Source organism: Cantharellus anzutake (genome assembly GCF_015039405.1).
Source record: "Cantharellus anzutake strain C23 chromosome Unknown EI90scaffold_95, whole genome shotgun sequence".
In the NCBI taxonomy this organism is placed as follows: Eukaryota; Fungi; Basidiomycota; class Agaricomycetes; order Cantharellales; family Hydnaceae; genus Cantharellus; species Cantharellus anzutake.
The window spans coordinates 2,221-122,098 of NW_024067045.1; the positions used below are offsets into that span (position 1 = coordinate 2,221).

Genomic DNA, 119,878 nt, shown 5'->3' on the forward strand with positions numbered 1-119,878 from the left:
ACACCGATTCCGTTGACCTCTCGGCCATTCCGAAGGAGTATCACGAGTTCGCGGATGTGTTCAGTAAGAGCAAAGCCCTGACGCTGGCACCGCACCGTGAGCACAACCTAAAGATCGACCTTGAGGAAGGCACTTCCCCACCCTTGGGTACTATGTACTCTCTCTCTACTTCGGAACTCAAGGCCCTCTGGGCGTTCTTAGATGAACACCTGGCCTCCGGGTTCATTTGCCCTGCTACTTCCACTCACGCAGCACCGGTCCTCTTCGTCCGCAAAAAGGACAGATCCCTCCATCTTTGCGTTGACTTCTGAGGGCTGAACAAGATCACCAAAAAGGATCGCTACCCACTCCCCTGCATCTCCGACCTCCTTGACGCACCTAGCCGTGCCACGGTCTACACCAGACTCGACCTCCAGCATGCTTACCACCTGGTTTGCATTGCAGCAGGCAACGAATGGAAGACCTCCTTCTGCATGCGCTATGGTTCCTATGAGTGGCTTGTCATGCCATTCAGTCTCACAAATGCACCTGCGGCCTTCCAGCGATTCGTCAACATGATCTTTGCCGACCTCTTGGACGTTTCTGTGGTAGTCTACCTAGACGACATCCTTACCTACTCGGAAGACATGGCTTCACATCAGGAGCATGTCCAAGAAGTTCTTAGGAGACTCTGCGAACATGGCCTATACGCCAATCCAAAGAAATGCGAGTTTCATACGGACACTACGGAATATCTCGGTTACTGCCTCTCTCCTTCCGGACTCACCATGTCCATCGAGAAGGTCAAAGCCGTCCAAGATTGGCCCGAGCCCCGTAAAGTCAAGGATGTCCAATCCTTCCTTGGTTTCGCTAACTTCTATCGGCGTTTCATCCACCAATACTCCGACATTGTGGTCCCCTTGATGCGCCTCACATGTAAAGGAGCCCCCTGGCTATTCTCTGACGATTGTCGCTCTGCTTTCAACACCTTGAAAGAAGCCTTCACTTCTGCTCCTATCCTCACACATTGGCTACCTGACGCCCCCCTCATTGTAGAAACCGACACCTCCGACTACGCAATCTCCGGAATCCTGTCCATCTGCTGTGATGATGGAGAGATTTGCCCCGTTGCTTTCCGCTCTAGAACACTCTTGGCGCTGGAGCTCAACTACAACACCCACGATAAGGAACTGCTCACCATCCATGATGTCATATCCATACAATCCCGACCTCCGCTCCGGGCTCCTGGAACTCCGAACTCCGACTTCCGGAGCCCTACTTCCCTTCCGTCACCTTCTCCTTGCCGACTCCCAAGAGGTTATCCCACCTCCGGCTTGGACACCACCTTTGGTCCGACTCTGGAACATTCCAGGTCCGACCCCAACCTCGACACCTTCCAGATGAGTACGCAAAACCTATGCTCCCGACTCCGGACCTCTGCTCCGGAATCCCGTTCGCGTCTCCGTCTCCGGAACCTCCGCTTATACCCATTGTATTGGTTAGCTCATTCCATTTAATTGCCTTTGCCAATATTCCGGAGTTTAACTTCCGAGTTCGGACTTTCCGGACTTACCTCGGACCTTGCAACTATTGTATTGTCCTATTCAATTCCGCTATACTCCCTCATTCCTATTTGGGCTGCTGCTTCCTTTCTATTCAATCAGCTAGCCATTCCCCACTCCCAACCTCCTTCCTTCCTCCTTGGGTCTTGGCCCTTCATTCCTCCTTTGAGAAACACCATTGAGTCAAAACCCTTGACCCTCGGTGTTGTTCCTCTTTCCATCTCCCTTTGTCTCCTTTTGCCCTACCCTCGCTCCTTTTGATTCCGGACCCCTCCTTATATACAATGTACTTAGTAACTTGTAACCTCAGTCCGAAATCGACTTGAATTCCCCCCAAGAGACTTTCCCTCTGCTAGATCCGAAATTAGGGACCCCTAGGACAACCAGCAATGGCACAGCGCTCCACCTGAGTCGCTGAGGCCGAGGTCCTTCCACGCTAAGTCTCCGATTCCATTCCGGAGTCGTCCGAATCCGCAAGTTCTAACACATGATGCATTCCGATCATGGCATCATTACCTTGAAGGTTCAGGAACCCCAATCGACGTCGTTACCGACCACAAGAACCTCGAGTATTTCTCCACCACCAAACTCTTGACCTGGCGACAAGCCCGCTGGTCGGAGTTCCTCTCCCAATTCCACATGACTGTCCGATTCTGTCCCGGAAGACTCGGAGTAAAACCAGATGCATTGACTAGATGCTGGGACGTCTATCCCAAAGAAGGGGATATGGACTACGCTCGTGTCAATCCGCAGAACTTCCGACCGGTCTTCACTTTGGAGCAGCTCACTGCATCCTTACGAGCTACGTTCCTAGCTGCCACAGTAATCCGAGCAGCCATACTTGTCGACACAGAGGCTCTTCATCGAGACATCCTAGCCTCCCTCTCCTCCGACAACACAATCTCTTCTCATCTCGCTTCCCCCAACCTCCCCAATTCCCACTGGTCCGTTGATGCCGAAGGCCTTTTAAGGCTGGACAACTGCATTTATGTTCCGGATTCTAACGATCTCTGTCTCCATGTTTTGCGAGACAAACACGACCACCAACATTCCGGACACTTTGGTCAAAACCGGACTCTGGATCTAGTACGTTGTGAGTATACCTGGCCAGGCATCCATAACTTCGTCAAGAGTTACGTATCCTCCTGCACTTCTTGCACCCATGCCAAAGTTCCCCATCATAAGCCTTACAGCTTGCTCAAACAACTCCCCATCCCCGAACGTCCTTGGAACTCCATCTCCATGGATTTCATCGAACAGCTACCCTCCTCTTCTGGATTCACTTCCATCTTGGTCGTCGTGGACCGCCTGTCCAAACAGTGCATCTTCATCCCTACCCACGACACCATCACCTCTCCGGAACTGGCCAAGCTCTTCCTCTTCCATGTGTTTTCCAAGCACGGAGTTCCTTCCCACATCACCTCCGACAGGGGTCCGGAGTTTGTCTCTCATTTTTCCATTCACTTGGTAAGGCCCTTGACATCCGCCTCCACTTCACCTCTGGTTATCATCTGGAAGGAGACGGTCAGACCGAACAGATGAACCAGATGCTCGAGCAGTACCTGCGCATCTACAGTAACTACCAGCAGGACAATTGGTCTGAACTCCTGCCTCTCGCAGAGTTCGCATACAACAACGCTCTGAATGCCACCACAGGCGTCTCCCCGTTCTTCGCCAACAAAGGCTACCATCCAAACATCACCATCCACCTGGAGCAAGACCTGACATCAGTATGTGCCCAGGAGTACACTGTAGATCTCGACTCCCTCTGTCAGAGTACACCCACTTCCGGCCACTTCCAGCCTACTTACCATCATGATCTGATTCCATGATCTATGATCACCCAGATTCCATGATCCATGATCCCTGTACAGCCTTATGATCTGATCCCACTCCAAGATCCATGTTCCATGATCCATGATCCAACACAACCAGACAAACCTGGATCATTGATTGTTGGTATGTACAGTGCCTCGTAGATTAGCTGTGTGTGTGGGCTACAGTATATTACACCCTGAGTAGCAAGCAGGAAGACCAGCTTTCTTCTCTCATTTCCCCTCGCTGCTCAGCTGGAGCCTGTGTCGCCTAGCACACCTCACGGTTCTCCTATTGAGACCGACCCAGACCTTCCTAGTCTTACCTCCACTTCCACTGGATCTCTTGACCTTAGCTCCGAGCAGCTCGGTATCCTGACACCCTCCATCACTTCCTTCGCGAGGAAATGCATCTCGCTCAGATCCGATATCAGGGCCCGGCAGACTCCTGTCGGAGTCCTGCCCCAGTGTCAGAGACCAGATTCGAGACGAGGGAGAGTCTCCATGGCGGAGGGCTTTGGCCTCAGCGACTTATGCCAAGAGCGCTGTGCCTAGTGACATGTCCGTGCCCTAACTTACTGACTGGCAATCAGAACTGAAGGGGGGGGGGGTAACTCTAGTCGATTTTATTACTGGAGTGTAACCTATGTACAAGTTGGATATATATATGGTTACAGCGAAGACGGGTCCGCAAATGGCGGAGCCGAATGGAGCGGAGCTAACAGGGTTAAACATTAGCCGACTGAATATTACCGATGAGTCGGGTCGCGGGGTTAGCGGAGAGGCAGGCGATAACCCAGAGATGGAAAGGAGGGATAGGCCCGAAGGTGGGCTCTGCAGGGCAGGCGAGTGTATTGCCCAGCGGAGGCGGGAGTGCGCTAGCGGACGTCGGAGCTGTCCGGAAGTCTTCGGGGCTCCGTACTTAGGGAGGCATAGGTAATAAATTGAAAGGAGGGGGAGGTGACCATCGAGGGGTACCGAGAGGATTGTGGAATACGGGAGCTCTGAGGTTAGTGAGGAAGGAGTGGAGGTAGACCGGAGGGATCGGAGGGAACGGAAGTCGATGGCTGGGGATGGATATGACACCCAGCTTTTGAAGAAGGAACCTCGGTCTATGTAAAGGCCAAGTATTTCCGCTCCACCCGACCTTCCAAAAAGCTCTCCGAGAAAAACCTCGGCCCATTCGAGATCATTGCCTGCGTTGGAACTCACTCCCTCACTCTCCGCCTGCCGGAAAACATGCGAGCCATTCACCTGGTATTCCATGTCTCGCAGATCAAACCCTCCGTCCCGAACATCATTCCGAACCGCCACCAGCCACCTCCACCTCCCGTAGAAATCGAAGGCGAGATGGAGTTCGAGATTGAGGAGATACTTGACTCCAAGATCGACCAATGTAGATGCAACAAGTTGCTCGACCTGGTCAAGTGGCTAGGCTATGAAGGGACCGATGAGGAGACACAATGGCTCCTTGCCGGCGAACTCAATCACACCTCCGACCTCGTCGAAGCATTCCACTCTCAGTACCCAGATAAGCCTGGACCCGAAGCTCCTTAGGAACCCTGACTCCTCTCCCATTTCTCCTTTTCCCTCCACTCCTCACTTCCATTTCCATTTTCTCATTTCTTCTCTTCTGTAAGTACAGCTCCCCTCACCTTACTAATTCTGGGCCTTCAAGGGTTCAGGCCTAAGAAGGGGATACTGCCATATCCATCCCCAGCCAACGACTTCCAATCCCTCCGATCCCTCCAGTCTACCTCCGCTCCTTCTTTACTAACCTCAGAGCTCCTGTATTCCGCAATCCCCTCGGTACCCCTCAATGGTCACCACCCCCTCCTTTCAATTTATTACCTACGCCTCCCTAAGTACAGAGCCCCAAAGACTTCCGGACAGCTCCGACGTCTGCTAGCGCACTCCCACCTCTGCTGGGCAATACACTCGCCTGCCCTGCAGAGCCCACCTTCGGGCCTATCCCTCCTTTCCATTTCTAGGTTATCACCTGCCTTTCCGTTAACCCTGCAACCCGACTCGTCGGTAACATTCAGTTGGCTAATGATTAACCCCGTTAGCTCGGCTCGGCTCGGCTCGGCTCCACCATTTGCGGACCCATCTTTGCTGTAACTATATATACCCAACTTGTACATAGGTTACACTTCAGTAATAAAATCGACTAGAGTTTACCCCCCTTCAGTTCTGGTTGCCAGTTAGTAAGTTAGGGCACGGATGTGTTACTTGGCACAGCGCTCCTGGCACAAGTCGCTGAGGCTGAAGCCCTCCACTACGGAGACACTCCTTCATCTCAACCTGGTCTCTGACACTACCTCTCCCACTTCCACTTCTTGTTGGTTCATAGACCGGGAAGGCTCATGGGGAAGCCGGATGCACTGTCCCGCCGCCCAGACCACCTGAAGGGAAAGGAGGACAATATGGACATGACCCTCCTGCACCCAGACTGGTTCGAGGTAAGAGCTACAGAAGGGGTTACAGTGGAGGGAGAGGAAGCAGACATCCTCGACAGAATATGCAGAGGGAGGGACCATGACAAGGGGGTGGTGAAGGCACTGAGGGAGCTAGAGAAGGGGACCCTACGCTCAGATGAGTGGGGAATGGAGGGAGAGTTGATCCTCTACCGAGGACGGGTGTACGTCCCAAGGGACCCGAAACTCTGCCATGACCTGGTCCGACTCCACCATGACTCAGCAACAATGGGACACCCAGGGCGCTGGAACTGGAAGACCCTAGAGCTCGTCTCCCACAACTAGGGCTCCTAGCGGATCGGATGATCTGCGGATATCCGCAACCGCATCCGGAAATTCACGGATCCGGTTTTGGATTTTCAGAGAAAAATATCCGCGGTTTTTAATCCGCAGATTTGCGGATTATCCGCAGTTTTATCACATGATTTATTGCTTGCAGATATGCAGGAGATCTGAGGCAAATAAGGGTGAAATTCCCCATATTTACTGTAACCGCTACTCTACTGTGGCTTTTGAGAGGATAATATCCGCGGTTTCTAGTCCGCAGATAGGCGGATTATCCGTGGATTAAATTTATCCCACTTTTCTAGATACTCCTCCTATGTTTCCATATTTTCTCCCAATTTTTTCAAGTCCAATATAACCACCCAGGCCCGTTATTTCCAAATTTGGCATCTGACACCCATCTTTTGTGCCATTTTCCCCATATCTCTGTCAGTTCTCCACCAATATGGACATATTTGGTATCGTTAGAGAGCTCTTATCAGGGCCGTTCTAACTAAATATAATTTTGGAACATATTTATAATCCGTGGTTGATCCGCATATCCGCGAATTTCTAACCGCCGGATACGGTTTTTGTTTCAAACCTCTAAAAATCCACGGATTCTGATCCGGATCCGGACCGATCCAGTCTACTAGGAGCCCTACCCACAACTACTGGTGGCCCAAGATGCCCCGATACATAGCCCAGTACATCTCAGGATGCAACACCTGTAACCAGGTGAAGACATTCCCCTCCCAAAAGGTCAGGAAGCTCATCCCAAACAAAGTCCCACCCCGCAGGTGGCAAGTGATCTCAGTAGACACGATTGGCGAGCTCCCAGACTCGGAGGGGTACAATGCAATCCTGGTGGTGGTGGACCGGCTCTCCAAGTGCATCCACGCAATCCCTACCGTTACCACAGCAGATTCAGCAGGCATAGCCCAGCTCTTCCTCAAGCACGTCTGGAGACACCATGGCCTTCCAGAAGAGGTGCTCAGTGACCGAGGCAGTGCATTTGTCTCCCACTTCTCCAGGGAGCTGGCAGCCCTCCTAGGAATCAAACTCGCCCCCTCAACAGCCTACCACCTGCAAACTGATGGCCAGACCGAGCGAGTCAACCAGGAGATAGAAGCCTACCTCCAGGTCTTCGTCAACCACAGACAGGATGACTGGGCTGACTGGCTGCCACTTGCTGAGTTCGCCTACAACAACTGCATCCATTCCTCCACCCATCGCACCCCTTTTGAGCTTGACTCCGGGAAGCATCCACGCATGGGAACCAAGCCAACCCACACATCCGAAGTTGAAGGGGCTAATGACTTTGCCTCTCGGATGATGAAAATGCAGGAGGAGGCAAAAGTGGCACTGGAGCATGCAGCGGATGAAATGGCACGGTATTACGATAAGAACCGGAGAGCAGCACCAGCGTACCAAGTCAGGGACAAGGTCTGGCTCAACACCCAGAACTACACAACAGACCGGCCAACCAAGAAACTTGACCACAAGTGGATTGGCCCCTTCCAGATTGTTAAGGTAGTATCCCTGGCAGCGGTAAAGTTACAGCTCACAGCCCAGCAGAGGGGAATCCACCCGGTGGTCTCGGTCACAAACATCCACCCCTATGCCCCCAACAGGATTGCTGAACGCCAGACGGACCCACCCCCGGGCCTGGACATCGTAAATGGGGAATGTCAAAAACCCGGGTTGTAGGGGTAAATGCATGAGTCTGAATGCAGACGGGGCTCAACTAGAGGGGGGTCCGAGAGCTCCGGTTCTGCTGGATGGTACAAGAGGCTCTAAGAAGGACGCAGCCTCAGCGACTTGGAGGGAGCGCTGTGCCTCCGTTATGTCTCAGTTAGTCCTTGTATTTCTTATGTCTGAGGTATCTTGTAGAACAGGAACGGGATTCACTCAGAGGGAATTTGGGTAGCATTTTAGTCGAGATTAGAACTGAGGGACTACAGGTTCTAATCTACAGGTATTTATAAAGGGGAATGGAAAGGACTTAGTCAAAGTCCAAATGACAATGGGACAACACCAAAAGGTGCCAAATGATACCGAGAGGTACCGAAAGGTCCCAAACGATATCTTTAACAGGGAACTGAGGTGTCGGAACAAGGGGGGCAGAGTAAGAGGCCAGAATATGAATGGGAACGAGAAATGGGTAAGGGGGGTTAGCCGACTGAATGATAAGGAGAAGTTGTGCTAAGAATGGAAGGTGACTAATAAGTGATGACATGAGTGAGATCACCGAAGGATGTGGGTAACTCCGAAAGCGGAGTTGCGTATCCGAAGGATGTTGGGTGACTCAAATAAATGAAATGGGTGGAGGAATGGTTTAAGGGTATGTCACAGGATGTCGGAGGTCCGTCAGGGTATTGGAGTGAATCCGGAGTCTCCGAATGTTCCGACTCGGGACCGAGCTTCCGGGATGGGAGTGGCCAAGGTTCAGTGTGCCGCAACCAGACCAGGGCTGAGGCAGTCAGGAGGGAAGGTGACTTGGGGAGTGGGGAGGCATGGTGTAGGGGATGGTGAAGTTGTTAGGAAGGTGTGGTGTGGTGGGAGTGCGCAGGGTCGGGATTCCGGGATATGACAGGGAAGAGGAGTATGAGGTGGAGAAAATCATGGACTCCAGGTACCGATATGGATGGCTCTGGTACTTTGTCAAATTCTTGGGCTGGCCAAACTCGGAAAATGAATGGCTCCCCAGGGAAAACCTGGAGAACTCCCCAGACCTCATAAAGGAATTCCACCAGACCCACCCGGAAGCCCCCAAACCGGCAAGGACAAAAGAACCCCACCAACCAAGAACCACAGCCGCTTCAAGGCAAAGCAGCATAGAGGGGGGGTGATGTCAGGGCACAGCCCCTGACCCCACACACCCTCAGGTACCCTTCCCCCATTTTCTCCTATTTTTCCCTTCACTGTTCCACAATCCCGCATGCATGCAGACCGTGGGAATGTTCTGGGTGAGTTACTTGCCCAGAAACCATCACAGCCACAACCGTGGAAACTTTCTGGGCAAGCTGCTCACCCAGAATCTTCCCATGGGTGGGTGCCAATTATGGAAAGTCGGCAAAGAGCCGAAAACTGTATAGTTCCCGGCTCCCATTTGTAGCGGCTTCACAGGAGGTTGAGAAGGTTACCCTTCTTCTCAACTCATTTCCTGTGAAGGCTGGGGCTAGCCCCCTCGTGAGTTTGAAGACCTTGGACTGGGACTAGATACCCCAGCGACTAGGAGGATCCCCTTGGGCCCATCACGGAACGAGGGCTGGGCCCTGACACTTATTGCACCCTAGGAAGGGATCCTAAAATTGCATAAAAATATGAAAATAATGCGCTAGTAGCTTATTAATAATTCCACCAATTCTCTAATAAATATGTCTATTTTTGGTAAAGTTATTTACTTTACAAAGGACCCATGTCATTGAAACAGTTTTTTGGTGTGCATTTTTTGAGAAAGGAAAATCACATTAACTAGTATTTACTTTTTCCCTAAGTACTGCCTCAATTCTCCTAGGCATACTCTCGATTAAATTCTGGCAGACACTTGGTTCTATCCTCTCCCACTCCCCCTGAAACCGATCCCACAGCTCATGAACACTACTTGGAGGTTCTTCATACTCCCCAAGCTTCCTCTTTACATGGTTCCATAAATGTTTGATTGGATTAAGGTCTGGGGACTGGGAGGGCCACTCTATGACCCTGATACCATGGTTATTGAACCAGTTCTGCTGGCATGTTTTGGGTTGTTGTCCTGTTGGGAAAGGATGTGGGCTGGGTTTTTGTCATAATATGAGAGGGTTTGCTGGAAGTCCTCTTCTGGGATTTGGAAGTAGAGCTTGGCATCCATCTCCCCATCAATAGTGCATGCCATTCCAACTCCATCCAATGTAATACATCCCCAAACCATGACAAAACCACCACAGAACTTTCTTGTTCCTTGCACCAGCCTGTCTGTAAGAGGTTCATCCACCCATTTCCACACCCATTTCCTCCCATCTGAGCCCAGGCAATTCACCTTAGTCTCATCAGACCACACCACTCTCTTCCAATCCTCCAGAGTCCATTCTTTGTGGCTGATTGTGAAGTCCATTTCTCCTTATGACATCTGCTGAGGAGCATGGGCTGCTTCTTCTTCACCACTGCTTTCCAACCAGCCTCCTTTAGTTGCAGATGAACAGCCTCAGTTGAGAGGCTGGTTCTGGTGACTTTTTGAAGAATTCAGGTGACTTGTGCAGCATTGTTGGCTTTACCAGAGTTGATAAGATGCATTGCATGACAGATATTGGGGTCTGAGAGCTTAGATGGGCAACCACCACTGGGCTTAGGAGTGTCAGGACAATGTTTAGACCAAATATGGGTAACAGTGGAATGGTGGACAGCAGTAATTGATAAGCACTGTGGCCAGAATCAATGAGAAAAAGCACTTGTTCAATTTTCAAAGCAGCCAATTGATGCATTTTAGAATTGGGGATTACAGCTTGAAATCCATGTGTATTTTATGCTCCAGAAACGAAGTACTGTCCCATTATGACCATTGGTTCAGTCACATGTCACACGCAAATTGTGAACTGAACTAAAGTAGGTTTTGTCACATGTCACAACGAGACTTTGAACAGATGAATGTATTGACAATTAATTCCCATGGTATCTGGGAGTTGCCGGAAACAGCAAATTAATTCAGTTTTATTCAGTTCAATATTTTCACATGATGTGTGGCACATGTCACACTGAGGGATGAACTACGCAAGAAGGAGCCAGCAATCCCCAAAACCCGTGGGAATGAACCTAATGGGACAGTAATCGGTGGTGAAAGGGGAGGGGGTGGGAGAGGTGAAAACTAGTGTGAGACTGCAGCAGCGGATATGCGCGAGTCGAGGGGGGAAAAGCAGCAAGGGAAACAGGGAGGCAGTAGCGGCAGCAGCGGCAAAATCATGAGAGTGAGTTCGAAAGAACAGCAGCAAGTTGGCCTTGTACACACCACAAGAGTCGCGAGAGATTCAGGCGATAAGGAAGGGAAAAGGGGGCACTGTGAAAGCCCTTTTTATAAGCACGGCCTGAATCGTTGTGAGCACTCTCGTGATGGTGAAGTTCAGTACATACCTCTGCTGGTGTGGTCCGCTTCACGCATAGCTGGTACTATGCTGAGAACAGTAGAAGACAGCTGTTGGCCACTCTCGGTTTCGTTTTCTTCTCTACCATGCCAGTGAGCTTCCAGGTTTTTCCCGAGATGTGGGCCATAGCCCATGTTGCCCGTCCCCATATTGGCTTTGCAGGCACCATATAGATCTGCCTTACCTGGGTACTAGGAGACTTATCCTCCAGTGCTCCTCTAAAGTCTGCATTGGTTGAAAACGATGCATGAAATTTACATCCAGGCCCTCCTTTGTAGTTATGACCCTGCACTCTGGCGACTAACTGCGATTCCCCGAGTCTTAACCAGCCCGATATTTAACTCCGTGCCCACCCTTCCCTTGTTCAATGGACCCGCTCTTTTCATTTCCCATTAATTACATGTAGATAGGTTTCGACCTGACTATTCAACAGCTTTCAACCTGGGAATGATGTATTTGGACCGAGGCATCGCAACAATTAACGCAACATCGCGATGGATCGTTCACTGACATGTCCCATTCGAATCGATATTCAGGGTATTTTCGCCTTAGCTCAACAAGTGAACAAAGGCTCCATCGATCCTGATGACGGCGGTGTTCAGAACTGTTGTAAACGGCGTTCCAGATAAGGCAACTCAGTTCCCAGCGGCTCACTCGTAGCACAGATGTAAGATAGAAGCGGGAATATAACTAGTGATTTGGGGATAATGTCCGTGCGTTATACAAAGGAATGAATAAAGAGGAAAATCTACGTAAGGCAACTCCTGTGCAGGCTGCACGCTTAGTAAAATCCTCCACATTATCCTCCACATGCCCCCGGATATCTCTGGTGACTCGCATTTCCAACAAGAACATCTCTTAAACGTCTCTTAGCCCAGACTCCTTCCCAGTCGCTCACATGATTTCTCCAAGGTTTAGCTGCAACTTACGTTGCCTCCGAAATCTGTCGAGTGACTGGTACAACTTGCAACACGTGATGTTCCCACGCTAAGTTGTAATGAGTTGTACATAGGTTATGGAATATAATTTTTAGTATTTACACATGTGGTCATTGTACCCAACCCAACCCGTGGAGACTAAGGGAGCACATCCAAGGCTGTGAAGTTAATATCCGGGTGTGTGCAAAGTTTAACAGTTTATATATTACTTAGTTGCCAGTCACTTGTTTGTGCCCGGTGGCATAAGTGGTATAGCGCTAGCTGAGGCTATGCAGTTTTTTAAGTGGCATATGTTCGATTCTCACTAAGGAAACTTTTTTTTTCATACCCTCCACTCCTTAGTGCACAGAAAACAACCATTTCACAGAATTATTCCATGGGAGGGCCCGAAAAAAGTTTTCCTAAGTGAGAATCGAACATGTGCCACTTAAAAAAACTGCATAGCCTCAGCTAGCGCTATACCACTTATGCCACCGGGCACAAACAAGTGACTGGCAACTAAGTAATATATAAACTGTTAAACTTCGCACACACCCGGATATTAACTTCACAGCCTTGGATGTGCTCCCTTAGTCTCCACGGGTTGGGTTGGGTACAATGACCGCATGCGTAAATACTAAAAATTATATTCCGTAACCTATGTACAACTCATTACAACTTAGCGTGGGAACATCACGTGTTGCAAGTTGTACCAGTCGCTCGACAGATTTCGGAGGCAACGTAAGTTGCGGCTAAACCTCGGAGAAATCATGTGAGCGACTGGGAAGGAGTCTGCTCTTAGCCGTGATGTGGTTTACGGAACTTTAGGTGTACGGAGTTGGCCGAATTTGTTGGTGTTTGTTGTTCCCGACAACATACCGAGCGAGATATCCTAGGGCAGCTCCACCCAATGAGTGTACCCCAAGAAGAACAGAATGAGGAGAGCACCACCAATACCGCCAAAGGGATTCAGAAAACTCCCATTCGTGGTGGATCAAGGCCCAGCTCGAGTTCGGCCAGTCAATCTCGTTTGCTGACTGGAACTTTGAAATCCTATCGGTGTGTCATCCCTCTTTCGTTTTGCCTCTCTGGTGATAACACGACGTCAGGGCGGAAGAAATGGAAGAGCCGATTCGTGTCGACTTGGAGAGTGCCCAGCAATGCAAGGCGGTTGACATGATCGACTTTTTGCTCGCGTTCTGTCTGTCGGGAAAGGGAAAAGTTGTTCCCGCTCGTGACAAGCGGGTGCTGTTATCTGCCTTTGAGAAAGTGACGGAAGTAGGAAACCAGGAAGGAACCACGCTGAGGATTGAGCTCTCCAAGTTGTAAGTACGGTCATGTCTCCCTAGGCGCGGACTAACTCACTGTAAGCCTCAAAGCCGGGACAGAGGCAGAAATGTACGATCCGTTCGTAATCGCCTCTAACTATGCCCTAGATCAACTTTCAAAAATCGATATCCAAGGGTTGCCTCAGTACTCTGCCAACAAGCAGATCGTTTTCGTTTGCAACCACAACCACATGGTGAAGTCCCTCGATCTTAACCGGGATTGCCGGACTAGACCAGATATTGTCCTACTTCAATGGGAATTCTTTAGAAGCCTAGCCTGCAACGCTTCCGATACCTACTCCTGCACTTACGGGACGCAGACGTGTACCGCAGGCTCTAAAAACCTGGAGCTGGCATGGAAAAAGGTCCGATCAACAGTAGAAGTGAAATTTGACAGATTACCGAAGCAAGTTAACTCGATGAGGACATTCAACAATAACTTTGAAGACCTCAAGGAATCAGAGTCGTGTACCTCGTTCGATAACGACTCAGCTACTGGGTTCACCCGACTGGTGCAACCTGAGCTCAAATGTGAGTGCGCGCCTCTCAGAAGGGATCTGTCACTTATATTTCTGGGCAGATGGCTCCAGGGGATCGGATAGGGTGGCCGCGAGGAGGGGCCCAGTCACGTCGGAACATATCTCAGAATGGGCGTACCCTCGCATGAAGCGCAAGACAGAAGCGCTCAATGACCACAATACCACCAAACGATCCAAGACTGGGGGGGATGCTGCAGGGAGCCCAAAACGTTCGGCGGTCCCGCTAAAGCATCCAGTCCACATTCAGAATGGGATCTACGCGGCGGAGAGGCTCTCCTGCTCCCTTGACATCACTCATGCTATCAACTTCATTCTCCAAGGCGAGATTCAACCCCGTAAATCTTGTCGAGTGTAACTCAGGCTACAATGTTTTAGGGAGCAAAATATACATTACATGGTCAGACAGGCAGAGTGTTATTCGAACGGGGGGCTTCGACATCATCGATGACCTGCCTCACTTCCTTCTGGTCCTACTCGTTATGCAACGGTTCGACCTGGCACGCTGGGGTTTTTTCACCGCGTTCGAGGGGTCGAGTATCTACCCTGAACGAGGGCCCAAGGATTCTGTCTTCTTCAAAGCCACCTTCATCCAGGACGCTACGATCCATATCTTTCCCGATGATGATCTTATCTATGGGGGGGTCAATCTGACGGGCCGTTCGACCGTCGTAGCTGGGGCTAGGAAGGCTGACAGTCCGAATCCGAATACTTCCGTGGATATTCGAAAAACCAACAACTTGGTCACCAAGGCTTCCTGGCCAGAGGAAGCGCGGGCTAGTGAGGTGAAGATCATCGAGCGGGCGATGCAAATCGGTGAAACCAATAGCCTAGTGAGGGACCACATTCCCACAATCCATGGTAACACAGACCCTCCGTATGTCACATGTTCGACAAGGTTCATCCGGGAGTTTCTGGGTCTGAACACGACCGGGGCGCGAGTGCTTCGTTTCATTATACTCGACCGTCTGGGGGAGCTCAAGCACCTAGATGAGGAAGACGTGCTAATCGCATATTTGGACTGTTTCTTCTGTATGTCGTGTTTCCATTTTTTGTGTGCTGTCCCTCAGCATTCATTTGCGGCAGGTCATTGGGGGTTGTGGGATGGGGAGGTTTTCCATGGGGATATCAGCACAGGGAATCTTATGTACAAGCCCGGTACGAAGCGCGGAGTTCTTGTCGACTTCGATCTCGCTCGATTGGGCAAACAGATGGGACCGAGTGGGAAGGACAACACTGGAACTATGCCGTTCATGGCCCTGGATCTCCTCAGTGTAGAAGCACTCAAGGGCTCGGTTCTACGTCTGTACCGACACGATTCGGAGTCTTTTGCCTGGTGTCTCATTTACATCTGCATTTGCATGGACAAAGGAGATGACGGTAAAATTCTCACCATCAGTCCCCATCCTTTGTCATCATGGTTCAAGAGCCCAGACAACTGTCGTAATTCCAAGCAAAATGAAGAAACAGCAAACCTTCTCAAAAAGGCTCCCCTTCACCAACGGTACAGGAATTTTGCTGCAGCGCTACACAAATACTGGATTGGGCGGTACTATCGTCAAACGGCAGCTGAAAGATCAGCCATGTTTAATAATCCGTTTGAGGATATACGCGAACACTTCCCGGAGCATCTGTTTCCCAAGTCTACCAAGAATCCGGACAAGGATTTATATGGAGAACTCTCGGATCAGGAATCATTTGGGCAAGTTTACCATGTACTCACTAACAATCTTGGTATGATTCCAAGTTCCAAGAGAAATGTTTTGGTTGAAAAGATGACAGTTGTGACTACAATTTACCCATTTGTAACATATTAGTTATAGGCTAAACCAGGGTACCCTATCCAGTACCCAAAGTGAAGGGTTGCTGAAGAACTAATTGCCCAAGCCAGAAGTTGAGTGATGATGAGAAGGAGGACTCTATCCTAAGGGAGATAAAAGCACTTTCATCTGGGGCTTATCAGCCTTTTGCCCTTCAGGTTATATACCTGGGAGGAGGGCTGCTTTCAAGGACAGCCAGGGGCTCTGCCCCTGGTGATACACAGCATTGGAATTGTTCCTGAGCTGAGTAAGCCATTCCTTGATTGCTAATCATCTCTGAAACAGGGTGATGCACAGCATAATTCATTGCTATGATCCCATCAGTGATTGCCCCCTGGAAACAAAGGCTGTTTCCTGGTGACAAGTAATTTCACTGATGCCCCTGATTTTCATTTGATTTATTGCAGATCAGGGGACTCTATTGGTAACCAGGAAGGGTTTCAAGTTGATTTCAGACTGAGGCTACAAGTAATTATGTGCATTGTATATAAAGGAGGAGAGTTGGAAGCACTGAGGAAGGGGGCTGAACAGAGACAACAGGGACTAAGAAGAGGAACAACACTGAGGGTCTCTGCCGGTTCTGGAGTGGAAATAGTGACTCAGCAAGGAGGGACCTTGGCCTTAGCAACTCAGGTGGAGCACTGTGCCACTGCTGTTTGTCCTGCTGGTCCTTAATTTCAGGCATATCAAGGGTAAAGTCTCTAGGGGGCATAAGCACTCGAGTTGAGTAGACTAGATTGCTTGGGTTGCTCAGGTTGCTGTGGTCACTCAGGTCATTTACTGACTGAGGAGCAAGCAAGTACATACAAGTGTCTATATATAATGGAGAGATGGAAGCATGTGTTAGACACAAGTCTGGGGTCAGCACCGAGGGTCACCATTGCAGGCTGTTGAAGGAGGAGAACAGAAATCCTATAAAAGGCTGTTCTTTCTTCTGATACTTATATGTTAGTATTGGTACTTTAACTCAACCACTGTAGCGTTTTGGTTGCTTTGTGTATTGATATTTGTATGTGTTACTGATTATTTGTGTGTGTATGAAATTCTCAGGGTTCAATTCACTTGTCTACCTGATTGTTCCACATGAAAATTGCGCTATAGACCTACTATTTTCAGTCGTTTCACCTCTGTCTTGTCACTTTTAACTCGGAGTGACTCCAACCGACTTGACTCAACGTCACTATTTCTTAACTTCTTCTTAACTTTTTACTGAGGGTTGATCACTTTTACTCAGATGTGATCTGAACTGCACACTTATACTAATAAAACTTAATTTTTATTAGGACGCCTTATGACCTATGAGCCAGAGCATGTAGGGGAGAGGAGTAAAGAAGGAAGAGGGGTCAGACCAGAAAATGCAGTCTTTTATACCTTTCCTAAGGGCTCTGTTTTCACATGTCACTTTACTATTTACATTGCTGAGTAATCTTATATTGAGCTTAGCAATCCTCTTATGTAAGCGATCAGCATCCCATTCTGCTTCTAGAACTTTCTGGAAGTTTTGGTGTGGGAATTAGCCAATTGCATTGCCTAACACCCATCATGACCTTGTTTACCCTTGTTTACTCACTTATTCTAGGTCACATATCATGGGGTTATTTGTTAGCTTAAGAGTGTAGCTTTCCGTCGGTATAAACAACAGTAAACTACGAGGATTATTTATGAAGATATGAATTTTTCAAGATTTAATTTTGAGATTCTCCAGATTGCTTTGGCATTAGCTCATCCATTTTCCTACGATTAATTCTGGATAAATTATGCCTTGTTCCTGGACTCAAACTCTTTAGTTTCGCATTTCTAGCTCATCCATTTTAACCACAAACTCAGGATGTTTGAGCCAGTCTTCTCTGCAAGTGTGTTTTAATCTTGTTAAATCCGTTTCTCCCTCAATTCTTCAGGTTTTAACATGAAATCTTTTCGAACACAGACCTATACTTCAACTCTTTAATACCGACAATTATTCATATTTTTCCCTATTTTCCTCGTATAAATATTTCCAATTCTTTCATCTTTTCCTCATACCCGACCATTTTTCATTATATGAATGCCTTGATTTTCTTCCGATTTCTCTTTGTCATTCGTTTTGTACGTTCGTAAAACTATTTTCCCACGTTACCACAAATTTCTAATATTTTATTTGATACAGGAAACCTTGTTTTTGTTTTCATGTGGGTTCATTTGCTGTTTTTCTTCATTTTCTGGACCATATTTTAATTCATAGACTTGAAAGTTCGCATAGATACTCAATTCATCGACTCTGTTCTTCAGTATTTTTCCGATATTTTATTTCAATTCATTTTGTTGAGTTATGATTTTATTCCTATTTTTATTTCTGGTCCATGGAGGTTGTATGATTTTTATCCAATTTTCTGTGATGGTTTCTGGTTGTTTTAGTGTTGTAACTTTTATATTCCTACACCGCTATAGGCCATGATGACCACAATGCCGTGAACAAGGCCCAAGGGTAGGGCATTTGGCCTCAGCAACTCTAAAGGAGCACTGTGCCCCCTAGCTGTCTCTTGGCCCTTATTTCAGACTCACTGGGGTTGCCTTGCTGGGGTCAGGACTTGGGGAGTCATGGTCAAATCGATATTAGAGCTAAAGTACTATAATGTATCATACAGGATATATATAGGAAGAAGAAATGAATAGAAGCGGACCTGGGCTGAAGGCTGAAGGGTCTGGAAGCAAAAGGGAACAAAGAGCGGGGTTGGCCGCACAGTGGCCAGCAATGACCAAGGGTCAAAACAAACAATAACAGATAAATATGCAAAGGAGTGTAGGGCCACAATAGTGGTGATGGTGTTGTAGCAGTGCCAGAGTCGGAGTTGGGCATGGGAGCGATAGTGGCCCGATGAGGGCCAAGTGGGCAGTGTCAAAAACCCGGATCATAGGGGATGATGCATGAGTCCGAATGCAGGCAGGGTTCAACTAGAGGGGGATCCGAGAGCTCCGGTAGTGGACTGAAGCTTCTCCAGGAAGCCTGGTTCTGCTGGATGTACAAGAGGCTCTAAGAAGGATGTGGCCTCAGCGACTCGGAGGGAGCCCTGTGCCTCCGTTATGTCTCAGTTAGTCCTTGTTTTTCTTATGTCTGAGGTATCTTGTAGAAAGGGGACAGGATTCACTCAGAGGGACTTGGGGTAGCATTTTAGTCAAGATTAGAACTGAGGAAAACTACAGGTTCTAATCTACAGGTATTTATAAGGGGGAATGGGAAGGACTTAGTCAAAGTCCGAATGATAATAGAAGAACACTGAAAGGTGCCGAATGATACCGAGAGGTACCGAAAGGTCCCAAACGATATCTTTAACGGGGAACCAAGGTGTCAGGTCGAGGAGGGCAGAGTAAGAGGCTGGAAAATGAATGGGAACGAGAAATGGGTAAGAGGGGGTTAGCCGACCGAATGGTAAGAAGAAGATAGTCGTGCTAAGAATGGAAGGTGACTAATAAGTGATGACATGAGTGGGGTCACCAAAGGATGTGGGTAGCTCCGAAAGCGGAGTTGCGTATCCGAAGGATGTTGGGTGACTCCAATAAATGAAATGGGTGGAGAAATGGTTTAGGGGTGTGTCGCGGGACGTCGAAGGTCCGTTGGGATATCAGAGCAAATCTGGAGTCTCTGAATGTTCCGACTCGGGACCGAGCTTCCAGGATGGGAGTGGCCAAGGTTCGGTGTGCTGCAACCAGACTGGGGCTGAGACAGTCAGGAAGGAAGGTGACTTGGGGAGTGGGGAGGCATGGTGTAGGGGATGGTGAAGTTGTTAGGAAGGTGTGGTGTGGTGGGAGTGCGTGGGGTCGGGATTCCGGGATATGACAGGCAGAGTAGGAGGAGTCATGCTGGGCAAGGTGCCAGAGGTGCACTTGGGGTGGGAAGGCTGGTGTGGCTGGGGGGGCGTCGACCAGGTGCAGGGGAGCCTAGGGCAAGCAGGGGGTCCTCAAGGAGAATAGGGATGAGGGTCAGGGCTCATGCTCATGCTTGCACAGTGGGATGGGCTCAGCATCAGGATGGGCAGCTAACAGGCTGGAATGCACAGCCGTGACAGCATGAGATACTGTTACAGATATTGTTAGAATGGGCAGATTCAGACAACTCCGGAGTGGAATTGGAGACTTAGTGTGGAAGGACCTTGGCCTCAGCGACTCAGGTGGAGCGCTGTGCCATTGCTGGTTGTCCTGGGGGTCCCTAATTTTGGATCTAGCAGAGGGGAAGTCTCTTGGGGGCATTTCAGGTCGATTTTGGACTGAGGTTACAAGTTACTATGTACATTGTATATAAGGAGGGGTCCGGAATCAAAAGGAGCAAGGGTACTCCGAAAGGAGACAAAGGGAGCTGGAAGGAGGAACAACACCGAGGGTCAAGGGTTTGACTCAATGGTGTTTCCCAAAGGAGGAGTGAAGGGCCAAGGCCCAAGGAGGAAGGAAGGAGGATGGGAGTGGGGAATGGCCAGCTGACTGAATACAAAGGAAGCAGCAGCCCAAATAGGAATGAGGGAGAATAGCGGAATTGAATGGAGCAATGTGTCACAGCCGTGCATTCTGGCCCGTTCCCCGCTTGTCCCGATGCCGCCCGAGCCCGTTACTGCTATGCGAGCATGAGCGCGAGCCCCAACCTCAGCCCTATCCTCCCTGAGGACTCCCTGCTCACTCCCCTGCTTGCCCCTAGGCTCCCCTACACTTGGCTGACTCCCCCGCTGCTGCACCAACCTCCCCACCCTGAGTCCGCCTCTGGCACCGTGCCCAGCATGACTCCCCTACCCCGCCCACTTGGCCCCTACAGGGCCACTATCATCCCTGCACCCGACTCCGGCCCAACTCCAAGTCCAGCGCCACTACGATACCATCACCGCTATCGTGGCCCTACGCTCTTTCCTTTATTTATCTGTTATTGTTTGTTTTGACCCTCGGTCATTGCTGGCCACTATGCGGCCAACCCTGCCCCTTATTCTTGTTTGCTTCCGGACCCTCGGCCTCCAGCCTGGGTCCGCTTCCATTCATTTCTTCCTCCTATATATATCCTGTATGATACTTTATTGTACCTTAGCTCTAATATCAATGTGACCATGACCCCTAAGTCCTGACCCCAACAAGGCAACCCCAGTGAGTCCGAAATGAGGGCCAAGAGACAGCTAGGGGGCACAGCACTCCCTTTAGAGTTGCTGAGGCCAAATGCCCTACCCTCGGGCCTTGTTCCCGGCATCATGGCCATTGTGGCCTATAGCGGCCCACATCGGCGACTGTCAGAACTGTGCGAATCTTCGCCGATGGTAGCCATAGGTGACCAAACGTTGCCCGCTAGTGGTAAAGGCGTCCTACACACGACCAAGCTTTAGCAAGGGATAAACCCCACCGATCTCAAGGCTGAGGGCTACTTAGGTGAGTGAGCTGGGATTTCGGCTTCAATGACTTGAGGAGGAGTGTTGTGCCTCGTTCTCGACACAGTCCCGATACTTCAGAAGGTCGGAGGTCTTACGGGGGACAGAGGTAAGCTTAGGGGTGAATTCTAGTTGATTTCGAACTACAGTACAAGCATTAGTTACAAGCTGTATATAAGCGCTAGGGAACTGAATAGGGAATAAGTCGCCAGATCTCGCGGAGATTGCAGGCAGAGAAAAGAAGGAGGAAAACAAACAAGAAGCATGTGTTCAAGACAGCGAAGGTCAAGCGTGACCTTCGCTGCGAGATAACAACGTGTGGTGAAACATGGAACAACAGGTCACAGCGCTCTGTGCCACTAGGTCATTCAACGACAATTAGGAGAGGGGTTGTGGAGAGGTGGCGGGAAGGGGTTAGGCGGCGATGGGCGGCGAGCGGAGTGTGCGGGAGTGTTCGGGTGTGGGAGAAGGTTGGGGAGGAGGTCGGGGAGGAGGTCGTCTGACCCCGGGGAACGCCGGGTCGTGACAGCGACCTTCAGTGCCGACCCCGGACCAGTGTCTAACAGGTAGAAGTAAAGGCTGGTCCACCCTTTACAGCTACCCTGAGGGTTTATATACAATATTTAATACATTCTTGGCACAAATAGAGAAGCATCTGCAATTGTCAAAAACCCCACAAAGGGATGTGAGACTGAATGCAGGCAGGGCTCAACTAGAGGGGTTCTGAGAGCTCTGGTAGTGAACCGAAGCTTCTCCAGGAAGCCTGAGTCTGCTGGGTTGTACAAGAGGCTCTAAGAAGGATGTGGCCTCAGTGACTTGGAGGGAGCGCTGTGCCTCCGTTACGTCTCAGTTAGTCCTTTCATTTAAGATGTCTGGGGTATCTTGTAGAAGGGGGTCAGGAATCACTCATAGAGGAACTTGGGGTATTCTTAGTCGAGATTAGAACTAGAGTACAACAGGTTCTAATCTACATGTATACATAGAGGGAGGAGGAGAAGGACTTTAGTCAAAGTCCATGTGATACTGACAGATACCAAAAGGTACTGAAAGGTTCTGAACAATATTCATTGATGGGGAACTGAGGTGTCAGGTCAAGGAGGGTGGAGTAGAAGGCTGGGGAATGAATGGGAACAAGAAATGGGTAAGGGGGAGTCAGCCGACTGAATGGAAGGAAGACAACAGTCGAACTACAAATGGAAGGTGACTAATTTAAGATGACGAGAGCAGGGTCACCGGAGGATAAGGGTAGCTCTGAAGCCAGAGTTACATATCCAAAGAATGTTGGGTGACTCCACTAAATGAAATGGGGGGGGAATGGTTTAGAAGTATGTAACAACATGTTGGAGACCTGTTGGGAGGCCCGAAGCAAATCCAGGGGTTCTGAATGTTCCAATTCGGGACCGAGCCTCCAGGATGGAGATGGCCAAGGGTGAGTGTGCCAAGGTCCAGGTCGGAGCTGAGACAGTTGGGGGGAAAGGTGTTGTTGGGAAGTAGGGAGGTATGGTATAGGGGATGATGAGGTTGTTAGGAAGGTGTAGTGAGGTGGGAGATTACGGGGTTGGGATTCCAGGATATGACAGCAATGCTATATTAGTGTCGCAACACAATTATTAGACAACACAACATCAATTGATGTTGTGAGTGGAATATAGACATGGGCTGGGGCCTCACATCCTCCTCCCTTGCGATATTGAATTGCAGACAGGGTACAAGCATATGGAAGGGAAAATGAGCATATTAAAGAAATATATACAAAGAATGTATGCAAACAGGGGCACACTCATTGCAGGAGGCTATAGTAGTAGTTGGTAGGCAAATGTCAGAGACCAGATGCAGGATGAAGGAGATGTCCCCATGGTGGAGGGCTTTGGCCTCAGCGACTTAGACCAGGAGCACTGTGCCTAGTTACACGTCTGTGCCCTAATTTACTAACTGGCAATGAGAAACTAGAAGGGGGATAACTGTAGTCGATTTTTATCACTAGGGTGTAAACAAGTTATGTATATATAGTTACATAGGGGGCAGGCCTGTGAATAGCAGGGCCAAGTGGAGTGGAGCTAACAGAGTTACATGTTAGCCGACTGAATATTACTGACGAGTTGGGTTGCAGGTTTAGTGGAGTGACGGGCTATAACCCACAAGCGGAAAGGAGGGATTGGCCCGAAGGTGGGCTTGCAGGGCAAGCAACTAAATTGCCCAGCAGAGGCGGGAGTGCACTAGCAGACGTCAGAGCTGTCCGGAGGCCTTCAGGGCTCCATACTTAGGGAGGTGTAGGTAATATATTGAATTGAGGGGGTGGTGACCATCAGGGGAGTCGGAGGTGATTGCGGAATCCGGAGGCTCCGAGGTTAGTGATGAAGGAGCAGAGGAAATCCGGAAGGAGCAGAGGTAGTGGAGGGTGATGGCCATGGATGGATATGACAGCAAAGCCCACTTAGAGTTTCTCCTGGAACATATGTACCCAGCTCTTGACAACAGTGTTGTCAATGATGAAGCGACTTTCTTGTTGCTGCGATTGTAAAAGGAAAACAGCTTCAATGCTGTTGAGAACAAGTCATGGAATACCATTGTTGGCAGCAGAATTGTCATCGACAAAGAATAAAGTGAATAATCAATGGCGGCATTGTTGTTGATGAAGATGGGTACATGTCATATCCATCCATGGCCATCACCCTTCACTACCTCCGGGTCCTTCCGGATTCCCTCCACTCCTTCGGCACTAACCTCAGAGCCTCCAGATTCCACAACCACCTCTGACTCCCCTGATGGTCACCACCTCTCCAATTACCTACACCTCCCTAAGTACAGAGCCCCGAAGGTCTCCAGACAGCTCCGACGTCTGCTAGTGCACTCCTGCCTCCACTGGGCAATTTCATTGCTTGCCCTGCAAGCCCACCTTTGGGCCAACCCCTCCTTTCCACTTGTGGGTTATAGCCTGTCATTCTGCTAAACCTGTAACCCAACTCGTCGGTAATATTCAGTCAGCTAACATCTAACTCCGTTAGCTCCACTCCACGCTATTCATGGGCCTGCCCTCTATGTAACTATATATACATAACTTGTAGATAGGTTACACCCTAGTGATAAAATCAACTAGAGTTATCCCCCTGCTCAAGTTTTTGTTGCCAGTTAGTAAGTTAGGGCATGGATGTGTAAACTGGGCACAGTGCTCCTGGTCTAATCGCTGAGGCTGAAGCCCTCTGCCATGGGGACGTCTCCTTTGTCCTGCACCTGGTCTCTGACAGTACAAAGTAAATAATCAACAACAGCATTGTCATTGACAAGGTGGGAAGTGAGTAATCAACGACAGCATTGTCGTTGATGAAGGTAGGGATATGAGGGGTTTAGTTTCTCATTTGTTTGCATGGCATGGATCCTGATGGGCCAGGGCCAGATGGGTGGTTTGATGTGGTCCTACAAGTTGTCATGGACCTTGCTGCATCAACAGTGACACTGTCGCTGAGATAGTTGTCATCGTAGTGACAAGTCTTGATGTCGGCATCTGGATGAGTCCTCATCTTGATGATGGTGAGAGTAATGAACATGGTGCACAGGATGGCTGCACCCATGGGAAGTGTAGGAAGGAGCATGGGCGGATTCATATACCGATGAGTGTGCATACATTGTAGGAGTGCATAACGGGTGTGCTCAATTTCATGGAACAGTAAATACATCAAAATTGGGCTCCCGCCCTTGTACATTATTATGAAAAAGGAATTATAGGGGGGGGTAATAAAAAAGAAGAAAGAGGGTTTTCGTACGAACCGAAAGAGCCTTTCCATGAAAGAATTGGTTGAGATTTGGTGCAGAAATTTAACCTGAGGTGTCCTCATGTGCAAAGTCCGTGCACTTGATGGTGACCATGGGAACAAGGTCAAAAGTTGACAGAAGAGGATGATTTTGGAGATATTCTGATTATCGGGCATGATGGGAGTCATGGGACGATATGAACTATGTGGATGCTCACATGCAAGCTAGTCTCAGTGAAATTCCAGGAGAATACGGGCTAGTTAAATGATAAAAATACTAAAGAAGTCATTGGAGGAGTCTTGGAATTATGGCATATTATTTGGTCCAAGTTTCCCTGTGTGTGGATAATCAAGATATGTATTCTGTGTCTGAGAATTCCCGTTCTCAGTCAAATCTCCACCAAATTTCACAAAATCGGTATCGTTAGAAAGATACGGATGAGGAGTGTCGAATGGAATAAAGGGACGGAGTTTTGATGCGATATTGGGAGTGGTATTATGAAGTTGGTGTTTAACATTTCATTCTTCTTTTGTCATTTGGGAATTTATTCAAAGCCAATGGTAACCGAGCCTTATCGCCATTATTGGTGAAGGCTTGGCTTAGCCAAACCATATATTTCGGAGTCTTTTCCACTATTGAATATTTGCAGTATGAGTATATGTACATAGTGATTGATACCGAAACAGAGATTTCCCCCCTCTTGCTACTTTTGAAGTCTGTGTACTTGGGTGTTGTGAGTGGCCATACGATTGGTAAAGGGCTATTGTGACCATTAGGGAAATCCACCATGGAAAGAAGATAAGCAAGAGTTACCAGAGTTATATTTTCCCCAAAATCCCCCCCCCCTCCCTGTTGAATATATGGACCTGTTCTACTGCAACACCCTCCAGCCCCCTTTCTCTTTCTTCCCTAGCTCTTGGGGAGTGAGCTGGAGTGCTACCCTCTGTTTTCTGGTCCTGTAGCTAATTCCCACTCACAACGTCTGAGGGGGGGTACTGTGGCAGAGGTGTCAGGGCAATAGCCCCAAACCCTGAGCCATATGTAATTACGAGGTACATATAGTCACATGGGTAAGCAGTAACTTCCATTAACTGCTTACACACACCATAAAATACACACCTTCGTATCACTTACGGCTCTGTGTGCTGACCCCACTGAGACCTCACAAGAGGGTTTGAGTAAGCATGACCATCATCATGCTCGGGCAAGGTGGTCAGCTTCTTAACATGCTCAGATGCTTCACCACAATTGGAATCGGATCTGTGCCTCGCAGCCTTTTCTGGATCTTTCTTGGGCAAAGTATTATGTCCTTCGTTATACACGGGGACAGAATGTGGCATCTTTGCACACTTGGGAAAATTTCCATTCAGGCCAGCATTGGACTCACCACTGGGGTCCCAAACTGAAACATCTGTTTCGTCAACTCGGGTGCTCAAACAGTCACTCAAATCTGCAGGTCTGTTGCAAGGAGCACGAGACTTGTCCTCGCTATGGACTGAAGTCGCATCTATAGCTTTGTAGCTGGGCACTTGAGTCAAGTCGGTTGACTCTATCTGATCTCGGGTCATATCAGAAGTTGCAAACAGATCGCTTGTGCACTGGGGCATCATCACTGAGCTTGCCTCTTGGCAGCTGGAATCACTACACTCAACAGACAACTCCGCACGGCTGCCTTCTTTGGTCTTGGTCGCAGCACTCAAGTCTTGGACTTGTACTTTGTCTGATTGGGACAAGTCAACACAATTGCGCACAATAAGCAGCTCTCTGGCGCTATGGAACTCAGCCGACTCGATTCTTGGAGTTCTGGCCATTACTGACTGGGGCATTACTCTGAGCCCAGGGGGCGGCTCAATAATGGGTCCTCTGACTGATTTGGCTTCTACGCTGGCTAGAATGCTCGGGGATTTGAGATCAACGGCAGCTACAGCTGTACCGACAACTTGGCACACTTGCTCACTGGGCACTTGTCGCTCACGGCTCTGCATGGACTCGACACAACATGAAGCATCGCACAAACTGTGGCGCTGGCTATCGCTCAGTGCTCTTGGGTCGGCTCTTGACACATCCGGCTCAAACCCAAGGGCAAACTGGTACAACTCTGACATCTCTGCGATGCCGGTGCTTATTTCTGGAAGCATGAAGCGCTGGTTGCAATCAGCTTCTGGTGTGCTCTCTGGCTCATACGATGGGCTGTGGCATTCGTCTGGCAACATGTCTTCGCCGGACTCAAGTTCTGATATGAACTCTGGCTCAAACTCTGGAGTTGTGTGGCACATGGTCGCATTCTGGAACACAAGCGACTGCTCTGACTCTAAAGTTGACTTGCGAATGTCTGAGTTATCACAGTAAGACTCGCTGAACCTCTCGGGATTATCAGCTTGCTCAATCGGGTGGCAATACACAGTGGAAAATATTTACCATTTTTCGTCTGGTAAAATACGAGTTCAAACACCACCGGAGCGGCGGTAATATACCAATTTGTATGCAGTAATTGACCAGAAATGGATACCAGACCAGAAATGGTGAATAACATCAGTTTTTCTGGTGATGTACGATGTTTTTTATGGTAAACGGCCATTTTTACCAGATTGGTATTTGGTCATTTACTGATTCGTGTCAGAGTCCGCGTGTCTATTCGCAGCGTAAGAGTATCCCCAGGAAACTAGTCGATATCAAAGCTGGGGGGCTAGCCCAGCTGGCATAGTAGCCTTATGTACATGAGTTCTGCTAACTCACGAGAGCGCAGTAACATTGGGAAGATGGTAACTAATAGAAACACGACATCAAATAGGAAGATAGAAGATGCGGGAAATGAGGGAATATCGGGTAAGGGGTGATGCGATAGCGAATATAGCGCAATGAGTTATATCTGCGTTCTAACTACGTGATTATCTCACGCAATCTTGGCTAACAATTACCTCATTGATATCGCTTAGAGTAAAGGGGGGCCGGATAACCGGGCGTCCCCTGACAATTCGTTGTTGGTACTTTACAATCTTTGGCATGGTGCAATATGGGTCAGAGAGTATTCATTTACGGTGTTTTATATGATAGTGAATACATGCACATACACAAACCATGGCCATCAGAAGTGACCCACAGGCGATGCACAAGCAGTACAGTACCAAGAGAGATTGAACGGTAGTGGAAAATTCGAAGGATTCTATGCAAAAAAGAGCAGAGGTGGGATTGGGCGGAGTTGAACGAGTCGGTGATAGCAGTGTGAGTAAGAGTGAAAGGAGTTAGTGTGAGTGACCAGAGAGAAGTACTGTAAAAAAAGTAACAGTAGTTAGTACATGGGCTATGACTTTTGGGAGTGACAAGCGATGGAAGACATAGCTAGGTCAAATCCCTGATGACTTGGGCATCAGCATTGCTCTGCTTTTTCCTTGCTGTTTGTTGTATGGGATGCTCCCTCCTTGATCGCATCGCATGATGAGTTGTCGATACGACTCTTCATTTACTTCAGGTTGGGGCATTCAGCGATTCATAGTCTCAAGCTCAGGGTGTTTTGAAACAAGCTTTGAGAGTCAGTTAGAATGGAGATGCGCAAGAGCAATAAAGGGACCGACCCTTTCAGTTGTTGGTATGTCACCCCAGTGTGTGTGAGACTACGTGTCGGACATCATGCTAAAGAAGACCATGAACTTGGCCTCGCAGATCAGGAGTCTTGATTTTCTGTGCAACAGAGAGATCCACAGATCGGGTGAGTCCCACAAGTATATGCTATACTGATTTTGACATCATGAAAAGGAGAGTGCATCGGCAACCTAATGAAGGACAAAAGACACGTGGAACGCGTGGAACGCGTGGAAAGACGTGTGGAAAGATGTGTGGAGAGATGTGTGGAAAGACACATGGAAAGATGTGTGATAGGATGCATGATAAGGCATGTCAGATAAGACTGATCATGTTGGAATTCCGATGTTTATTGCTCATTTGCCATGGAAAGCGTGTTGTCTCACTAGTGGAGCAATATAACAGGTTAAGAAGTCTCAATGAAGCGTGTTTGTGGGCAAAATACACGATAGCATTTACAGTCGGGAGGAGGGCAGATGATGAGAGGTGAAGGTAAGGGACTCAGGAGTTGCTGAATGCAACTTGACTGTCAACGCATCGCTGCAAACAGTCTGCTGTAGATTCAAATCCCCATGTCCATCAAAAGACTGCTTATCAAGCATATATCCTATGGCATACTTTGTGAGATATTTGAATGCACTCTCCCGACTTTGAATTTCCCAGGCATCAATGCGCCAACCTCGCTCTTCTTTCTGATTGCAGAGCTCATGACAATACTGCACTGACTCAAATGCCCTTCATTTCTCTCTCAGAGATAACACATATTATCGCAAAGTTAGCATCAGTATCATCGGTATGTGGTGGGTTTCGTTATGGAACAGCATCGCTGCGATGGGGAATTGCATGTAGACCGTAGTATTGAGCTTGTACAGTCCACCTTGATGTCAGCGATGATCGACTACATCATGCTTTACTGTAAAACTGGTGTACATAACATGAAATCTTACACTATGTATCGCATCGCCAAATACCATAGGATATCTGGTAAAATATGGTGCACAGAACTTAGTTACCAACCTCATCAGGGGAGTTGGTACATTACCATTCCTCAATTACCACCCGAAACTTAGTAAATGGTCCTTTACCTACGAAAACTTGGTAATTTACCAGAGTTTACTTCCCACAGTGAATATGCTGTTGCCTCCAATAATCGGGGGTCTATGACTTCGTCTGTGTGTGCAAACTCGATCTCAACTGGCTCTAGAACATGAGCAGCCATTTCATCATCAGAGACGTCGGGTTCTGAGCTGTAAGAGGGGCCGCTAGGCCTTAACTCTTTAAGATTGTGCTCTGGTACATTGGATGTACTCTCGGATGCATCGTAGGAGCTAGTACTCTCGGTTTCAAACTCTGATTCAGACACATATGCGACATTTGACTCAGCATCTGCAGCGCTGGACATCTCAGACGCTTCAGACTGGTGTAGGTCATTCAAATCTAACGCTGGGCTACCCGTCTCTGGGATTTCCAGGTCTTCTGACATGCTGGAGCTCATCCTTGGATCGTACTCGAGCACAAAGTCACTCTGAACTGAGGACTGCATTGGGAACTGAGCATACACACTGCTATGGGTCTCAGCTGGCGATGGGCAGGAACTAGCGCCGTCACTGCTATGGTCAGTTAGACTGTGATCACAAAACAAGTCATCATAAAACAAGTCATCCTGGAGCAGGATCTTTGCCGCTGCGACAACATCGTGCATTTCGGGTGGCCGGGTCAAATCGAGCCACGGACCTTGCACTTGCAGCTCAAACTCGAGCTCATATCTGAACTTGGATGGAAAGCCTCGGAAAAACAACTCATCGCAGTCAAGAGCGCTGAGGCAATTCTGTGCTGCTAGGGACTTGGAAATGGCAAGGAACTTGCGCATATAGCATCCAAGATGGGCTAGGGTTTCCATCTTGCAATCTTTCTCCACAAACTTGCGGAGATCTCTGAAGCGATACACAGGTGCTTCAATGTCGGCACCGTAACAGCTCAGCAATTCTGCTTTGAGCGATGACCAGTCACTGGTCTCTAGGTCAGGAAGGGTGCAAATGAACCTCGCTTCCTTATCGGAGCAATAAGCTGGCAAATAATTGCACTTTTCGGCATCTGTGAGGAGTGCGGCATCCGCCAGCAACTCATACTTGCACAGCAACTTAGCAACCCGTTTGCCCTTGAATCGGGGCGCTCTGGGGCTACAGGTGCTAGGCATTGGCGTGTAATAAACGTCAAACACAGGCGCTGCAGTGACAGGGACTGAGGCGATCTCTGGAGGCAAACTAGGTGCCATGTGGGTGACAACGGGGATTTCTGGAGTGTAAGGGCTACTCAGAACCCGCTTTCGTGGAACAAGGGCAATCCTCTGTGCCTCTTGACACTGGCAGGAAGGAGGAATCTCAGGGAAAATGGGGGAAACTTGGGTAAAATGTGTGGAACGTGTGGATCTGTGAACTTGTGGATTCCTAAACTTGTACTTGTACTTCTTGGTGTGCTTTTGTGTAACAAATGATGTAGATACTCGATATCCACGATCAAATAATCAATTTGTAAATGAGTGGAAGTGAAAACTTGCATAAACTTGGCATAAGTGACCCCAAACAGGAAACTGACAACCCCGGCCCCCTGTAAGGACCACCAATAATGTAACCGGGCAAAAGAGCTTCCCAGGAAAATAGTAGGGACCTGGGGGTAGTGTCTGAGTCGGGTCAGAAGATGGGAAAGGATGGGTGGCAACAGTGCCGATACTGTGCCATGGTCCGGGTGCTAGAAAATAATCAATAAAATCTCACTAATCATGTACTCACTCCTGGTCCTTCTTGGACAGTCGTCAGGAGGCTCTTTAACGTATGGAGGGATCGCTCAACACCACATTCTTTGTAGCACAGAAGAGGGGTCCAACAATGTAAGTACAAGATAAACTGGGCATATTTATAGAAAAAAAAGGGAAATCAGAACAAAAAAATAAGAAAAAATAGCCGATGGATGGTGTCAATGGAAACAGGAAGAATGTTAAGAACTTGGCTAAGAAACAATAAGGCAAAAAGGTGTCCACAAGGTAGCAATAAAATCAATAATTGAGGCCCATAAGGTCAATATCAACCATCAATCTCGCTTCTCCACCGCATATCCGTCATCCTAACTCCCGTCCCGTCCTTTCATCCTCTTCTGCTAATCCGTCGCTGTCCTTCAAGCTCAAAATCGTGTGAATTGGTGGAAGATTGGTGGAGATATGGGGGAAATGGTGGATATCCGTGAATTTTGGGGAAGTGGCAATATGGGTCTTGAGAAAAAAGCATGGAAAAAATTGGAAAAAAAATGTTAAAATGTGTCGTGGGCGTTGGGATTGTGTTGTATGCTTGGGGGTGCTCGTTGGAGCCTCGAAAAACGTGTTTCTGGCCTTGTTTGTGTGGTACTTGCTGTGCCCTCCTACAACGTCTGGTTAATGACCATAGTGCTGGGAATAAGTCCCTCAACTCCTTGATTCCTGCCAAAGGGGGCTTTGTCGTCCTTGATAACCTCAGCAACCTTGCCTCGAATATCTGAGCGATGATGTTGCAAAATGGAAATATTTGACCATGTTATGTGTGGAAGTCTGACACTTCTCAAGCTTACCGATGTATTCCAATGCACCCCAGATGGCAGGCGAGACAGGCAACTCTCGTTAACAGTTCCTATCATGTTGACTGGTGCGCCATTTTTGGGAACTGAGCTTCTGGGTGGCTTTGGTGCCTCTTCTTTGGACTCATCTGTTGGATCGCCATTCATCTGCAAAGGATCCAAGGACTTCTACACTATGTGGACGATGCTTTCAATGTCACCTTCACCAATGATCTCAAATTCTATGCGCCTTACAAGTGCATCATGCCGCATGATCAGGCAACTGTCCTGGAACTTTTGGATGAGATTGGAGTGCCACATGACAATGCAAAGCAGCTGTATGGCAAGCAGCTAGAAGTGATTGGGTTTCTCTTTGATGTTGAAGATTTGTCGATTTCAATCTCTGCTGAGGCCAAGGCGAAATTCTGCGCTGCAATACAAGATTTTGTCTTGGACACACCAAATGGGTCGCGCTGTCAACCGCTGCGGTGTGGTTGCGGACCCTTGGGTATGCGAACTGGATGCTCAACGTTTTCCCCTTGCTCAAACCTGCACTAAATTTGGCATACAATAAGGTTGGTGGAAAGCAAGCAATGCACCAACCTGTTTATGTCAACAAGCAAGTCCGCAACGATTTATTATGGTTCGCTGACTTGGTGAATCAACTCGAGGGAGTGAGGATCCTATCAACTGAAGTTTGGACGCTGTTCGATGCGGATCTGGAAATTTTTGGGGATGCATGCAAAATTGGACTTGCTTTCTGGGCCCCAAAACTCCAAGCTGCTTATATAGGGGATCCAGTTCTCACTCCTGATGAGCCTTTCAACATCTTCTATAACGAGGCAATCACTATCCTCGCTGCGCTCCAATGGGCAGCATCCATTTCTCCTTTGCCTAAGCAGCTTGCAATCCATACTGATTCGACAAATTCTCTCAACATTTTTAACTCCCTTTGTGCTACCGACCTCTATAACGCTATTCTCATGTCCGCCATTGCCACATGGCTTGAGAGTGGGATGGATTTATGTGAAGGCATAATGTTGTTGCAGACACTTTGTCATGGAGAAACTTTGAGGTTGTGTGAAACCTTTATCCCTCTTTAACTATCCACCACTTTAGGCCTCCAGCATTGTTAAAACCGGGGGCCGAATCAATATGAACATACCAGGGCACTCGACAACCCGACAACCTCAGTGTGAACCTTGGTCAATCGAGCGCTTACGGCAGGCTCGGGCCACTGCACTCAGTGCTGCCCTTGAGCCTTCAACTTCACACACATATACCTCTGCCCTTCTTTCTTACACCACTTTCTGTGATTTACATAACCAACCTTACACCCCAACACTGGACACCCTTACCTTTTATGTGGTTTACATGTCCACTCACATCCAGCCTTCTTCGGTTTCCTCATACCTCTCAGGCATCTGTGCCGAACTTGAAGGCTACTGGCCGGAGGTCCGGGATATCCGAAATTCCTGTCTTCTCTCACGCACCCTTGCTGGGTGCTTTAAACTTCATAGGTCCCCCCCAGTTCGAAAACAGGCGCTAACTGAGGGTGACCTGCACTGCATTCTACAATCTATCATGCTCACTCCTTCTCTCGATGACAATCTCTTTGTTGCGCTTTGCTTCGTCGGTTGGCATTGTCTTATGCACTTAGGAGAGCTGGTTGACAATGACATTGTTGCATTGCGAAGTTTTCGGAAGTCCATCCGACATTTTTCTGTGAAGTTTCGCAACAACCTGCATCCACATGTCTCTTTTTTCCTACCAATGCACAAATTCAAAAACTACCTCTTCATGTGCGATACTAGGTTCCCTCACCTGCCCGACTGTCAGGGCAATAGCCCCGAACCCCGAGTCACATCTAAATTAGATACATATAGTCACATGGGTAAGCGGGAACCTCCGGGTAACTGCTTACACACCACCGTAAAATACACATACTTGTATCACTTACGGTCTTGTGTGCTGAGCTACCCAAAGACCTCACACTTTTTTAGGTGTGTGAGGTGTGTTTTACAACACAACCCACAACAACTATCTACTCTTAACATCTGACTCGGTAGTGTGTATGGTGCCTAATGTCAGAGTCCGCGCGTCTATTCACAGTGTAAGAGTATCCCCAGGAAACTAGTCGATATCAAAGGTGGGGGGCTAGCCCAGCTGGCGTAGTAGCCTTATGTACATGAGTTCTGCTAACTCACGAGAGCGCAGTTACATTGGGAAGATGGTAACTAATAGAAACATGACATCAAATAGGAAGATAGAAGATGCAGGAAATGAGGGAATATCGGGTAAGGGGTGACGTGATAGTGAATATAGCGCAATGAGTTATATCTGCGTTCTAACTACGTAATTATCTCACGCAATCTCAGCTAACAATTACCTCATTGATATCGCTTAGAGTAAAGGGGGGCCGGATAACCGGGCGTCCCCTGACACCTAAACACGCCCGCAAGGGCAAAGTTGCATCTGCAGCGACACTAAAAAGAAACGAGTGGTTTATTAAGAAACTGCAATCTCCCATCATGGGAGATTCAAACCAAAAGCCATCGTCAGACGACAACGAGGATCAACACGATCCGGCATTAGCAACCACCTCAGGGCTGGCCCCTGAAGGTTTTAGAAACTTATGTGGAGTAAGTGCGGGGCCTAATACCCCCAGAACTCCACGACATACCGATCTAACCCAAACTGGGGAAGATCCCTCACCTCCTCACGAGGTGATCGACTTGCGCGATAAACGCGTAAAGTGCCGAACGATCAGCCCAAAAAGCTGATCAGATAGAGTTGCAGGAAACTCCAGGGCCCCACTATCCCCTGGAGTCCCCCCTCACGCCCCCAAGTCAAGCCCCAAAGGCAGACAAAGGGAAACAAAGGGAAGAGCCCCTGCATCGACTATCTGAAAAACTACTGGACTTGTTCCAGGTTCCATCCGAATGGAGGATGGAAAGCGAAGACCAACTTTGTTAGAACGGGGCGGAAACGGACGACTCCGGAGTGGAATCGGAGACTTAGCGTGGAGGGACTTTGGCCTCAGCGACTCAAGCGGAGCGCTGTGCCATTGCTGTTTGTCCATTTGGTCCTTAATTTCACAGTAGGTGAGCAGGAAGTCTCTTGGGGGCATTTCAGGTCGATTTCGGACTAAAACCAAAACGAGTATGTACAAGCGCCGATATATATAAAGAAGGGGCAAAAGCACAAGGAGAACAAAGGGTGACTGAATCGGAACGAAGATGTCTGAACGGGACAAAGGGTAGAGGGAGCGGAGCAGTACCGAAGGTCATAGGGCAAGACCTGTGATACGTCCGAAAGGAGGTAGGGAGGGCGAGGCCCAGAGGGGCAGGAGGATGAGGGGAAGTGGGGATGATGACTAACTGGCTAGAATAGAAAGAAGCAGTAGTCCAAATAGGGATGAAGGGAAAACGCGAGAAATACATTACAGGCGGCGAGTGTGCCGAAGGCGGTCTGCGAAGCTCGGGGGTTGCGGAGCTTACGGAGGTTACGGAGGCGGGGTTGGAAGTCCGAGGAATATTGGCAATGGTGTTTACGTAGTATGAGGTCACCAATGCAATGGACTAAGGCCGAGGTGGAGTCAAAGTCCGAGGTAGGGACTATGACAGAGGCTCGGAGTAAGGTACAAGCGGTGTCCGAGTGCGAAGTACGGAACAGCGGTGGAGGGTCGTAACTTGGCGGAAGGGTGGCAGAGGAGTAACGGAGGGAGGAGAGAGGGGACAGGTAAGGGGAGAAGGAGTGGCGGAAAGGAGAGTAGTCAGGTCCGAAGGTGAGTATCGGAGCGGATGGGGGAAGCGTAGGAGGATAACGGGAGGGTGGAGGTGTTGTGAAGGGGGAGCGGAGTAGTAGGAGGGTAACGGGAGGGTGGAGGAGGTGTGTTGCCAGGACCGAAGGTGAGTATCGGAATGGCAGCGGTAGGTTATGACTCCGGAGTGAAGAGGGTGGAGGTCCGGAAGTCGGGTCGGGGTCGGGTATGCACGGATATGACAAACTTCTTCTCAGGCTGAAAGCCCAAGAAGGCGTGAAGATACACCCTGAGAGCAGGATCTCCCAGAGTGCAGAAGCTCCAAAAGAACTTCCGCTGTTTACACTCCCACACACCAAGCCAGACAAGGCAAGGTCGCCAACCTTGGAGGGGGTCTCCGAGATAATGAAGAGGAGGCGAACTGAAATGAGGGAGTTCGCTGAGGAAGCCTTATGGAAAAGTAAGGAAAAACTAGCGAACAGACCCCTCTATGAAAGGGAAGCACCCTCTGCAATGGCCTTGCCTAAACAAAGCGAGCGTGGAGTGTTCACTCCAAGAACCCATTCTGGAACCCCCAGAAGTGGTAATGTCAACTGGGGAGAGTCCCTGCTCGCCCAACCAAACTTCCTCCTGGAAAACCAGGAATTGCGCATAATAAACGCGATAAACTTGTCAGGGACGCGTCTGGGGTCGAGAGGGCCCGGGGGTAATGCCCGGCACTGAGGCCGTCGTGGGGTGTGGAGCGGGCGTGTGTACTGGCGGGCCCGATCCGGGACAGTGGTCCCTGGCCACTCAGACTGAAGTGGAGAATGTGAGAAGAAGGTTACTTCTTCGGTTCCCACTTCAGGTACATTTATGTACATGCGGCTTGAGTCACATGACAGGTGCCACGTCATCCTCGGAGGCAGCCACAGGCATCCGGGTGTCCCCGTGGGGGATCCCGAGAGCGTCCGCTACATGTGCGCGTGCTGGGCACAGCGGGAAGCCGTCCGGGGTGTGTGGGCCGGACGGGTCAATCGTACATCGATACAAGGGAAGGTGGTCCGTGTAGATAGAAAGAAATAAACAGGAAGAAGAAGATGAGAAGAATGAAATAAAGAAAGGGGAAAGAAAAGGGAAAAGAAGGGGGAGGAGAGGGAGGAAGGAGGGGGGAGGGGGATAGACAGCAGGGAGCGGGTGTGGTGTGGCCGGGTGGGCCCAGGTGGGCCCGGGTCAGGCGGGTGTGCCCTGACAAAACTCAATCCAAAAAAAGATTGAGGAAACAAACCACAACAGTACGGCTCGTCTAGAGATAACTCTAGAAAGAATGGCCAATGCAATCGACAAGTTGACTGAAAAAATCAGCGAACAGACAGACTTGCTGAAGGAAATAAATTTCTCACAAAAAAGTGAGGAAACAAATAAACACCCCTGGACCACGATCCAGGACATAAATAGAACTTGTGAAAAATTCACGAAAAGAACCACCAGTGAAAGCACACTGGAATATCATCAGCGACTCGACAGAGATGCCAAGGAGATCCTTCTCCCAAGGATAGGAGAAGACGATGCCGAAAGAAGGCATTGTTCAGAGATTAGGAGGAGAATTGGCACGTACCAAAGGTTTGGCCAAACGTCCACTTACGATGGACCTCTCGAACAGAGAGGTAACTCAAACACACCCTCTCAAAACAATGAGAGAATCCAAATACAACTTCAGGCGAATTTGCCTGAAACCAAAGAAACGCTGCAAGGAAGATTTCCCCCAGCAAAAACCCCCCCAAAGGAGAGATCTCCATTGGATAGTGACCCCGCGAAGGCAGGGGAGCAAGAAGAGTACCTGGAGAAATGGTACGAAAAAGCCATAAGAATGGCCGAAGTGAGAATATGTGAGGTCTTAGGGTGGCTCAGCACACAAGGCCGTAAGTGATACAAGATAGTGTATTTTATGGTGGTGTGTAAGCGGTTACCCGGAGGTTCCCGCTTGCCCATGTGACTATGTGTATCTAATTTACATGTGACTCGGGGTTCGGGGCTATTGCCCTGACAGAATACTCACTCCTTACCCAGAAGGAGTGAAGCCTGAAGCCCTAAAAAATGGGCCGGCATTCCCTGACAAGAAATGGTCAGGGGAGAACGACATGGAATCGTTCTGGTAGTGGTTCACAGAACTACTGGGATTCCTTGCCTCGCGAGGATGCAAAGGTCCCCAATTCGACGAAGTCCACCTGGACCGCCCGACTCGTGGATTGGGGGGGCCCACGTTCGACCTCGGAATAAGACTCCGAGATGAAACTCTCCTCAGAGGAGACGAGGGCATGTTCCTCGAAGTTCTCAACATATTGATGAGAACTTTCATTAAAGCCGCTGCTGCACTGAACGTGACAAAGAAGTACCACAACGTAGCGGAAAAAGGCCTAAAACAGTTCTACCTAGAACTGTCCAAAGCAGCGTCCCAGATGGTGATGCCGCCAGACCAGGCATCCTTCAATGCCAGGTTCCTAAACAACATTCCCCTCGAATGGAAGAGGGAAATGATTGCTCATGATAGAATCAGAGCAGACTTCTCCTCAAACGAGGAGATGTTAAAAGCAATATCTCGTGTAGACGAGATAATCGATGGGCTGAAGATGTCTTCAGCCTACAAATCAGGTTACTATACCTGAACAACTACCACGGCAACCACGAGCCACGGCAGAGCCCTCCCATCAGGAAAGAAGGCTGAAGAGCTGAAACCCAGATGGAAAGAGGACACATCCTCGAAGAACTCGAGGAAAACTGACCAAAAGTCAGTTCCAATTTGCCGCAAATGCGGCAAAATAGGGCAAACGAAAGATTGCCCAAGACACAATGTAATGGGCGATGAAAAACCAAGGCGCATAGCTGCCATGGAGATCGCGACCTCAACGGAAGAAGAGTCGAAAGACTCATCAGATGAGAAACCAGAGAACAACTCTGGTAACTCTGAAGCATCAAGCTTTGAAGTAGAGGACCCATACGAAGGACCTCAATACTCACCCAACTCAGAGGGTGAGGAAGTCAACGTCGGGACCATAAGGATGGGCCCAATGTCAGTCATCGATCACGACAACATAAACTACAAAATCAAACTGGCTGTAGCATGCCAGTTAGAAAACACGGCAGACGAAAAAGTTGCCGAAGCCTTGGTAGAAGCACCAAGAAAAGACACCTTGGGGAAATACACCAAAGTACCCAAGGAAAACAAGGACAAAGGGAAGAAGGACCAAAAGTCCATTGAAACCCAGCCCCCCTTGTTTGATGCGAAATTCCGCATCTCAAAAGACGCGGGAAAATACCCCACAAACAGACCGCTCTCAACGAAGAGAACGCTAATGGCTCACATAAAAATAGCAGGCATAAAAGCCTATGCACTATTCGATAGTGGAGCCGAAACGGACGCTTTATTGCTGGACTTCGTCCGCGTGGTCCACATCCCAATTCTCCAATTGGAGAACCCAGTCATCCTTCAAATTGGGATGAAAGGAACAAGATCACAGATCCTGTTCGGAACAAACGTGGACGTTGAGATCAATGGCCACGTAGAAAAACACTACTTCGATGTAATTAACATCGATAGATACGACGCCATATTTGGTGCCCCCTGGTTAAACAAAAACCAGGCAAGCTTAGACTTCCGGTCCCACAAAGTGAGAATGGTGAACAAGGGCAACATAGACACCCTTGGAATAAGCGAAGACTGTGTGACGAGATCACATGGATGAACAACTCGAGCAAGAGCTCAAGAACAACCAAAAAAGAAGCCCCCCTGACAGGGAGGCAGGATTGAAACACACCTCAGGGTAATCAAAAGAAAATACCCTGAAGGTTGGCCCAATCCTAGTCCGGAAGGACTAGAACTTCCAGACGTACCACATCTGGAAGGCCTCTCCATGAACAACCCCGAGTTCGAAATACTCAGGGAGTGGTGGAGAGAGAAATTCGAAACCATAATGGCGCCAGTGCCATTAGAAATGCCTCCTCTGAGGGAAGTGAACCACCGAATCCCATTGAAGGATCTGAACAAGAAATTTTGGGAAAACACCCCGAGATGTCCTGCAGCACTGCAGGAAGCACTAGCGACCAAAATAGATCGCTATGTAAAAGCAGGATGGTGGTATCCCGTGAATAGCGAGCGAGCATGCCCGCTACTGTGTATCCGCAAAGCAGATGGATCTTTGTGCACAGTAATAGATTGTGAGGTCTTTGGGTAGCTCAGCACACAAAGCCGTAAGTGATACAAGAATGTGTATTTTACGGTGGTGTGTAAGCAGTTACCCAGAGGTTCCCGCTTACCCACATGACTATATGTATCTAATTTACATATGACTCGGGGTTCAGGGCTATTGCCCTGACATTCTCCCCCCTTGCGTTGCATTTGCGATGCATACAAGGTTGATAGTGAAATAAAACAAATTTTTAATAGTTGATTTACATTGAGTTTGGAATTGTCAATGAGTGTTTTTGTTGTCACCACTTTAAAGTGGGCGATTTTATACATGTCGGTGAAGGAGAGAGGAAAGGTTTGAGAAGTAAATGAGTGTGGGCCATTACTTTGAAGTGAACGGCGATACATGGGTATCACAGGGAGAAAGATAGTGGAGTTTGTTGAAAATGAATTTCGACCCAAAGGTTGTATGTCTTTGGTGTTCCTCACTTGTTCCATGAGGGTTCGTGTGTAAGTGGTGTTTACACACGAGCAGTGGTGGATGTGGGTCTTTTGGCAGAGTGGAGATTTCCGCAATTGTTACTTGCGGTTCCTCGCATACAGTATTGTGTGTGGGGCCTCGAGTTGGGGGAAGGTGTTTTCACGGGCGCCTCGATGGTGTATTACCGTGTCACTTTCCCCTTTTCTCAAGGGTGGAGTCATTGCCCTGGAAGAGGGTTTTCCTCCGGGTTGTTCATCTGGACATCCGATTGCTGCATCAGATGTGATGATGTAGCCTGGGCTACATTGTCGGGCTGTGGGCTCGATGAAGTGGGTGCTCCCTGGGTGGGAGCGGGTTGTTGTGTTCCTGAGCTACTTGGCTCAGGTGTGGAGTACGGTAGGTCTACCGTTCTTCCCGTGGGGAAGGGTGGTCGTTGGGCTGGTTGTCCAGTGCGGAGACTTGCATCTCTTTCCCGGTATTTGGAAGCTTTCACTTCCCATTCCGCAGTTCTTGCAGCACGTTCCTCAGGAGTCCTGAGTGGTTTGAACTGGGACTTTAGATAGGCAGCTTTGCCTAGGCTTTCCCAGGAGATTTTTCCCTTATTCTCTGGGGAATTATACTCCTCCGCGAGTCTTGCAATACTCGGGAGTCCCAAGAAGTATTTCTCAGTTTCCTTCGCTTTATCGTGAAGGGTTCTGTGTACCTTGCCGCTTTTGAAGGCAGCTTCGGCCTGTTCGTACCAGTGTACGAATTCTTTCCCACTCACACTTGTCCACCAAGCGTATGCGGCATCATGCGCCGCTTCTGACCCCGCTATTCTCCTCATGGGGAAGTTGGGGTCGAATGTTACGTCGACTGGGGCTTCGACTTTGCCGAACTCGTTGAGTTCGGCAGTCTCGTATAGCATGTGGACACTTCCCTGCGGGGTAGCTTGCCCATAGGGTGCTGAGGTACTCAGCAGCCTGCCGCCTCTGGCAGTGGTCCCCGTTTTAGGGTCTGCCGTCGGTTGCCTACCGCTCTCCCTCTTCCCCTCAACATGGGTTTGCCCTTCTGAGGGTGGGCCCTTATGCAACCCGGACAGGGTTGCCTGCCCACGGGGTGGCGGGATAGTTGGTGCCCCACCCCTTGATGCGCTAGTCCCCATGTGGGGTCATGCCTCATGAGGCCCGGAACCATATCCCCTCCCCCTGACCTGGGAGGCCCCCGTCATGATGGGTTTGGCAGCGAGGTCTGCCAGTGTGCATGCCTCTCTGAGCTTGCGTTTCAGTAATTCAATCTCCCTTTTTTGGAGATCGACTTCTCTCTCTGTGTCTTTCAGAGAGTCAAAGATGCCCTCAGCATCTCTTCGTGCTCTGTTGTATTCGTGCCTCCAGTTGGTGCAATGGTCGCAGGCATCTTCTGACACCCTCGAGTTATCAGACCGTGCCCATTTGGATGGTCTGGACGAGGAGCTGCTGTTGCTCCCTCGTCTCCCTCCTACGAGGGACTTCATTTCTTTCAGCTCCTCGTGGAGCTGACCTGTCTGAGCAGCTACTGCTGACGCAATGGCTGATTCCCAGCCTGCATTTGGCTGGGGTGTTGTTGGACCTGGGCCGAATTGGCCGATCCAGGGGTTAATCTGGCCAGGGAAGTTCCCTGGGGAGTATGCCTGGGGCTGCAGCAGCAAATGCTGCCCCTGGAATGGCACTTGTTGCACTATCGGTGCAGTTTGCACCGCGTATGGTTGGAAGCCCCTCTGAGGAGGCTGAGGGTATGCGGTGCCTGTTAGCAACGCAGATGGTTGTTGGTTCGCGGCACTCATTTGTGCTGCATGTGTCATGTAGTCCATGGTGCTTATCTGCACCTGGTGTTGTTGTTGTTCCGGGGAGCCTTGCTCCCCGGGTTGTCGTATTTCGATATCCGGTGGCTTATTTGGATCGAACCGAGGGTTGCCTCCCCCAGAGAACAACATTTTGTCGTTATGTTTCTCGTGGTGGTGGGAGGGGTTTTCGTTCTTGTGTGCGTGGGATTCGCTGCAGTTGTGTGTTCTTTTGCACATGAGCCTGTGGTTCACGTGGTCTAGGCGAGTTACTCGCCTGGCCCATGTGATCTCTAGTACATGGTGTGGCTGTCTGGGCGAGTTACTCGCCCAGAACTTTCCCACGCTTTTGGCTGTGGGCCATCGTCCCTCGGCTTTACTTCCTCCGCCTCCATTTTTGGGGGCATAGTGATGCCGATAGTTCCCTGTCTTCTTTGATAGGGAGTTTTTCTGGTTCCCTTACATTGTGTAAGGTGAGGTACTCGTCCAGGTGGACGAGGTTGTTGCAATTTCCTAGGGGTTCCCATGTGGTGTCCCCTAGTTCCCATTTGACCTTAAACCAGAGTTCGTTGTGAACCCATGCATGGTTTAGGATTTCGCGAACTACTGCTTCGTGATCGGGGTCTTCCCCAAAATCGTAGAATATGTTTACTTCCCTATTTGGGAAGATTTCCTGGTCATTCGGCTCGTGAGGTATGAGCTGGGATACATGGAATCTTGGGTGGATTCCGTGTTGTTCAAGTTGTGGTGGCAACTTGAGGACGTAGTTTGACGTCTCTGGAAATGTTTCCAGAATTTCGTAAGGCCCTATGTATAAGGGCTTTAGTTTTCCTGCCCTTCCTTTGGGTAGGTTCAGCTTATCCATGGATAAGTATGCAAGCTCACCTTTTCTTAAAGGCGGGTCCGGGCGTCTTTTCTTATTTGCCTGGATTGTTTGGGCAGCATGATTGTGTATTATCGCGTCGTGTGCTGCCATGAGGTTTTCCTTCGCTTTTTGGGCAAAGTCATTTACTCCCGGGTAGTCCGAGAGTGGTGCTGTTAGGCACATCTTTGGCATATGGCCATAGATTAATTTGAATGGGGCAAATCCTGTCGATGTGTTCGAGCTTGCATTGATCACGAATTCCGCCATCGACAGTTTCGCTGCCCAGTGGTGTTGATCTGGTCAAACCATTGTACGTAGTATTTGTACTACTTTTTGTATCATTCTTTCCACTTGGCCGTCACCTTGTGGGTGGAATGCAGTTGTGAATTTCAACTGCACACCGAGTATTCGGTGTAGTTCGTGCCAAAATTTTGACGTGAATTTTGAGTCTCGATCTGATATGATCGAGTGTGGTAAACCGTGGAGTCTTACAACTTCACGAAGAAATACGAATGCTAGTTCTAGTGCGTTTGTTGTTGTCTTTATTGGAATTAGGTGGACGTTGGATGTCAACCTACAAATGATTACCCAGAGGTAATCATATCCCAAGCTTGTTGGGAATGGACCTGTGAAGTCCATGGCTATTGACGACCATGGTGTCTCTGGGGTCGGGAGTGGGTGAAGCATTCCGGGATTTCTCCTGGTGCTTTTCTTTGTCGTTTGACAAGTTCCGCAAGACCTACAGAACTTGTGGGTATCCTTCCTCATTGACTTCCACCAGAAGTGTCGACGGAGGGTTTCCACTGTTTTCTTGGATCCTAGGTGTCCAAGTGTTTCGTGGATGTTCTCGAGGATTATTCCTCGAATGGACTTCCTTTCGTAGTTCCCTTTTGGGACTACTATTTGGGTCGTTCCTCCTTCTCCAAGTCGGGTTATCAGCCCATCTTTTACAGAGAAGTTTTTGAAATTTCCCAGGTTCTCTAGGATTTCCTGGTGGATCTGGCTTTTCGAGTATCCAGATTTTATTGCCTCAATGAGGTCTTTCTCTTCGAATTGTTTTCGAAGGTTCTCTTCTGGAATTATGATTTCTTCCAGATTTTGGGCGCTCCCCCCTAGAGCTTCCTCTAGGGTATTTCTCGCATGTATCGCTGCGAGTCTCTTTCTCTCTGAGTTCTTACTCAGGGTACTGCTTAGTAGCAGTTCTTCGTATTCCTCGATTCTGTCAGGGATAATGTCTTCTGCATTTTTGTCCAGGTGGATGTCCACCAACACATAGTCATCGAAATGCAGATCCTCGTCCATTGACGAGTCGTAGTATCGTGAGAGTGCATCTGCCACTTTGTTCTTGTGGCCTTCCATGTATTTTATTTCGCAATTGAAGCTTGCGAAAAAGGCTTGCCATCTCAGGTGTCTCCCTGAGTTGTGGTTTTTCGCTTTGAAATATTCCAAAGCTTTGTGGTCCGTGATTACTGTGAATTCACGGCCTCCCATGAGGTCATCTTGCCATCTCATGAGTGCTTTGAGGACGCCCAGTGCCTCGAGCTCATAGGCGAAGTACCTATGTTGTGTGTTGGTGAACTTTTTGGACATGAATGCAGCTGGGCGGCAAGTTTGCCACCTTTCGCCTTGTCCAATTAATGCACCCATGCCCGCTGGGCATGCGTCTGTTATGACCCAGACGTGGAGGTTGGTCCTCTCTTCTTCTGAGAGGCTTTCCAGTGGGTTCCACTGGATGGGCTTCAGGATCGGAGCCCTGCATGCTAGACATTTGACTCGTCGAAGCATTTCTGGTGGAGTGGTGTCCACCTGAATGTCTGCTTGTTTGAGCAGATTGTTTGCAGTGGTCCTGTGTAACCGCTGACGTTTGGCATGAATATCGATAGATATTCTACCATTCCCAGGAATCTTAGGACTCCTGTGTGGTCTACTGGCTCTCGCCAGTTGCGGATTCTTCCCATTTTATCCGCTTGAGCATGGATGCCCTGTTCATCCACATGGCTTCCTAGAACGTCTAGGATTGGGGCAAATGGCTGGAATTTTTTCCGGCTTATGTAGAATTTCGCCCCTTTCAGGCGAGTGAACAACCACAATAGTGCTTTATTGTGGTTTTCCACCGAGCTTGTGCTGGTGAATATATTGTTGAACCAGACGTGTAGGCGTCTGCCTACTTCTCCTCATAGTTCCCAGGTCAGTGCATGCTGGAAGGTGCAGGGAGCGTTGCAGTCTCCTTGCTGCATCGTGTTTGAGTTGTACGTCCCGTGGGGCGTGGAGAATGTCGTCTGGGTCCACGCATATTTGTTCGTACGTGTCCGACATATCGATCTTGGATCGGTATGTTGCTCTGGCGACTGATTCTTGGATCAGTTGCATGTCTGGCATTGGTGTGACGTCGAGGATCGTGTTTGAGTTACGATTCCTCGCGTCTATTACCATGTGCAAAGATCCATCTGCTTTGCGGATGCACAGTAGTGGGCATGCTCGCTCGCTGTTCGCGGGATACCACCATCCTGCTTTTACATAGCAATCTATTTTGGTCGCTAGTGCTTCCTGCAGTGCTGCAGGACATCTTGGGGTGTTTTCCCAAAATTTCTTGTTCAGATCCTTCAACGGGATTCGATGGTTCACCTCCCTCAAGGGAGGCATTTCTAATGGTGCTGGCGCCATTATGGTTTCGAATTTTTCTCTCCACCACTCCCTGAGTGTTTCGAACTTGGGGTTGTTCATGGAGAGACCTTCCAGGTGTGGTACGTCTGGAAGTTCTAGTCCTTCCGGACTAGGATTGGGCCAACCTTCAGGGTATTTTCTTTTGATTACCCTGAGGTGTGTTTCAATCCCGCCTCCCTGTCAGGGGGGCTTCTTTTTTGGTTGTTCTCGAGCTCTTGCTCGAGTTTTCCATCCATGTGATCTCGTCACACGGTCTTCACTTATTCCAAGGGTGTCTATGTTGCCCTTGTTCACCGTTCTCACTTTGTGGGACCGGGAGTCTAAGCTTACCTGGTTTTTGTTTAACCAGGGGGCACCGAAGATGGCGTCGTATCTGTCGATGTTGATTACATCAAAGTAGTGTTTTTCTATGTGGCCGTTGATCTCAACGTCCATGTTTGTTCCGAACAGGATCTGTGATCTTGTTCCTTTCACCCCCATTTGAAGGATGACTGGGTTCTCCAATTGGAGAATTGGGATGTGGACCGCGGGGACAAAGTCCAGCAATAAAGTGTCCATTTCGGCTCCACTATCGAATAGTGCATAGGCTTTTGTGCCTGCTATTTTTATGTGAGCCATTAGCGTTCTCTTCATTGAGAGTGGTCTGTTTGCGGGGTATTTTCCCGTGTCTTTTGAGATGCGGAATTTCGCATCAAACAAGGGGGACTGGGTTTCAATGGACTTTTGGTCCTTCTTCCCTTTGTCCTTGTTTTCCTTGGGTACTTTGGTGTATTTCCCCAAGGCGTCTTTTCTTGGTGCTTCCACCAAGGCTTCAGCAACTTTTTCATCTGCCGTGTTTTCTAACTGGCATGCTACAGCCAGTTTGATTTTGTAGTTTATGTTGTCGTGATCGATGACTGACATTGGGCCCATCCTTATGGTCCCGACGTTGACTTCCTCACCCTCTGAGTTGGGTGAGTATTGAGGTCCTTTGTATGGGTCCTCTACTTCAAAGCTTGATGCTTCGGAGTTACCAGAGTTGTTCTCTGGTTTCTCATCTGATGAGCCTTTCGACTCTTCATCCGTTGAGGTCGCGATCTCCATGGCAGCTATGCGCCTTGGTTTTTCATCGCCCATTACATTGTGTCTTGGGCAATCTTTCATTTGCCCTATTTTGCCACATTTGCCGCAAATTGGAACTGACTTTTGGTCAGTTTTCCTCGAGTTTTTCGAGGATGTATCCTCTTTCCATCTGGGTTTCAGCTCTTCAGCCTTTTTTCCTGATGGGAGGACTCTACCGCGGCTCGTGGTTGCCATGGTAGTTGTTCGGGTATAGTAACCTGGTTTGTAGGCTGAGGACATCTTCAGCCCGTCGATTATCTCGTCTACACGAGATATTGCTTTTAACATCTCCTCATTTGAGGAGAAGTCTGCTCTGATTCTACCATGAGCAATCATTTCCCTCTTCCATTCGAGGGGAATGTAGTTTAGGAACCTGGTGTTGCAGGATGCCTGGTCTGGCAGCGTCACCATCTGGGACGCTGCTTTGGACAGTTCTAGGTAGAACTGTTTTAGGCCTTTTTCCGCTTTGTATTTGACGTTGCAGTACTCCTTTGTCGCGTTCAGTGTGGCAGAGGCTTTAATGAAAGTTCTCATCAATATGTTGAGAACTTCGAGGAACATGCCCTCATCTCCTCTGAGGACAGTTTCATCTCGGAGTCTAATTCCGAGGTCGAATGCGGGCCCCCCTAATCCATGAATCAAGCAGTCCAGGTGGACTTTGTCGAATTGGGGACCTTTGCATCCTCGTGAGGCAAGGAATCCCAGTAGTTCTGTGAACCACTGCCAGAACGATTCCATGTCGTTCTCCCCTGACCATTTCTTGTCAGGGAATGCCGGCCCATTCTTTAGGGCTTCAGGCTTCACTCCTTCTGGGTAGGGAGTGAGTATTCTCACTTCGGCCATTCTTATGGCCTTTTCGTACCATTTCTCCAGGTACTCTTCTTGCTCCCCTGCCTTTGTGGGGGTTTTTGCTGGGGGAAATCTTCCTTGCAGCATTTCTTTGGTTTCAGGCGAATTTGCCTGAATTTGTATTTGTATTCTCTCATTGTTTTGAGAGGGTGTGATTGAGTTACCTCTCTGTTCGAGAGGTCCGTCATAAGTGGATGTTTGGCTGAACCTTTGGTACATGCCAATTCTCCTCCTAATCTCTGAACGATGCCTTCTTTTGGCATCATCTTCTCCTATCCTTGGGAGAAGGATCTCCTTAGCGTCTCTGTCGAGTCGCTGATGATATTCCAGTGTGCTTTCACTGGTGGTTCTTTTCGTGAATTTTTCACGAGTTCTATTTATGTCCTGGACCGTGGTCCAGGGGTGTTTATTTGTTTCCTCACTTTTTTGTGAGAAATTTATTTCCTTCAGCAAGTCTGTTTGTTCGCTGATTTTTTCAGTCAACGCGTCTATTGCATTGGCCATTCATTCTAGAGTTATCTCTAGACGAGCCGTACTATTATGGTTTGTTTCCTCGATCTTTTTTTGGATTGAGTTTATTTATTATGCGCGATTCCTGGTTTTCCAGGAGGAAGTTTGGTTGGGCAAGCAGAGACTCTCCCCAGTTGACATTTCCGCTTCTGGGGGTTCCAGAATGGGTTCTTGGAGTGAACACTCCACGCTCGCTTTGTTTAGGCGAGGCCGTTGCGGAGGGTGCTTCCCTTTCATAGAGGGGTCTGTTTGCTGGTTTTTCCTTACTTTTACGTAAGGCTTCCTCAGCGAACTCCCTCATTTCAGTTCACCTCCTCTTCATTATCTCGGAGACCTCCTCCAAGGTTGGCGACCTTGCCTTGTCTGGCATGGTGTGTGGGAGTGTAAACTGCGGAAGTTCTTTTGGAGATTCCACACTCTGGGAGATCCTGCTCTCAGGGCGTATCTTCATGCCTTCTCGGGCTTTTAGCCTGAGAAGAAGTTGGTCTCCACTTTCCATCCTCCATTCAGATGGAACCTGGAACAAGTCCAGTAGTTTTTCGGATAGCCGATGTGGGGGCTCTTCCCTTTGTTTCCCTTTGTCTGCCTTTGGGGCTTGACTTGGGGACGTGAGGGGGGACTCCAGGGGATAGTGGGGCCCTGGAGTTTCCTGCAACTCTATCCGATCAGCTTTTTGGGCTGATTGTTCGGCACTTATGCGTTTTTCGCACAAGTCGATCACCTCATGTGGAGGTGAGGGATCTTCCCCAGCTTGGGTTAGATCGGGATGTCGTGGAGTTCTGGGGGTATTTGGCCCTGCACTTACTCCACGTAAGTTTCTAAAACCTTCAGGGACCAGCCCTGAGGTGGTTGCTAATGCCGGATCATGTTGATCCTCATCGTCGTCTGATGACGGCTTTTGGTTTGAATCTCCCATCATGGGAGATTGCGGTTTCTTAATAAACCGCTTGTTTCTTTTTAGTGTCACTGCAGATGCGACTTTGCCCTTGCGGGCGTGTTTAGGCGCCATACATGCTACCAAGTCAGAAGTTAATATTATGTAGTTGTTGTGGGTTGTGTTGTAAAACACACCTCATACACTTAAAAAAGTGTGAGGTCTTTGGGTAGCTCAGCACACAAAGCCGTAAGTGATACAAGAATGTATTTTACAGTGGTGTGTAAGCAGTTACCCGGAGGTTCCCGCTTACCCACGTGACTCTATGTATCTAATTTACATATGACTCGGGGTTCGGGGCTATTGCCCTGACAACTTGTCAGGTGCCAATCTCATCGATGGAATTGCAAAATGATGGAACCTATGAATAAGTATCTCAGCTGATGCACGGCAATATTTGCTTCCACAGATACTGAGTATCTCAACTGGTGCATGGCTGTCAGGGCACACCCGCCTGACCCGGGTCCACCTGGACCCACCCGGCCACACCACACCCGCTCCCCGCTGTCCAACCCTCTCCCTCCTCCTTCCTCTGTCTCTCCTCCCCTTTTCCTTTTCTCTCTTTCTTCCCCTTTTCTTTATCTCATTCCTCTCATCTTCCTTTTCTTGTTTATTTCCTTCTATCTACACGGACCACCTTCCTCTGTATCAATGTACTATTGACCCGTCCGGCCCACACACCCCGGACGGCTCCCCACTGTGCCCAACATGCGCGCATGCAGCGGACGCTCTCGGGATCCCCCACGGGGATACCCGGATGCCTGCGGCTGCCTCCGAGGGTGACGTGGCACTCGTCATGTGACTCAAGCCGCATGTACATAAATGTACCTGAAGTGGGAACCGAAGAAGTAACCTTCTTCTCACATTCTCCACTTCAGGTAAGTAGTATAGTTTTCCCTTTTAATAACAATAACACATTCTCCACTTCAGTCTAAGTGGCCAGGGACTGCTGTCCCTCCCCGGACCCGCCAGCACGCGCGCCCGGTTTGCACCCCATGAGGGCCCTTCTGCCGGGCGATACATCCGGACCCCCTCTACCCCGGACGCGTCCCTGACAATGGCAAACCCCAATATTATGAATAGTTCTCAGTCCTCAGTCCATGGTATGTTGGCCTCGCAACTCCGCTTTCTCTTGATATTTATTGAATCAAAATTTCGGGATCACCTGACAAGACCATTTCCCATCACCAAATATGTCTGTGGGCTGAGTGAACGTGGGATGAGGACAACTGGAATATCTGACCTCAGCTTGTGGGAACAACATTTGCAGAGGCAAATGTTGCTGTGTGCCAGCTGAGATACTGAGTATCTCACCTTGGCTTGTGGGAACAAAATTTGCCGAAGCAAATGTTGCCATGCATCAGTTGAGATACTGAGTATCTCACCTCAGCTTGTGGGAACAGAATTTGTGGAAGCGAATTTTGCTGTGCATCAGTTGAGATACTGAGTATCTCACCTGAGCTTGTGGGAACAAAATTTGCGGAAGCAAATGTTGCAGTGCGCCTGTTGAGATACTGAGTATCTCACCTGAGCTTGTGGGAACAGAATTTGCGGAAGCAAATATTGCCATGTGCCAGTTGAGATACTGAGTATCTCACCTGAGCTTGTGGGAACAAAATTTGCGGAAGCAAATATTGCCATGCATCAGTTGAGATACTGAGTATCTCACCTCAGCTTGTGGGAACAGAATTTGCGGAAGCAAATGTTACCATGTGTCAGTTGAGATACTGAGTATCTCACCTGAGCTTGTGGGAACAAAATTTGCGGAAGCAAATGTTGCCCTGCACCAGTTGAGATACTGAGTATCTCACCTCAGCTTGTGGGAACAGAATTTGCGGAAGCAAATATTGCCGTGCATCAGTTGAGATACTGAGTATCTCACCTCAGCTTGTGGGAACAGAATTTGCAGAAGCAAATATTGCCGTGTGCCAGTTGAGATACTCAGTATCTCACGTCAGAATTCATGGAAGTAAATATTGCTGTGTGCCAGTTGAGATACTCAGTATCTCACCTGAGCTCATGGGAACAGAATTTGCGGAAGCAAATATTGCCATGCACCAGCTGAGATACTGAGTATCTCACCTGGGCTTGTGGGAACAAAATTTGTGGAAGCAAATATTGCTGTGCATCAGTTGAGATACTTGGTATCTCACCTGAGCTTGTGGGAACAGAATTTGCAGAACCAAATGTTGCCATGCATCAGCTGAGATACTCAGTATCTCAACTTTGCTTGTGGGAACAAACTTTGTGGAAGCAAATTTTGCCCTGCACCAGCTGAGAGATACCTTCATTCCTCTGCCCATAGGTCCCTCCATGCATAGGTGCCATAGGTGCCAGGTGCCACTTCTGGGGTGCCAGGGACTTAGGTGCCAGGGTGCTGAGACCCAAAGGGTACTAGGGCATGGAGTGCTAGGGTACTGGGGTCAAGTCCCAGGGAAAATTTCTCGACCCTAGCGACCCAAGTCTAGCCTATATGCTGGCGCATTTGTTCCTGCAACATGTCGTGCATTTGCATGGCATGCCAACATCCATCGTGTCAGATTGTGACACAAAGTTTATGTCTCAATTCTGGACTGAGTTGCACCGACTAATGGGTGTTAAACTCAAGTTAACCACTGCATTCCATCCTCAAGGGGATGGCCAAGCAGAACGAGCGATCCAGATGGTGGTCCAGATCCTTCGGTCATTCGTCTGACCCGATCAACGAGATTGGGCTGTGCATATACCCATGGTAGAATTCGCATTGAACTCAAGTGCAAATAAATCAATGGGATTCGTCCCATTTGAGTTAGTATACAGATACCTCCCACAGATGACTGTGTCTCTGCCGTCATCTGAATTGCCAGGGGTAAAATCCTTTGCCCAACAGGCCCTGGACAACATCCAGGCCGCTCACAACGCTATTATCAAGAGTCATGTAGAACAGGTCATCCAGGCAAACCGACATTGGCGCCCTGATTCCCCCAAACTGAAGAAGGGGGACTACACATATCTTTCAATGAAAGATCTGAACCTCCCCAAGGGGCAGGCACACAAGTTGTTGCCAACCTATATTGGCCCTTACGAAATACTGGAGGTATTTGAGGACTCATCAAACTACGTCCTCAGGCTTCCCCCAGTGTTGATGCAAAGGAATATCTTTGCGAAGTTCCACATCTCACAGCTCACACCTCATGAGCCAAATGATTCTGTGTTATTCCCCAGGCGCGCTGTAGAAGTATTTTACGACTTTGGCAATGACCCAGTATGGGAATACCAGGTTAAGGAAATCATCGACCATCAGTGGGACGACGATAAGTCTTTATGGTTCCATGTCCAATGGGGACTTGGTGACCTTACTTGGGAACCCTTGGCCAATGTAAACGATCTAATTGCATTGGATGACTACCTAACAGTACAAGGGGTAGAGAACATCGATGAACTGAACCGTCAACGATGGGATCAGATGCCAGACAATAGATCCAGCAGACCATCACGACCGCATCGCCTACCGGTTTGATACCAGCGGATATCAATGCCTTATCATGGCCAACTATGGCATTGAAGCCATGAGTTGCCTAAACTGGCAAGTCCGGGAATATCCGAATAATATCAGATAACTGCGACAAAAATGGGATCAAATCCTGCTTCCTACCATCAAATTTGAAATCGCTCAAATGAACACGACTGAATCCCCCCTCACTGATTCTTCCCTCGACCTTACCCCCATCAAGGAGGCCCTTGTAGACACCAGCCCAAATTCCCCACCTGTAAGTCCCACCATGGATGCTGCCATGTCATCGATGGACAATAACTCCACAGTCGCTCAGACTGTCACCCCTGAAGCACCCAGCATGGGCATTGTAACAGGTCTATCAATCTAGACTCATGGCTCAGGTCTAGGGGGGGTAGGTCTCTCTCTATCTCTCTGGTAGATGTGGGTCCTGCGAGTACGGTGCTGATACTCTGTCTAACCTCTAACTAACTGTCTGTACAGTTGTCATGGAAGAGTCCGATACAAATATAAGAAAGTCACATGCGTGAATGAATGAAAACAGTAAAGAAAATAAAGAAAATGTCAGATCTCTTTAACCACTCCACCAAATCCAACGATCTTGGACTCGTCAGAACCACCTCCCCAGTCTCTACAACTCCTACTATTACCACGACTCACCAATCCTAGTCCCTGATGCAGTAGGGGGTGAAATGTGTGATAAGTGTTGGTTTGACCTGCACGGACTTGTCCCCACAACAGCGTTTTAACCCCAAAACAGGACCCTTCAGTCCTGCCCACTCACGTAAGCACGAGTGAGAAGTGCCGCATTCCACACAGACAGGGCTCGATCAACTCGAAATGATTACAGAAGTCATGTGGGCCTGTATCGAGAAGAAACTCGAGAAATGTAAGGAGACTACGTTTGAAGATGAACGTAGGAATGATGAGCTCGACAAGCTCAGGAATAAGTATGAAATGTTGCAGAATGAGGCCGACGACCTGCATTCTGAAAATGACCATCTTCATCGATGGATCAAATCCCTCCGTAAGGCCAACAACGAACTCAACAAGGACGTCTTTAGAGTCGCATGCATGGCAAGGGGATGCCCTGCATCTCCCAAACCCGCCCCGATTCAATCTTCTGCTCCCTCGTTGTCATGGCCCACTGTCCCCCAAACCATTGTTATCCCTGGGGTTGGCCCGGTGGATCCTGCATCGGCCAAGTCTGTGCTGTCGAAAAAAACCACCTCTTCCAAGAGATGGGCTCCCACATCTGATGATGACGAGATGGTGTCAGGGACAGCTCCGAAAGCGACGAGGTCCCTGCACGTGGGACTCGGTGGGATGGATAGTGGCTGTGCGTAGCGGCGATCCCATCATGGGGTGAGCATCCCCAACCACTTAGGCTGAAGTGGGAAGTTGAGAAGAAGGCTGCTTCTTCTGTTCCCACCCCAGGCACTATTATATACATGTGGCTAGGGTCACGTGGAGGAAGCCATGTCATCTCCGCACACAGCCGTACCTTCCTGGGTGTCTCTGCAGGAGATCCCAGAGGTGGCCGCTCAGTAGGTGGGAGTGTGCGCGGCACGTGCGGCGGTCAGGGGGGTGGGGTTAGGTATGTAGTAGTACATGAAGAAAGGGAAATCGACCATAGAATAGAAATAGAAATAGAGATAGAGAGAAGGGGGAAAATGGGGGAGGAGAGACAGGGAGTGATAATGGGGTGGTGCAGTACGGCGCGTGCGGCATGGGGTCAGCCCCACCGACATATTGTTGATCGGTGGCCCTTCCTACCCGCTTCTACAACATTGACCATGTCGACAGAATCGAATTCCCAGACGCGGCTGTGCTCCTCCACAACAAAGAACCTAAGTGGTTCAAGTTGGTTTGAAACTACATACACACCGAAGAAGGTGTGAGATTCTACGCTACAATGTACCATCTTGCTTGGTTGTTCAAGATGGGCAAGCCCTTGCAAGAGGACGTCAACACCTGTACCGACTGGTACAGGGTGGCTACAAATAACTGCACCTCACAAATGTGTATGTTGCGCGACGACATTGAGATGGAAGCAAAAAGACTTCCCGACCAGTAACCCCCAGCTCGGATTGCACAGATGTACATCCTCGCATGTCGATGGATAAAGCCAATGACCGATGACACTCGTGAGCGTCGTAAAATTCAACATCAGGAACAAGCACTTATGTACTCGAACCCTCCCCCAACATCATACTCAAACCCACCTATGATGTATGTGAGCCCACACCCTGTGGTGTATTTGAACGCCCCACCTCCACCACAGTACGCCCCTCCGACGTATGCACACTCATCGGTGTACGAATCCGCCCATGCACCACCAGTGCATGGGCGTGCTCCCTCCACCCCCCATGGATGCAACCATCCTGTGCACCATGCCCATTACTTGCACCATCATCAAGACGAGGATTCGTCCATGAATGACGCTGACGTTGAGACTTGTCACTATGACAACAACTACCTCAGCGATGATGTCACTGTCGACACAGCAAGGTCCATGATGACTCATAGGACCACATCGAATCACCCATCCAGCTCTGGCCCATCCAGGTCCACACTGTGTAAACAGATGAGGAACTGATCCCCTCATATCCCTACCTTTGTCAATGACAATGCCATCGTTGATTACTCACCTTTGTCAATGACAGAGCCATCATTGATTATTAACTTCTTACTTTTGTCAATGACAATGCTGTCATTGATTATCTGTGTTGTACCTTTCCTCTTTCGTCAACAACAACATCGTTGATTATTCACTTTCCTCTTCATCGACAACCTCCACTGTCAACATCATCACTGTCAACATCATCACTGTCAACGATGGTATTCAATGCACTCACAACGACGAGAAAGTGTCAGGGCATGCCCCGCCCGACCCTCGCTCCGCTCCCCCGCTCTGCACCGCTTCTCCCTCTTCCTTTCTTTCTTTCTTTCTTTCTTTCTCACATGGACCACCTTTCCCGCTGCTCAATGTATCACCGGCGCACATGCCCATTTCCCCTCCTGTATCTCACCGTTCCTATATCACTGCCACCGCCGCCGCACTCACCCTGCCCCGCACCCACAGCGGACCCTCTCGGGATCTCCCGTGGAGGCACCCGGAGAGCCATGGCTGTGTGTGAGGGTGACATGGCGCGCCCCACGTGACTGATCCCACATGTATATAATAACAGCTGGAGTGGGAACCGAAGAAGTAGCCTTCTTCTCACATTCCCACTTCAGGCAAGTAGTGTAGCCTTCCCTTTTAATAATAACTCACATTCCCACTTCAGACTAAGTGGTTGGGGACGCTCACCCCGCAATGAGATTGCTGCTACGCACAGCCGCTACTCGTCCCACTGAGTCCCACACACCGGGACCTCGCCGCTTTCGGAGCTGTCCCTGACAGAAAGTCGTGTCATCGTCAACAACTCTGTCATCGAGATCTGGGTGCATATGTTCCAGGAGAAACTCTAAGTGGGCTTCGCCTACAAACTACTATTATAGCCTCCTGCAATGAGTGTGCCCCCATTTGCATACATCTTTCATATGTAGAACATTAAAATTTTATTTCTTTAAAAATGCTTGTTTTCCCCTTGTGTATATATGCTTGTACCCTGTCTGTGATTTAATATTGCAAGGGAGGAGGATGTGAGGCCCCGGCCCATATCTATATTCCACCCACAACATCAATTGATGTTGTGTTGTCTGATATATATGTCATGACGCTAATATAGCGTCGTGGAAGCTTCTCTATTTATTTGTGCCAAGAATGCAAAAGAATGTATATAAACCCTCAGGGTAGCTGTAAAGGGCAGATCAGCCTTTACTTCTACCCCATTAATATACAGCCCATCAAAGTGTATACTTAGATGGACCAACTGAGGCCTGAGGCAAATGGGGGAACAGAACATACCATCCCCAAAACAAGTAAGATCCCTTTCAATAGGCCCCTTTAAAATCCTTAAGGTCATATCCCCTGCCACTGTCAAACTCCAACTCTCAGCATGGCAAAGGGAGTCCACCCAGTGGTGTCAGTAACAAATGTCTGACCCTACTGCCCAGACAAGATTGCCAAACAACCTGCTGACCCCTCACCCAGGCCCCAAGATCATAGATGGAGGAGAAGAGTACAATGTTGAGAAGATCCTCAACTCCTGCTGGCACCGCAGAAAGCTCTGGTATCTGGTGAAGTTTATGGGCTGGCCAAACTCTGAGAATGAATGGCTCCCTCATGATAACCTGGCCAATGCATTCCACAGAGCACACCTGGGCACCCAGGGAGAGAAAACCCCCTAGCCACTTCAAGGTGATGCAGCTTAAGGGGGGGGTGATGTCAGGGCATGCCACACTGCACCACACCATCCCTTCTTTCTTCCTTTCTTTCTTTCATTCTTTCTCTCTTTCTTTCTTTATATGGATGACTCCCCTTTCCTCACATTTGTAGCACAGACATGTCCAATGCCAGTGTCATATCCATCCACAGCCATCACCTTCCACCACCTCTGGTCCTTCTGGATTGCCTCTGCTCCTTCATTTGCCTGCCCTGCAAGTCTACCTTCAGGCCGATCCCTCCATTCCACTTCTGGGTTATAACCTGTTAGTCTGTTAAACCCCATAACCCAAGTCATTGATAATACTCAGTCAGCTAACCCATAACTCTGTTACCTCCACTCTGCCTGGCCCTGCCATTTACAGGCCTGCCTTCTAGACTCCCTCTGTAACTATATATAGGTAACCGATAGATACATTACACCTCAGTGATAAAATCAACTAGAGTTTTCCCCCTCTTCTAGAGTCCCCTCTTGTTCCGTAAATTAGGGCACCAATGTGTTACTAGGCACAGCACTCTGGCATAAGTCACTGAGGCTGAAGCCCTCCGTTCACAGGGATGTCATTGTTGATCCCAAACCTGGTCTCTGACAGCCAGGAACCCTGCACAGGTACCATGCTGTGCATTCCTACTTGTATCCCTCCTTCTTAACACTCAGGATCATCCACAGAACCACCTGCAAAGGCTCAGCTCCACACAAGGTTGATGTGGCACTTCCACATGACCTGATCTCACCTGTATATAAACTGAGCCAAAGCAGAACCAAAGAAGCAGCCTTCTTCTCATTTCTGCTTCAGGCAAGTAGTTTAGCTTTTCACTTTAATGACCATGCACTTCTGCTTCAGCCTAAGAAGCCACACAGGGATGCAAGCCTGAGTGAGGGCTGTCCACTATATGTTCCCACCACCCTACCGCCATCTGGGCTGCTAGTGCTGAGCGCTACACCGCTACCCCCACCTCTTTTGAGCTGTCCCTGACACCTACCTCCACTCATTTTAATTACTCCTTGCAATATTCTGGACTATGACTTCCAAGTTCCAGACCTTTCTGGACATTTTCCTCATAGTACTTGTGGACAGACTTAACCTCTGTTATTCAGTTGTTTCACCATTTTCCCACTCCACACCTCTCAGACATAATTTGGGCTTTTTGCCTAAAACCCATTTGTCCTGTGGAGTCATCTATCATTCACTTCTGCTTCCCCTTAGTAATGCTTGGTTACCTTTGGACTCAAATATTCTCTTGTAAACTTCCCAGTGAATAGTAGGGTTCCTAGCAGATCAGATCTGGATCAGAATCCATGGATTTTTAGAGGTTTGAAACAAAAACTGTATCCAGTGGTTAGAAATCTGCAGATATGCAGATTGACTGCAGATTATGAAATTGTGTTTTGTTAGAATGGCCCTGATGAGAGCTTTCTAACAATACCAAATATGTCCATATTGGTGGAGAACTGACAAAGATATGGGGAAATGGCACAAAAGATGGGTGTCAAATGCCAGATTTGGAAATAACAGGCCTTGGCGGTTAGATAGGACTTCTCCAAGTCACTGAAGCCGAGTCCCTTCAACACCCCCGGAGCTCCACCCCACCTCTGGCTGGTCTCCGACCCACTGTCAGATGACCCAGAACTTCAAGCTCCACACAACACCCACCTTGGAAGCCTTGGACAGCTTCCGGGAATGGTCTGTGACAATGACACAAATGACCAGTATTCCCCCCAGAGCTTGTGCAGTTCTCTCTGTAAATTAAGAGTCACACACCATCATTTTTCAGTGTAGGCACAGCACTCCACTCCAAGTCACTGAGGCCAAGGCTCTTCCACCCACACTCTCACTCCACTCTTCATTCTGGGCTACATCCTCACACCACTGTGTGTGTTTAACAAATATAACAAAACACACATAAGTTAATACAACAAAGTACAAGTGAGAATATAATGAATGATGTGCAGCATAAATACTTTACATCCTCCTTTGCAATATATAATATCACATGTAGGAAAGATAGGAAATGAAGGGACTTGTTGGAGTGCTACAGTTTCCACAAAAAACAAAAAACAACATTTTGTTACACCCACTGAGGCTTCAAAGTACATCCGTTGCTTCATTGCTGATCACCACCATTCATTGATGTCAGCAACTTCTTCATCCTTCATATTCTCACCCTGCAAACAAACATTAAGAATAAACAAGAATACAAAGGCTCATGATTTCCGCAACCTACCTCTACCTCTGTCCTTTCTACACCAAGGCAACGTCGCTTCACTCCACCCTCCATTAAAGGTTGAGGTGACACCCGTTTCCTTCCCACTGCATCCATCCTCTGGCTGGTTGTAGCTGACAGTCCGTCCGAGCGTGGCACCGGTTGCACCGGACGGAAGCGGATGTCAACATGATGATCCATGAATGTTTCATGATGATGGTCAAGGATAAATTGGAGGATCAAGCGCTGGAACGCCTCATTAATGTACTCTGGGTCATTTCGTACATCTGATTCTGGAAGCCAATGTCTGTCAACAATAAGAATGGCAGCGAGCTTGCTGATCAAAGTGTGTAAGGGTTTGTACGTTGAATGGGTGATGTCAAGACCTCTCGCCAGTGACGTGACCAAAGCACCACGGTGGTTGGCAGCCCCTATTAATGAAGTCCAGGTAGCTGGGTCGACATATTCAGTTGGGCCTTGCCTTTGCAGAGGCTGCACGACCATAGCCCAGTAAACAAGGAGCCAAAAGACGGATTCCGCATCATGATCAAGTTCGTGCCTCCAATCGTGACCACCACCTGCCGCTAACGGACCCTCAACCACAAGTTTCTCTATCAACGGGAATTTCTTGATTCGGTCCGGGTGGTTCAAAGTATAGATTTCGGGGCTATTGGGTACTGCCGGAACCTGTGCGATGTCTGCAAGTGACACAGGTCCTCCCATTTCAACTGCCCGAGAGATGAAGATAGGTGTTCCCTGGTAAAATTGCGAGTGAGGGTAAATCAGATGAAGATGAGGTAACTCACGGTTCGTTCGGTTCGCTGGTGCTCAGAACCCTGTTTGTTTCCCAAATGTTCCGCATTATTGAAATCGATCAGGAGTGCCGACGTTTGGCAGGGATCATTACTATTTCCAATCTTTGTTAGCAACTGTCCAATTTCAGCGTGTGTGTACATACCTCTCGCGAAGTAGGTACTTGATGAAGCAAAGCGGCAACTCTTTTGATGCCGTCGCTTCGGCTCCGACAGACTGAGTATCCGGCTCGGGGCTTGACGGCTCCTGGGTATACAAAACATTTCCTCCGCTGATATCACGATGAAGGACCTGACGGTGGAAACGCATATATCGTAACACTTCCAAGCATGTAAGCTTGTGGAGTATTGCCAACAGAGATTAAAGTACCTTCCAGAACGTCAAACAGCGTCTCCAACACTTTACGCGGAGTAGGGATACTTGTGAAAGGCAATCCTGATTGCCGAAGCCCCAAGCGGTGCTTGTTTCTTCCCATAAGATAAGGGATTTCAATCGTCTCATGGTACACGGCTTCCACAACACCAGGCACCCTCTCCGGCTTATGAATGTGGGTGAGGATTGTCTGTTCGTCGAAACGAGTTCCAGTTCGGCATAGCTGTTCTTTGAGCACGGTGAGAGCTTTGCCTTCGACCTCGAATTGGAACGATGAATTGGAGAGCACATGTGTACGTGTTCCGAAAGGATTACTAGAAAATATCGGAGAGAAGTCCAACACGTGTGCACCCCGATCTCGAGTTGTCACCTGAAGATTGATACGCCAACTATAGTTCCTAGTGGTTTCCTTTGGATCAACAACAAACGGCCCGCTATATGACGGGTCCGCAAAATTGTCGGGTTTGTAGAGGCGATAGATGAACGCATATAATGATTTGTAAAGGTCGTTGTGGTTCCAAGGGAGACAAAACCTGCGTATGCCATCCCCCGCAATCCCTAAAAGGAATACGATGCCAGCCTTGGAGGTGAGTAAGCCTGGTGCGACATAGAGATCGGGTCGTGCCAGAAGAAGGTAATGCAAGTACGAAATCGCGTTTTGCTTCTGTTCATCTTTGGACTTTCCTGTGGACGCCTGCTCTCCGGCGAGTCGGGCGCATGACCAGTGTACGGTACCGTCCTCTAGCCAATCACTCTCGAAAGCAGCGGTAATATCGGGCCTACACCTCGTGTCCGATACATGTCCGTGGTGTGTTTTGTTTCCCGTGTCTTTGAACACCAAGAGACCTTGCTCGTTTGCAACATCTAAAGTGAGAATCATATGTTGGCCGAAAAAGCGAAATACAGAAAGTGTGGTGCTCACGCTGTCTCATGGAATTGGCCAAGTCATTGGCCGCGTCAAGAAAGCGCAGAACGGAGAGGTTACGAGCTGATTCAGGAACCTCAGATGGGAGAAGGCCATCGTTAACACCCAAGAATTGGAGAAAGGCCTCTGTCGTCCTGAAAGGCACCGTGTGAAGGTTCTTGTGGTAGCCGAAAGCTTGGACCTGATCGCGTTTATGGGCGACAAAATAGTTGGGAAGTTTGGCTACAGGAGACGACCCAACCGAGATGGATGTCCCATGTGGAGGTGTATGCATGCCTGAATCGGGCGGGGGAGTGGCAGAAGACATGGTCGTTGGAACGGCTTCCGCAGGACACACACACCTCGAGACTTTCACTGATGGGCAGTCGGTCGTTCAGTTGGCTGGCTCCCACACTCACGTGAGACCAAAGCCAGTTGGCCTTAGTACAGCCACCAAGCCGCAAGTTGCAAGGATTCATTCGGGAAATGCCGAACCCCATGATAGTCTGACTATTGGGGGTCGGCAACAAGGCTGTGACCTTGTGACGCTTACATAAGCGAAACATGGCTCGATCGTGGCCGCGCCGTCCCCCCTCTCCCAAGACCTCATCTTTAGGTTGCAAGCTATGTTAACTCAGGGAACAATAATACAATATCGATCGGTGGTTATCTACATGCGAAAATGAATACATAAATGATTTTTTGAGCCATGTGTGATCTAAGCACAATCTGCATCCGATGAGCAGCCTTTGTCAGGTTTGTTTTGTCTTTCCGCAAGCGATTAATTGTCCCCCCCCAAAGAATTGGAAAGGTAAATATGCTTTGTCTGTGTAGGTGCTGGGAGGGACATTTGGATTGGATGGTGATAGCAGCTCAGCAGTGGCATCAGCAAACCTCCCATGTCGATTGCCGCGCTATATATCACTTCTATTGCACAATCAATTCTAGAGGGTACCCTGATATATAGATGTCATATCAATTCTATTTCAATGCCGATAGTAATGGTTGTGGTGCTATCACAATCAGCTCAAGTGGACACAGATGACATTTTGGTTTCGAGTACAGTCATTCACCCCCCAATGGTGCGGATTTCACTAATCCGGGCCTCAGTGTAACGAAGTTCCATGAAAAAAATTGATAAATTTGAATAACATGAAGAACGTAAATATGAATCAGTGGCTGGCAATATTTTGAGTGGAGTCCTGTCATGAAGTGAGTACAGGAGTGAGTATGAAATGGGCGCTTTCACCCCTCAGTGGTATCCTGTGACAGAGTGTGACAGTGCGTTCGCACGCTCATGTTGGACCCCCGCTGACCCCATCAGCCACTTGTTCAGCACACCCTGGCACCTCCGGCATTGCAGGGGGCTTGTTCTGCTGGAGCTGTGGATAATTCTGAGCCATCCAACCCCTCATTCGGATTTCCAATGGCTTTGCCGGCACTCTTTGTTTGAGCGCAACTAAGCGCACTTTTTCCTCTCACCATTTCGCCACCTCTGCTTTCTGTGTCTCATTGAACTTTCTCCATCCCTCCTTGGCCTCCTCCTTCAGCTTCTCCAGCTCGGCCTCATCCAGCCTCCATTGAGTGCGCTCAGCTTGATCCCTCAGATAACCTTCATGTGTCACAACGTGGCTGAACGTTCCCTTGATACGTCCACCTTCCTCCCAATGCCAACTGGGCATTTGCTGCATCCACCACATTAACGGCTCTTTCTACCAGTGTCTTTGCCTTCCAAAACTCGTGTCACATTTCGTCGATCTCCTTCATCAATTCAGGGTGAGTCTTGTGCTCTGAGTTGTGATCATGTATCAGATCCCAATTGATAGGAGGAAGATCGCTGAGGTGCCCATATGCGCGTTCGGGTAGTTTAAAGGTTGAACAAAGAGGTGAGGAAGATACGATAGAATTTGAGGATGAGGAGAATGACATGATATGTTCCAGGTCATCAACAGCGCGCTTCTTTGCCCGAGAGTAGGAAGGAGGGAAGGTAGGAGTTTGACAACAAGCGTTGACTGTTGCAGCATCTGAGCCAGAAGGTTGCGGTGGCGTGCGGACATGTGTTGTCTGAGACACAGCAAACAATAAGGGATTAATGATCGGTCTGTCACACTCATTATTATCCACTTCGCTGTATGTTCCATCATGACCCCCTAGGTACATCTGAACATCCTGCGAGTCATCCATCGGTGAGGGGGTATCATCGTGCTGGTACACACGGGCCATCAGCTGACCATGAAAGTGCATAATGCGCTTAACAGGTGAGGTCACAGGGAGGGGAAGGTCTCCCCAGGTGGAATGTTCAATGCTTGGAGCAAGTTGTTCAGGGTGGATGACGGATGGATTAACAGGGTAGACACCAGTCACTTGGAAACTGGTGATAATGTGAGTTGAGTTCATGGCCTCCATCCATGTGTGGCCAAAGACCGATAAGAATGATGATTTGTTCAGTTTTTTGGGGTAATTCTGCAAGTTGAATGCGTCCCATTGTTTAGAGAAGCTCCGCTTCAAGAGGGAGAATATGATGACATTGAGTCCTTGAAGGACATGAGTTGTGTGTGCAGGATAACATATAACGATGATATTGTGGTTGCGTGCATAGGTTATAAAGTCAAGGCTGTAGTGCAAGTTATGTCCATCCACTATGAGAAGATGGGGGTGGCCAGCGGCTTTTCCCTGTGTAGCAGCATTAAGAGTTTGAAGCCAATCAAGGCCAATTTCATTGTCTGTCCACCCTTTCTCTGAAACAGTGACCCTATAAAGTGGAAGTATAAGCATGTGCAGTGATATTATGGATAAGAAACTCATGCAGCCTCCAAAGGATTGTCCTTCAACCACTTGGAGTTCACATTCTGCCCTTTAAAGATGATGACTGGAGGCACTGAAGTGCCATCTGCACAGACAGTTACAATCACGCTCACATTCTGGTGGTTCCCATCATGTTGAATGTGTGCTATTTTTGTCATCTTGCGTGCAATGACTTTGGCCTTTTGTCCTGTCCCAAATGGGAAGCCACTTTCATCCATTGCATAGATATCCTCACGTCTAAATTTGAAATGGTCATACTGAGCTTGTAACAGCTGGAACCAGTGTCGCACAGCTGCAGGATTTACAGCACCACCCTGAATACTTTCAAGGTTGGTACTCCACTTGGCATCAAGTCGGTTTTTGTTGCGTACTAGAAAGCCATCAACCCAATTTTTACCGAGCCCAGTAAGGTTTGGGTGGCGTATCTGGGCAACTTCCAAGGCATATTCCTTCACACAATCACGGGTAGCAGGGAATCCACGGTCAGACATAAGGAGAAGGAATTCCACCAGGGTGTCACTCTCAATCTGATTCAGCCACAACCGGTTTATTGAGGCCTTGAGCCGACTTTTCCCACCACTCAGCCTCCGCATGAATGTAGAATAGGAAACATCACAATTAGAAGCATGTTCCCTGGTGCTGGGAGCTTTTTTGTGATTTTGTGTTGCATCCAGGACCTGAGATCTATATGAAATGATGGTGTTCCACATGTGCAGCTCTGCTGCCTCAGCTGCAAGCTGCCTATGGCGCTCCAAAGAGTTGGCATGCCGGACCATTTGTCAAAAGAAGCAAGCAAAGCAATATTGGGGTCGGGGGATGTGGGAATGGTGATTTAATTTACAGATTGTTTGGGTAACGGATGAAAACATGCTTCCGACTTAGGTTCCATGTCTCATCAAAACAAACAAATACTGGCACGTGTAACACTGGCCTTTTGCTCACTAGCTGTCTGGCTAGCTATTGGTAAGATGAAGAGAGCAATGAAACTGGAGTGGTTAAGTTGCAAGCATGGCGACTCCTCACACCCAAGTTCCCTATGTTTCCTCGATTTTTTCCTTTACTTCTCGCCCGCTTGACATCAAACTCGGTACATAAGTAGTCCTAGCAACGACTTATATACATGCCAAATCTCATCACAAAGGGTGGGGGGCTCGGAAGTTATGTGGTGATTTATCATTGGGGGGTGTGTCTCATTGAGGGGTGTGTCTCATTGAGGGGTGAATGACTGTAGTAAATAAATCAACACAAAAGTGAGAAACAAGTTAAAGGCCAAATTTACCAAGTTTTGCGCATGTCATAGTTTCCCTTCCCACTAATTGGACACCACCTCTCCATGTGTGCTGTCAATCTGTAGCATAGCCCTGATGCTAGAATAGATACATGTCAGCTTGGCATAGTAACTTCATCTGTTTAGTCTCACCTTAAGTCCCTCTTTACAATGCAAGTGTAGCCACTCAGCGCTATGTCCATAAGGCTAGCCTAATCAACATGAAAAGATGTCAGGCACAGGATTACTGTTAGAGCCACTGCAATAGCACTGCCAGGATGAGGATATGGGTTTGTCGGGATTTTGGGGTGGAGTCATACACATGTTGGGAGGGCATTCAACTTGGTATCTGAAGGAGAGATTGGAAGGCAGATGCTGCACTCACTAATATGGTGCTGCTCCCATGCCTGCTCAATGTCTTGAAGTCATTTTCTTGCTTGCCAAAACTTCAAGTTCAAAGTTTGAAAAAAGGGATGAACGGACTTAAGCTGGGGAGGAGTGGTGGTGTAGTGGTAACACCCACCAATCTACTCTCTCGCTGGTGTTTGCCAATTGAGAGGATGTTGGTTCGACTCACCTGTTGGGAGGTCGCGGTTCTCCAAAGTCTCAAGAGGCATGTGTTTATGCGTCGGGCCAACAAGCTGAGGAGCGGGTCTCATGATCACTTGATCACCAACTTCTCCACTACCGATTACATTGAGTATAGAAAAGGTTCATATCATATGACTAAGTCTTCTATTCACTACCTGAAAGGGGCCTCTCATGGGCACAACTGGCCAGGAGTTAGGAGTTCAATTGGCATGGACCCAGACGTTCTATAGGGAATCACTCACAGCATAATAGGCTCATGTGATACGGTCTACCACTGTCACAATTCAGAAGAATTTGGATTGTTCAGTTGCGAATCCAGGCATTGGCAAACGATGTTGGTGTTATCCGGGAGCTTAGAATCATGTGGAACTTGAGTATAGAAACATGTATGATAATTTGCCTTGGGCCTCACCCCTTCCCCTTGGTGCCCTAACGGGCAGCCTCTATGGGAAGTAAAATATCGAGAATTACACACACACACACGGACTTAAGCCAAATTTGATTCCGGGAAATTCAGTTTGGTACAATAAAATCCGCTTTTGATGCAAAGTCCGTGGCTCAATATATTCATTGTAATGAAGGAGTTTCCATGGGAAGTAGAGGTACATAATTGTACACTGGGTAGTGGTGATAGAACTGATTGAGGCTCGACCAACACATAGATTGTGGGGATGGAGCAAATTGCGGAGATAGAATTGCTGCCTATCACTTCTATTGACCTTTGAGGTTTGCTGATGAGGAGTGATGGATTCAAGAATTTTGTGCCTTTGAACTGGGGCGCATTTCTGCTCACATTTTCCTCTGCTGGTTCCCCTGACTGTTTCCCAGCTAGTCTAGCCCCATGAGACTGCACGCTAACAAGCGGTGACAGAGATAGTGGCCAGACAGTCACGGAATAGGTCCAAAGGTTGGGCAACTTCGAGTTGATAGTCCTGGCAATGCATTCTCATTTAATACGTGATCTGTTTGTTATTTAGCCAAACTAATCCTCTGAGCTTTGTTGATCTGTCAGGTTTTGGGAGAAGAAACCTTTTTTTTTGCAATACTTCCAAGCAGCTCTATCCCTTGGCATTTGGGGGACTAGGAAGGGGATATGGGAAGGTTGAGTCTCAAGCCCAATGTAAGCCTAGCCAAAGCAGCAAGAGACCTAGATGTCAAAGTCAAGTTGGGCAAGCATGCATCGGTGAAGCCTGACATGTGATCCATTTTTGCACCTATCCAGGCATTCTGGGAAAGGTGAGTTTCAAATGTACCTTCAACCCGCTCCATTTTGCTCGAATTTTGGCATGTTGGTAGATGTGTTATCTGCCTAACTTTTGGTCACTCAGATTTTTGAAATTCTACTTGGTTCAAAAGTTATTCCCGGTGCATGAGGCTGTATTTTGTTGCATCCCCCCATAACTTAGTGATTACAGCATGCGAAGGCCCAAAACTTTCAAGGGGTATTATAGTGGCATTGGAATATTTTTCAGTGCAGTCTTTATATCAGTACAGACATATGTTGCACAGAGTTAGGGCCCACATCCATCTCAGCTTCAGAGCAGTGGAATGTACCTTTCCGCTACTTCAACTCACTTCAAAATTGGCACAATTGCTCTATGGGTGTGAACGCAGGTTTTGGTCACTCAGATTTCTGAGAATCTCCCTGATGCATGAGAAAAGCGCATGCATTTCCAACATACTGTAGTTATGTATAAACCTGTTTCAAAGTGAGTTCCCATACCACATATGCATTTTAATATTATTATCAGGCAATAATTATACAACACTTAATAGAAGTTGTGTGGTTAAATGGAGTGGCTTTGAGGTGAGCGCCATGGCCATATTTTGGGAATCATGTGACATTTTAATTTTCTCAGACTGTGAAAGGTATCTTACTAGTTTGGGGACGGTAACGTTCCGTTCCCCTGTTCGCCTCAGGCCTCAGTAGTCCGTCTAAGTATACGCTTGAGTTTGCTGTATATTAACGGGGTAGAGGTAAAGGCTGATCCGCCTTTTACAGCTACCCTGAGGGTTTATATACAATCTTATACATTCTCAGCACAAATAAATAGAGAAGCTTCCGCAACGCTAAATTAGCGTCGCGACATAATTATTACACAACACAACATCAACTGATGTTGTGGGCGGAATATAGACATGGGCTGGGGCCTCACAGACTGCTTCCCTCATTTGCTGACCCCCACTATCATGGGGGCAATGTTGTTCAGTCCAATAGCGGCTGGTGTGTGGATGCAGACCACTGTGGTCATGAGATATCAACGGTGATGTGGCGCATGTGGCAGGGTAATTCCCTGCCTCAACCATGGGCATCACCAACACTTCTCACACTTGGCAGGTGGCTCTCTGAAAGGTTTTGCTTACTTGTTTGGGGACAGTAACGTTCCGTTCCCCTGTTCACCTCAGGCCTCAGATATTCCATCTAAATATAAGCTTGTCAGGGGACAACTCCCAGGTCCCCATGACCCTCCCCTATGGTCCACAGTCCCAGGTGTAACCAGCCCTGTCCAGGGCACAACCTACTGTGGGTCAGAGATGAGAAGGAAGTTAACTTCTCATCTTCCCACAGTGGCCACAATACATCGAAAACTTCCGGAGATATCCGGAAGTCACATGAGACCTGAGACCTGAGGTCCGGGCCCTCCGGCCGCACTGAGCGTCCGGCACAGGGCGCGCGCGGGGAGTGCAACAGCCGGGTGCGGTTGTGGGTGCGGGTGTGGATGTGGGTATGGGCTAGGTCAGGGTGTATGCCCTGACAAAGCTTTAATGTGCTGTATATTCAATGGGGTAGAGGTAAAAGTGTTACGAGGATGGGGAGAATTCCTCCCTTCTTGACCCGTTCTTATAGTGGGATGGCGATTGTTGTATCCAGTCTGTACCATAACAGGATGTGTAATCGATGAGTGTTCCCAGTCTTGCATGAGAGCAGATGATCAAATTCCCATCAATCATAGTTCATGATGGAGTGAGCTATTAAGGGATTGATGGTGTGTAGTCAGAGACAACAGGATGGACAGGTTAGCCACAGGTACTTGGCACTCCTCAATGGAGTGTACCATGTGTGAAGATTCCATATCGTTGCTATCGGTTACTTGGCATTCACAGTGCGAATGTACTGGTAGCAGGTTGTTAACATGAGTGTACAGTGAGGAATGACTAGTGGGGCCTTCGGTGACTTGGTGTTCCCAAAGGGAACGTACCGTTGGCAAGGAGGTATGATGACTGATGAGGGAGGGAACAGATGATGGATGGGTGGCTACTTGGCACTTGTGCAGTGAGTGTGCCGACATCATGGGAATATGGGCCTCAGAGTATTCACGATCTCTAAGATTGTAGTATGATGTTGTCCATCAGACACTGGGGGGAGAGCTGAGTGATGATGTCCCATAGGATACAAGTTCCATAGGATCATACACAAGTCGAGAGTCTTTGACTCACGACTTCGAGTTCTCATGGCGAGAACCGTCAGAGGACTTGATATAACCAGACATATAGGACATGTTGAGAGTTGTACAAGCACCCAGGTTCAGTTGAGTCACAAGAGGGGGTTGTTACAAGGGACAGTGCACAAGACAGTTGTAGAGTATTATTGTAGTAGTCAGTGGGAACCGCCTTCAGTGGTTTCCGTACATGATGTGTGACTATCTACAAATGGAAAGGTCATGGGAAATCCTGCAAAATACAAACAACCTCAGCCAGCACCAAAACCCCGATGGGGAAAGCTTTGCACGAGGGGGGGAATGGAGTAGAATGGGTAAGGATAGTAGGGTATCAGGTGTCAGAGACCAGATTCGAGATGAAGGAGAGTCTCCGTGGTGGAGGGCTTTGGCCTCAGTGACTTATGCCAAGAGCGCTGTGCCTAGTGACATGTCCGTGCCCTAACTTACTGACTGGCAATCAGAACTGAAGGGGGGGTAACTCTAGTCGATTTATAGGTTAAATAGACCCACTGGTTCGGGTTGGTGTATGACCCCGTGTCGATGCCAAAGTCCCCCATGGTCGTAGTAGGATTTCCAAACTTCCAGCAAAAGCAGTCATCCCCTAGCATCTCAGATCCTGCTCCTTGTATAGGAAAAAAAAAAGACTGGTTTGTGGTTGTATTACTTCCATCTATAAGTCAAATGTAAAGGTCAATATTCATGCTTGCAAATAATAAGATAACCTGGTTGGTTTTTGAAGAATGATGTTGCAAGGTTGTATTGGTGTTTGCGAGCATTAGTACGACTTCCACACTGACTTGACATATTTTTTCACATTTTCTAAACTCATAATTTCCATCCACAAGTCAAATGTTGTTATATTCATGCTTATAAATGATAAAATAACCTTGGTCAATTTTTGAGGAATAATTATTATGTGGCAAGGTCCTATTGATGTTCGTGAGCATTAGTACGACCTCCACACGGACTTGATATATTTTTTCACATTTTCTAAACTCATAATTCCCATCTACAAGTCAATGTTAAGGTCAATATTCACGCTTGCAAACAATAAGATAACCTGGTTGATTTTTGAAGAATAATTATTAGGTGGTGAGGTTGTATTGATTTAAGGGGGACTTGAGGACATTACAGTTGGGTTGGACCAGGGTTGGTATGCAATTTTCAATGAAAAACTGGTGATCTAACCCAGTCCAACCAATGCATGGAGCCATGTTCGCCCCAATAGGAAAATTCCAATGAGGGTAAGAAGGTTGTAGGTCATGAGACTAGTTGTGCTTCCCCAAATGAGAAAACCCCCATTGGTGTCTGTGAAAGTGCAGAGTGGATGATGATGATAACCAACAGTGTAAATTATTGCCCTAATGAGAATTTTCACATTGGGGAAACTGAGCAGTTAGTAGAGTTAACAGTTGTCTGGCTGCCCCTTCAAGGAGTAAATTATTGGCCAAGTATCAGCCTATCCTGCATGCAATGCCCAAATAGGGACTTTCCAAATGGGGCCACTCTGCCATTCATGATGATTTCTAGGTAAAATTCAGGGTTGCGGAGTGGGTTGGAGATCTCCAGATCAATATCTACTACCAAATAGCTTGGCAACAGAGGTGAAGACTTGGAATATATATTTTGTTTAACAAATATATGGATGGATTCCATCCTGAAAATTAATTATTTACATCTACCTCGTACTTTTGTTCACAAGCAAAACAACATGAATCATTGTAGTCCAAATCATACTGTTATCCATGGGCATAAATATGATGTGGGTCAGTTAAATGGTAGACACCAACTTTGCTCATATTGTTGAAGAATCATATTGGACAAGGTTGCTTTACTGTTTGTGAACATTGGTATGACTTCCCCACATTGGCTGGTGAAGAAACTGCCTGATGAGAAAATTTCCATTGGGGTGAATGATAGTCTGGATGGTGGGCGAAGGCCATGCGCCATCCAGACTATCATTCACCCCAATGGAAATTTTCTCATCAGAGCAAAAATCATCAATCCCCCCACCTTCCAGACAAAACCAGGCTTGTGAAGATCACCATGACAAGTCTCCAGATATCAGATAGGATGGATTAATACTAGAGTGCTTGCCCTTCACATTTTGCCTTGTTTCTACATAATATTAACACTGGGAGAGTGACCTGCTGTCTGAAGCATCCTCAGTTTCTTGTTCAACACCATGAAATGCTGTCCTCCAATAGGGGGCTTCAGTTTATGTGCTCATGATTGACTGTCCCAAACCAGTCCCAAACTTGCTCAATGCTTGAGGCCACAGCTGGCTCCTTAACACTGACATCACATGGCTCTAAATAGATTATGTAACAACTCCAAAGCCATGCTCATCTCTGACCACCAATACATCATTGCTGTTGCTGTCCAACATGCTGAGTGGGGGTGTGATTTCCATGGAGGCTGTTGCACCGTGGGTTGGGTGCAGTGTAGGTGCCATTGTTGAAGCAACATGCCATATCATGATAGCAATTGTACCGCTTCATGACCAGGCAATCCAATGGCCCAATTTGGATGAGAAGCACAAAGCATCAGACTGGGTTGAGAGCATTTCATGCAGTGCCTGACACCCTGGATTTTGCAAGGTTGATGGGACACTCATACCCCTTGCATCAAAGCCAGGCCATTTTGGAGAGCAATTTTTTGATTGCAAATCAAATTACTCACTGAGCTTAATGGTATGACAATCATTTCTGTATTGACTTTCCTACTTATTACCTTTCCCAGCTAGTGACATTGCCCAATCTCTACATTATTGACTATGTCCTTGGTCCACCTGGTATCATGCATGACTTTACTGCATTTGTCATATCCTGGACCTTCCATTCTGCTCTTAGATGACTCACACTACAACCACCAACCCCCTTAGCCACCTCTGCCCTCTCTGGTCAATGCCTACAAGCCTAAGTCTTCTTCCTACCCTGACTCTCTTCCACCCCATGTACCCTCTCCACTTCTGCACCTCCTATGGACCTCCACCATTGTTCTGATGAGTGCTGTGTGGACTACTGATGAAGTTGTCAGAACCCCCATCTCTCATCATCACTTCCTTATATTCAACTCCGGACCTCTCACCTCCAGACCCCCTTGGGTACCTTCTGCCTCAGACCTCCTTGGATGTACATATTGCAAGTAGACTAAGGTTACTACCATAATAATTATTAGTCATACTTCCTCCTACCTTACCCTACCCCTTCCTTATCAGGATCTCTGTACCTCCGTCATCCTCACCTCCAGACTTCTGTTTGTCAATCCTGCAGACCTCCATACACCCAGTACCTCCTTATCTCCTACCCTACCTCTGCCATCATATTCTTTAATTACTCCTTATATTTTCCCTGCACCCAATATCCCAGACTGCAACTTCTGAGTTCTGGACCTTTCTGGATGTTTTCCTCATAGTACCCCTGCTCACTTATGGATAGACTTAACCTCTGTTATTCAGTTGGTTCACCATTCTCCTTCTCAGATGTAATTTGGGCTTTTTGCCTAAAACCCATTTGTCCTGTGGAGTCATTTATTATTCACTTCTGCTTCCCCTTGGTAACATTGGTTTACCTTCGGACTCAAATATTCTATACAGGTTTTCACCCCTCAATGGTCCAGATTTTGAAACCTGTTGTCGTAAAACTCTATTAAAAAATCCCAAAAATTTGTCAAGTACAAAGAAAACAAACATGTACCTATGAAAGCTGATATTATCGAGAATGTATGCAAGTATGCACAAAATCTGCACATTTACCCTCAATGAGATGGTGTGAGATGGTGTGACAGTGTGCTCACACACCCACACCAGACCCTGTGATTGTTCTGCACTCCCTGATGCCCCCAGTGACACAAGAGGCTTTGTTGAAGCTGTGGATATGTAATTTTTGGCCATCCACTCCCTCATTTGGACCTCCGATGGCTTTGGTAGCACTTTTTGCTTGAGTGCAGCCAAGTGTGCTTTTTCTTCCTGCCACTTTGCTATTTCTGCTTTCTGTGAGTTGTTAAACCTTTTCCATTGCTCCTTGGCCTCTTCCTTCACTTGTTCCAGCTCTTCCTCATCCAATTGTCTTTGAGTGCGCTCAGCTTGGTCCCTCAAGAAACCATCATGCATCACAACTCAGCCAAATGTCCCCTTAATGTGACCACCATCCTCCTTCAACTTCTCTGCTTCTTCCCGCACTAAGAGCTGTATCTGAGACTTAGACACATACATCCCCCCAATGCCAACTGGGCATTTGTCACATCCACTACATTGGTGGCTCTCTCTACCAAGGCTTTTGCCTTCCAAAGCTTGTGCCACATTTCTTGGATCTCTTCCATCAATTCAAGGTGGGTCTTGGAAGCAGAAGTTTGAAGGTTGATTGGAGAGGTGAGGAGGACATGATGGAATTTGAGGATGAGGAAAATGACATGATATATTCCAGGTCATTGATGGCATGCTTCTTTGCCTGGGCATGAGCAGGAGGAAAGGTAAGAGACTCATCAGAGCTGGTGGTGGTATTCTCAGCACTAACTACAGTACCCTCAGTGCTAAGTGTCGCATTCTCAGTGCTAAACATCATACTCTCGGTGCTTAAGGATTGCAGTGGTGTGTGGAAATTGTATGGGGTGGCACATGGGATGCACATTATTTGAGAGATGGCAAGCAAGGTGGGATTGATGATTGGTCCATCGCTTTTGTCACCAGTAACCTCACCATGCAGATCATTATTTCTGCCTAGGTACATTCTGACATCCTGTGAGTTGTCCATTGGTGAAGGCGTGCCATCGCATTGGTATATTCAAGACATCAACTGACTGTCAGGGACACGTCCAGGGTGGAGGGGGCCTGGATGTAGCGCCCAGCAGAGGGACCCTCTCGGGGAGCGAAGCGGGCGTGCATACTGATGGGCCCAATCTGGGACTGTAGTCCCTGGCCACTTAGACTGAAGTGGAAAACGTGAATTGTTATTAAAAGGAAGAACTACACTAGTGGAAAACGTGAGAAGAAGGTTACTTCTTCAGTTCCCACTTCAGGTACATTTATGTACATGCGGCTTGGGTCACATGACGAGTGCCACGTCATCTACGGAGAGAGCCGCAGCCATCCGGGTATCCCTGTGGGGGATCATGAGGGCATCCGCTGCAGATGGGTGTGCTAGGCATAGCAGGAAGTTGTCCGGGGTGTCCGAGCTGGATGGGTCAACAGTACAATGATACAAGGGAAGGTGGTCCGTGTAAATAGAAAGAATAAACAGAAAGGGAGAATGAAATAAAGGAGGAAGAGGAAAGAGGGAAAGGGGAGGAAAGGGGAGAGGGGGAAGAGGGAGGATGGAGGATGGAGGATGGATGGGTAGCGGGGAGCGGGTGAGGTGGGCCCAGGTGGGCCCGGGTGGAACCGGGTCAGGCGGGTGTGCCCTGACACTGACCATGAAAGTGCATAACATGCTTAACAGGTGAGGCCAGAGGGAGAGGAAGATCTCCTTGGGTGGAATGTCCAATGCTTGGTGCAAGTTTTTCAGGCTGGATGACACTTGAATTGACAGGATAGACACCAGTTACTCAGAAGCTGGTGATAATGTGGGCTGGGGTAATTGTGTCGGTCCAAGCTTGACCAAAGACTGATAGAAATGTAGTTTCCTTGGGTAGTTCTGTAAATTGAAGGCATCTCGTTGCTTTGAGAAGCCCCACTTTAAGAGGGAGAATATAATGACATTGAGACCCTGGAGAACATGTGTTGTGTGGGCAAGATAACATACAACAACAATTTTGTGGTTGCATGCAAAGGTCATGAAGTCGAGGCTGTAGTGTGAATTATGTCCATCCAGTACCAGAAGATGGTAGCAGTCGCATTAAAAGTTTGCAGCCAATCCAAGCCGATCTCATTGTCTGTCCATCCTTTTTCTGAGACAGTGACTCTAGAATGCCAAAATATGAACACACACTCACACAAAATGAATGAGTAACTCATGCAGCCCACAAGGGATTGTCCTTCAACCAGTTTGAGTTCACATTCTGCCCCTTAAAAATGACAACTGGAGACACAGAAGTGCCATCTGCACAGACAGTCACTATCATGCTCACATTCCCACAATTCCCATTGCACTGAACATGTGCTCTTTTTGTCATCCTGCATGCAAAGACCTTGACTTTTTCCCCTGTCCCAAAAGGGAAGCTGCTCTCATACATAGCATTGACATCCTTTTGTCTGAAATTGAAATGGCTATACTGAACTTGTAAAAGTTGGAACCAGTGTTGTACAGCTGTAGGATTTACAGCACCACCCCAAGTACTGTCAAGGTTGGCACTCCACTTGAGTCGAAGTCGGTCATTGTTGCATACTAAAAAACCATCAACCCAACTTTTGCCAAGCTGGGTAAGGGTTGGGTGCTGTATCTGGGCAACTTCCAATGCATACTCCATCACACAATGTAGGAGAAATAATGGTCACCCTATGGAAACTCATTATGGAAATATGTCAGATAAACCACGAAAAACCCCATACAACAAATATATATGAGAAAATAGAAGAACCTGAATTTTAACAAATTTTAACGAATTTTAACGACTACAGATGATAAATTGGAAGAAAGAAAATTAATAAAAATACATCGAGCTTAGCACCAACAAGACGGAATGCTCGGGGGAATTTATAGCAAATATTAAACAAGGAACTAGGACAATCGGGCAAGATTTGACTATAAAACCAATCAGAGAACCTCCACCGAAACTACCTTCCCACGCCCACACATGTAGCCAAGGATGGAAGTACCATGGAACAAGGATTCCTTAGGAACCAATGCAAAATTCAAAGTCGTGTTTATAATAGGAAATGTAGATGTCTCCCAAATGGACCCAATGAAAGTAATTTCAGGGAAAACTACCCATAAATGACGGAGATATGACCGAAACTCTCAGAAAATGAGGACAACGTTTAAAAGGCAAGCACGAAGAACAAGCAGTAACGACTGAGATGAGCTTGATAGCCATTAGAAAGGAAGGGATCTAATCTTAATCCACCCCAATTTTCATAATAAAAGGTTCACACATCAATGAGAAATTCAATAATGGGATGAGCAACATCAAAGTCATGGCTCAGGGAAAAGACAATGTTCATGTAGGATCCATATTTAAAACACACAACGAAATTTACACAGAAATTATGATAAATAGGAAACTATAGTTATGCAAAGTTTCAGCCAAATGGTCCAGCCATTGTGAAGTTATGCCAACAATGGGAATATAGAAATCCACATCATGCTTAAAGACACATGAGGGTGGCGATGCGAAGGGAACTGGCTGTCAGAACCGAGATCCACACTCTGGCAGATTGCGAAGACCAATTTCTGTCCAAATAAGGAAGACCCTGGTCAAAACAAAGCATGGAAAGTACAAAAACACCTTAGAACATGAGGGAAAAATCTGAAATAAATCATGGGAGCCCATATAGAGGATACAAACACCCATGCATACAATAAATTCTGAACAATTAAACAGAAATGGTGTCCGCATACGAACGACTACGGGAACAATGCATGTGATTACTGAATGTGCGTGCAAACTTTTGCTAACTTGACGAATACCAAGAAATAGAATACAACTTTAGTACCATTGGAAAGGTGGGAGTAAATGAAAATTTATGATGCCAAGAACGTAAAAAACCATTCTGAAATGAATGAGATACAAGGACATGAAGTTTGAAACCTGAAAACATGCAGGAAGACAGCTTCTAGAGGTCCAGAGCCCCAAATAAAATACATAGAAATATGATATCTTCGAGGACGACCTATTATAACAACAAACAATACATACGAAGGACTAGGATGCAATAATACAAAGGGGAATCAGGGGAGAAGGACGAAATCCATGAAAACCACTAAACTATGATGGACCATGGCAGGAATTTTAGGGAACGATATTCTAATGAAGCAGAGAGCTATAACACATTCGTTTAAACAATTCTTTACTACTAGCAACTTTTTCTTTCGGTTCTAAACCTGAATAATTCACTCATTTATCATTTCAAGTCTCATTTCAACTAAATGTTACTGGATAAAAATAGAATAAATCAGCTGAAGGTCTCAGCGCAGCCATACGCATAGTAATGCGAGTTTTGAATTCAGAATGACCAAGTCATAGCAAACTAAATGGTAAATAAGAGGAATTTGAAATAGAAAACTGCAACAAATGCAGCGCAGTCAAGTTCTAATTGAACCATTAAAATAGCTTAGGTGAGGAAGGACAATAAGGATTCTAGGTGCAGTCTGACTGCAGTAGAGCTGCAGTTCAGCGCTGCTGAGTGCAGTAGAACTATAGTGTGAAAAATTCATTTTTATTCAGTTTGAGGAAAATACACTGTAAATAAATCCTGTAAATACGAGGTATTGTGTGAAAAAGGAAGGCAACCCAAGGAGTATAAAAGGGAGACCCTTTCTGTGACCTTTTTCCCCCCTCAGAGAAGTAAGAAAATAGAGTATTATTTTTCTCAAGCATTTCTGGTTGTCACTCCAGTGCAAAAAAGTGATATACAGTTAAGATTGCCACTGTAGTAAAAGGCAGCAATTAGGGAGAGGAATATTAAGTAAATATTTCAACAGGAGAGCTGGTTAACACTCCAGATTTCAAAGTGTAAACACAAAACAGTTATTTTGCTACTGTTAAAACAAGCAATAAAAATAAGACAAGGTCAAGGGACACTTCAGACATGATCTAAACCCATTAACTGAGTAGAATCTTTGAAACTTCACCAAGTAGAAGATTTAATTCAAGTCAAAATCCAAATTAAACAATCCTACACAGAATTACACCCAGACAAATTGAGAAATTACAATAGAGGAACAGCTCCACAGGGCTTGGTTTATCTGTAAGTCAATTCTCAGAAACTTTTAGACTAACCCATAAAATAGAATTAGCCAAAACACTCGGATTGGTACTATAATTACAACAAATATTACTAGTACACTTCCCCATCCTAACTAAAGAACCAGGGAACAGCTTGGTGGTGGTCTCGTTTGAACCTCCCAACTGACCTTCCTTCATTCCCTCCTTCAACGATCATGGGTAGTGGGGAATCCATGGTTGGACATAAGGAGAATGAAATCTACAAGAGTATCACTCTCCACTCAATTCAGCCACAACCAGATCATTGAGGCTTGGAGCCGACTTTTCCCACCATTGAGCCTCTGCACCAATGTAGGATAGGCAACCCTGCAATTGGAAGAATGCTCCCTAGCACTGGGAGCTTTTTCACCCTTCTGGCCTGCACATAGAATTTGAGTTCTATATGAAGTCAGGGTTTTCTGCATGTGTAGCTCTGCAGCCTCAGCTGCAAGGTGCTTACAGCGACTCAGTGAGTCTGCATGCCAACCCATTTGTGAAAAGAGGCAAGCAAGGTCAGGGATTGTGAATTAATTGGTGGTGATGCAGATGAAAATAACTTCCTGATTAGTTTCCATGTCTCATCAAAACAAACAAACACTGGCACATGTGATGCTGGCCTTTTGTCCACCTGCTCCCTGGCTAGCCACTCATTGGACAGGGACAACCTCATGAGGCCAGGGTGGTTAGGTTTACACAGTGCAACACTCCACATTCATGTTCCTTATGTTTTCTGGATTTTTTCTTTCATTTCATGTCCATTTGACCTCAAACTCAGTGTACTCCTAAAAGTGAAGAAATGAGAGTGTTGTGTTGTGATTAATCATTGTCGGGTAAATCTCATTGAGGGGTGAAAACCTGTATATACTCTTGTAAACCCCCTAGTGAATAGAGCCAGATATAATATTACATATATTGATCCCCCCATCTGTCCAGCCCACCTAAGTCACTCCCACCAACACCAAACCAGTCCTGAGTGACACATGTACCTAGGGCACTTGGTATGATAACCAATGAATTGTATGATAAGTGATTGACCCTTGCTAATGCCTCTGCTGTTAAGTAGTAAGGGGTGGCCAGTCAGCCCCTCCTCCCTGGTGACCCAGTTCCTTTGTCACCAGCCCCCCTGACAAATTGGGGATGCAGTAACGTAATGGGCACAGTGCTCTGCTCTGAGTTGCTGAAGCTGAGTCCCTTCAACACCCTTGTCACCCCAGAGCTCCACCCCACCTCCAGCTGGTCTCCAACCTACCATCAGATGACTGGAACCCTGAGCTCCACATGACACCCACCTTGGGATAGCTTCTGGGAATGGTCCATGACAGCATTCAAAAAATCCAAAGATCTCTTTCAGAATGGTGAATGCACAAAGAAATTATGTTGGTACACCCTCTCTCCACATAGTGCCCAGCCATATGATATGTGTGTAAGAACATGTGACAGTTCACCCCTGTCTCATTAACAAAGACAAGTTGATCTGCATGGTAAGTTACCCTCATATACCTCCTGAAATTAGCTTGCAGCTGTTCATCACATTCAGCTGCTGGCTTTTGGAGCTGGAAAATGGGTACTTAGACTTTGAAAGCAAATTGTGTGGGAAGACAAACCATCCAGGTGAGACCACACCTGTGTTGCTCTCTGGAAATCGTCCAGGTGCCTGTTTTGATCTCAAGCTCATTTCTGAGTGCAGCTTGTAATTCATTGAGATACAAATCAGGCTTTTTTGTTCAATGAGGCTGTTGAGAAACTTGAGATTGTGAGCCATAACATTCAATGAAAACAAAGCACTTGATGTCACCCTCATGTCTCATCCCAGCAATGGTGATGCTCATAGGGAGCAGCAATTAATGAGACCAATATATCTTTTGCACTGGCTCAACATGTTTTCCCATGCTAGGTGAAGGTTGTCACTGCAGTACTTCTAGCATGATGAGTTCAGATGCCTGAGCACCACATTTAGGGTTCCATAGTGCCATATTGTCAGGGCATGCCACTCCACTCCACACTGCTCCCTCCCTTTGTTCCTCTTTTCCTTTTCCTTTCTTTCCTTCCTTCTTTCTTTCTCTATATGGATGACCTCCTCTCTTACACCTGTAGCACAGACATTGTAGGAGTGCATGATGGGTGTGCTCAATTTCATGGAACATTATAGGGGATAGTAATAATAAATAAGAAAGAGGGTTTTCGTACGAACCGAATGAGCCTTTCCGTGAAGGAATTGGTTGAGATTTGGTGGAGAAATTCAAGCTGAGAAGTCCTCATGTGTGAAGTCTGTGCACTTGACCACAACCATGGGAACAAGGTCAAAAGTTGACGGAAGAGGACGATCTTGGGGTCATTAAATCCAGAAAAATACCCAAAGACTCAGTGTTGAATTTCACCCTAATCGGTCCCGTGGTTGTGGAGATATTCTGATTATCAGGCATGACAGGAGTCATGGGACCATATAAACTATGTGGATGCTATGTGTGGGCCAGTCTCAGTGGAATTCCAAGGGAATACAGGCTATATAAATGACCAAAATTCTGAAGAAGTCATTGGAGGAGTCTTGGAATTATGGGATATTATTTGGTCCAAGTTTCCCTGTGCACAGATAATCAAGATATGTATTCTGCATCTGAGAATTCCCATTCTCAGTCAAATCTCCACCAAATTTCACAAAATCGGTATCGTTAGAAAGCTATGGATAAGGAGAGTTGAATGGAATAAAGGGAAGGAGTTTTGACGCGATATTGGGAGTGGTATCAGGAAGTTGGTGTTTAACAATTCACTTTTCTTTTGTTGTTTGGAAATTTATTCAAAGCCAACAGCAACTGAGCCTTACCACCATTGTTGGTGAAGGCTTGGCTTAGCTGAACCATATATTTCGGAGCCTGTTTCACAACTGTATATTTGCTGTATGGGTATATGTACATAGCGATTGATACCAAAACAGAGATTTCCCCCCTCCTGCTACTGTTGAATCCATGTACTTGGGTGTTGTGAGTGGCCACACAATTGGTAAAGGGCTATTGTGACCACCACAGAAAGAAGATAAACAACAGTTACCAGAGTTATTTTTCCCCCTCCCTGTTGAATATCCGGACCTGTTCTACTGCAACACCCTTTTAGCCCCTTCTCTTTCTTCCCTAGCTCTTGGGGAGTGAGTTAGAGTGCTACCTTTCATTTTCTGGAGGTCGTAGCAGATTCCCACTTGCAACATGTCCGATGCTGAGTACTCCGCATGGGTACCATGCTGCTGGACATGCCAGGCATCCCCACTTGTACTTCTCTTCTCTAACACTTGGGATCACCTGCAGAGCCACCCACAATAGCCCAGCTCTGTCTGGGGCTGACATGGCACCCTCATGTGACCCGTTCCCGCTTGTATATAAACCAAGCCGAAGCAGAACTGAAGAAGTAGCCTTCTTCTCATTACTGCTTCAGGCAAGTATCTTAGTTTAGTTTAGTTTAGCCTTTCATTCTAATAACAACCATTACTGCTTCAGCCTAAGAAGCCAGACAGGGATGCGAGCCTGAGTGAGGGCTACCCACCATACACTCCCATTACTCTGCTGCCACCTGGGCCACTAGCACCAGGGGCTATGCCACTACCCCTACCTCTCCTGCACCATCCCTGACACATATCCCTGGCCACAATCTGTCCTGGTTATGGACAATGCCTCAATTCTAGGTCCAAGGCACTTGCAGAAATGTGTGATGAGCAGTGCATATGGTCTTGTTAAACATGTGGGTGGTGTTAGTAGACCTGTCCCTGGAAAGTGTCATATCCATTGCAAGCAGGCTAGGAATCTAACCCCCTAAATGCGAGCAAATTTGTGGGGAGGAAGTCTACTGTGTCCTAAGACTTTGGTCTGGGCACTAACAAACACAAAATAATCACAAAAACTCTTTAAGAATCATGTACCCCTAGTGCATCTTGGACAATTGTCAGGGGTTCCTTGTAATACTCGAGGAGTCAAGCTCAGGAATCTTTTCTTAGTTGGGTCTCTCAGTGCTACAGTTTCTTTGTAGTCAAAAGGGAGTTCCTTTCTCTCATTCCTACATGTACAGGACTTATAAACATATGGAACAATAATAAAGTGGAAAAACAAATGAGAAGAAAATATAAAACAAAGATTGTTGTCAAAGAAACCACATGGAAAGTTATGTATGGCCAATAAGTCCAATGGCTGATGCAGAAGTTCAATAAAAAGAAAATAGCAAGTGTTAGAGACCAGACTAGTTACATGTCCATGCCCTAATTTACTTACTGGCAGCGAGAACTAAAAAGGGGGATCAACTCTAGTCGATTTTATCACTGGGGTGTAACCTATCTACAAGTTAAGTATATATAGTTACAGTGAGGGCAGGCCTGTGAATGGTGGGACTGAGCAGAGCAGAGCTAACAGAGTTAAACATTAGCTGATTGAATATTACCGACAAGTCGGGTTACGGGGTTAGCGGAGTGGTAGGCTATAACCCAGAAACAGAAAGTGTTAGAACTAGGCAAGGGCGGACGATTCCAGAGGGGAACCAGAGAGTTAGCAAGGAGGGACCTTGGCCTCAGCGACTCAAGCGGAGTGCTGTGCCATTGCTGTTTGTCCATTTGGTCCTTAATTTCATAGGCGGCGAGCAGGAAGTCTCTAGGAGAATTTCAGGTCGATTTTAGACTAAGGGCCTAAAACGAGTATGTACAAGCACCGGTATATAATGGAGAGGGTGAAAGCACAAGGGAAACAAAGGGGGTCCGTGTCAGAGACCAGATTCAAGACGAGGGAGAGTCTCCGTGGCGGAGGGCTTTGGCCTCAGCAACTTATGCCAAGAGCGCTGTGCCTAGTGACACGTCCGTGCCCTAACTTACTGACTGGCAATCAGAACTGAAGGGGGGTAACTCTAGTTGATTTTATTACTGGAGTGTAACCTATGTACAAGTTGGATATATATATGGTTACAGCGAAGACGGGTCTGCAATTGGTGGAGCCAAACAGAGCAGAGCTAACGGGGTTAAACATTAGCCGACTGAATATTACCGACGAGTCGGGTCGCGGGGTTAGCGGAAAGGCAGGCGATAACCCAGAAACGGAAAGGAGGGATAGGCCCAAAGGTGGGCTCTGCAGGGCAGGCGAGTGTATTGCCCAGCAGAGACGGGAGTGCGCTAGTGGATGTCAGAGCTGTCCGGAAGTCTTTGGGGCTCTGTACTTAGGGAGGCATTGGTAATAAATTGAAAGGAGGGGGTGGTGACCATCGAGGGGTACCGAGAGGATTGTGGAATACGGGAACTCCAAGGTTAGTGAGGAAGGAGCGGAGGTAGACCGGAGGGATCGGAGGGAACGGAAGTCGATGGCCGGGGATGGATATGACAGTCCGAATCGGAATGAAGGTGTCCGAACGGGAACAAAGGGATGGCAGAAGTGGAGCAGTACCGAAGGTCATAGGTCAGAACCTGTGGTACATCCGAAAGGAGATAGGGAGGGTGAAGCCCAGAGGGGCAGGAGGATGAGGTGAAGTGGGGATGATGACTAACTGGCTAGAATGGGAAGAAGCAGCAGTCCAAATAAGGATGAGGGGAAAACATGAGAGATACATTACAAGCGGCAAAAGTGCTGAATATGATCCATGGAGCTCGGAGGTCATGGAGCTTACTGTCAGGTCACGGTCCATGTATGTAGGGGGTCACATGACCCAGGGAGGTCACTATCGTCCTACCCACTGTGAATCATACATATTTGATACTCACAGCTGGGTTCTAGGACACCCACCCTACACTAGTGTGAGGTCTTTGGGTAGCTCAGCACACAAAGCCGTAAGTGATACAAGAATGTGTATTTTATGGTGGTGTGTAAGCAGTTACCCGGAGGTTCCCGCTTACCCACGTGACTATATGTATCTAATTTACATATGACTCGGGGTTCAGGGCTATTGCCCTGACATTCTCCCCCCTTGCGTTGCATTTGCGATGCATACAAGGTTGATAGTGAAATAAAACAAATTTTTAATAATTGATTTACATTGAGTTTGGAATTGTCAATGAGTGTTTTTGTTGCTGCCACTTTAAAGTGGGCGATTTTATACATGTCGGTGAAGGAGAGAGGAAAGGTTTGAGAAGTAAATGAGTGTGGGCCGTTACTTTGAAGTGAACGGCAATACATGGGTATCGCAGGGAGAAAGATAGTGGAGTTTGTCGAAAATGAATTTCGACCCAAAGGTTGTATGTGTTATAGGAATGGAGTCTCTCATGACTGTGTCAACCGAACGTCCACCATGGCGGGCCCTCCTTCTCCATATCCTCCCTTCTCTTTGTTACCTTCTCCCCGCTTCCCCCCTTTCTTACATGTTCACTCCGCGCTAAGCTTTCCCTTATCGGGTTTTGGTGCTGGCCGGAATATTTATTCTATTTCACGAGATTTCTCGCGATCATTTCTTATTCAATAGTTAGCATCACGTTTATGTACGGCAACAGCTGAAAAGACGAAACCTAACGAATAACACACCATCCTCTTCTGTGCAATAACTGTAAACCTCCTTGTGCCAACACTGTATCGTCTGTGTAAGATTGTGTATGTCTCGGTCACCATCTATATGGGTCATCCCTGCTGAGGTTGACGACTCTAGCCACGGATCATCGAGTTCGCGTGTGACTCAACTCAGGTATGCGTGATCACCTTTTGTTATGACTCATGTCGTTCGCCCAGGTACTGGGCTCACGTCTGTCTCACCTTATGGTGAGCATCTGGTTAATTCTATGGATGGATGGGTATTCGATACAAGCCCGTTCCCATCGTCACCGGTACGCTCTTGTGAGCGCCAAGTAGCTGTTGAACCCACCACATGTCGTTCGACCTACAATTGACTAACTCCTCCATCACCGGTACACTCTTATGAGTGCCAAGTACCTGTTGACACATATACAGACCATCCACCAGATGAATGGTCTCATACCTCATTGCCGGTACGCCCATCTGGGTGCCAAGTATCTGTCAACCCAGCCTCTGGCAGCTCCCTCAAGGAGCTGGAACATCACTCGTTGCCAGTACACCCAATTGGGTGCCAAGTACCTGTCAACCAATTCTCAGGAAGCTCCCTCAAGGAGTCATTATCTCACTCGCTACCGGTACGCTCCCTCAAGCGCCAAGTACCTGCTAGCCCTATGTCCTTGACTAGTCCCGCTCTGGACATTCTCTCAACCTGTGATCCTATATACCCGCACACGGTACGCTCCATAACGAGTGCCAAGTATCCATCGTAACAGACTCCCATTCACCGCAAGGTCTCAGCTTTCTGTCAAAAGCTCCACGGCCATCGGACAATTCTAATTACACGACTAAACCACCCTACATACATGAGGTGGACGATTCTAAGTCATCTATAAGGATGGAAAGAAGTGGGTTGCCCTTAACCCATTTCTTTAATAGTATGTCTTTGGTGTTCCTCACTTGTTCCGTGAGGGTTCATGTGTAAGTGGTGTTTACACACGAGCGGTGGTGGATGTGGGTCTTTTGGTGGAGTGGAGATTTCCGCAATTGTTACTTGCGGTTCCTCACCTACAGTATGGTGTGCAGGGCCTCGAGTTGGGGGAAGGTGTTTTCACGGGTGCCTTGATGGTGTATTACTGTGTCACTTTCCCCTTTTCTCAAGGGTGGAGTCATTGCCCCGGAAGAGGGTTTTCCTCCGGGTTGTTCATTTGGACATCCGATTGCTGCGTTGGATGCGATGATGTAGCCTGGGCTACATTGTCAGGCTGTGGGCTCGACGAAGTGGGCACTCCCTGGGTGGGAGCGGGTTGTTGTGTTCCTGAGCTACTTGGCTCAGGTGTGGAGTACGGTAGGTCTACGGTTCTTCCCATGGGGAAGGGTGGTCGTTGGGCTGGTTGTCCAGTGCGGAGACTTGCATCTCTTTCCCAGTATTTGGAAGCTTTTGCTTCCCATTCCACAGTTCTTGCGGCACGTTCCTCAGGAGTCCTGAGTGGTTTGAACTGGGACTTTAGATAGGTGGCTTTGCCTAGGCTTTCCCAGGAGATTTTTCCCTTATTCTCCGGGGAATTATACTCCTCTGCAAGTCTTGCAATACTCGGGAGTCCCAAGAAGTATTTCTCAGTTTCCTTCGCTTTATCACGAAGGGTTCTGTGTACCTTGCCGCTTTTGAAGGCGGCTTCAGCCTGTTTGTACCAGTGTACAAATTCTTTCCCACTCACGCTTGTCCACCAAGCATATGCAGCGTCGTGCACCGCTTCTGACCCCGCTATTCTCCTCATGGGGAAGTTGGGGTCGAATGTTACATCGACTGGGGCTTCAACTTTGCCGAACTCGTTGAGTTTGGCAGTCTCATATAGCATGTGGACACTTCCCTGCAGGGTAGCTTGCCCATAGGGTGCTGAGGTACTCAGTGGTCCCCGTTTTAGGGTCTGCCATCGGTTGCCTACCGCTCTCCCTCTTCCCCTCGACATGGGTTTGCCCTTCTGAGGGCGGGCCCTTATGCAACCCAGACAGGGTCGCCTGCCCACAGGGTGGTGGGATAGTCGGTGCCCCACCCCTTGATGCGCTAGTCCCCATGTGGGGTCGCGCCTCATGAGGCCCGGAACTGTATCCCCTCCCCCTGACCTGGGAGGCCCCCATCATGATGGGTTTGGCAGCGAGGTCTGCCAGTGCACGTGCCTCTCTGAGCTCGTGTTTCAGTAATTCGATCTCCCTTTTTTGGAGATCGACTTCTCTCTCTGTGTCTTTCAGAGAGTCGAAGATGCCCTCAGCATCTCTTTGTGCTCTGTTGTATTCGCGCCTCCAGTGGGCGCAATGGTTGCAGGTGTCTTCTGACGCCCTCGAGTTATCAGACCATGCCCGTTTGGACGGTCTGGACAAGGAGCCGCTGTCGCTCCCTCATCTCCCTCCTACGAGGGACTTCATTTCTTTCAGCTCCTTGTGGAGCTGACCTGTCTGAGTAGCTACCGCTGACGCAATGGCTGATTCCCAGTCTGCATTTGGCTGGGGTGTTGTTGGACCTGGGCCAAATTGGCCGATCCAGGGGTTAATCTGGCCAGGGAAGTTCCCTGGGGAGTATGCCTGGGGCTGCAGCAGCAAATGCTGCCCCTGGAATGGTGCTTGTTGTGCCATCGGTGCAGTTTGCACCGCATATGGTTGGAAGCCCCTCTGAGGAGGCTGAGGGTATGCGGTGCCTGTTAGCAACGCAGATGGTTGTTGGTTCGTGGCACTCATTTGTGCTGCGTGTGTCATGTAGTCCATGGCGCTTATCTGCACCTGGTGTTGTTGTTGTTCCGGGGAGCTGTCATATCCATACAATCCCGACCTCCGCTCTGGGCTCCCGGAACTCCGAACTCCGACTTCCAGAGCCCTACTTCCCTTCCATCACCTTCTCCTTGCCGACTCCCAAGAGGTTATCCCACCTCTGGCTCGGACACCACCTTCGGTCCGACTCCGGAACATTCCGGGTCCGACCCCAACCTCGACACCTTCCAGACGAGTATGCAAAACCTATGCTCCCGACTCCGGACCTCCGCTCCGGTATCCCGTTCACGTCTCGTCTCCGGAACCTCCGGTCTTAGTTCCGACCTCGGACTTTGACCCCACCTCCGCTTATACCCATTGTATTGGTTAGCTCATTACCTTTGCCAATATTCCGGAGTTTAACCTCCGAGTTCGGACTTTCCGGACTTACTCCGGACCTTGCAACTATTGCATTGTCCATTTCAATTCCGCTATTCTCCCTCATTCCTATTTGGGCTGCTGCTTCCTTTCTATTCAGTCAGCTAGCCATTCCCGACTCCCATCCTCCTTCCTTCCTTCTTGGGTCTTGGCCCTTCATTCCTCCTTTGGGAAACACCATTGAGTCAAACACTTGACCCTCGGTGTTGTTCCTCTTTCCATCTCCCTTTGTCTTCTTTTGTCCTACCCTTGTTCCTTTTGATTCCGGACCCCTCCTTATATACAATGTACCTAGTAACTTGTAACCTCAGTCCGAAATCGACCTGAAATGCCCCCAAGAGACTTTCCCTCTGCTAGATCCGAAATTAGGGACCCCCAGGACAACCAGCAATGGCACAGCGCTCCACCTGAGTCGCTGAGGCCGAGGTCCTTCCATGCTAAGTCTCCGATTCCATTCCGGAGTTGTCCGAGTCCGCCGATTCTAACAGGAGCCTTGCTCCCCAGGTTGTTGTATTTCGATATCCGGTGGCTTATTTGGATCGAACCGAGGGTTGCCTCCCCCAGAGAATGACATTTCGTCGTTATGTTTCTTGTGGTGGTGGGAGGGGTTTTCGTTCTTGCATGCGTGGGATTCGCTGCAGTTGTGTGTTCTTTTGCACATGAGCCTGTGGTTCACGTGGACTAGGCGAGTTACTCACCTAGCCCATGTGATCTCTAGTACATGGTGTGGCTGTCCAGGCAAGTTACTCACCCAGAACTTTCCCACGCTCTTGGCTGTGGGCCATCGTCCCTCGGCTTTACTTCCTCCGCCTCTGTTTTTGGGGGTGTAGTGATGCCGAGAGTTCCCTGTCTTCTTTGATAGGGAGTTTTTCTGGTTCCCTTACATTTTGTAAGGTGAGGTACTCGTCCAGGTGGATGAGGTCGTTGCAATTTCCTAGGGGTTCCCATGTGGTGTCCCCTAGTTCCCATTTGACCTTAAACCAGAGTTTGTTGTGAACCCATGCGTGGTTTAGGATTTCGCGAACTACTGCTTCGCGATCGGGGTCTTCCCCAAAATTGTAGAATATGTTTACTTCCCTATTTGGGAAGATTTCCTGGTCATTTGGCTCGTGAGGTATGAGCTGGGATACATGGAATCTTGGGTGGATTCCGTGTTGTTCAAGTTGTGGTGGCAACTTGAGGACGTAGTTTGACGTCTCTGGAAATGTTTCCAGAATTTCGTAAGGCCCTATGTATAAGGGCTTTAGTTTTCCTGCCCTTCCTTTGGGTAGGTTCAGCTTATCTGTGGATAAGTATGCAAGCTCGCCTTTTCTCAGAGGCGGGTCCGGGCGTCTTTTCTTATTTGCCTGGATTGTTTGGGCAGCGCAATTGTGTATTATTGCGTCGTGTGCTGCCAGGAGGTTTTCCTTCACTTTTTGGGCAAAGTCATTTACTCCCGGGTAGTCCGAGAGTGGTGCTGTTAGGCACATCTTTGGCATATGGCCGTAGATTAATTCGAACAGGGCAAATCCTGTCGATGTGTTCGAGCTTGCATTGATTGTGAATTCCACCATCGACAGTTTCGCTGCCCAGTCACATTGATCTGGTCTAACCATCACGCATAGTATTTGTACTACTTTTTGTATCATTCTTTCCGCTTGGCCGTCGCCTTGCGGGTGGAATGCAGTTGTGAATTTCAACTGCACACCGAGTATTCAGTGTAGTTTGCGCCAAAATTTTGACGTGAATTTTGAGTCTCGATCTGATATGATCGAGTGTGGTAAACCGTGGAGTCTTACAACTTCACGAAGAAATACGAATGCTAGTTCTAGTGCGTTTGTTGTTGTCTTTATTGGAATTAGGTGGATGTTGGACGTCAACCTACAAATGATTACCCAGAGGTAATCATATCCCAAGCTTGTTGGGAATGGACCTGTGAAGTCCATAGCTATTGACGACCATGGTGTCTCCGGGGTCGGGAGTGGGTGAAGCAGCCCGGGATTTCTCCTGGTGCTTTTCTTTGTTGTTTGACAAGTTCCCAAGACCTGCAGAACTTGTGGGTATCCTTCCTCATCGACTTCCACCAGAAGTGTCAATGGAGGGTTTCCACTGTTTTCTTGGATCCTAGGTGTCCAAGTGTTTCGTGGATGTTCTCGAGGATTATTCCTCGAATGGACTTCCTTTCGTAGTTCCCTTTCGGGACTACTATTTGGGTCGTTCCTCCTTCTCCAAGTCGGGTTATCAGCCCATCTTTTATGGAGACGTTTTTGAAATTTCCCAGGTTCTCTAGGATTTCCTGGTGGATCTGGCTTTTCGAGTATCCAGATTTTATTGCCTCAATGAGGTCTTTCTCTTCGAATTGTTTTCGAAGGTTCTCTTCTGGAATTATGATTTCTTCCAGATTTTGGGCACTCCCCCCTAGAGTTTCCTCTAGGTTATCGCTCCCCCCTAGAGCTTCCTCTAGGGTATTTCTCATGCGTATCGCTGTGAGTCTCTTTCTCTCTGAGTTTTTACTCAGGGTACTGCTTAGTAGCAGTTCTTCGTATTCCTCGATTCTGTCGGGGATAATGTCTTCTGCATTTTTGTCCAGGTGGATGTCCGCCGACACATAGTCGTCGAAATGCAGATCCTCGTCCGTGACGAGTCGTAGTATCATGAGAGTGCATCTGCCACTTTGTTCTTGTGGCCTTCCACGTATTTTATTTCGCAATTGAAGCTTGCAAAAAAGGCTTGCCATCTCAGGTGTCTCCCTGAGTTGTGGTTTTTCGCTTTGAAATATTCCAAAGCTTTGTGGTCCATGATTACTGTGAATTCACAGCCTCCCATGAGGTCGTCTTGCCATCTCATGAGTGCTTCGAGGATGCCCAGTGCCTCGAGCTCATAGGCAAAGTACCTACGTTGTGTGTTGGTGAACTTTTTGGACATGAATGCGGCCAGGCGGCAAGTTTGCCACCTTTTGCCTTGTCCAATTAATGCACCCATGCCCGCTGGGCATGCATCTGTTATGACCCAGATGTGGAGTTTGGTCCTCTCTTCTCCTGAGAGGCTTTCCAGTGGGTTCCACTGGATGGGCTTCAGGATCGGAGCCCTGCATGCTAGATGTTTGATCTCGTCGAAGCATTTCTGGTGGAGTGGTGTCCACCTGAATGTCTGCTTGGTTGAGCAGATTGTTTGCAGTGGTCCTGTGTAACCACTGACGTTTGGCATGAATATCGATAGATATTCTACCATTCCCAGGAATCTTAGGACTCCTGTGTGGTCTACTGGCTCTCGCCAGTTGCGGATTCTTTCCATTTTATCCGCTTGAGCGTGGATGCCCTGTTCATCCACACGGCTTCCTAGAACATCTAGGATTGGGGCAAATGGCTGGAATTTTTTCCGGCTTTTGTAGAATTTTGCCCCTTTCAGGCGAGTGAACAACCACAATAGTGCTTTATTGTGGTTTTCCACTGAGCTTGTGCTGGTGAATATATTGTCGAACCAGTCGTGTAGGCGTCTGCCTACTTCTCCTCGTAGTTCCCAGGTCAGTGCGTGCTGGAAGGTGCAGGGAGCATTGCAGTCTCCTTGCTGCATCGTGTTTGAGTTGTACGTCCCGTGGGGCATGGAGAATGTCATCCTATGGACATCGTCTGGGTCCACACGTATTTGTTCGTACACGTCTGACATATCGATCTTGGATCGGTATGTTGCTCTGGCAACTGATTCTTGGATCAGTTGCATGTCTGGCATTGGTGTGATGTCGAGGATCGTGTTTGAGTTACGATTCCTTGCGTCTATTACTGTGCGCAAAGATCCATCTGCTTTGCAGATGCACAGTAGCGGGCATGCTCGCTCGCTGTTCGTGGGATACCACCATCCTGCTTTTACATAGCGATCTATTTTGGTCACTGCAGTTCTGCAGGACATCTCGGGGTGTTTTCCCGAAATTTCTTGTTCGGATCCTTCAATGGGATTTGATGGTTCACCTCCCTCAAGGGAGGCATTTCTAATGGCACTGGCGCCATTACAGTTTCGAATTTTTCTCTCCACCACTCCCTGAGTGTTTCGAACTCGGGGTTGTTCATGGAGAGACCTTCCAGATGTGGTACGTCTGGAAGTTCTAGTCCTTCCGGACTAGGATTGGGCCAACCTTCAGGGTATTTTCTTTTGATTACCCTGAGGTGTGTTTCAATCCCACCTCCCTGTCAGGGGGGCTTCTTTTTTGGTTGTTCTCAAGCTCTTGCTCGAGTTTTCCATCTGTGTGATCTCATCACACGGTCTTCGCTTATTCCAAGGGTGTCTATGTTGCCCTTGTTCACCGTTCTCACTTTGTGGGACTGGAAGTCTAAGCTTACCTGGTTTTTGTTTAACCAGGGGGCGCCGAAGATGGCATCGTATCTGTCGATGTTGATTACATCGAAGTAGTGTTTTTCTATGTGGCCATTGATCTCAACGTCCACATTTGTTCCGAACAGGATCTGTGATCTTGTTCCTTTTGTCCCCATTTGAAGGACGACTGGGTTCTCCAATTGGAGAATTGGGATGTGGACCACGTGGACAAAGTCCGGTGATAAAGCGTCCGTTTCGGCTCCACTATCGAATAGCGCATAGGCTTTTGTGCCTGCTATTTTTATGTGAGCCGTTAGCGTTCTCTTCGTTGAGAGAGGTCTGTTTGCAGGGTATTTTCCCACATCTTTTGAGATGCGGAATTTCGCATCAAACAAGGGGGACTGGGTTTCGATGGACTTTTGGTCCTTCTTCCCTTTGTCCTTGTTTTCCTTGGGTACTTTGGTGTATTTCCCCAAGGCGTCTTTTCTTGGTGCTTCCACCAAGGCTTCGGCGACTTTTTCATCTGCCGTGTTTTCTAACTGGCGTGCTACAGCCAGTTTGATTTTGTAGTTTATGTCATCATGATCGACAACTGACATTGGGCCCATCCTTATGGTCCCAATGTTGACTTCCTCACCCTCTGAGTCGGGTGAGTATTGAGGTCCTTCGTATGGGTCCTCTACTTTGAAGCTTGATGCTTCGGAGTTACCAGAGTTGTTCTCTGGTTTCTCATCTGATGAGCCTTTCGACTCTTCATCTGTTGAGGTCGCGATCTCCATGGCAGCTATGCGCCTTGGTTTTTCATCGCCCGTTACATTGTGTCTTGGGCAATCTTTCGTTTGCCCTATTTTGCCGCATTTGCCACAAATTGGAACTGACTTTTGGTCAGTTTTCCTCGAGTTTTTCGAGGATGTATCCTCTTTCCATCTGGGTTTCAGCTCTTCAGCCTTTTTTCCTGATGGGAGGACTCTACTGCGGCTCGTGGTTGCTGTGGTAGTTGTTCGGGTATAGTATCCTGATTTGTAGGCTGAGGACATCTTCAGCCCATTGATTATCTCGTCTACATGAGATATTGCTTTTAACATCTCCTCGTTTGAGGAGAAGTCTGCTCTGATTCTATCATGAGCAATCATTTCCCTCTTCCATTCGAGGGGAATGTAGTTTAGGAACCTGGCGTTGAAGGATGCCTGGTCTGGCAGCGTCACCATCCAGGATGCTGCTTTGGACAGTTCTAGGTAGAACTGTTTTAGGCCTTTTTCCGCTTCGTATTTGACGTTGTGGTACTTCTTTGTCGCGTTCAGCATGGCAGAGGCTTTAATTCAAGTTCTCATCAATATGTTGAGAACTTCGAGGAACATGCCCTCGTCTCCTCTGAGGAGAGTTTCGTCTCGGAGTCTAATTCCGAGGTCGAATGCGGGCCCCCCTAATCCATGAATCAAGCAGTCCAGGTGGACTTTGTCGAATTGGGGACCTTTGCATCCTTGTGAGGCAAGGAATCCCAGTAGTTCTGTGAACCACTGCCAGAACGATTCCATGTCGTTCTCCCCTGACCATTTCTTGTCAGGGGATGCTGGCCCATTCTCTAGGGCTTCAGGCTTCACTCCTTCTGGGTAGGGAGTGAGTATTCTCACTTCGGCCATTCTCATGGCCTTTTCGTACCATTTCTCCAGGTACTCTTCTTGCTCCCCTGCCTTTGTGGGGTCGCTATCCAATGGAGATCTCTCCTTTGGGGGGGTTTTTGCTGGGGGAAATCTTCCTTGCAGCATTTCTTTGGTTTCAGGCGAATTTGCCTGAAGTTGTATTTGTATTCTCTCATTGTTTTGAGAGGGTGTGATTGAGTTACCTCTCTGTTCGAGAGGTCCGTCATAAGTGGATGTTTGGCTGAACCTTTGGTACATGCCAATTCTCCTCCTAATCTCTGAACGATGCCTTCTTTTGGCATCGTCTTCTCCTATCCTTGGGAGAAGGATCTCCTTAGCGTCTCTGTCGAGTCGCTGATGATATTCCAGTGTGCTTTCACTGGTGGTTCTTTTCGTGAATTTTTCACGAGTTCTATTTATGTCCTGGACCGTGGTCCAGGGGTGTTTATTTGTTTCCTCACTTTTTTGTGAGAAATTTATTTCCTTCAGCAAGTCTGTTTGTTCGCTGATTTTTTCAGTCAACGCGTCTATTGCATTGGCCATTCTTTCTAGAGTTATCTCTAGACGAGCCGTACTATTATGGTTCATTTCCTCGATCTTTTTTTGGATCGAGTTTATCGCATTTATTATGTGCAATTCCTGGTTTTCCAGGAGGAAGTTTGGTTGGGCGAGCAGTGACTCTCCCCAGTTGACATTTCCGCTTCTGGGGGTTCCAGAAGGGGTTCTTGGAGTGAACACTCCATGCTCGCTTTGTTTAGGCGAGGCCGTTGCGGAGGGTGCTTCCCTTTCATAGAGGGGTCTGTTTGCTAGTTTTTCCTTACTTTTCCGTAAGGCTTCCTCAGCGAACTCCCTCATTTCAGTTCGCCTCCTCTTCATTATCTTGGAGACCTCCTCCGAGGTTGGTGACCTTGCCTTGTCTGGCATGGTGTGTGGGAGTGTAAACTGTGGAAGTTCTTTTGGAGCTTCCGCGCTCTGGGAGATCCTGCTCTCAGGGCGTATCTTCATGCCTTCTCGGGCTTTTAGCCTGAGAAGAAGTTGGTCTTCACTTTCCGTCCTCCATTCAGATGGAACCTGGAACAAGTCCAGTAGTTTTTCAGATAGCCGACGTGGGGGCTCTTCCCTTTGTTTCCCTTTGTCTGCCTTTGGGGCTTGACTTGGGGACGTGAGGGGGGACTCCAGGGGATAGTGGGGCCCTGGAGTTTCCTGCGACTCTATCCGATCAGCTTTTTGGGCTGATTGTTTGGCGCTTACGCGTTTTTCGCGCAAGTTGATCACCTCATGTGGAGGTGAGGGATCTTCCCCAGCTTGGGTTAGATCGGGATGTTGTGGAGTTCTGGGGGTATTTGGCCCCGCACTTACTCCACGTAAGTTTCTAAAACCTTCAGAGACCAGCCCTGAGGTGGTTGCTAATGCCGGATCATGTTGATCCTCGTCGTCGTCTGACGACGGCTTTTGGTTTGAATCTCCCATCATGGGAGATTGCGGTTTCTTAATAAACCGCTCGTTTCTTTTTAGTGTCGCTGCAGATGCGACTTGCCCTTGCGGGCATGTTTAGGTGCCATATGCGCTACCGAGTCAGAAGTTAAGATTATGTAGTTGTTGTGGGTTGTGTTGTAAAACACACCTCATACACTTAAAAAAGTGTGAGGTCTTTGGGTAGCTCAGCACACAAAGCTGTAAGTGATACAAGAATGTGTATTTTACGGTGGTGTGTAAGCAGTTACCTGGAGGTTCCCGCTTACCCACGTGACTATATGTATCTAATTTACATATGACTTGGGGTTCGGGGCTATTGCCCTGACAGTAAAGGTCATCGTTGTCCTCGTCCTCGCTTGGAGGCTGCCAAGGTTGTGTCAGGGACGCGTCCGGGGTGGAGGGGGCCCGGCTGTAGCGCCCGGCAGAGGGACCCTCTCGGGGGACGAAGCGGGCGCGCGTACTGATGGGCCCGATCTGGGACTGTAGTCCCTGGCCACTTAGACTGAAGTGGAAAACGTGAATTGTTATTAAAAGGAAGAACTACACTACTTACCTGAAGTGGAAAACGTGAGAAGAAGGTTACTTCTTCAGTTCCCACTTCAGGTACATTTATGTACATGCGGCTTGGGTCACGTGACGGGTGCCACGTCATCTGCGGAGAGGGCTGCAGCCATCAGGGTATCCCTGTGGGGGATCCCGAGGGCGTCCGCGCATGCTGGGCGTAGCGGGAGGTCGCCCGGGGTGTCCGAGCCGGACGGGTCAACAGTACAATGATACAAGGGAAGGTGGTCCGTGTAAATAGAGAATAAACAGAAAGGGAGAGTGAAATAAAGGAGAAAGAGGAAAGAGGGAAGAGGGAGGAAGGATGGGTAGCGGGGAGCGGGTGAGCGGGTGAGCGGGTGAGGTGGGCCCAGGTGGGCCCGGGTGGAACCGGGTCAGGCGGGTGTGCCCTGACAGGTTGCTGGGGATGTGGGGGTTGCTGGATCTGCCGTGGCTGTTGGGGTGGTTGGATGCTCTCCACAAACACTCTGTCAGCAACCTTGTCCTCTAATGCCTTGATGAGATCTGGCACAATGCGAGTCGTCACGGACTCGTCGAACGCCACCTTCACCTGGTCGACGATCGCCTCCAGATCCCTGAGGCCAAATGAGCGAACTGGGGCAGTGCCAGCCAGCTCTTCGATGGAGGAGTCCCGACTCAGTATCTGGTCCATTGTGGCCACTCTTCCCTCCAAGTTGAGTCCAAGCACCTTGGCATGCCACAGGTGTGCCATGGCACGGAAGAGGGCGATGACACAGGGTGAGAGTCCACCCACCTCCTCGGGCTGCAGTCCATAAATCAGCTCAGAGGTGGCCATTTGGTGCCCAGCCATGGCGTCCATCCCCGTCATCATGTCATCATGTAGATCGATGATGCCAAGGTGAAAGTACCGACCCACTGCAGATGCCAGGTGTTGATAGGTGGACACGTTGAGTTTCACCCCTAGGTGGGCCTCGGTGTGTTTCTCCATGATGCTCATCAGGTCAAAGGTGCACAGGGTGTGACCATTGATGTGGTAGAAGAGGTAGTGATGGAGGACCTTTGCGGCGTCGTCGCCCCAGAGGAACTTGCCAAACACTTCCTCTGTAGGGTGCATATGAACGAGATAGCGGAGGAGCAGGTTGCTGAGATCGATGTGGGGAAAGCGTGGGATGTATCACTCCACTCCAGCAGTGGAGTTTGTCTGTTTCGAGAATGTCAATAGTGGCTAGAGAGAGAGAGGGAGATTACCTTGTTATACCCAATGATCGTTGCAAGACCATCGGGGGTCATGAACAGGCTCCTGTGGACATTCTGCATGTTTCGGAACAGGATGCCAAGGATCTCGGTGCCCCAAGCTGGCTGTCCACTCCCTAGATGGATGAGGAAAATCAGGCACATGTTGAGCTCCTGCACCTTTCTCATCCAGTCTCCTGTCAACACGGCGTTCCATTTCACTTCCCCCCTCTCCTGTCCCAGAGCGTACTGGCGATCGGAAAGGAAACGAGTGATCAGGGCGAAATGATTGTCCCTAGTGTTGGTCAGGAAGGAATACCCAGGCATTCTGTTCTCCAGATCGTCCTTGCTGGAATTGTCATCGATCTGTGTGTCTGCACCTTGAGTGAGGGATTCCAACAGCGATGTGGCTTCTGCCATGACCTTTTTTGGGATGTCCGCCAGGATCACTGTCTTGCCTTTGACCATGATGGACCTGTGGTCTCAGCTCCATAACGTGCTTGGGAGTTGGCGCTCACTGCCTGCGATGGTGGAGCAGTAAGAGTTCAGGGAGGTGACCACGTCGAATGGGGATGAAGTCCCTCGTCAAAGCCACTGTAGACAAAACTCCTGACAGGCCCTTTTTGTGATGAAGATATGAGTCAGAGATGACATAAAGAGAGCAAAGATCCTTACTCGAACAATGGGTCCATGGTGCTTGTCAGGGCTGCAGCCTGGATGTGGATCTCCTTTGCAGCGACGAGGCGCATGATGTGGATCAATCCAGACATGATGGTGGTGACCATACGAAACGTGGAAAAGTTGCCCCCCTCCTCTGTGTTGATGCTCATGAGGATGAGGGACATGTGGACCGGGTCCTTGTCTCCAACCTGGGGAAGGGATGGAGGTGGGTGGAAGAAGATGGAGAGAAAGAGCGAGTGGATGAGCCTGTCCCATGATTCGTTCGTGTGGGAGAGCGGTGTGTTCAGTGCCTGCCAAACGTTCATTGCACATTGCTGCTGGTGCTCAGACAGGATCATGTGGATGGGCGGCAAGTCCAAGGAGCAGTAGCGAAGAACAAAGCAGATGACCTGTAGTGCATATGAGTGGTAGCGTTGGGTCGTACTCTTGTTCTGTGGATAGGTGAACGGCCGGTGGGCGATATCTCTGTGGGGCAAGTGTCATGACGGTCCTGGATCCTGACGGTCGAGCTGCTCACCCTTCCAATGTGTTGATCCACCTCAAAACGAGAGGTGGCGTGTTCTCGACGATGCCCTGAATCTCCTTGAAATAGGGCACCACCCTCTCCTTGAAGCAGAGGAGGAGAGGCTCATGTGGGAGAGCCACGAGTGCAGAGAGCACCTTGTAGTCCTTCCCCTCTATCATGTGTATCCAGCCATACTCCCTGTGGAAATTGTGGACCTGCTGGGCACTGTCGGGAGCCTGGATGATGCCTTGACCCCACCCCCTCCTCCTGTCTTGCTCCATGAGATCCTCCAATGCGGCGGCATGATCAATGTTGGATGCAGGAGCGGTGTAGTTGGGGTTGAGACCCAAACCTGGTGGTCCTTCTTCTCTGGAAAGATGACCTGAATGGGGGAGGACACGACATGGTCCTTGGGTGTGAGGAACAGGCGGGCCTGGTGGAAGTGGTTCCTGGAGAAGGAAGAGTACTGTTCAGCAGCCAGGTAGCACCCCTCGACGGTGCACACGTGGCCATCAAGGATAGGGATGGAGGCCACAGGGGCTACCTTCCTCTGTGGGTGGTGGATGTGCTGGGGAACTCGGTGACGTTGCAGGGCAGGATTGATGGAAGGGGGCAATCGAGAAACGTGGTGCCATTTGGCAACGTGGTTTTGGAGCGCACTCCTTTGGACTGCATGTCCACAAGCCTTGCACACGATGCAGAGATGTTCGGGGTCGATGCCTATCTGGAGCGTTTTAAAGTCTTCTTCCGGTTGGATGAGCAGGTGTCCAGAGGGACGGTGGGCAGTGGGTTGCGTTGGAAGGTATTCATCATCTTGGATAGGGTCGAGGGGGCAGGTGGTGAGGGCAGGGGTGTTGGGGACCGTCGTGGCAGGGGATGTGGATGCAGATGTGCTGGTGGCGGTGAGGCGAGGAGTGCTGCATGACCTGGAGGGCCTCGTGTGGGATACCTTGGCCAACCCCTTGAGTTGGATGATGTGCTTGTGGTGGGCAAAGTTGCGAGGATTTTCATGGGTGTATGTGCATTTGGGGCAGTGGAAAACACCATCTAGTCAGGAAAGGGTTAGGTCAGCGGTGATCCTTACCTCTGACTGATGGACTGTAGCCATGTGTGTCCTGCATTCATTGGTGGTGGCAAACAAGAGTCGACATGCCTGGCACTCGAGATGGTCGCTGGAAAACATGTAAGGGAAAGATGATCACACAAGTGGATGATACTGACTCCTCATCAGAGGTTTCCTGAGCTCTGGATGTGTCTTTAGGCATGGGGGGGACAGAGGACTGTGGTAGAGGAGGAGGAAGGGGGGGGAGCTGGAAGAGCTAGAAGAGCTGGAATGTCCCTACCTTTATAGGGAGATGTTAGGATCAGGTGATCAAGTAAATATTTTCTTGATCACATGAGGTGGATACCAACCATTGTGGATTCCTTTAATAATCATGCCATGTTTATTGATGGACACCCATCACAGGGACAGCACGATTGGGCACTTCCTACTTGTGCCATTGCTGTTGTTTTTTTCCTCATTATCGACTTCACCTGTCTTGGTGCCACATGATCAAGAAAATATTGACTTGATCACCTGATTTGCAGATCCAGAAGGTATAAATAAAGATGGGATCGACTGCCTCTGTTTCCTCTTTACCACCTTCAGACCCCCCCCCCCCTTCAGACGTGAGTTTGGGACAGCTTTGAGGGAATCCATCACTGACACAGGCTGCCCATAGGATGAATGCACCTCCAAACAAAACTCTTTGTGAAATTGCAGAGCATTGCATGCCCCAGACCCTACTTGCCCTAGTGTCCCAATGTCTTCATGCCACCGTTCAGTCACACATCTACAAATGCGTTTTGATCATGGAAGGGAATCTTCATCAGCAATGAGCTGCAGAAGAGATGGGTGTAGATGCCATCTCTGGGTCATGCCACACATACTTTACGTTGCTGCTCCATTTTGGTTCCCAACTTGAGGGTCCTATGTGTCAGGGCAGACCTGCTTACCTCCACCTGATGATGTCATATGGACACCCAGACCATTTCACATCTGACCTCCAGACCCAGATCACCACCCAGCCTCCCCCTCTTGCTGTGTTTCCCCTCTTGTCAAGTGGTTATGCATAGCCTGTGTGTATTAGCTTTCATATGTGAACATATACATTGAACCTCCCTTCACTGCCCAGTCCCACTGGAGTTGGTACCTCACACCTCTGGGGTCTTCTATTGAGACTGACCCCAGCCCTTCCGGCCATGACTCCAGTGGCAGCTCGTTGAAGGACATTCATCACAACCTGATAATGGTCCATGGCACGATTGGGCACAAGTTGATCGTGCCATTGCTGTTTTCTCCTCCATTTTTCAGTATTATCACGTGCTGTTGATGTTCCAAAAGCCGTATTGATCATCTCCACCGGACCTGAGTCAGTAGCTGCTCTCGTTCCCAAGTTATTCGATAAACACACTTGTGCCTTGTGCCCCTCTCCCATGTTTGCCCATTGTCCAACTTTGTTTCCTGAATAATGTCACAACAAGCGACCCACCTCACTCGGGGTTTTTTTCATCTTGTAGAGAAAATCCATATGGCCTTTGGACATTGATTTATTAAGAACTGGACAAGTACTGGCCAATGGCACGATAGGGCATGACTTGGCATGCTATTTTCTTTCCTCAATAACTGGGTGACCATGGTAGCTATTCACTCAGGGCTTGTTGCATCTTGTAGAGGGGATCTATACGGCCTTTGGATACTCATTACAACCTGATGATACCAACAAATGGATGAGTGATGGCCCATGGCACGATTGGGTACAAGTCGATCGTGCCCTACTTGTGCCATCACTGGTTTCTCTCCCATTTGTGAGTATTAACTGTTGATGGTCCAAAGGCCATATGGATATCCTATATTAGATGCAAAAGATTCCAAGTCCATAGCTACTCTGGTTCCTGAGATATTCAACAAATAAACTTGTGCCCTCAACTTGTGCCATGTTGGCACAATGGTCTATTTGCAATAACTCAGTCACCAGAGCAGCTATGAACTCATGGTCTTTTCCATCATGTAGGGGACATCCATACGGCCTTTGGACATCCATCACAACCTGATAATACCAACAAATGAATGAGTAATGGCCCATGGCACGATTGGGCACAAGTCAATCGTGCCCTACTTGTGCCATTGCTGTTTTCTCTCCCATTTCTGAGTATTATTAGTCCTTGGTAACGTTACAAAGGCCGAGTTGATAATCCCCACCGTATGCAAAAGACCCTGAGTCAATAGCTGCTCTCGTTCCCGAGTTATTCGCTAAACACACTTGTGCCTTGTGCCCCATTTGCCCATTGTCCAACTTTGTTTCTCGAATAACTTCACAACAAGTAACCCGTTTCACTCAGAGTTTTTTTATCGTGTAGAGAAAATCCATGCGGCCTTTGGACACCAATTTATATGTCATAATATTAAGAACTCAACAAGTACTGGCCAATGGCACAATAGGGCATGACTTGGCACACTATTTTCTTTCCTTGATAACTTGGTAACCAGGGCAGCTAATCACTCCGGGTTTGCTGCATCTTGTAGAGGACATCCATACGGCCTTTGGACATTTATTAAAGCCTGATAATACCAACAAATGGATGAGTAATGGTCCATGGCACAATTGGGCACAAGTCAATCATGCCCACTTGTGCCATTGCTGTTTTCTCCCCCATTTCTCAGTATTATCGGGCACCGTTGATGTTCCAAAGGCCGTATTCATAATCTCCACCGGATGCAAAAGACCCTGAGTCAATAGCTGCTCTCGTTCTCGAGCTATTCAATAAACACACTTGTGCCCTCCACTCGTGCCCTTGGTCCCATGTTCACACTTTATATCTTGACAACGAGTGACCCATTTCACTCAAGGTTTTCTGCATCGTGTATATATTTTGAATACCTATCTTGTGATATGCTATACACCCCAAACAAATCGATTCTCAACTTGAGCTCAAACACTGAAACTCAGGGCACAACTTTGTTTCCTCAATAACTCAGTAACCGTGGCAGCTATTCACTCAGGGTTTTTTGCATCTTGTAGAGGAGGTCCATACGGCCTTTGGACACCCGTTTATATTTCATAATATTGAGAACTGGCCGAGTACTGGCCAATGGCATGATAGGGCACGACTAGGGCACAATTGGGCACAACAATGAATTGGCCATAACTCCTGAACCGTTTACCGGACTTCCATTCCCGTTACACCGTTGGAAAGGTGTGATTTTTTTCTTTCTTATGATACCAAAAAAACGCCATGGCACAAGTATTATGATTCATAATACCCACTGTGATTAGATAGGTAAGCATCCTCTCTTTCTATGGAGACCTAAGCCAAGAAGTTCCCTCAGAGTCCTCGACCCCCCTACTCCCCATTGTTGTCCCCCAAGAGGTAGATGGCAATAAGTTATCAAGGCTATACAATCCAAAGGCCACCGACAAGCTTCGAACCCTACTCAGGGATCAAAAAGCAACCTTTCGGTCCCCTGCACAGTACCGGGTCTACTGTGAGATCATGAAGAGGCAGCGTCATTGCCTATATGTTGCTGGCTGTGGCGCTGGTAAGATGTTACCATTCATGCTTGCTGCCATGTCTTGGGGGATCACCAAGCAATCGATCTTGGTGTTGCCCTACCAGATCCTCCACCCAGAAATGCACAGGTGCTTGAGCAAATCCAACATATCCAATTGAAAATGGACGATGGAAACTCCATCTCCTGGGGAGCAAGTGGTCACTGTGGCCATTGAGTCCTTCAGCAACAACGTATTCATCAATTGGCTTGCAGGAGTGGCGAACAATGGAAGGCTGGGATGCATCATGTTCAATGAGGCACATGGGATCATAGAAGATCAACTGTTCCATCCAGCCTACCTTGATGCCATCCGGAAGCTCATGCAGCTGCAGAATGCCCCCATCCTTTTTGCATCGGGCACGATGTCGTGGGGTTTCACCTGGAAGTTTTGGAAGGCTGCTGACCTCCTGTATCGTCCAGACCAGTCTGTGGTGGTGATCCACATGAGGACCCAACGGCCACAGATCTTCTACCAGTTCGTGGTACTGGGGATGGGTCAAGAGCCTTGCAAGACGGATCTTCCAGACATCAAGACGGCCTGGAACATGGAATGGCGTGCACAGATGGTCGAGGTCATCCGCCAGGTGGAGGAGGGTCTGAAGGGCGATGAATGGGGGTTGGTGTTCTTCGTGAGCAAAGAGGAATGCATGGAATGGGCCATGCACTTGCACTGCTCGTACATCACTGCTGACGTCCCATCCGATGACCATCGTTGCCGTTTCGATGATTGGTGTCAAGGGAAGTGACGAATCCTGTGCCTCAACAAGGCAGGCTACTATGGCTTCGATTACCATGCTGTAGCCTTTTTGATCTTCGTTGGGCAACCTTTCTCTGTGAATGACTTCTACCAGAGTTCAGGGAGGGTGACTCGAGGTCTGCAAGTTGGAACGAGCCTTGTGTTGCTTCCAGCTCCTCCGAAGTGCTTTTCCGCCACACAGGAGTGTTTCGAGGGTCGTGTGGCCATGACGAAGGCCGTTCAACAGTACACGATGTGCCATCAGGTCATGCCTTCGCTGCATCTGGATAGCAAGGGCGAAAACTGTATGGGCCTTCGGGAGTCAGAGCCAGGGACGGTGCTGTGTGTGGCATGTTACAAGGACAAGAAAGGCAAGCTGGATGACTATGATTTCGATCTCCGCTGGGGTAAACCTTTCGGTGAGTCTCTCCCTTCCTCTCTCCCTCTGCGTTCCCTCTGATGTGGCCCATCTAGAATTGAGGGCAGCAGCAGATGATGGCGATGAGCCCATGGTGATAGATGGAGGTTCGCAGACATCGATGCAACCACATGGATCTTGGACACCTTCTTCCACTGATCGATCGGCTGGCACTTCAAAGAGTGGGCCTTTGGCCTTGGAGATCAACGCTTCGCTCCAGCTGTCCAAATCCAACGCTTCCTCTGCCATCCCCATTCAAGTGGAAAAATGTCTCCAGGAACTCAAGGGCAGGTGCTTACTGTGTTGGTTGCACGGTACGCACTGCTCACACCTCACATCATGCTGTCTTGGCACCACCACACGACAGGGATGGCAACAATATCAGGAGGGATATCACCAGTGGAAGTGGAAGCGTGGCCTGTTTTGCACCAAGGGGGATGGTAAGGACATTGAGGGGTATTGTTGGAAATGCCTCCTCAACATGGACTCTAGTTTGGTGCACACTTGTCCAACGAAGGATGGGTGCAAATTTCCTGATATGATTCCTGAAATGGCCTGGATGGTCCTAGGCTCGGAGGCGCTCCGTAAGGGTCTGGCCAACTACATTGGTGATCCCAAGGTAGAAACCATATGTGGGTACAAATTGTGGCTGTTGGGGAGATGGGAGGGCAATAAGAAATGGTGTAACAGTTCCACTCTGCTTGTACTCTTCTTTTACTGATGTTGCTCATCAAAATAGTAATGTACCCTGGTGTCAGGCGGTGAGATACCTAGCTCTCCTGCATGTATGCGCTTTGGTGCTTTTCTTTCATGCAAGGACATTGCCACTCAACGATGCTGGGTATTATAAGCGTCTGACAATAATAGCTTAGACAACATATCATTAAAGATGTCACATGGGTCCATGTGTGTGCTCTCGGGTGTATTGTGATACCTAACTTCCTCCTCACATACTGGTGGGAAGTTTCCGAGCGAGCAGCTCACCCAGAATTCATCATAGCCACAACTGTGGGAACTTTCTGGGTGAGCAGCTTGCCCAGAAACTATCACAGCCACAGCTGTGGGAACCTTCTGGGCGAGCTGCTCGCCCAGAACCTTCCCACGGGGGAGTACCTATTATGGGGAGTCAGCCGGAGCTCCAACAACTTCCGGACACCCTCCCCCAGGGTTGTCACTGAGACTGAACCTGACATGTACATGTAGGGAAAAGGAGGACTCACGTAACCTAACGTGGTATTCTCTTGAGTTGTTTATAAGTTTTTATCATCTTTTGGTACATACTCTCTGTCTTGCTTGTATTCTGTTGGACACTTCGACGTTCTTCACTGCACATCAATCTGCCTTCCACTTGTATCGTTTTTGTTCCCAGTTCAATTTACATCCATAACTGGTCCTTGGCATCTGTTTATTCTTCCGGTAATCTTGCCGTTTTCTGTACTTTCCTTGGTCACTTGACATTGCTCAACAAGGCCTCTGATGTTTGTGCCACACTGTCATATCCATGCATACCCGACCCCGACCCGACTTCCGGACCTCCACCCTCTTCACCTCCGGAGTCATACCCTACCGCTGCTGTTCCGATACTCACCTCCGGTCCTGGCAACACACCTCCTTCTACCCCCCACGCCACCTCTGCTCCTCCTTCCCTCTCCTCCCCTATCTCCGTCCACTCCGATACTCACCTCGGACCGAACACCACCCCTCTCGCCACCCTCCTACTACTCCTCCTCCTCCTACTCCGCTCCTCCTTCACAACACCTCCACCCTCCCATCACCCTCCTACGCTTCCCCCGTCCACTCCGATACTCACCTTTGGACCTGACAACTCTCCTTTCCGCCACTCCTTCTCCCTTACCTTTCCCCTCTCTCCTCCCTCTGGTACTCCTCCGCCACCCTCCTGCCAAGTTACGACCTTCCACTGCTGTCCTGTACTTCGTACTCGGACACCGCTTGTACCTTTGCTCCGAGCCTCCGTCATAGTCCCTACCTCGGACTTTGACTCCACCTCAGTCTTAGTCCATTGCATTGGTGACCTCATACTACATAAACACCATTGCCAATATCCCTTGGACTTTCAACCCCGCCTCTGTAACCTCCATAAGCTCTGCAACCCCCGAGCTTCGCGGATCGCCTTCGGCACTTTCGCTGCTTGTAATGTATCTCTCGCATTTTCCCTTCATCCCTATTTGGACTACTGCTTCTTCCCATTCTAGCCAGTTAGTCATCATCCCCACTTCTCCTCATCCTCCTGCCCCTCTGGGCCTCGCCCTCCCTACCTCCTTTCAGACGTATCACAGGTCCTGCCTTATGACCTTCGGTACCGATCCGCTTCTTCTACCCTTTGTTCCCGTTTGGACATCTTCATTCCGATTCGGTTTCCCTTTGTTTCCTTGTGCTTTTGCCCCCTCCATTATATATATCGGCGCTTGTACATACTCGTTTTGGTTCAGTCCGAAATTGACCTGAAATGCCCCCTAGAGACTTCCTGCTCACCTACTGTGAAATTAAGGACCAAATGGACAAACAGCAATGGCACAGCGCTCCGCTTGAGTCGCTGAGGCCAAGGTCCCTCCACGCTAAGTCTCCGATTCCACTCCAGAGTCGTCTGTATCCGCCTGGTTCTAACACACACTAACTTTGCTGCTGCTTGCCTGCCTGTTGTGCACAAACTGGTCTTGGCCATCACAGGGCCTGTTGCTATTTCGAACTTTCTCCTGCGCCTATCACCACCTGGATCCCTGATATGGTAGGAATTTCAAATCGTCTGTGGTTTTGGTCGCAAAGGTAGGCAAAGTACAAGGTACATGGCTGTTGGCTGACTTTTCTAGGTGAACCCAAACACCGATTTCATGCTTGTAAGCCCAAACCAGCCAGATATAGGGGATCGTTTGTTTGTTTGTTTGTGTTTGGTTGTTCAATTGTTTTTGCTTCCTTGTTGCGTTGCTACCCTCCCATCATCATTCTCTCATGCTTGGCTTATGGTATGGGTCGGTGTTGCCATGTAGATCTCGCTTCCATAGAATAAGCCAGAGCTGCTCAATATGAACCCAAACTTCCATTCTCAGGAACAGTTGATTTTGGCTGCCATCTTCACTCAGATGCACGTCCAGTGTAACCAAGCTGTCGGTGCCTCTGGAAATGCTTAAATACTGCCATCGATCCATGAGGATCGTCCAATAATGGCAAGAAATATGTGGACCGAGTTCAGCAACTACTGAGATCAGATGTACAAGGGCTCTGCCATCATAAGTGAAGTAGTTATGCTTCCCACGCACATGCACTCATACACACCTAGGTTCCTCTTCGTCAACTGGTCAATCTGGAAGGCAACCGCCAAGTAGATGAACAGTTTGTCGCCAGGTACCATGAGACTTGGGGGGGCAGCATCGACCCCTTGATGCACGAGATGACAGGGTTGCTTCCTGACGACGATGGGTTGGACCTCCAAAGTTTTCCTGCAGACATCCAGGTACAGGTCGTCCATGGCCAGCACCGAAAGAGGGTGCTGGAAACGCATATAAGGACTCTGCTGCAGCAAGAGCATGAACTTGCACATCCTGCCGAGGAAGTGTCCTCACAGGAATTCCTGATAGAGGCAGTGTATGCGCATCCCCGCGCATTTTGGAAGGTGAAGCTCTATGGGCAATGTGAGAAGATCCTCCTTTCCATCTCATCATGTCGTTGATTTCATCATCAGCTCTTCAAAAGAACCATGAAGTCATGTTCCATGTTTGGCTGGCCAAAGATAACAAGATGGAGGACAAGGTGCCGAACAAGTGGCAGTACATGTTTTTGGTCATGCATGGGGTGATCAAGTCAAAGAATCCGGCACCGGCTACAATGGAACTGGGTTCAGCCTGGAGGGTGGTGGAGGAGAAGGAGATGTTGCCGTTGCGGGATGTATGGAGATCGAGTGAGCTGGCAGAGGCCATCGGGGACCTCCTCACAATCCCATGCTGGAGGGAATGCGAAAAAGTGCCATCTAGCATGGAAAGGTGGACTCATTGTGGGATGCATCAGGTGAGTGACATGCAGTTTCGTCATCTTTTTGTCTGACACCTCGGAAAGCTCTATGCACAGCTGATAAGAACTCACATCGCACAGCTGAGTGCCCTGGTGCAACCATGGGGGGTAACGTCAGTGACTGCGTTGGACCTTGCCCTTTCGTGGTCCATCAACTTCCAGCACCCTCCTAGGTGGACCGCTGTGTTGGACGACAAACCAAATGCGATATACAGCCAAGGGGTGATCTCGGAGGCGAAGAGGGTTCCAGATGGATTCAGGAATGCCCTTCAGGACCGCAAGTCGAACACTTGGGGATTCCTCCCTGATGACGTGAGCTTTTTTTTTTTTCCCTTCCTTTCTTTTCTTGACGTCTCTCCAAGTTCCTACATCCAGCCTATCTCCAGGCGAACAACTCGCGAGTTAACTTGGATTTTGGTGTTGTTCATTGAAGCCCTACATATCAGTTGGTCTACATCATCTTTGGGGAGAAGCAGGCCAAGAAGATGATGAGTCGGACGAAAGGGCATGGTGGAAGAAGGAAGCAAGAGGATGTGGATGCATTCCATTTCACTCAAGATAACGAGGAGCTCTTTTGGGACACTGCGCTCCCAAAACTATGTGTGGCTAAGGGTCATAACACCATTGGTGTAAGAGTACTCTCGCTGTCTTCTTGTCCTTTTTTCTCATGATGCCGTTCAGTTACTGGAAGAGATCCTCCTATCTTGCCTGATCCATCAAGGCACAGTGGACACCACATTCAAGAAACAGGATGTGGACGAGATGAGTGACAACTTGGACAGGTTCGATGTCACTCGGATCACGGACATGGTCAGGAGAAACAAAGGGTGGTGGGCCTTGCTGAGACGGTTTGCTGGATGGAAAGATAAGGCCTATCGTTTCATCTCTGGGGTAGTCATCGAAGCGGCTTCCCCAGACCGCTTCCAGGAACTTCGACAGGTGTCAGAGGCAGTCGTGGAGCAGCTGGATGGTGCGGTGGACAAGTACTACGACAGTATCTACCACCTTGGACAGCTGAGTTCGCACCATGATGAGGTGGAAAAGTCTAGGGAGATGGTGCAACGCAAGCGGGTCGAGCTGGATCAGGAGGAGAGGGAGCTGGATGAGGCAGAGGAGTTCAACCACCAGCTTCACAGTATAGTGGAGGACATGCTTCAAGAGGACTCTACAGCTATGAATTGGGCAAAAGCCAGGTATGACGAGCTTCCCCCAATCCAGTAACTTGCAAAAAGTGTAATGGCGGTTCATGAACCGTCATGGAAGTCATGCCAGTTCATGACAAACCATCATGGAATTTCATGAGATGTCATGAACCTGCATGGGGGGTCATGATTGCTCATGACTTAAGTGGTTCTTCCAGGCAAGTTTTGAGTGGTTACATGCCTGTCTATGAAGTGTCATGAAGTGTCATGAGCCTTCATGGGGCTTCATAAAGGATCATGGACCCTCATGAATCATTAGGAGTCTTCCCAAGAATCATTGTGATTGATCATAAATTAGGATTCTTGATACAACGATGACAATTAGGGGCATAATGGTTAATTACATGTGTTAGCCTTAAGTTGAAAGTGATATGAAAGCATCATACAAGAAAACAATGGAATGGGACTGACAACCTAGGTGCCAATATAAAGTGGATCAAGTGCCAATATTGGTGAGTTAAGTGAATGAATAGATAAATGTATTAGGTAATTAGCAAGAAATGAATAGTGTGCTGCAAAGTGTCATGGCCCTGCCAAAGGTGCCCATCTGTTACCACTCTCCCACTTCCCCACCACCTATCTTGCCCTGTCAGTCCTCTCCATAATTCATTCCTCAGTGGTGCCAATAGTTGACCCTGTCCACAGTTCCACATCAGCACCTTCTCCCTTCCCATCACCACTCTAACTTTCCTGATCACTCAGCTACATGATATTCATTTATTGCCAAGCACCCACATGTCCTGTTCCTGCCCATTTACTTAACTTACTTTAGTGGCCAATATTGGCACCTTCTTGATCTGCTACTATATTTGCACCCAGGTTGTCAGTTCTCTCAGGTTGCCTCCCTACTTTGCCTCTTTGTTTAATTGTTCATTCCACTCTCATTCATCTCTCACTCTCTGTCTCCCTGGTTCTCATCCCTCATTTAGTTTGTCACGTTCACCACTCTGCCTCCCATTTGGGTGCCAGAGTGACTGGCCCCTCTTCTGTTTCCCCTTTCGTGTTTATGCATTGTAAATTACTACCTATGTACCCCAGTTTTAATGTCAACTAGAATCCCCCCCCCCAAGTCCTCTTGTCCATAGTTCACCTCTGACTTCATTTTCACTTGAGCCTACATCGCTGCAAGGTTCCCTCCACTACACCTGAAATACAGGATAGGCTAAAGCATGTGGCACAACACTCCCACTGAGTCATTGAAACCAACATCCCAACCCCCTGACACCTTGCAATGGAGTAACCTATCAGCTAAGTGATCACTCACACTGTCTCCACTCCACTTCCCACAAATATCCTTGAACACCGTTCCTGACACCAAGCAGCAAAGGTGGCTGGAGGAAAAGTGGAGTTCAGTGCAGTGCCAACACAAGGGCATGAGTTGGAGGTTAATCAGTCAGTGCTGTCACAAATAAGGTCTGTCACATGACAGTTCATAAGTGCTTGTGACATCTCATGCATATTCATGCATGCTGATGACTCATCATACATGTTCATGGAGCATTATGAATTTCCATGATGCATCATGGGACATTAGAGCATTTTACATGATGGGGAAAGGTCAAAATAAACATATGACACTCCATGACACTCCATGAACCTTCATGACCTGTCATGAAAGGTCATGAAGGTTCATGAATATCATGACCACTCATAAACCTCCATGAGGCATCATGTCATATTGTGTCACCAGCAGTCATGGACCTTGTCAGCACATGATGGTTCATGACAGTTCATGAAATCCAAAATTTTCAATGTAAAAAATGTCTGATTCAATTCAATTGTCATGACATGTCATGACTCCTCATGATTTCATGATGCAGGATTACACTTTTGGAGAGTACCTCCCCCAATCCCACCCCCCAACAACATCGGGGACACACAGGGTTATGCATTGGAGCGGATGATGGCGTCTCCTTTGCCGCCTGTTATGGCATCGTCGTTGGATACTACATCTTCCCCCCCTTCCCATAATTCTGGCCATGATGATTCTCTCCCTTCCTTGGTGCCCCACAGTGACGTCAACCTATTCCTGGATGACCTTCAGTTCCAAATGTGAATAATGTTTGAAAAGGATTTGCCCGACTATGATTGCTGGAACAAGGCCCACCAAATGAAGGATTTCCTCTTCCAGATGGTGCAGGATCCCTTGATATCTAGTGCCATCATGGATGGCAAAGTCACTGCCGAGGACATGACGAGCTTAGCCAGCATCCCCCCACCAGCACAACCCACATCGTCATCATCATCACCACAAACAACCCCTGAAGAATCCTCAAGGAAGAGAAGACGGTCATTGTCCGCTTGTCCAACCTCGAAGAAACTCAGAAGGGCCTCTGACCAAATCGATGACAGGGCAGTCATGCTGAGACCCAATCGCTGGCGTCAAGTGGCAGGTCGAGCGTGGGTGGGAACCCCTCCTTTGACCATAGGCGCACTGCACCGTGATCACCAGACTCAAGGTACTGCTCCAGTGGGAACACAGCAGGATGACTGCGATGAGGATGCGACAGAGGATCCATCCTTGGATGAGCCAGATGCTGCTGGATCCATGCTGGAGGAGTTACCTGATGCTGCTCTTCCTCCCTTGGATGCATGCCAGGAGGATACACGTATGTTAGACGATCTGTACTCTCAATGCCCGCTGAAAGAGCTGCTCTCTGATGGGTGGGAGTGGGATGCTGATTCGATGCCAGAAGACCTGTGGATGGGACAGGATGGTGTCAGAGAGCTGGAATGCTTGTCAGAAGACTGGGATATTGTCGGAGTCAGAATACTGTCAGAGTCGGAACACTGTCAGGAGGCGGATAGAAGACGGATTGGGTTCTGTCTGAGTTGAGGTCAGAGGTGACGCAGAGGTCTGTTGGAGCGCGCGCGCGCGGATATGCGGGCGGAAATATGCGGCGCATCCGGAAGCGCTGTTCAAGGTTAGCAGAGTGGGATCACAGCCTCAGCGACTCAGGTGGAGCGCTGTGCCCTGAGCTTGACATTTGGGGGAGATCCCGTATTTACGGATTGACACTCACAGCGGACTTACAAGACTTGCAGGCGGAGTGGACCTGTAGGAGTGCAGACTCCGCGAGCACGGACTCAGAGGGGGGAAGCCCCCTTTGCAGAAGGAGGGACTCAGACCAGACAGGGGGGGTACTCTAGTTGATTTCAGACTGAGGTCCCCAAAAGTATTTACAAGGTATATAAATAGGCAAGAGGGAATATAGAAAGGCCAGTCAGTCCGGCACGGTCTGGCACAGAGATAAGCAGGGATTGTCAAACTAAATAAGGACAAGAGCCCGGGAACTGGAAACGAGGAACAGATCAATAAACAATAAGTGGCAAGGGTTATTGATGAATAACTGAATGAGATCAATAACCTAGTGCCAATAAAGAGGGGATCAAATGCCGATATTGGCAGGGAAGCAAACAATAAATGGCACTCAGCAAGGAATGAATGATAAGCTGCCAAGTGACAAATGGCCAGAGGAAAAGCGGAGGTCAGCGCACGGCACCGATACAAGTCCGCAAATCAGGATGCGGGGTCGGTGCGATGCCGACACAAGTCCGCAAAGGGATGTGGGAATCAGCATGGTGCTGATGAGTCTGCAACAGAGGGTGGTCTGTCAGTGCTGTCACAAAAGGACAGCATGATGGCCAGCAAGATACGGAGGGGAGTGTTGACCTGACCAGAGGTGTCAAGGACAACCAGAAATGGACAGAGGTTGCGGAAGGTGCGGAAGCGGTGCATGGTCGATAGAACAGACATTGGGTTGGGGCTGGTAAGGATGGGTTCGGGTCGGTGGAATCACCTGTTGGCATTGATTCGCTGCTGACAGAGCCCTGGGATTTGTCAGTCATGACAGATGGACCGAGTGGGGGTATGACGGTAGTAGAATCACGGGGTGTTGGATATGAACAGCAAATGTCACAATGCTCTCAAGTGCCTGGTACTAGCAGCAACCACACTTCCCAGTTGGACCATCTGCTGGGGACCCCTGATCACACGATGCTGAATCGTTACATAGGATATCAATATTGGAGCCAGGAATGGCAGAATGAATAGTTGTGTATTTATTCCTTTGTTGTCAGGGCCTGAGCGTGGAATGCTATTGAAAAAAAAAACCGCGTTGCTGTCTAACACAATGGTGTGTGACAGCGTCCCACCAAGGAAGACACACCTTCCCAAGTGCTGGTTGGGTATCTGTCAGGAATGTGTATCCAGAGTGTCCATAAGGGTTGCATGAAATCACCTGGGCTCATAAGGTCGGAGGGGTGGGAAGTTAGCTTCAGCAACTTGGGTGGAGTGCTGTGCTCGTTCTTACACTGGTGCCCCAATTTTGGATGGGAGCCTTACGACAAGAGGTAGAGATGAGGGCATCCAGTGTAACCTACACAAGTTATAAGTACAACTAACTAAATAGGACCGGAGTGGGCGGATCAAGAGACAATATGAAGAATAAACAAATGGTTAATATTGGCAATCAGGATCAATGCTTTTGATCTTGTCTTAACAGCCGCTTAAACCCACCCCAAACTCACTCCCGACATCCTCTGGATTAAGCCCAGTTTAGTTCCTGAGTTTAGCAATCTAGCCAACTGTGAAACTGCCTAATGAACGGCTTGTGTGCATGCTGGATGAGATGCAACAGAATAGCGTGGCAACAGTCCTGGCCAATGCCAGAACCTCTTGAAATTGAAGAGGGGAAGCCAGTAAAAGGACAACAAGGAATTGGAGGAACAAGAGCAGAGGTTACAAAGAACAAGGAAACAACCGAAGATAACCAAACCTAGAAAAAACCTGAATAAGCAATCGGGATCCCACCTGCTGAGAGTAACCGAAGGTCACAACTGTCATATCCATACAATCCCGACCTCCGCTCCGGGCTCCCGGAACTCCGAACCTGACTTCCGGAGTTCTACTTCCCTTCCGTCACCTCCTCTTGCCGACTCCCAAGAGGCTATCCCACCTCCGGCTCTGACACCACCTTCGGTCCGACTCCGGAACATTCCGGGTCCGACCCCAACCTCGACACCTTCCAGACAAGTACGCAAAACCTATGCTCCCGACTCCGGACCTCCACTCCGGAATCCCATTTGCGTCTCCATCTCCGGAACCTCCGGTCTTAGCTCCGACCTTGGACTTTGACCCCACCTCCGCTTATACCCATTGTATTGGTTAGCTCATTCCATTTAATTACGTTTGCCAATATTCCGGAGTTTAACTTCCGAGTTCGGACTTTCCGGACTTACCTCGGACCTTGCAACTATTGCATTGTCCTATTCAATTCCGCTATTCTCCCTCATTCCTATTTGGGCTGCTGCTTCCTTTCTATTCAGTCAGCTAGCCATTCCCCACTCCCAACCTCCTTCCTTCCTCCTTGGGCCTTGGCCCTTCATTCCTCCTTTGGGAAACACCATTGAGTCAAACCCTTGACCCTCGGTGTTGTTCCTCTTTCCACCTCCCTTTGTCTCCTTTTGTCCTACCCTTGTTCCTTTTGATTCCAGACCCCTCCTTATATACAATGTACCTAGTAACTTGTAACCTCAGTCCGAAATCGACCTGAATTCCCCCCAAGAGACTTTCCCTCTGCTAGATCCGAAATTAGGGACCCCCAGGACAACCAGCAATGGCACAGTGCTCCGCATGAGTCGCTGAGGCTGAGGTCCTTCCACGCTAAGTCTCCGATTCCATTCCGGAGTCGTCCAAATCTGCCCAGTTCTAACAACAACACCTCCCCCTCAGCAAGACCGAAAAAGCTTACCGGAAGCAAGGAAGAGTAATAAAACTTGGACAAAAACACAGCTTGCAGGCCAAAGGAATGAGACTAAGGAAGAAAAAAGGGAAAAGCAGAGGACGAGGTGAAAGTGGGCCAGAGCCCTGTAGTATAGGTGGACAAAGAACATGCACAGAATTCGTCCAGAGAAATCGATCCAGGAATGCAGTGGCAATAAACCTGAATTGGCATGACTGCAACCTTGGAAGGCACAGTATGTGTAAGGCCAACAGCGGGTACGGTGCATAAGATGTAGCATCACCGGGGAATGTGCCAAGTGAATTCAGACTGACCACACACAAGTCTATCTCGTACCTCCATTAAATAACAACCAAAAAAACCTCCTGGAGGTGCCATAGAGACTCTTTGGGACCGACTATCTAAGCAGGAGGAGAGTGGTCGGCCCTATGAAAGCAAGGAGGATTGGGAACTTTGTTATTGGTTGAGCACGGAGGGTGTTTCACAAGGAGGGATTAATCACTTCCAAAAGCTTAAATGGGTGCGTGAGCCTAACATTCCAGATAAATGATTGCTACCAGCTGTGGGATTAGGTGGCAGACCATCCGCATCCACCAAGCTGGAAGGATACAGCTTCAATGTACGATCGGGTGAAGATGATGCCAGGCCCACCTTCATGGAGGTCCAATACGATAATCCTCAAAGAAAACTAAGCCAAAGCGGGACCGAAGAAGTAACCTTCTTCTCATTTCCCACTTCAGCCTAAGAAGCCACACAGGGACGTAAGCCTGAGTGAGGGCTGCCCACTATACAGTCTCACCACCCTGCCGCCATCCAGGCCGCTAGCGCTGAGCACTACGCTGCTACCTCTGCCTTCCTCAAGCCATCCCTGATAGGTGCCCATGTGTCAGGGCACACACCCTGACTAGCCCGGACCCGGACCCACATCCGGACCCGGATCCACCCACCACATGTTCTGGGCCCGGTTCCCACCCCCTCATGTGACTTCCAGGTATCCCCAGAAGTTTGCCTGATATTGTGGCCACTGTGGGAAGATGAGAAGTTAGCTTCCTTCTCATCTTCTTACCCACAGTAGGCAAGTGTATCTACTTGCCTCTTTATCTATTCATCTCCTTACCCACAGTAGGTTGTGCCCTGGATAGGGCTGGTTACACCACAGGGCTGTGGACCATAGGGGAGGGTCATGGGGACCCAGGAGTTGTCCCCTGACACCATGCAGGGTGCTCAGCATCGGATGCATCCATGCTACAGGTGTAGGAGAGAAGGGAAGGTCATCCTTACCAGGATAGAGAAGAGGAGGAGAAAGAAGGTAAGAAGGTAAGAAAGGAGAAAGGAGAAAAGAAAAGGAAGAGGAGGGGAGCGGCACAGCATGGCATGTGGCATGCCCTGACAATGATGCATTTCCTGCTTTGACTTTTGTGTGCAGGACCAAAATTCCGAGCAGAGTCAACTGAGTGTGACAATCCAAGCAAGTAAGCAAGTGAGCCATTGAAACAAGAGGTCAGAAGTGGGAATGGGCATATATTGGAAATGGCGAGTCACCGGAGATATCTGGGACATATGTGGAGGATAATGTGGAGGATGTGACTAAGCACCTGTGTAAATGCCATACATAGGAAGCTCCAGATTGCCAATGCATAGTATCAATATGGGTGCTTTAGCACCATATGTTCTTTAGTTAGTTACAGTTTCTCTTCTCATTTCTATATTACATCTGGGTTGTGAGTGAACCGCTGAAGCGGGTTGCCATATGTGGAACTCCGGATTTACAACAGCATACTTGCTGATCAGTCCAAATCCTTCTAATCAACCAGTGGTTCTCCCAAAGTTAACAATCTTGAGCGATATCAGCACCAATTGCATAGTAGCCTAAATCCACAGGTCAACAAGTAGTAGTGCTGGAGAAGAATCACATACCAAGCACATACTGAGCAGTATGGCTCCTAGCGGATCGGATCAGATCAGATCGGGATCAGAATCCGCGGATTTTTAGAGGTTTGAAATAAAATCCGTATCTGGTGGTTAGAAATCTGCGGATATGCAGATCAACCGCGGATTGTAGATAAAATGTTCCAAAGTTGCATTCATCAGAATTGTCCTTGACAAGAGCTTTCTAACAATCCCAAATTTGTCCATATCGGTGGAGAACTGATGGAAATATGGGAGAATGGTGGAAAACTTGGAGGTCAAATGCCTAATTTGGGAATAACAGGCCTGGGTGGTCAAATAAGACTTGAAAAAATTGGAAGAAAATATAGAAACATAGGAGGGGTATCTAGAACAGTAGCGACAATAGATCCGCGGATTAGAAACTGTGGATATTATCCTGTCAAAAGCCAAATCCGCATCCGCGGATATCCGAGTGTTATCCGATCCGCTAGGAGCCCTACTGAGCAGGGCCAGAGGCCCATGAGTCTTGTCAGCGAGCTCCTCACGAGGATGTCTTCTGAAAACAACATCCTGTACATTCTCATGACCTGTCTTGGAAATCCCCAGTGGATACGCCACAGCAACCGCGGCACGAATACTGGGTCTTTCCGACCTGATCTTGGCCTCCTCTTGCAGTTGGCCGGCTTATTCCGGGGGGAGGAGAAATGTCCATTGTTGTCCCAGAATGCATGGAAGGAATTTTCAGTACCAGATGAGTTCGGTGGAGTCCAGAGAATTGCACCCTGTACTACGGGCCAGATGAAGCTAGCAATCTCGTGCCTTCTCTCCTCCAAACTTCGCCTCATTTGAATCTAAAGGTGTCAAGAGTGTAAATGTCATTCCACCTATCTCTGCAATTTTACCGGATGTACCATCTTTCCTGTCCATTTCTTCTCCACCGATGCATTTGGTTCCGCCTCCTGGCCCAAGTTTCCCCCCATTGCTGCCCCATCCATCACCCCCACTCCTGCTCTACCTCCCGTGTCATGTCATTACCCACCAACGCCGTACCCGCGTCACTCTGCTCCCCCTCTTCCTGATGCCATCTCCCCTGAGGATACGGCAAAAGCTAAGAAGGCTGCAAAGTACGCTATTAATGTGCTTGATTATGATGATCTTGATACAGCCAGGAAAGTACTCGTAAAGGCATTGGGCGCTTCTGTCAAACTTTTAGAATCTCGCACAGGCCCCAATTCATTTCTTATACATACCCCTCCCTTAATTTGAGTTCCTCATTGGTGTTCTCCGGTTTGAGACTATGCGCTCTGTACACCTTTTGCTCTGCCTAGTTTGTTTTGGGTTTCATCTATATCTCGACCCTCGTCCCATACATCATTGTAGCACATTCACACTCTTCCTCGTCCCATTATTGTCTCTGTTCATCTCAATCTACCCCCACCTTGGGGCTTCGCTGTCAGCTACAAGTTTTGTCTGTTTCCCTTTTCCTTAAATCCGTCTAGCACCAAAAGTGGACTGATATTCTGACCGGTATATCTTGCTTTTCTTTTCTTTTCCCTTTAACCAGATATCCACCCATTCTAGTAGTACTAGTACAGTTGATCAACTCCGATCAATTCCTCCGTATTCCTTATTCTATCCCGTTTCCCATGATTCCCCTGCTTCCTAATGATGGTCTTTTTTCTGCGTTTGTGCCATTGCCTGTCCTCGGATTCGGGTCTGTGCTGTATGTGATTTTTGACCGTTTTTGCCAATTTGATTCCTTTGCTGTTACCATTTCAACCGATTTCTATGCGAGTTGTCGGGGTCCAGATCGGACCATGTGTAGCACCATGCATAAGAGCGCACGGAGAAGGTTGTTGCATTGATATGTGGCAGTGCGGCTGTCCTGCAGCACCGCAGCCTGGGGGGATCGGCGATACATGGTAAGGGTGCCTGGTTGGTGTGGTGGGGTGACGGAGTCCGCTGGCTTGTGGTGTCAGGATTATTGGCTGTACTGGATGGCTATGTACCTACAGTCTTTATGACCCTCCACCTCTTCCACGTGCTCCGGGTCGATCGCGCTCCCCCGTTCCCTTGGGTGGTGCAGCATGGTGCCCGTTCCTTGGGTCGATTTCTGGAAGAGCATACAGTAGGACACCTCATCAGCAAAAAATTGTTATGCTCCTGAGTGCTCCGGAGTATCGAGAGCACTGGGAGAATCAGGAGGAGATTGGCTGGTCCAGGAACAGCCCATTTCCTCCGGAGTTGGCTAGGTACTCCAGGGCACTCCCAGGAGGGCCTGGAGCATTGCTTTGTGCACAAACATATCCAGTAAATACAATTTAAATGCTTCAAAGTGTATAGGGGTGAGAAGCTTCTGGGAGCTCCTGGAGCATTTGAAAATGAAAAGGAAAAAAAGAGGGAAGATCCCCCATGAATACCTCCTACCACAAGACTAACACAACAAGACACTGCTTAACATTTAGATCAAACACTATACTATACATCAAGGACACTGAGACTCACCAATACACAATCAAAATTTATGGCCTGATATATGATTAATCTGGCAACTTAATCACTTTCGGGCTGGCAGAATATGGGGGAGGGGGAAATGGGGGAGAATGAGGGGGGGAAATGAGGGGGAAATGAGGGGGAGAATGAGGGGGAGAATGAGGGGAGAATGAGGGGGAGAATGAGGGGGGGGAATGAGGGGGGGAATGAGGGGAGAATGAGGGGAGAATGAGGGGGGGATATAGAGGGAAATGAGGAAAATTTGAAAAATAGGGACTTCTAAAAAGTTGAAAAAAATAATTAGGGAAAAAATCAAAAAAATTCAGGAACTGTAGTGCCTTTGAAGTGCTTTCAGGATATATAATTATTTGCAAAATCGAGGAAGAAATGATGGAGAAAAATGGAAAATACTTTCGGAGACCCGAGAAATAATGAGAACTGAATTGATGGGAAAGTCTGAAAATTGAATAGGGAAGTGAGGGGAAGCCTTGTA

General features: G+C 48.4%; 11 protein-coding genes across 11 annotated transcripts; 4 read left to right on the forward strand and 7 right to left on the reverse strand.

The window, feature by feature from the left end:
* The first annotated feature begins 14,075 nt into the window (after window positions 1–14,075).
* Window positions 14,076–15,846, forward strand: EI90DRAFT_3002236 (uncharacterized protein). The gene is made up of 3 exons (XM_039056345.1): window positions 14,076–14,317; window positions 14,373–15,026; window positions 15,081–15,846. The coding sequence occupies exons 1-3, from the start codon at window positions 14,122–14,124 to the stop codon at window positions 15,809–15,811; spliced, it is 1,581 nt and encodes a 526-aa protein (XP_038909851.1). The 5' UTR covers window positions 14,076–14,121; the 3' UTR covers window positions 15,812–15,846.
* A 10,220-nt stretch (window positions 15,847–26,066) lies between these two features.
* Window positions 26,067–27,212, reverse strand: EI90DRAFT_3132925 (uncharacterized protein; the record flags this gene model as incomplete). The annotated part of the gene is made up of 1 exon (XM_039064524.1): window positions 26,067–27,212. The coding sequence occupies one exon, from the start codon at window positions 27,210–27,212 to the stop codon at window positions 26,067–26,069; it is 1,146 nt and encodes a 381-aa protein (XP_038909852.1).
* Window positions 27,213–28,970: 1,758 nt separating this feature from the next.
* Window positions 28,971–30,099, reverse strand: EI90DRAFT_3257222 (uncharacterized protein; the record flags this gene model as incomplete). The annotated part of the gene is made up of 3 exons (XM_039066603.1): window positions 29,601–30,099; window positions 29,463–29,496; window positions 28,971–29,207 (listed from the first exon to the last, which is right to left on the reverse strand). Exons 1-3 carry the CDS (start codon window positions 30,056–30,058, stop codon window positions 28,971–28,973), a joined length of 729 nt encoding a protein of 242 aa, XP_038909853.1. The 5' UTR covers window positions 30,059–30,099.
* A 28,801-nt stretch (window positions 30,100–58,900) lies between these two features.
* EI90DRAFT_3082819 (uncharacterized protein) lies at window positions 58,901–61,789 on the reverse strand. The gene is made up of 6 exons (XM_039062033.1): window positions 61,363–61,789; window positions 60,438–61,304; window positions 60,214–60,388; window positions 60,062–60,161; window positions 59,277–60,011; window positions 58,901–59,217 (listed from the first exon to the last, which is right to left on the reverse strand). Exons 1-6 carry the CDS (start codon window positions 61,670–61,672, stop codon window positions 59,167–59,169), a joined length of 2,238 nt encoding a protein of 745 aa, XP_038909854.1. The 5' UTR covers window positions 61,673–61,789; the 3' UTR covers window positions 58,901–59,166.
* An 11,260-nt stretch (window positions 61,790–73,049) lies between these two features.
* EI90DRAFT_3020914 (uncharacterized protein) lies at window positions 73,050–73,561 on the reverse strand (the record flags this gene model as incomplete). The annotated part of the gene is made up of 2 exons (XM_039057573.1): window positions 73,050–73,094; window positions 73,250–73,561. 2 exons carry the CDS (start codon window positions 73,559–73,561, stop codon window positions 73,050–73,052), a joined length of 357 nt encoding a protein of 118 aa, XP_038909855.1.
* Window positions 73,562–73,769: 208 nt separating this feature from the next.
* On the reverse strand, window positions 73,770–74,201 carry EI90DRAFT_3132937 (uncharacterized protein; the record flags this gene model as incomplete). Its single annotated transcript, XM_039064525.1, has 1 exon — window positions 73,770–74,201. The coding sequence occupies one exon, from the start codon at window positions 74,199–74,201 to the stop codon at window positions 73,770–73,772; it is 432 nt and encodes a 143-aa protein (XP_038909856.1).
* Window positions 74,202–96,017: 21,816 nt separating this feature from the next.
* On the reverse strand, window positions 96,018–96,980 carry EI90DRAFT_3132943 (uncharacterized protein; the record flags this gene model as incomplete). The annotated part of the gene is made up of 1 exon (XM_039064526.1): window positions 96,018–96,980. The coding sequence occupies one exon, from the start codon at window positions 96,978–96,980 to the stop codon at window positions 96,018–96,020; it is 963 nt and encodes a 320-aa protein (XP_038909857.1).
* Window positions 96,981–97,040: 60 nt separating this feature from the next.
* EI90DRAFT_3132944 (uncharacterized protein) lies at window positions 97,041–97,567 on the reverse strand (the record flags this gene model as incomplete). Its single annotated transcript, XM_039064527.1, has 2 exons — window positions 97,041–97,067; window positions 97,115–97,567. The coding sequence occupies 2 exons, from the start codon at window positions 97,565–97,567 to the stop codon at window positions 97,041–97,043; spliced, it is 480 nt and encodes a 159-aa protein (XP_038909858.1).
* Window positions 97,568–98,716: 1,149 nt separating this feature from the next.
* On the forward strand, window positions 98,717–99,457 carry EI90DRAFT_3082827 (uncharacterized protein). The gene has a single exon (XM_039062034.1). It carries the CDS (start codon window positions 98,888–98,890, stop codon window positions 99,377–99,379), a length of 492 nt encoding a protein of 163 aa, XP_038909859.1. The 5' UTR covers window positions 98,717–98,887; the 3' UTR covers window positions 99,380–99,457.
* Window positions 99,458–103,007: 3,550 nt separating this feature from the next.
* On the forward strand, window positions 103,008–104,754 carry EI90DRAFT_3020916 (uncharacterized protein; the record flags this gene model as incomplete). Its single annotated transcript, XM_039057574.1, has 4 exons — window positions 103,008–103,508; window positions 103,647–104,034; window positions 104,090–104,292; window positions 104,401–104,754. 4 exons carry the CDS (start codon window positions 103,008–103,010, stop codon window positions 104,752–104,754), a joined length of 1,446 nt encoding a protein of 481 aa, XP_038909860.1.
* Window positions 104,755–111,317: 6,563 nt separating this feature from the next.
* EI90DRAFT_3132948 (uncharacterized protein) lies at window positions 111,318–112,094 on the forward strand (the record flags this gene model as incomplete). The annotated part of the gene is made up of 1 exon (XM_039064528.1): window positions 111,318–112,094. The coding sequence occupies one exon, from the start codon at window positions 111,318–111,320 to the stop codon at window positions 112,092–112,094; it is 777 nt and encodes a 258-aa protein (XP_038909861.1).
* Between the last annotated feature and the right edge of the window lie 7,784 nt (window positions 112,095–119,878).

Coding starts and splice junctions, on each gene's coding strand:
- EI90DRAFT_3002236 (XM_039056345.1), top strand. CDS start 14,122: ATGAAGCGCAAGACAGAAGCGCTCAATGACCACAATACCACCAAACGA. Junction 14,318..14,372: donor TATCAACTTCATTCTCCAAG/GCGAGATTCAAC, acceptor ACAATGTTTTAG/GGAGCAAAATATACATTACA. Junction 15,027..15,080: donor ATATTTGGACTGTTTCTTCT/GTATGTCGTGTT, acceptor CATTTGCGGCAG/GTCATTGGGGGTTGTGGGAT.
- EI90DRAFT_3082819 (XM_039062033.1), bottom strand. CDS start 61,672: ATGTCTTCTGCCACTCCCCCGCCCGATTCAGGCATGCATACACCTCCA. Junction 60,389..60,437: donor GCTGTTTGACGTTCTGGAAG/GTACTTTAATCT, acceptor CATGCTTGGAAG/TGTTACGATATATGCGTTTC. Junction 60,012..60,061: donor ACCAGCGAACCGAACGAACC/GTGAGTTACCTC, acceptor CAATTTTACCAG/GGAACACCTATCTTCATCTC.
- EI90DRAFT_3082827 (XM_039062034.1), top strand. CDS start 98,888: ATGGAAGGGGGCAATCGAGAAACGTGGTGCCATTTGGCAACGTGGTTT.